Consider the following 114,040-nt stretch of genomic DNA (forward strand, 5'->3'; position numbering starts at 1 on the left):
ATCCAATTGGTAGTTACAGTCTTGTCTCGTCGCTGCAACTCCCATACGGACTCGGGAGAGGCGAAGGTCAAGAGCCGGGCATCCTCCGAAACACAACCCAACCAAGCCGCATTACTTCTTGACACAATGCCCACTTAACCCGGAAGCTAGCCGCACCAATGTTATGTAGGAAACACCGTACACCTGGCGACAGTGTCAGCGTGCATTACGCCTGGCCCGCCACAGGAGTCGCTTCGTATGAAGAGGAGGAGGAACACCGTTACAGAACCACCCACCAATCCAGGACCAAGCAGCAACAACAGGAGAGGCTGAATTATTTGGAGAAATGGACATGGGAGGAAGACCTAGAAGGCAAAGGACCCTGGGCGCAGCCAGGAGAATATCGCCGCCCCAAAGAGGAGCTGGAGGCAGCTAAAGCTGAGAGGCGGCGATATGAGGAGGCAGCAAGGAAGCAAGGCTGGAGGCCGGAGAATCAAGCCCAAAACCGGCGTTATGAGGGGACGCGTCTAGCACGGAAGCCCGAAAAGCCCGTGAGTACTACCCAAAAATTTATTGGGGGGGGAGTAAGAGGTAGTGGGCCAAGGGTAGGTAGGAGACCTGCGCCCACTTCACAGGCTAACCGTGGAGAGCGGGAGTACGGGCGAACACCGTGTTACGCAGTAGAGCGCACGGTGTCTCCTGTACGTGTGCATAGCCCGGTGCGGGTTATTCCACCTCCCCGCACTGGTAGGGCTAGATTGAGCGTTGAGCCGGATGTCATGAAGCCGGCCCTACATATCTGGCCACCAGTACGTCTCCTCGGGCCGGCTTACATGGCACCAGCCTTACGCATGGTGTCTCCGGTTCGCCTACATAGCCCGGTGCGGGTTATTCCACCTCCCCGCACTGGTCGGGCGACGGGGAGGCTCAATGCTCAAGGGAGCCAGTACGCTTGCACGGTCCGGTATTTCCGGCGCTACCTCCCCGCCCCAGCCCAGTACCACCAGTGCCTACACCACGCACCAGGCTTCCAGTGCGTTTTCAGAGCCCTGTTCCTCCTCCACGCACTCTCCCTATGGTGCGTGTCTCCAGCCCAGTGCCTCCAGTTCCGGCACCACGCACTAAGCCTCCTGTGCATCTCCAGAGCCCTGTACGCACTGTTCCTTCTCCCCGTACTCGTCCTGATGTGCGTGCACTCAGCCCGGTGCCACCAGTGCCGGTACCACGCACCAGGCCTATAGTGCGCTTCGAGAGGTCAGTGTGCCCTGTCCCTGCTCCCCGCACTAGGCTTGAAGTGCGTGTCTCCAGTCCGGTGCCTCCAGTTCCGGCACCACGTACCAGGCCTACAGTGCGTCTCAGCCGGCCAGAGTCTGCCGTCTGCCCAACGGCGCCTGAACTGTCCGTCTGCCAAGCGCCGCATGAACTGCCCGTCTGTATTGAGCCTTCAAAGCCGCCCGTCTGCCATGAGCCTGCAAAGCCGCCCGTCTGCCATGAGCCTACAGAGCCTTCCGCCAGACAGGAGCCGCTAGAGCCTTCCGCCAGACAGGAGCCGCTAGAGCCTTCCGCCAGACAGGAGCAGCCAAAGCCTTCCGCCAGACAGGATCAGCCAGAGCCATCCGTCTCCGCAGCGCCATCTGAGCCATCCGTCTCCGCAGCGCCATCTGAGCCATCCGTCTCCGCAGCGCCATCTGAGCCATCCGTCTCCTCAGCGCCGTCTGAGCCATCCGTCTCCCCAGCGCCGTCTGAGCCATCCGTCTCCCCAGCGCCGTCTGAGCCATCCGTCTGTCCCGAGCCATTAGAGCCGCCCGTCTGTCCCGAGCCGTCAGAGCCGTTAGTCAGTCAGGAGCCGCTAGAGCCATTCGTCAGTCAGGATCTGCCAGAGCCGCCAACCAGACAGGATCTGCCAGAGCCGCTAACCAGACAGGATCTGCCAGAGCCGCCAACCAGACAGGATCTGCCAGAGCCGCCAACCAGACAGGATCTGCCAGAGCCGCCAACCAGACAGGATCTGCCAGAGCAGCCAACCAGACAGGATCTGCCAGAGCCGTCAGCCAGCCATGAGCGTCCAGAGCCGTCAGCCAGCCATGAGCGTCCAGAGCCGTCAGCCAGCCGTGAGCGTCCAGAGCCGTCAGCCAGTCGTGAGCTGCCCCTCAGCCCAGAGCGGCCATTTATCCAGAACTGCCCCTCAGTCCAGAGCTGTCTCTCTGTCCGGAGCTGCCCTTCAGTCCGGAGTTGCCCCTCTATCCTGAGCTACCTCTCTATCCTGACCTACCTCTCTGTCCTGTGCTATATCTCTGTCCTGAGCTACCTTATCCCGGTGCTGCCCCTTGTCCCGGTGCTGCCCCTTGTCCCGGTGCTGCCCCTTATATTAAGGTTACCATTAAAATTAAGTGGGTGTAAGATGAGGGTGGTCATTCTAAGGGGGAGACGTAAGCTGGCATTGACTATGGTGGGGTGGGGACCTCGCCCAGAGCCTGAGCCACCACCGTGGTCAGATGCCCACCCAGACCCTCCCCTAGACTTTGTGCTGGTGCGCCCGGAGTTCGCACCTTGAGGGGGGGATTATGTCACGTTCCTGACCTGTTTTCTGTTAGTTTTGTATGTGTTAGTTGGTCAGGACGTGAGTTTGGGTGGGCAGTCTATGTTTTCTGTTTCTATGTTGGTTTAAAGGGTGACCTGATATGGCTCTCAATTAGAGGCAGGTGGTTGTCATTTCCTCTGATTGAGAGTCATATTAAGGTAGGTGTTTTCACACTGTTTGTTGTGGGTGGTTGTCTTCCGTGTCTGTGTATGTTGCGCCACACGGGACTGTTTCGGTATGTTTGTTCGTTCGGTTTTTGTGTAGTCTGTTTTCCCGGTTCGTGCGTTCTTCGTGTTACATGTAAGTTCTTACGTTCAGGTCAGTCTACATCGTTTATTGTTTTGTTAGTTAGTCAAGTATAGTTTGTTTTCGTCTTGTTTAAATAAATATCATGTCATATCACAACGCTGCGCCTTGGTCGAATCACTACTCCTCCTCTTCGTATGAAGAGGAGGAGGAACACCGTTACACTGGAGTTGAGTCAGTATATTGGCAGCAGCCACTCAATGTTAGTGGTGGCTGTTAAACAGTCTGACGGCCTTGAGATAAAAGCTGTTTTTCAGTCTCTCGGTCCCTGCTTTGATGCACCTGTACTGACCTCACCTTCTGGATGATAGCGGGGTGAACAGGCAGTGGCTCGGGTGGTTCTTGTCCTTGATGATCGTAATGGCCTTCCTGTGACATCGGGTGGTGTAGGTGTCCTGGAGGGCAGGTAGTTTGCCCCCAGTGATGCGTTGTGCAGACCTCACTACCCTCTGGAGAGCCTTACGGTTGTGGGCGGAGCAGTTGCTGTACCAGGCGGTGATACAGCCCGACAGGATGCTCTCGATTGTGCATCTGTAGAAGTTTGTGAGTGCTTTTGGTGACAAGCCGAATTTCTTCAGCCTCCTGAGGTCTTCACAACGCTGTCTGTGTGGGTGGACCAATTCAGTTTGTCCGTGATGTGTACGCCGAGGAACTTAAAACTTACTACCCCCTCCACTACTGTCACGTCGATGTGGATAAGGGGGTGCTCCCTCTGCTGTTTCCTGAAGTCCACAATCATCTCCTTTGTTTTGTTGACGTTGAGTGTGAGGTTATTTTCCTGACGCCACATTCCGAGGGCCCTCACCTCCTCCCTGTAGGCCGTCTCGTCGTTGTTTGTAATCAAGCCTACCACTGTAGTGTCGCCCGCAAACTTGATGATTGAGTTGGAGGCGTGCATGGCCACGCAGTCGTGGGTGAACAGGGAGTACAGGAGAGGGCTCAGAACGCACCCTTGTGGGGCCCCAGTGTTGAGGATCAGCGGGGTGGAGATGTTATTACCTACCCTCACCACCTGGGGGCGGCCCATCACGATGTCCAGTACCCAGTTGCACAGGGCGGGGTCGAGACCCAGGGTCTCGAGCTTGATGACGAGTTTGGAGGGTACTATGGTGTTAAATGCTGAGCTGTAGTCGATGAACAGCATTCTCACATAGGTATTCCTCTTGTCCAGATGGGTTAGGGCAGTGTGCAGTGTGGTTGCGATTGCGTCGTCTGTGGACCTATTGGGGCGGTAAGCAAATTGGAGTGGGTCTAGGGTGTCAGGTAGGGTGGAGGTGATATGGTCCTTGACTAGTCACTCAAAGCACTTCATGATTACGGAAGTGAGTGCTACGGGGCGGTAGTCGTTTAGCTCAGTTACCTTAGCTTTCTTGGGAACAGGAACAATGGTTGCCCTCTTGAAGCATGTGGGAACAGCAGACTGGGATAAGGATTGATTGAATATGTCCGTAAACACACCAGCCAGCTGGTCTGCGCATGCTCTGAGGACGCGCCTGGGGATGCCGTCTGGGCCTGCAGCCTTGCGAGTTAACACGTTTAAATGTTTTACTCACGTCGGCTGCAGTGAAGGAGAGTCCGCAGGTTTTGGTAGCGGGCTGTGTCAGTGGCACTGTATTGTCCTCAAAGCGAGCAAAGAAGTTATTTAGTCTGTCTGGGAGCAAGACATCCTGGTCCTCGACGGGGCTGGTTTTCTTTTTGTAGTCCGTGATTGACTGTAGACCCTGCCACATACCTCTTGTGTCTGAGCCGTTGAATTGCAACTCTACTTTGTCTCTATACTGATGCTTAGCTTGTTTGATTGCCTTGCGGAGGGAATAGCTACACTGTTTGTATTCGGTCATGTTTCCGGTCACCTTGCCCTGGTTAAAAGCAGTGGTTCGCGCTTTCAGTTTCACACGAATGCTGCCATCAATCCACGGTTTCTGGTTTGGGAATGTTTTAATAGTTGCTGTGGGTACGATATCGCCGATGCACTTCCTAATGAACTCGCTCACCGAATCAGCGTATTCGCCAATGTTGTTGTTGGACGCAATGCGGAACATATCCCAATCCACGTGATCGAAGCAGTCTTGAAGCGTGGAATTAGATATGTCGGAGCAGCGTTGAACAGACCTGAGCGCGGGAGCTTCTTGTTTTAGTTTCTGTCTGTACGCTGGAAGCAACAAAATGGAGTCGTGGTCAGCTTTTCCGAAAGGAGGGCGGGGGAGGGCTTTGTATGCATCGCGGAAGTTAGAATAACAATGATCCAGGGTTTTACCAGCCCTGGTTGCGCAATCGATATGCTGATAGAATTTAGGGAGTCTTGTTTTCAGATTAGCCTTGTTAAAATCCCCAGCTACAATGAATGCAGCCTCAGGATATGTGGTTTCCAGTTTACATAGAGTCAAATAAAGTTTGTTCAGGGCCATCGATGTGTCTGCTTGGGGGGGAATATATACGGCTGTGATTATAATCGAAGAGAATTCCCTTGGTAGATAATGCGGTCGACATTTGATTGTGAGGAATTTTAAGTCAGGTGAACAGAAGGATTTGAGTTCCTGTATGTTGTTATGATCACTCCACGTCTCGTTAATCATAAGGCATACCCCCCCCCCCGCCCCTCTTCTTACCAGAAAGATGCTTGTTTCTTTCATCGCGATGCGCCAAGAAACCAGCTGGCTGCACCGACTCCGATAGCGTCTCTCGAGTGAGCCATGTTTCCGTGAAGCAAAGAACGTTACAGTCTCTGATGTCTCTCTGGAAGGCAACCCTTGCTCGGACTTCGTCAACCTTGTTGTCAAGAGACTGGACATTGGCGAGTAGTATGCTAGGGAGTGGTGCGTGATGTGCCCGTCTCCGGAGCCTGATCAGAAGACCGCTTCGTTTGCCCCTTTTACGGCGACGTTATTTAGGTTCGCCGGCTGGGATCAGATCCATTGTCCTGGGTGGAAGGCAAACACAGGATCCGCTTCGGGAAAGTCATATTCCTGGTCGTAATGTTGGTAAGTTGACGTTGCTCTTATATCCAATAGTTCTTCCCGACTGTATGTAATAAAACCTAAGATTACCTGGGGTAACAATGTAAGAAATAACACGTAAAAAAACGAAATACTGCATAGTTTTCTAGGAACGCGAAGAGAGGCGGCCATCTGTCGGCGCCGGAAGTTACACAATAAATGTTCGTTTTGTTCAATAAAGTCCCTTTTTATGTCCAAAAACCTCGCCTAACGCTCCTTAAATTGGCGCGTTATGTTCAGTAATGCATTGTCTCAAATAACGTCGGTGAAATTGCAGAGAGCCAAATCAAATTACAGAAATACTCATCATAAACATTGAAGAAAGTGTTATACATAGGATTAAAGATTATCTTCTTGTTAATCCAGCCGCTGTGTCAGATTTCAAAAAGGCTTTACGCCGAAAGCAAACCATACTATTATCTGAGGATAGCACCCCATCAAACAAACACAGACAATCATATTTCATCCCGCCAGGCTCGACACAAAACTCAGAAATAACAATATAATTCATGCCTTACCTTTGAAGATCTTCTTTTGTTGGCACTCCAATATGTTCCATAAACATCACAAATGGTCCTTTTGTTCGATTAACTTCTCACGAGTCACCAACCCTGATCCGGTAGCACCCCCCACCCCCCACCCCACTGAGTAGCATAGCTAGCATAGCGTCACAAGTAACTTGTAGCATCTAAATATCATTAAATCACAAGTCTAAGACACCAGATGAAAGATACAGGTCTTGTGAATAAAGCCACCATTTCAGATTTTTAAAATGTTTTACAGGGAAGACACAATATGTAAATCTATTAGCTAACCACGTTAGCAAAGGACACGATATTTTTACTCCCAACAGCTTTTTCCTGCGTCAGTAGCTATCACTAATTCGACTAAATAAAAATATATATAGCCACTAACCAAGAAACAACTTCATAAGATGACAGTCTGATAACATATTTATGGTATAGCATAGTTTTTTTTTTGAAAAATGTGCATTTTTCAGGTATAAATCACAGTTCTACATTGCAGCTGCAATCTGAAATAGTGCTGACCCAGCCAGAACAATTACAGAGACCAACGTCATATAACGAATTACTCATCTTAAAACATTTCAGAAAAATACACAGCGTACAGATATTGAAAGCCCAACATCTGGTGAATCCAAACAATATTTCAGATTTATGAAATGTTTTATAACGAAAACAAAATGTAGCGCTAAATTAGCATAGCTATACCAGGCAGATTCGGCTAGGCGCCCACGGCCAGTTCACATGCACAACAGATATGATATAACATCGTAAATTGGGTCTTACTATGGCTGATCTTTCATCAGAATGTTGATCAAAGTGTCCTTTGTCAAGATGAGTCGTTGGTTCCGTTCAGAATTGTTCCTTTCCCACTCCATTTAGCACAGGTACCGGTCGAGTGGCACGGATCTCTCAAACGTAAATAAATTCAGACAACGGAACACCACAAAACTCCCGAAAAAATTCAAATAATCTGATTAAACTATATTGAAAAAACATACATTACGATGATCTGGTCACATGTATCAAACAAACTTCGAGACGGAGATAGTTTTCATCCATAATGGCCGCACAACAGAAGACAATCGCAGCTACAAGTCGCACGATTTAGACAACCGGAAGTTGTCGGTCACGCCAAAGAATTAGCTCTCATTTCACGTCAGTCCCAGATAAACAAGATATTTTTCCTCTGACGTCCTCTTGACACCCAGAGGAAGGCCAATGAGGTGTGTTTCGGGTCATAGGGGGCACGACCATATATAGGCAGAGCGTTGAAGCTGGCATACACATCTTGCTTTTTTCTTCTTGGTCATGGAAAGTGCTGTCAAATGACTTCTGTATCACTCAGAGACAAAATTGAAACGGTTTTAGAAACTAGAGATTGTTTTCTTTCCAATGGTATTATTTATATGCATATAGTAAGAGCAATAATTGAATAAGAGGCAGTTTAATCTGTAGAGCAAATTATGCTAATGGGAAAATAGCACCCCCTGTATTCTCAAGAAGTTAATTCCGTCGTTATATCTCCAAAATGTCCATTTATTTGGCGTGTTTGATCTAGAAAAACACCGGTTCCAACTCGCGCAACATGACAACAAAATATCTCATAAATTACCTGTAATCTTTGTCCAAACAACTTTCCTAATACAACTTTAGGTATTTTTTTACGTAAATAATCTATAAAATTTAAGAAGGGATAAACTACGTTCAATAGCGGATAAAAACAAAGTGGAGCGAGCTTTCAGGTCGTGCGCCTCAACCACAACAGTACACTTCACTCGACCCTCGTTCTGAACTGCCTTACTTCTTCATTTCTCAAAGGAAAAACATCAACCAATTTCTAAAGACTGTTGACATCCAGTGGAAGTGATAGGAACTGCAAGCAAGTGCCTTAGAAATCTAGATTTCCATTGAAAATTCATTGAAAAGAGTGACCTCCCCCCAAAAAATCCTGGTTGGTTTGTCCTCGGGGTTTCGCCTGCCAAATAAGTTATGTTATACGCACAGACATCATTCTAACAGTTTTAGAAACTTCAGAGTGTTTTCTATCCAAATCTACTAATGATATGCATATCCTAGCTTCTGGGCCTGAGTAGCAGGCAGTTTACATTGGACACACTTTTCATCCGGATGTGAAAATACCGCCCCCTAGCCTAGAGAGGCTAGCCTACTTCAAGCCCAAGAACACTCAAGAACACGTTCTCCACATCCGACAAGTCCTCCAGTGTCACCTGGAGAACCAGCTATTTGTCAAAGCCGAAAAATGCGAGTTCCATCGCTCCACCATCTCCTTCCTTGGACACATCATTGCTGCTGGGAATGTGCAGATGGATCCGGGAAATGTGAGAGTTCATTGTTTTCCGTGTCTGTGTGTTCCACACAGAACTGTTTCGGTTTTCGTTCGTTCACTTTATTGTTTTGTATTTCAGTGTTCAGTTTGATCCATTAAAGATTCATCATGAACACTTACCACGCTGCGCATTGGTCCTCCGATCCTTGTTACTACTCCTCCTCAGGTGAGGAGGAGGACAGCCGTTACACTCCTCTTCAATGGATGTGCGAAGTTGATGGATATTGGCAGGAACTGGAACACGCTGTAGTACACATCGATCCAGAGCATCCCAAACATGCTCAACGGGTGACATGTCTGAGTATGCAGGCCATGGAAGAACTGGGACATTTTCAGCTTCCAGGAATTGTGTACAGATTCTTTCGACAGGGGGCTGTGTCAATTTTCAAAATAAACAATTTTGGTTTTGTGTTATTATTATTATTAAATTACGTGGAAACCTAATGAGAACTTTTGGGGAATGTTCTCTGGTTGTTGTTACAGATGTTGTGCACAACATTTTAGTGAATGTTAGGATAACATTCCAAGGATATTTAATAAAAAATAAAAAAACGTATTTGAATGTTTTTGGGATGTTATCATCCTCATGTTAGATAAAACCCTAACTAGAACTTAATGGGAATCTTAGATAATGTTCTGGGTATGTTCCCAGTTTGCTGGGATTGCAATCACTGTATATCTCAAACACATCAACTCATACATTTGGATGGAGATGTCAAATTAATTTCGCAATGATTACATTTTAATGAACCCCAGTCATACAAAATCAAAATGAGTGGTCTCATTGTATACACATGAAGTCATGAGCGGCTATCAATGGCGTATTCATTGAACTGACACCGTGTCAGATTTTCCATCAAGGGCACACTGGCATTTAGGGTTTGCATGCAACCAAGACAATCTGTATTTCAAACATACTGTAAGTCATCCTCTTTTACCATTGGCTACCATTGTCCCACATCTACTATGGCTATAGTGCCATACAGACCCATTAGCAGTTATCAATTTGTCACAGTGTGCAGTCACTTTTTATAAACTGTCCTAATATGAGTAATTGATTGTAGTCTACCTTTTCTTACCAATAACTGCTGCCTTGCTTTGCTTTGGTGGCTATACTGCTTTAGAGTCCTGGATGACATCCAACTTGCTTTTAAAGACATTCTATACGTGTCAATGGCTGGAACCTGTCAGATGATCTTGTCTGTATTTGACATGCATCAAGTTCCAATTATATGTTAAGTCGTAATTGTCTAAGGCGTATGCTTAAGGCGTACGATAGTAAGGTGTAGGTTTTCTAACGTCCTAACACTGTAGGCTACGGAAGAATGATTCATTCACACTATTTCCTTTGTCTTGTTTACTATAAGGTCACGTTCCATGGTCTCTATGGCTCTGTGTCTCTGTCTCTTTATCTTTTTGGGGGGTTCCGCTAGGGGGCCGAAACACAGTGACCTTCAGCTAATGGGTTCATGTTTTCCAATTTCCTTTTCAGACATTGTACTTGAAATGAAAGTAAGTGAAAGTGTCTGCAGCACGTCCATTCTTGTACAGCTGCTGTTTCAGATCAACTGAGATGTCATTCGGCAATCAAGGAAACTACACAAGCAGGAACACACGCGTGCGCGCACGCCGGCAAACACAAACGTACCATGCACGCCGCATGCACACACGTGCACACACACAAGGAAACCACACAAAAGGAAACCACACAAATCTGATAAGGATCACTAATGCTTTGCCAAAAAAGGATTTTTACATTTTTTATTTAACCTTTATTTAACTAGGCAAGTCAGTTAAGAACAAATTCTTATTTACAGTGACGGCCTACCCTGGCCAAACCCGGACGGAAGGCGGTATGAAAGAACCAGAAGGGAGTCAAATGAGATCAGAAGAGTTTGTAAATACACTGAAAACATATATAAACGCAACATGCAACAATTTTTAAGATTTGACTGTTACAGTTCATATAAGGAAATCAGTCAATTGAAATACATTCATTAGCCCCTAATCTATGGATTTCACATGACTGGGAATACAGATATGCATCTGTTGGTCACAGACAGCTACCTTGAAAAAAATGTAGGGGCGTGATTCAGAAAAACAGTCAGTATCTGGTGTGACCACCATTTGCCTCATGCAGGGCGACACATCTCCTTCGCATAGAGATGATCAGGTGGTTGATTGTGGCCTGTGGAATGTTGTCCCACTCCTCTTCAATGGCTGTGCGAAGTTTCTGGATATCGGCAGGAACTGGAACACTCTGTCGTACACATCGATCCAGAGCATCCCAAGCATCCTCAGTGGGTGACATGTCTGGTGAGCAGACAGGCCATGGAAGAACTGGGACATTTTTAGATTCCAGGAATTGTGTATAGATCCTTTCAACATGGGGACGTACATTACAAATTCGAAACCAAGATGACGTAGCAGTCGGAAGGGTGTTTGTCTTGTCCCGTGCAAATAGTTGTTTTTCTTGTTTTTTCTCGTATATATTTCGTATATATTTTAATCTCCCTTTCCATCTACGGACTGAATATACTTTCCTGCAGCCCGCCTCACCCAATGTGGTAATTCTGAAATTTCCATCCCCAACTACAACAACTGACAAGACAGAACTGCCAAAGGGGGCGGAGTTGCAATCTACTGCAGAGATGATCAGGCCTACCACTGTTGTGTCGTCAGCCAACTTAATGATGGTTTTGGAGTTGTGCTTGGCCACACAGTCGAGGGTGAACAGGGAGTACAGGAGGGGACTATGCAAGCACCCCTGAGGGGCCGCCGGGTTGAGGGTCAGCATGGCGGATGTGTACTCTCACCACCTGGGGGCAGACCGTCAGGAAGTCCAGGATCCAGTTGAAGAGGGAGGTGTTCAGTCCCAGGTTACTGAGCACAGTGATGAGCTTAGTGGGCACTATGTTGTGTTGAATGCTGAGCTTTAGTCAATGAACAGCATTCTCACATATGTGTTCCTCTTGTCCAGGTGGGAGAGGGCAGTGTGAAGTGCAATAGAGATCCAGGGTGTCTGGGCTGATTGTGTTGATGTGAGCCATGACCAGCCTTTCAAAGCATTTCATGGCTACAGATGTGAGTGCTATGGGGAATTTTCCGTCAAGATAGAACTGCTATAGGGGGCGGAGTTGTAATCTACTGTAGAGAGAGCCTGCAGAGTTCTGTCATACTATCCAGGTCTGTGCCCACACATTTCGAGCTTCTACTTTAAAAAATCCCCCTTTCCAGAAATAAGTCTCTCACCGTTGCCGCTTGTTATAGACCCCCCTCAGCCCCCAGCTGTGCCCTGGACACCATATGGGAATTGAATGCCCCTCATCTATCTTCAGTTTGTACTGTTAGGTGACCTAAACTGGGATATGCTTAACACCCCGGCAGTCCTACAAACTAAGCTAGATGCCCTCAATCTCACACAAATTATCAAGGAACCTACCAGGTACAACCCTACATTCGTAACCATGGGCACCCTCATAGATATCCTCCTGACCAACTTGCCCTCTAAATACACCTCTGCTGTCTTCAACCAGGATCTCAGCGATCACTGCCTCATTGTCTGTGTCCGTAATGGGTCCGCGGTCAAACAACCAACCCTCATCACTGTCAATCACTCCCTAAAACACTTCAGCTAGCAGGCCTTTCTAATCAACCTGGCCCGGGTATCCTGGAAGGATATTGACCTCATCCTGTCAGTAGAGGATGCCTGGTTGCTCTTTAAAAGTGCTTTCCTCACCATCTTAAATAAGCATGCCCATTCAAAAAATGTAGAACTAAGAACAGATATAGTCCTTGGTTCACCCCAGACTTGACTGCCCTTAACCAGCACAAAAACATCCTGTGGCATACTGCATTAGCATCGAATAGCCCCTGCGATATGCAACTTTTCAGGCAAGTCAGGAACCAATATACACAGTCAGTTAAGAAAGCTAAGGCTAGCTTTTTCAATCAGAAATTTGCATCCTGTAGCATTAATTCCAAAAAGTTCAGGGACACTGTAAAGTCCATGGAGAATAAGAGCACCTCCTCCCAGCTGCCCACTGCACTGAGGCTAGGAAACACAGTCACCACCGATATATCTACGATAACTGATCATTTCAAAAAGCATTTTCCTACAACTGGCCATGCTTTCCAACTGGCTACCCCTACAGCTCTGCACCCCCCGCAGGAACTTGCCCAAGTCCCCCCCACTTCTCATTCACCCAAATCCAGACAGCTGATGTTCTGAAAGAGCCGCAAAATCTGGATCCCTACAAATCAGCCGGGCTAGACAATCTGTACCCTCTCTTTCTAAAATGATCCACCTGAAATTGTTACAACCTCTATTACTAGCCTGTTCAACATCTCTTTCGCATCGTCTGAGATTCCTAAAGATTGGAAAGCTGCCCTCTTCAAAGGGGGAGACACTCTAAACCCAAACTGTTATAGACCTATATCCATCCTGCCCTGCCTTTCTAAGGTCTTCAAAAGCCAAGTTAACAAACAGATCACCGACCATTTCGAATCCCACCGTACCTTCTCCACTATGCAATCTGGTTTCCAAGCTGGTCATGGGTGCACCTCAGCCACGCACAAAGGTCTCAAACGATATCATAACCGCCATCGATAAAAGACAGTACTGTCTATCACAGTGCCATCCGTTTGTCACCAAAGCCCCATATACTCCCCACCACTGCGACCTGTAGTCTCTCGTTGGCTGGCCCTCGCTACATATTCGTCGCCAAACCCACTGGCTCCAGGTCATCTATAAGTCTTTGCTAGGTAAAGCCCCGCCTTATCTCAGCTCACTGGTCACCATAGCAACACCCACCTGTAGCACGTGCTCCAGCAGGTATATTTCACTGGTTATCCCCAAAGCCAACACCTCTTTGGTCGCCTTTCCTTCCAGTTCTCTGCTGCCAATGACTGGAACGAATTGCAAAAATCACTGAAGCTGGAGTCTTATATCTCCCTCTTTAACTTTAAGCATCAGAGCAGCTCACATATCACTGTACTTGTACACAGCTCATCTGTAAATAGCACACCCAACTACCTCATCCCCATATATATATTTTTTTTTTGTTGCTCTTTTGCACTCCAGTGTCTCTACTTGCACATCATCATCTGCACATCTATCACCCCAGTGTTAATGCTAAATTGTAATTATTTTGCCTCTATGACCTATTTTTTTGCCTTATCTCCCTAATCTTACTACATTCGCACACACTGTACATAGATTTTTCTCTTGTGTTATTGACTCTACGTTTGTTTATCCCATGTGTAACTCTGTGTTGTTGTTTTTGTCTCACTGCTTTATCTTTATCTTAGCCAGGTTGCAGTTGTAAATGAGAACTTGTTCTCATGCTGGAACATGAGGTGATAGCGGTGGATGAATGGCCTCAGGATCTCGTCACGGTATCTCTGTGCATTCAAATTGCCATCGATAAAATGCAATTGTGTTGTCCATAGCTTATGCCTGCCCAGACCATAACCCCACCACCACCATGGGGCACCCTGTTCACAATGTTGACATCAGCAAACCGCTTGCCCACATTTTGCCATACAAGCTGTCTGCCATCTGTTCGGTACAGTTGAAACCGGGATTAAATTGTTAAGTGCACACATCTCCAGCGTGCGAGTGGCCATCAAAAGTGAGCATTTGCCACTGAAGTCGGTTACGATGCCGAACTGCAGTCATGTCAAGACCCTGGTGAGGATGACGAGCACGCAGATGAGCATCCCTGAGAGTTTGTGCACAAATTCTTTGGTTGTGCAAACCCACAGTTTCATCAGCTGTCCAGGTGGCTCATCTGAGAAGATCCCGCAGGTGAAAAAGCTGAATGTGGAGGTCCTGGCCTGGCATGGTTACACGTGGTCTGCGGTTGTGAGGCCAGTTGGATGTACTGTCACATTCTTTAAAACAACGTTGGAGGTGGCTTATGGTAAGATTCAATTCTCTGCCAACAGCTTTGGTGGACATTCCTCCAGTCAGCATGCCAACTGCATGCTCCCTCAAAACTTGAGACATCTGTGGCATTGTGTTGTGTGACAAAACTACATATTTTAGAGTAGCCTTTTATTGTCCCCAATTCAAGGTGCACCTGTATAATGATCATGCTGTTTAATAAGCTTCTGGATTTGTCACACCTGTCAGGTGGATGGATTATCTTGGCAAAGGAGAAATGCTCACTAACAGGGATATAAACAAATTTGTGCAAAACATTGAGAGAAATAGGCTTTTTGTCCATATGGAGAAAAATAATAGATATTTTATTTCAGATCATTAAAAATGGGACAAACATTTTACATGTTGCGTTTATATTTTAGTTCAGTATATAATAATGTACTCTTTTTAAAATTTTGGCTCTCATTAGACCTGGATTCAAATAGTATCCAAATGTTTTGAACGTTTGTTTGAGCCTGACTGAAGTGCCATAAGGGTGGGGTTTGCAGTTTTGTGACTACTCCGCTGGTCCCATTACACCAGGTAAGCTCAATAAAGCGCAGCTAAAGTGTTCGAAAGAAAACAAATACCAGTTGAACCCAGGCCTGGCTCTCATCAGACGGAATAACTAATGAAGGCTGTTGTAGGCTACAGTTCCTCTAACAAACAAAAAGTGTTCCATGGTGTTCAGTGTTCCTTGGTGAGTATATTCAGTACTGGAGTTGCGTGCTGATGAGGACTATGAACAACCCAAACATGCATCCTTTTGGGCTTGTCTGGTTTTCATTAACATTCCAACTGTAATACAGGAACGCTTTCAGGCTGTTTCAAGTCACTCTTCTAACTCCAACCTAGCAAGAGATGCAGGAAGAATACAAAATATGTATTGTTTTTGTGAGATATTAATCTATTCATTTTAAATAAATTATCCCCAGCGTGGATTATCAATTTAGGAAAGATGATATTACACTAGTTCAAAGTTCAGTGGTTCCCAACCAGGGGTACAGGACCCCTGAGGGTACTTGTCACGCCCTGACCTTAGAGATCCTTTTTTATGTCTCTATTTTGGTTTGGTCAGGGCGTGAGTTGGGGTGGGCATTCTATGTTTTGTGTTTCTATGATTTTCTATTTCTATGTTTTGGCCAGGTATGGTTCTCAATCAGGGACAGCTGTCTATCGTTGTCTCTGATTGAGAACCATACTTAGGTAGCTCTTTTTTCCACTTGTGTTTGTGGGAAGTTGACTTTGTTTAGGGCACATAGCCTTTGAGCTTCACTGTTTGGTTTTGTAGTGTTTATTGATTTGTTCGGCGTCAATTTGGATTAAATAAAGAAAATGTACGCTGACCACGCTGCACCTTGGTCCTCTCCTTTTAACGGCCGTGACAGTACTTTTATTCCCCAGGTCGTTGCTGTAAATGAGAACGTGTTCTCAGTCAACTTACCTGGTAAAATGACGGATAAATAAAATTAAAATAAACTTGGCCTACCCACAGGGTGTACTGCAAAAGACTCATGAGCTCATAGGGTTACTGGTAAAGTGCACATGAGGGAGTGCTTCAGCTGTACTCCGGGCAGAGCCAAATTCAGTTGGTGGTACAGTAACCGAAAAAGCTTGGGAACTACTGGTCTAATTAAATTAAAACCAAAACGTGGGTTATATAACCGAGCAGATGTTTTTTTTTGTGTGTGCAGCAATGACTCTGATTCACAATACAGTGCATTGTTAGATGATTGCCAACATGGTTTGGGCCAATCAGTAAATGTCACCCTCTAGTGTTTGCTGAAGACACTGCTGAGGCACAGCGGCTTTCTGAAGAGACTACAATGGTGCAGACAAGTACATTTATTATGGAGTAATAATGAGAACAGAAAATAATGAATGTTTTACCATAATGTAGCCTGAGTACTAATGATGCGCGGGTCAGCTGTTTGTTCTCCCGCTCCCACACACAATTGCTAATAAGCCGAAGTTAAAATCTCAGGCCCACACCCGACCCTAAACTGCAAATATAGAAGATGTGCTGTACAGTTCCCTTTTTTCTCTCTTGAACATTTATAGAAGAATGACATTGTTCTTCAACATTGATTAATTTATTTGGCGCGAGGACAGTTAGGCCCTAAAGCTTAGGCTTACTCACTAATGCCAGATAAAAAATAATCAAATAAAAACCTCAATGTAGCCTATAAATATGAATTGCACAAGAAATAAACATGATTTATGGGTCTTTTAATAATGCATTGTTTTCACTTAATTCAACCCGTCCTCCACCCATCCAACCACACAATGTTTCCTGACCTTAAACCCGCCCGCCCCGCGAGGCAGGGATGACAATTGGGTCTTGATAAAAGAAAATACAGTAACATGATAAGAACACACTCTGTGAGTATGGAGCACAAGCGCTGGTCTGTTAATTGCTTGCAGGGCATTTGTTTACACTGGGGCTCGGTTAGGGGCACAGCTGTTCCTCATCAAGGCTGGTCTGGGCTGATGTGTTGTATGAAGTTGTAAAAAGAAAACATTTGCAGCCCTAGGAATGCAATGGGCAAAAGATGGTACAAAAACATATCCTCCTTTTTCATGCTGCGGTGAGTTTTAGTGCAATAATAATGATGCCCAACACAAGTACAACGATGGCTATCCTGGACGGCTCTGTCTCACGCCCTGACCATAGAGAGCTGTTTATTCTCTATGTTGGTTGGGGCGTGACAGTGACTAGGGTGGGTTATCTAGGTGATTAATGATCTATGTTGGCCTGGTATGGTTCCCAATCAGAGGCAGCCGTTTATCGTTGTCTCTGATTGGGGATCATATTTAGGCAGCCATTTCCCCATTGTGCTTTGTGGGATCATGACTATGTATAGTTGCCTGTGAGCACTATAGTAGCTTCACATTTCTTTGAGTTTCACTACCTAATAAAGAGGATGGAACCATACCACGCTGCATCTTGTTCCACTCATTATAATGATCGTGACACTCTGCTGCCACTGTTGCCTCTCCAACTCCGTTTGCATTATCTGCCTTCAAACATACAATGGGAGATAATCAATACGTTATCCCACTTTCACTTAGATAACCATAGAATACACTTTAAAAAATCACACAAGCAATTCAGTAGTTAATCAGCACATGCTTGAATTGTGGATCTCCTACCCTGCATGAGCAAACTATTGCAGCAGTTCCAAGTAAGACGAAGGGTCGAGGTGTGTAAATATTTGTTAACAGCAGGTGCGATCTCTAACGTTAAGGAAGTGTCAAATTTTTTGTAAGAATACCCCATGATAAGCTGCAGACCATACTATTTACCAAGAGAGTTTTCAACTTTATTTTTCGAAGCTGTCTATTTACCATCACAAACCAATGCTGGCACTAAGACCGCACTCAATGAGCTGTATAAGTAAGCATTTCACAGTAAGGTCTATTGTATTCGGCGCATGTGACAAATAGAAATGAGATTTTATTTGATAGGGCCATAAGTAAACAAGAAAATGCACATTCAGAGGTGGCGCTTCTAGTGGCCGGTGATTTTTATGCAGGGAAACTGAAATCTGTTTTTACCTCATTTTTACCAGCCTGTCACCTGTGCAACTAGAAGCCACACAACTCTAGATCACCTTTAACCCACACACAGAAACTCATACAAAGCTCTCCCTCGCCCTCCCTTTGGCAAATCTGACCATCCTCAAGATTCCTGCTTACATGCAAAAACTCAAACAAGTGACGCATTCAATACGGACGTGGTCAGATGAAGCAATGCTAAGCTACAGGATTGTTTTGCGAGTACAGACTGGAATATGTTCAGGGATTCATCCGATAACACTGAAAAGTTTACCACATCAGTCACTGGCTTCATTAATAAGTGCTTCCACGACTCGTCCCCACAGTGACGGTACGTACATATCCCAACCAGAAGCCATGGATTACGGACAACAGCCACACTGAGCTAAAGGCTAGAGCTTTCAAGGAGCGGAAATCCCGCTCTGACCACCGACGAGGTCTCAACCAGGCAAAGCGTGAAAACAGGACTAAGATTGACACTCGTCAGATGTGGCAGGGCTTGCAAACTATCATGGATTACAAAGGGAAATCCAGCCGCGATCTGCCCAGTGATGCAAGACTATCAGAAGAGTTAAATGCCTTCAAAGCAAGCAACACTAAACCATGCATGAGAGTACCAGCTGTTCCGGACGACTGTGTGATCTCGTTCTCCATAGCTGACGTGTGTAAGACCTTTAAACAGGTTAACATTCACAAGGCCGCATGGCTAGACGGATTACCAGGACGCTTACTCAGAGCATGTGTCTTCACTGACATTTTCAATTTCTCCCTGACCCAGTCTGTAATACTATAGTCCCTTTTGCCCAAGAACGCCAAGGTAACCTGTCTAAATGACTATTGCCCCATAGCACTCACATCTGTATCCATGAAATGCATTGAAATTGAAAGGCTGGTCATGGCTCACATCAACACAAACAACCCAGACACCCTGGATCTCTATTGCACTCCACACTGCCCTCTCCCACCTGGACAAGAGGAACACCTATGTGGGAATGCTGTTCATTGACTACAGCTCAGCATTTAACACCATAGTGCCCACTAAGCTCATCACTATGCTCAGTTCCCTGGGACTGAACAACTCTCTCTGCAACTGGATCCTGGACTTCCTGACGGTCTGCCCCCAGGTGGTGAGAGTAGGCAACAACATATCCGCCATGTTGACCCTCAATCCGGGGGCCCCTCAGGGGTGTGTGCATAGTCCCCTCTGTACTCCCTGTTCACCCATGACTGTGTGGGCAAGCACGACTCCAACACCATCATAAAATTGGCTGACAACTGGTAGGCCTGATCACCGACAATGATGAGACAGCCTATAGTGAGGAGGTCAGAGACCTGGCCGTGTGATGCCAGGACAACAACCTCTCCCTCAACGTGAGCAAGACAAGGAGCTGATCATGGACAACAGGGTATTATGGGCCATATCTCATCGATGGGCTATAGAGGAGCGGGTCGAGAGTCTCAAGTTCCTTGGTGTCCACATCACCAACAAACGATCATGGTCCAAACACACCAAGACAGTCATGAAGAGGGCACAACAACATCTTTTCCCCCTTAGGAGACTGATTTAGCATGGGTTCCCAGATCCTAAAGAAGTTCTACAGTTGCACCATCGGAAGCTTCCTGACAAGTTGCATCATTGCCTGGTATGGCAACTGCTCGGCATCATAAGACCATCCGACCAGTACATCACTGGGGCCAAGCTTCCTGCCATTCAGGACCTATATACTAGGCGGTGTCAGAGGAAGGCCTTACAAATTGTCATAGACTGTACTCTCTACTACCGCACGGCAACTGTTACCGTTGCATCAAGTCTGAAACCAACATGACCCTAAAACAGCTTCTACCCCCAAGCCATAAGACTGCTAAATAGTTAACCAAATAGCTACCCTGACTATCTGCATTGACCCTTTTTGCACTAACTCATTTGACTCCTTACAGTCGCTGATACTGTTTATCTATCCTGTTGCCTAGTCAATTTACCCCTACCTATATGAACATATCTACTACCTCAATTACCTAGTACCTCTGCACATCGACTCGGTACCGGTACCCCGTGTATATAGCCAAGTTATCGTTACTCACTGTGTATTTTTTCCTCCTGTTATTCATTTTCTATTTTTCTCTCAGCATTTTTGGGAAGAAAGCATTTCACTGTTAGTCTACACCTGTTGTTTACGAAGCATGTGACACATCAAACTTAATTGATTTGATTTGAAAAGGGAGACAGCAGCATAAGGTGTTAAAAATTGACCATCCTAGGTAGGATGGCACATTAGTGCAGACTTGGGTTCCCTCCATTGTTTCTGTTTTTCTGTAGTTGGACGTACTAAAGGTAACCAAGTTGGAGCTGGTCAATGTATGTCCCAAATAAGCAGTGGCGATTTTAGCATGGAAATCTTGGTGGGGCAACCTCCCACCATTCATTGCACTATAATGGTGACAAATAGTGCCCACAAACTGTTAGGGCCTACATAAAGCTGTCCCAACAGCAGAGCTTTTTTTTCAGCTCCACGTAGTGAATCCTTACCACTGCTACACCTGGCTATCAGCGGAGGCTTGTCTGGCTGCAAAACAGTTAATTCAGCCTAATTTACTGCCCTTTTAAAAACATGGCTGATATGGCTGACTTGTTTAAACAAATGTGGTTTCTACTGACAATCGAGATGTACAAACTATGGCATAATGGGATGATGAGCGTATAAGAAGCAATCCATAATTTTGATTAAGACATTAATGAGCGAGCTAGGACGGACGTAGTCAATATAACTATTTGTTCAGCATTTTTTAAATGTACAGCGACAGAATTCAGAACATGGGACCTTCTTACAGTATTCTCCCAGTACACCAAGTCAGAACTGTAGGATAAGTAAAGGGGGCATATAAGCAGACAATTCTCTGGATTTATGGTGCTTCAAGAGAACTGCGAACTCTGAAAAAAAGGTTGAATCATGATGTCAGTGATCTTCAAGTCGGCGCACTAGAAAGAAGCCTGAGTTCCCGACTTGGAATTTCGAGTTTGATGGATGTATTTTCCCAGTCGGAGCTAGTTTTTTTCTGACTTCCCAGTTGCTTTGAACTCACTGAAGTCTGAGATTTCAGAGTTTCCAGTTGTTTTGAACCTTGCAGAAGTCATGCTGGATTGACAGCATGGCCAATGTATTCAACCTGTTATGGCTCATGGAGTTGAATGTTTATCCTTCTAAGCTTGGAAAAGAGACCGTTAAACCCAGACTTTGACCACACACCCACTCCACTGAATAGTCGGCTAGTGATTGCTTTACAACGCTTGCAGTTAGCCACTGATTCCTTCCAAATCTCTCATTGTTGAATTTGTGATTCCAACTTGTTGTGTAATGTTTATGTCTAATGGCCGAAAAGCACCGATAGGTTTTATCTAAAATTTCTCTTCATAATTTCTCTTCATATGACAAGAATTAATAAGTATTTGCCAGTAGATTGTCGACTTGATTCATGATGATGACTGCTAACTTGCTAGCTAAGATTTTGAAAGTATGATGCTGACATGATCAGTCCAAACAAAGCTACGGTAGATATAACGTGATTTGACGTCATTTTATCTGTGGCCAATGACCTTGAGCCTTCTTGGATGTGTATTTCTAATGTAACTCTATAGCAGCACCCAAGGGGCTTGAATTTTCGAGCTCTACCCATAGATTTTGCGGTGACGTAGTGTCCCCATGAGTAACAGAACACTGAGCCAATCACGGCGCAACTAGAGAATATTACCAACCCCTATACTCCATATTTTCCGCTGGCTGCCCCACAACCACAGAAAGCACTGAGCAAGGCTGAAACACCTACATTTTGGAGCTAACTTACTCAAAAAAGCAAAAAAGAGACCATGTTTGTATGCGGCTTTATTAACTCAATTATTATTATTATTCTTACATTTGTTGCAAACTGATATGTGACACGTATTAATGCCAAAATAACATGCAAAAATGAATGACGGGTCGCCACTGCAAATAAGTGGTGGTGATTGGGGATCAACAGGCCTTTATTCAGTGGTTGTTTTAATTTGCTGCTACTTTGGTTGCAACTCAGATTCAAAAGAATCCTTCCCAGCAGAATCAGGTTTAATTACTCACCTGGGGGGTACTATTCAGTAAATTGATAATCTGTCTTTCTAAAATATTGATTACTTTGCTGTGATGCATAATCCAGTTCCAGTAGTTATTATTCATTTAAAATGATAGAATGACCTAGTACCTTGGTGCATTTATGCTACATGATAAAAATGCATGCTTGCAATAGTACAATTCAGGGTACAATAGTTGGACATCACTCCATTTGAAGAAGTTTTAGTAAACTGTGCACATTTTCAATACCCCTGAAAATCTCATGGCGGCACTCTTGGTCTTTTTGTGTTCAGATACTGCTGTAAGCGGTCCATTATGAACCGAAGAGTTGACTGAAATAAAGGTGAGCTTGTGCTCTTCAGCGGGGTGGCAGTGGCAAGCACTCACTGCTATATGACTGGAGCTGTTGTCACAGGCCTAATATACTGTATCAAGCCTTTATACATTTGTTTGTAGAAAGTGTAGTTAAGGTGCTGCACGGGATATTGAACGCTTCGAAACCACACGCCCCTACTTAGAGCACGTGACCTTTAGAAATCCAATCCCCACTTGGAAGAAAAAGAGTTTTCCGTTACCATAGTTACAAGTACATTACACACTCAAATCAAGAGGAAGAGTAAAGTTTGTCATCCACAGCTATCGTAGCTACAGTAACTAGCTAAACAAATCAAATACCTTGTTTCCTTGGTATTGCATAATCTCCGTTTAGCAGATTACTAGTAAACAAATCAACATGACAAAAGAGTTCGAGGATTTTGAGAGTTTCTTGAAGAATGTTGATGAAATAAGTAAGTACTGTACCAGCACCACCACCAGTTATTAATCCACAGTAACGTTAGCTAGCTGACGTTAGGTAAGTGTGCGTTCGAGTTTGAAGCTAGCTAGAGTACTAGCTACTAGCAACTAACGTTAGCTGAGTGTGAAATTTGTTAGGGACAGATACAGTCAAGTCAGTTTAGCTGACTGTTCTGGTGAAAGACATAAGACCAATGTAGTTGGCTAACGTTAGCTCTAACTTTAGAATACTGTATCTAACGTTAGCTAGCTAGCATCTAGGCTTTCGGGGCAGCCAGTAGCCTAATTTCTGGAAAGCAGTGGCGGCCAGTGCCGTTTATGATGCGGGAGGACGATTTTCTTTTCTATTACAGCATGTTGGATGACTGTCATTCACATTCCATGCACCCAGTTCAATGAAACATAGATTTAGGCTACTACATGATACTAGAATTTTCCCTATACCTATCATGAGGTTGCTACAACCTAGCTTATGAATGAACGTTTACAACGTAGGTGCACACAGGTAGAGAGAAACATTTTGGATGATAGACAGTGACACAATCAATACCCCCTTGCACAATACCCCCTTTTTTCTCTCCATTTTCGCATATGTTGTAGTTTAGACACTAATTTACATTGCATGTGTTGTGCCCACCATCGGTTGAGACACAACATACTCTTGAATACAGATGATGTAAAATAGGATCTAAGCTACAACATATGCGAGAAAAAAATTATCAGAGTTTCTGCGTTTTTAGAGAATTTGTTAAATGTAAAAAACAAAAAATAATTTAAGAAAATTATAATAATTCAAGAAATTATCAAATAGTTTGTCAACCATTTTTGTAAGCGTTTAAATTAAATCAAACTCAACTGTTTATATTTTTCAGTGATGAAGACATGAATGTCTCATGGTATGGTGAGGTATGCAAAATGGGTAAACTTTGGTCCCTTCTGAATACACTGCTCAAAAAAATAAAGGGAACACTTAAACAACACAATGTAACTCCAAGTCAATCACACGTCTGTGAAATCAAACTGTCCACTTAGGAAGCAACACTGATTGACAATAAATTTCACATGCTGTTGTGCAAATGGAATAGACAACAGGTGGAAATTATAGGCAATTAGCAAGACACCCCCAATAAAGGAGTGGTTCTGCAGGTGGTGACCACAGACCACTTCTCAGTTCCTATGCTTCCTGGCTGATGTTTTGATCACTTTTGAATGCTGGCGGTGCTTTCACTCTAGTGGTAGCATGAGACGGAGTCTACAACCCACACAAGTGGCTCAGGTAGTGCAGCTCATCCAGGATGGCACATCAATGCGAGCTGTGGCAAGAAGGTTTGCTGTGTCTGTCAGCGTAGTGTCCAGAGCATGGAGGCGCTACCAGGAGACAGGCCAGTACATCAGGAGACGTGGAGGAGGCCGTAGGAGGGCAACAACCCAGCAGCAGGACCGCTACCTCCACCTTTGTGCAAGGAGGATCAGGAGGAGCACTGCCAGAACCCTGCAAAATGACCTCCAGCAGGCCACAAATGTGCATGTGTCTGCTCAAACGGTCAGAAACAGACTCCATGAGGGTGGTATGAGGGCCGACGTCCACAGGTGGGGGTTGTGCTTACAGCCCAACACCGTGCAGGACGTTTGGTATTTGCCAGAGAACACCAAGATTGGCAAATTCGCCAGTGGCGCCCTGTGCTCTTCACAGATGAAAGCAGGTTCACACTGAGCACGTGACAGACGTGACAGAGTCTGGAGACGCCGTGGAGAACGTTCTGCTGCCTGCAACATCCTCCAGCATGACCGGTTTGGCGGTGGGTCAGTCATGGTGTGGGGTGGCATTTCTTTGGGGGGCTGCACAGCCCTCCACGTGCTCGCCAGAGGTAGCCTGACTGCCATTAGGTACCGATATGAGATCCTCAGACCCCTTGTGAGACCATATGCTGGTGCGGTTGGCCCTGGGTTCCTCCTAATGCAAGACAATGCTAGACCTCATGTGGCTGGAGTGTGTCAGCAGTTCCTGCAAGAGGAAGGCAGGACTGGCCCGCCCGTTCCCCAGACCTGAATCCAATTGAGCACATCTGGGACATCATGTCTCGCTCCATCCACCAACGCCACGTTGCACCACAGACTGTCCAGGAGTTGGCGGATGCTTTAGTCCAGGCCTGGGAGGAGATCCCTCAGGAGACCATCCGCCACCTCATCAGGAGCATGCCCAGGCTTTGTAAGGAGGTCATACAGGCACGTGGAGGCCACACACTCTACTGAGCCTCATTTTGACTTGTTTTAAGGACATTACATCAAAGTTGGATCAGCCTGTAGTGTGGTTTTCCACTTTAATTTTGAGTGTGACTCCAAATCCAGACCTCCATGGGTTGATAAATTTGATTTCCATTGATCATTTTTGTGTGATTTTGTTGTCAGCACATTCAACTATGTAAAGAAAAAAGTATTTAATAAGAATATTTCATTCATTCAGATCTAGGATGTGTTATTTTAGTGTTCCCTTTATTTTTTTGAGCAGTGTATTTTGGCATTCACGTCTAAAAAGTTACTTTCTGACCACTTCTACCATGAGCAAATATGTATGGTAAGTTTTGTTCAATTCAAAAAGGGTGCAGTCAAAAAGTGATTGAAATTAAATGGAAAGACCCTTATTTGTTTCACCTTTATTTGTTTATTCCTGATAGGGTATCGTCTACAATAGCTAGATAGCTACTTTAGATCAGTGAGGCGCACAGTCATTTCAGGGTAATGCAGTGATAAAGAATAGTCTACTGCTGAAGGCAGGCTACAACCTTGACAAAGTCAACACATCTAATGGGATATTTTACCCAAATTACAAAATGTCGCTGGTTTCCTTACTCTGGAAGCAGTATATACAGTGTATCTTACCTTGTCTGAGTGCTTAAAATGTAATTTTGTCATTTGGGTGGACTATCCCTTTAATCTGTGTGATCTCGCTCTCTGTGGCCAATGTGAGTAAATTCTTTCAACAAGCCAACACTCGCAAGGCTGCCAGGACAGCACAACAGTGCCTCTTCCCCCTCAGGAGGCTGACAAGATTTAGCATGGGCCCTTGGATCCTCAAAAAGTTCTACATCTGCTCTGTTGAGAGCATCTTGACTGACTGCATCACCGTTTGGAATGGCAAATGCATTGCGCTCAACCGCAGCGCGCTACAGAGGATGGTGCAGACAGCCCAGTACATCACTGGGTCTGAGCTCCCTGCCATCCAGGACCTCTATGTCAGCCTTGGTTTCTCAAATGACTGCCTCGCCTGGTTCAACAACTACTTCTCAGATAGAGTTCAGTGTGTCAAATCGGAGGGCCTGTTGTCCGGACCTCTGGCAGTATCCATGGGGGTGCCACAAGGTTCAATTCTCGGGCTGACTCTTTTCTCTGTATACATCAATGATGTCGCTCTTGCTGCGGGTGATTCTCTGATCCACCTCTACGCAGACGACACCATTCTGTATACTTCTGGCCCTTCTTTGGACACTGTATTAACAAACCTCCAGACGAGCCTCAATGCCATACATTGACATTCAATGCCTGCCCGTCTAGCATCACTACTCTGGACGGTTCTGACTGAGAATATGTGGACAACTACAAATACCTAGGTGTCTGGTTAGACTGTAAACTCTCCTTCCAGACTCACATTAAGCATCTCCAATCCAAAACTAAATCTAGAATCAGCTTCCTATTTTGCAACAAAGCATCCTTCCGCGCTTCAGCAGGTATATTTCACTGGTCATCCCCAAAGCCAACTCCTCGTTTGGCCGCCTTTCCTTCCAGTTCTCTGCTGCCAATGACTGGAACGAATTGCAAATATCACTGAAGATAGAGTCTTATATCTCCCTCATTAACTTTAGGCATCAGCTGTCAGAGCAGCTTACCGATCATTGCACCTGTATCCAGCCCATCTGTAAATAGCCCACCCAACTACCTCATCCCCATATTGTTATTTCTTTTTTGCTCCTTTGCACCCCAGTATCTCTACTTGCCCATTCATCTTCTGCACATCTATCACTCCAGTATTAATAATAAATTGTAATTATTTAGCCACTATGGCCTATTTATTGCCCTACCTCCCTAATCTTACTACATTTGCACACACTGTATATAGATTTTTTAATGGCGTTATTGACTGTACGTTTGTTTATCCCATGCGTAACTCTGTGTTGTTTGTGTCGCACTGCTTTGCTTTATCCTGGCCAGGTCGCAGTTGTAAATGAGAACATGTTCTCAACTGGCCTACCTGGTTAAATATATATATATTTTTTAATATAATCAGGCGGTGTCGGAGAAAGGCGTGAAAAATGACCAAAGACTCCAGCTACCCAAGCCATATACTGTTCACTCTGCTACTGTCCGGCAAACGGTACCTCAGCATCGACTCTCGGACCAGCAGGCTCTGCGACAGCTTCTACCCCATATCCATAAGACTGCTATATAGTTAATTAAATGGTTACCCGCTCAATTTGCACTGACCCTATCTTGCAGTGACTCTATGCACGCTCACAAGACTATACAGTACATACACCTTACGTACTCACACACTGACACTCACACAAAAGACCCACACATTCACATACATTACATACATGCACACACATACAGTACATGTAGATAACACACACACACGTATAACGGCAACACAAATACACACATGCATACCGACACACACACACACACTTTTACAGTCATTACATGCTGTTGCTACTCTGTTCTTTATTTTTACTCTCATTATTATCTATCTTGATGCCTAGTCTCTTTACCCTGCCTTCATGTAAATGCATACCTCAATTACCTCGTACCCCTGCACATTGATCTGGTACCGGTACTCTCTATATATATATACTGTAGCTTCATCCTTGTGTATTTTATTCCTCTTGTGTTATTATTTCCTTTTTATTATTATTTTTTAACTCTGCATCATTGGGAAGGGCTCGTAAGCAAGCATTTCACGGTAAAGACTACACCCATTTTATTCGGGGGCGTGTGACAAATAAAATTGTATTTGATTTAATCTCTTTAGTTTACTCTGTGTAATCTGTGATGTTTTTATACAGGCGACCTGGTCAAGGATCTGAACTCCTCTGATGTAACGTCTCAGCAGAGAGCTGTGGAAAAGGCTGATTGCTACATAAGTACCTTGAAGGAGAAGGAGGAACCATGCAAAACACTCCTCAACAGGACGGTGATAAACACCAATCGCTCACAACAGGCACCTGCACCGACGGTAACAGCTCAATACTCACTCTCGCTCTGCACAAAGCAAGCACATAATGACTTTTCAGATTGTATACCAATCTACTTGAGGTCTTTCCTGTGGTCTGTAATAGGTTGGTTACGTGTGCATTGTATAACAGCAGGTACATTTTTAGCATCCTTTCGTTTGGCTAATTCGATTTTTTTGGTCTTAGAAGTTACAGTTGAGTAATTTGATGTGACGCTGCAGAAACGTGTGTTTTTGAATATTTTTCTTCTATTCTTTTATTTCAGGGTTCACAAAATGATCCCAGTTCAAGTGCAGGTGTGTAGAGCTAAAATGGGTCTCTGTTTTGCTGTATGATGAGATTATAAGGTTTGGAACAACTATATAAGCAATCATTTAGGAACCACTCCTTCATTTGAGCATGGAACTCAAGATGTGTAGCAGATCGCGATCTGTGAAACTCACCTGAAGTGTCTCCACTTGCGTTGACAAATAGCTAGATTTTCGGTAGCGCTACTGGGTAAGATGGTTCAGTAGGGCAGTGGTCCGTGTTTACGAGGCAGAGATCATGGGTTCAAGCCTCGGTATGAGCCGAGGAAGTGGTACTCGCTAATAAGTAAGCAGCGTAATGTCCTTCACATTTGCATAAATCAAACACGAAAAGTGTTTGCATAAATCAAACACGAAAAGTTTGGGTAGCGTCTGGCTCTGTATTACAGTGCATGTATCTCAAGTTAGGATTCGTCCCTTTAAAGGGGCCACCTGCGATTTGTAAACAATGTTATTGTCAACAAACACTGTATAGCCTCAAAGCAAAGTTAAAACTATCATTTTGATCTCATGGATGGTCAGTCAGTCCTTGAATCCATAGCTCTGTCTATGAATTTGAGAGTGTTTACATTTCTCCAGCCACGTCCCTCAGCTGTTTACCAAAACGCTGGCGGGATGGCCACTTTGTTGTTCTTTGAACTGCAGATTGCCCCTTCAAGTGCTTACATGGTACTACATCATACTGCCCAGAGCACTGGGTCTATTTAATCTGCAACTCCACCTTTAATTGCACTATCCCTAAACATTTGTTTAAAATAAATAAATACATCCCTAAACATCAATCGGCTTTACTCAGAATAAATACGATTCAAACCTAGTAAATTGCACCACACAGTAAATTCCAATTCAATAGCATATGGATGTCAATACCCTTGACTGGATTACCAAGATCAGCCTGTCAATGTTCGGTAACAGTGTTTTATTAAATTGTATTTTCTTTTTTGTTAGGAGTTAGATTAGCTTTAATATTGCAGATATATTGGGGGTTCTATCATTGTAATTGTTTGGAAATGATGCAATCTCCCCTAACCCATACACCCCTCCCCTAATTGGAGTAAACTAATGGACGACAATGCTTAGGCTTCTACTTCCAGCTTAATCATACTATATACATTTTACGGACACTGTATATTTTACAATAGTTATCATTTTTTATTTGTTTTATTTGTTTTTAGTCCCACCCTTCAGCTACTCTCAACCCCTCCCATCTATCCCTGTGAAACATCCCGTTTTGATGTCTAATTACCATATCTTTTTCAACCCTGCTGTAATTTTACTAAGAGTAGTATTATATTTGTGCTATTTGCAGAGTTGGCTCCAGGTAAAGTTGCAAATCTTCAGCTATTCCTGAACCTATGACCAAAAGCAAACTACGTATGGGCAGTACCGAAACAATTGATTTAATGATTCTGTCTCATCGCAGCAAAATCTACAGAGCTGGGATGGTTGTGTCCCCCATATACATAACATACTATTGATTGCAAGAATTTTATATCATAATTTGAATCAGTTCACAAACCATGTGCCATGGAATCAGTAGATCAAAAATCTCTTCCCAACTATTTTGCAAACTGTATGGCTCAGCTGTTCATTTTTGGGTCCTTAAATTAAACTGGTATACTTTTTTATTTAGCACAATTTTCTTTAACCAAATTTGGTCTTTAATGTAGGGTTGACTGACAGGTTCCTTATCTTCTCCCCCTTCCACTTGCCTCTTCCATTTTCACGGTAATGCTGCAATCAGTTGGTTGTATTTTTGGATAGAGCAGACATTTCCATATATTTTTGTTAGCTGCATGTGTGACATAACTCCACCAGTCCAATTTATGATATCATTAACAAAGATGATAGATTTAAAAACATTTTTTTTTATCAGTTACAATATATGAGTTGGACCATAATATTTGTTGTAATATTTGTTCGGTCTTTTCTGGTAGATTAAGCTGAAATTGCAACCAGCTTTCTATGGCTTATTTAAAAAAAATAGCTGGAGATATTCTGGAGATGATTTCATTTTCAAATAAACGAAAGTGAGAGGTTGTAATCTGAATAAAGGGAAAAGGGAAGTTTTTTAAACCGGGGTTAGCCATTCTTACTAATCTGCTGGAAAACCAGTTCGGATTTAAATACTACTTTTGTATGTCTGAAGCCTTTAGTGTAGAGGTTAAATTCTTGAATATTTAATCATTTCAGCTCTCCAAATTCATATTCATTATATATACAGTGGGGAGAACAAGTATTTGATACACTGCCAATTTTGCAGGTTTTCCTACTTACAAAGCATGTAGAGGTCTGTAATTTTTATAATAGGTACACTTCAACTGTGAGAGACGGAATCTAAAACAAAAATCCAGAAAATCACATTGTATGATTTTTAAGTAATTAATTAGCATTTTATTGCATGACATAAGTATTTGATCACCTACCAACCAGTAACAATTCCGGCTCTCACAGACCTGTTAGTTTTTCTTTAAGAAGCCCTCCTGTTCTCCACTCATTACCTGTATTAACTGCACCTGTTTGAACTCGTTACCTGTATAAAAGACACCTGTCAAAACACATTCAATCAAACAGACTCCAACCTCTCCACAATGGCCAAGACCAGAGAGCTGTGTAAGGACATCAGGGATAAAATTGTAGACCTGCACAAAGCTGGGATGGGCTACAGGACAATAGGCAAGCAGCTTGGTGAGAAGGCAACAACTGTTGGCGCAATTATTAGAAAATGGAAGAAGTTCAAGATGACGGTCAATCACCCTCGGTCTGGTGATCCATGCAAGATCTCACCTCGTGGGGCATCAATGATCATGAGGAAGGTGAGGTATCAGCCCAGAACTACACGGCAGGACCTGGTCAATGACCTGAAGAGAGCTGGGACCACAGTCTCAAAGAAAACCATTAGTAACACACTACGCCGTCATGGATTAAAATCCTGCAGCGCACGCAAGTTCCTCCTGCTCAAGCCAGCGCATGTCCAGGCCCGTCTGAAGTTTGCCAATGACCATCTGGATGATCCAGAGGAGGAATGGGAGAAGGTCATGTGGTCTGATGAGACAAAAATAGAGCTTTTTGGTCTAAATTCCACTCGCCGTGTTTGGAGGAAGAAGAAGGATGAGTACGACCCCAAGAACACCATCCCAACCGTGAAGCATGGAGGTGGAAACATCATTCTTTGGGGATGCTTTTCTGCAAAGGGGACAGGACGACTGCACCGTATTGAGGGGAGGATGGATGGGGCCATGTATCGCGAGATCTTGGCCAACAACCTCCTTCCCTCAGTAAGAGCATTGAAGATGGGTCGTGGCTGGGTCTTCCAGCATGACAACGACCCGAAACACACAGCCAGGGCAACTAAGGAGTGGCTCCGTAAGAAGCATCTCAAGGTCCTGGAGTGGCCTAGCCAGTCTCCAGACCTGAACCCAATAGAAAATCTTTGGAGGGAGCTGAAAGTCCGTATTGCCCAGCGACAGCCCCGAAACCTGAAGGATCTGGAGAAGGTCTGTATGGAGGAGTGGGCCAAAATCCCTGCTGCAGTGTGTGCAAACCTGGTCAAGAACTACAGGAAACCTATGATCTCTGTAATTGCAAACAAAGGTTTCTGTACCAAATATTAAGTTCTGCTTTTCTGATGTATCAAATACTTATGTCATGCAATAAAATGCTAATTAATTACTTAAAAATCATACAATGTGATTTTCTGGATTTTTGTTTTAGATTCCGTCTCTCACAGTTGAAGTGTACCTATGATAAAAATTACAGACCTCTACATGCTTTGTAAGTAGGAAAACCTGCAAAATCGGCAGTGTATCAAATACTTGTTCTCCCCACTGTATATAGGCGGGTTTAAATTTTGTCTGGCTTGCCATTCCAAATAAAGAGGAATATCTTTTGCTCGTATAATTATAAAAACAAGTCATTCGGTGTAGGCAGGGCCATATGTAAGTAGGTAAACTGGGATATGACTAAATCATTATACAGGGTGATTTGTCCACAAATACACAGGTATTTACCTTTCCATAGTAGCAAGATGTTATCTATTTTTGCTACCTTTCTATAAAAATGTATTGTAGTGAGATCGTTTCTTTCTTTCGGGATATGAATACAGAGTATGTCCACTTCACCGTCAGACCATTTTATTGGTAAAATACAGGGAAATGTAAAAGTTAGCATTTTTTTGTGATCCACTTATCATAGTTTGGTTGTAATCCAGAGAGGTTAGAGAAATGATCTAGATCCTCTATGAGGCTGTGCAGGGATACAAATTGCGGATTTAAAAGAAAACATGAGTCGTCAGCGTACAAGGACACCTTTGTTTTTAAGCCCTGGATTTCTAGCCCATTGATATTGTTGGATCCAATTTTCATAACTAACATTTCGATGGCCATATAAATACTAATGCCAATAGTGGACAATATTGTTTCACTCCTCTTGACAGTTTAATACTGGGCTCCTGAGTGGCGCAGCGGTCTAAGACACTGCATCTCAGTGCAAGAGGCGTCACTACAGTCCCTGGTTCGCATCCAGGCTGTATCACATCCAGTTGTGATTGGGAGTCCCATAGGGCGGTGCACAATTGGCCCAGCGTCGTCCGGGTTTGCCGGAGTAGGCCGTCATTGTAAATAATAGTTTGTTCTTTACTGACTTGCCTAGTTAAATAAAATAAAAATGGTTTCTGAGAAGTAGCCATTATTTACTATTTTACACCTGGGGATACTATACATAACTTTAACTCATTGTATAAGAGATGCCCCAAAATGAAAATAGTCCATTTATATATAAGTTCTAGTCTACTTTATCAAAGGCCTTTTCAAAATCAGCTATGAATACCAGGTCCGGTTTCTCAGATTTTTCATAGTTTTCTATTGTTTCCAGTACTTGTCTTATATTATCTCCAATGTATCGTCCATTTAAAAAAACTTTTTGATTAGGATGAATAATATCCGACAATACCTTTTCAATTCTATGCTCTATGCATTTTGCTAGAATTTTGGCATCACAACAATGTAAGGGGCCTCCATTTTTTTTAGGTGGACTGGATCTTTATATTTACCACCTGGGTCTTGTTTCAGTAATATTGAAATCTGAGTATCTGATAGTCTATCATTTTTATAGGAGTGGTTAAAACAGGTTAATAACGGACCTCTGAGTACATCAAAAAAGGTTTGATATACCTCAACTGGTAAGTCATCCAGCCCTGGAGTTTTCACAGACTTAACGGCCTTAATTGCATCAAGAAGTTCCTCCTCTGTAATTTGGCTTTCACATGAGTCTTTCTGTACAGCTATTAATTTGACACTATTAATAGAAAAAGATCCTTACAATTAACTTCAGTTAGTGGAGATGGAGGAGACTGAAACAAAAACTTATGCAGGAAGTACTTTGGTTCCTCTTTCTAAATATTGTTTGGTGAATCATGGAAGACTCCGTCATTTGTAACAAGTTTCTGTAAATTATTTTTGATAGCATTTCTATTTTGAGTATTAAAAAATAGTTTGGTGCATTTTTCCCCAAATCCCTTTATTTCGCTTAATTTTTTATAATATATTACACTTGATCTTTCTTGAATAAGTTCCTGTAGTTCTTTTTGTTTGTCCTCAAATGTATTCTGTGCCTGTGCTTATGTTTCCAAATCATTTCTCTTTTTCGTAATCCAGTTAGTCCTCTCTAAATCCCTCCCTGTGAAAAGTATGTACTGTAGTCCCCAATTCAATTGTAATTCATTTCAATTGGTTCTGCTTCTTACATGGTCCTCTTCTGTGCCTAGTGTAAAATGGAATATCAGTACACGTACTGTACTCAGGTACAAAGAGTGGAATAGAGTCAATCCCAAAGGATTCCCATCGTATTTAACATCATTTAGTGCAAAGTTTAGTGCAACTCCAAGACTGAACTACTATGTGACCAGCTGACCACTAATGACCCACAAATGTTCTTCTCATTAAATCATTATCTAATTTCGCCGTTTAGAAATGTAGACTTTACATTCCATATAAAACACTTGTTTGAGAATATTGTTTTATTTTCTCCTTAATTCTGTAGATCATTTCATGAAAATGATGGAAAGCGATGCAGAGGACAGACACAAAAGGAGACAAATGAGACAGGAGAAGGCAAATGGTGTGTACGAAGTCATTTCTCTAGCATGGATTAGCTCTTGCAATTTCATAATTAGGGTCTCTCTTAATTCAGCTGTTTTTAACCTGACACTGTATTTGTTTATGCCCTTATTCCCTCAGCCCTTAAAGAAAAGGGGAACGAAGCATACGCCCAGGGAGAATACGAGACGGCTGTGAAGCTTTATAGCGACGGTTTAGACGAGCGACGAGACATGCAGCCGCTGTATACCAACAGAGCACAAGTACTCTCAACTTCATTTCAGCTTCACTTCACTTTAGTTAACTTAAAAACAGTATGTTGAATACTATCTATCCACTTTCCCCCCCCCACTTTTTCCTCTGCAGTCCTATATCAAACTGGAGAAATATAAGGAGGCCATAAGTGACTGTGAGTGGGCTCTAAAGGTAAGGCTGACTAGGAACTTTGGGTCAATCACTAGCTCCCTCATTCTTCATAACGCCATTCCAGGCAGTGCACTTGTGATCCTGTAGTGTCCTGGGAGCACAGATCATACCGTGCAGTGTAGAGTACAGTACAGTGCTCAGTGACAGCAATGAACTGTAAGTGGTGTGGAGAGGGGAGGAAAGTGGGTTGGAGTACTGTATATACCCCTTAGAATCTGTAATAAAACCAGTAACAAAAAAAATCCTTTCAGGACAATCTATTTAGAAAAACATACAAACTAACTAGACAATGGGTTTGGCCTAATTCAAGGGAGTACCATATTTGAAGCTTGAGTAAATGTGGTTTTGGTCCAGTTTTGTGTTAAGGATGTCCATATTGCAGATGATGTGTTTCAGTTGACGTGTCCCGTATGATTCTCTTGCTCCTATTATTTCGTTACAGTGTAATGACAAGTGTGTTAAAGCGTATCTTCACATGGGGAAAGCATACCTGGCACTTGAGAATTATAACGAGGTGGGCATTCCGTTTCATTTGAACCGTATCTAACTGCATTGCAGAGAAAACAGCCTACCACCGTATTCAGTCATCCAGGATGCCTATCTGCTTCAAACCTTGTATTGATCTCCTAAAATGCAGATTTTGCAACTTTTTAAGCTTACCCTTCCTTCAGCAAATATATTCCTGCGAGAGTTCTGCTTAATACAATATTTAAAATACAAAGTGACTGCATTTCTTTCTTTTAATGGTCTCAACATTTCTGCTTACGCTCTGTCTGTGTGTATTACTGAGACCAGAGTCCTATATATTGATCTATGGCTCTGGTTGAGATTAGTAGAGTGCATCAGCCTATCTCATGACCAAAGGTAGCTGTAGGAAACGTAATTGACATATCTCTCTTTTGCAGTCACGAATGTGCTATCAAAAGATACTGGAAATTGAGCCAGGACGGGAAAAGATGCTCAAAGGTAAGGCAATATAACACGCTGAAAAGTTTTGTTGCTAGTGAAGTCTATTACTCAGATTCGCTCATGGTCCCACTTAAACAAACTACAATTTATAAAGGGTTTATTAGAGCGTTCATAACATGTCAATAAACACTACATAGATGCCTCGCAAATAATTTATGAGCAAACTCAGCAAACGTCGTACTATGTAAGGGTTATATATGACCCATGTAACCATAGGGCGAGGATCATCAACTAGATTCAGCTGCAGGTGTAATTATTTTTTTGCCCAGAAAACTTGGAGGGCCAAATCAAATCTCCACCAGTAGGGGAACCCAAGGACCTAGGCTAACCCACCATCATCAGGGATGTGATTCTTCCTGATTAATCAGAAATTACTGTTTTTTTTATGTACACTCTATTCATATATATTATAGAAACCAACCTATCCCTTAGCCAAAATTCACATTTTGTCCTGACTCCTGATCACACCCCACCATCTTGTCACCAAATCATCCCCTCTCGGCAGAGAGGTCTGTCAGGCATCCTCATTTATTTACGTATGATAACAGCCCTGTAACAAGGACAAGCCTACAATGACAACCCAAAGCTGGATGGCACTCATTGTTACCTTGCAAATAAAGCATTTTTTTTCTCTTTGTGCCATCATTGCCGTTGTCAAAAAAGCTTATTATGTGTCATTAAAACAGATGGTCCAATAACGTTTTGTTCCGAGTCGCTTGCTCATTTCACTGTTTTGTGTCAATTTAGATTAGGATGGATTCCCAATGAATAATGACACTATAATTTTCACATGTTTGACGCTGTTGTTCGTTGTTGATGTGTGATTATGGAGATGTTATGAATCATCTGAAAAGACGGCAACAACGTTTCTGGAATACCTCATTAACTTTCCCTAAATGTATTGAAAGTAAGATAATTACTGAATCCATTTATTTAATCGGTGATGCCTCTAATTCAGCAGGGTTAGGAAATATTCGTATGGCCTCCTTGCAAAGTTGTTTCCTTTCTAATCTGTGGCCCTACTACCTGTTTATAGCATATGATGCCATTTACAACATATGAATGCATATTATGAGAAACACGGTGGTCATTCTGTTCTACACACCTTTGATCCACTGCAACGAGGTTACCTCATACTAGGCTCCTCAGAAGCCATCTGTCTCCGAGCCCATGTTTTCTCCTCTCTTCCTCAAGAGTATCTGACCCAAGTGGATTTGGAGGAAGAAAGAGAATGCCAGGAAAGCAAAGCGTGGGAGGAGTTTGATAAGGGAGAAGAAAAGGCCACGACAGTGCTCCAACTGTTGAAAAAGCTGGACAGACCCGATCAGTTCCCGTTATACTACTGCGGAGGGCTCAAGCTTCTATCACACGCCATTACAGACTGTGAGTACGCTGTTGGGAGTTTCGCCATCCCTCCAAATCTTGTGTGAGTGTGTGTGTGTGAATGTTATTTTTTCGCTTCGCTTCCCCAACCCTCCTCATCCTATCCTGTGGGCCCGAAGGATGTCAATGGATGCTCCTTCAGGTCAAGGGAGGACAGCGTTGACAGGTGGGTTTCTCTTATTCATGGTTCTAGTAGTCGACTCCGAGAAATGCAGTTCATCTACTGTCCCTGAAGAAATGTGAAACTCCTAGGAGATCAAATCACTACACAGACCTAATGTTTGTTGTGGTGGTTATGGTCAATTTGTAATCCTCTGAAAATAAAAACCAGAAGGGAAGACCTGACCTGACCCCTCTGCGCTATTGATTTCTCTTCATGGTTCATTTTGTTTATCACAGTTCAGCAAACTCCCCAATATTGCCCAGCCGAGGCGCTAGGTAGGCAGGGGAAAGGACACACGGAAGTGTAATGATAAATATGTGTTTACAATCCAAGCATCCATTTGGGAGCTGTTCTATTACCAAAACCTCAGATTGTGTAGAATGCAGAGGTACAGTACTGGATGACTTATGCAAAACGTGTGTAGTGCTGTACAGTAGCTAGGGTATACAAGCTTTTATGTTGAATAATTGGACATTTTAGTTGTCACAGATTTTTCCCATTTTACATAATTTAAAAGCCCAATGCAGCCGTTTTTATACCAATGTCAAATAATTTCTGGGTAACAATGAAGTACCTTACTGTAATAGTTTTCCATAAAAATTGCTTTTGAGCAAAACACTATTTCTCGAGCAAGAATTTGGCTAGGACTGTCTGGGAGTGGTGTGAGTGGGGCTGATTAGAAGGTCCTGTGTACATTGTATTTTCAACCAGCAGAAAATAACACTGATCACATTTTGTCCACACGTTACAGTGTTAGTTTCATCAGCTGTTGTACATTATGATAAAAAACACAGGAAAAAACTGAATTTTGAGTGCACTGGGCCTAAGATGCACACACGTTCGCACTATAATCAACTAAACCACCAGTGACAATAATCAATGATCAATTGTAGACTACTACCACATATTTCCAGTCTGTGTTTTCCCTTCCCTCATATGGATGAATACAACCAGTCAGATAATCTACTGCTTGTAAAACTGACTGTCTTACAATGTCATTCAATGAAAGGGCAAATGTAACATAATTCCCAGTTGAACATCTCTAAGAAGAGTGTAGAAACGGCCTGCCTGACATTACCGGCTCTCTCGCCACCAAATCACCTCAGGGGAGCTTTTTTTCCCGCTCTTCTAGATTTTCTCTGCACACACGCCCGGTCTCACCATCTTTATGAGGGAAATAGCGGAGGATCTTTGGCTCTGGATGAGTTTTATTTATTCCACTCTCTCCTGCCCTTGACCGCCAGGCATTGTGTTTCTGAAGCCTGGCCACGGGCGCACTGTGATGATGTATGTGGCTCACTGAGGTACGGAGAGGCCTCCCAGTCCTGACGTTATCTGCTCTTCCTAACAGGCACTGGCCAGACGCTGTTCCGATTAAACAATGGCTTCAGTATCATCCAAACCAATGACACCGTAAGAAGGTAAGGGGACTCGAGAGATGCCCCTGACTGGCTGACTGATAGGGAGTTAAGGACAGTCAGCCAACCATGGTCCCAAAAAGTTTTTCAAACCAAGGAGATGATGTCTTTTAAAAGTGACTCGCTCTCTGTTAGTCGCTAGTTAAATATTGCCAAAATAGAATGAGCTCCTTTAGAGATTTGGATGAACCTGTAATGTGCTGTGCCCCACGCAATGTACTACGTGTATATATAGTAGGGGTTATGTAGGGTGAGACACTAATCACAACTCCCTCATGTGAAATTAGCGAGGGTATTATTAGCCTAAAGTCGTCCGCAATTGTTCTCGTGAAGCATTGTGGACTTGTGGTCATATTTCAGACCAGCACATATTGTCAGGAAAGTGGTTCAAGTTTTCAGCACAAAGTAATGAGAAAAATATGCCTGTACTCAATGAAGAACACAATTGGGTTTCCTTATTTTCAGTTGCCTGTTGCAGAAATCGACAGCGCCATGCGCAGAGGAGCTATGCGTGTCCGTGCTGAAATTGTGGAGGGTGGTTTGCGATGGAAATGGTTTGTAGACAGGCATCAGAGTGATATTTCCTCGTCTTTTTTTGCACATAGATTTTTTTTGTCAAGAAGAAATTGTGTGAAAAAAAATGCGTGAAATGCCAAACATCTTCAATTATCCCATTGTTTTCTCATTATTCTGCCTGTCATGCATTTTTGCCAACTCCTTATTAAGTACCCACTTGTTCTGTAGTTACACAAGCAATGTGTGCTTAAGTGGCAATCTGGGATTGGTACATCCATTTTTTATGAATGATATAGCCATTGATTCTTGAAGAATATAATTTATACATGCCTCATGTCTTGCAGAAACCACAAAATATACGCTTGTTTTACTCCATTATTTGTCAACATTGTAGTTGTAAACACACACTTTGTGACTGCTTCATTGTTGTTTGAATCCTGGACTTCCCCTTTTACCACATCAAAATTCATGAACACGTGTTACCAAGAGAAAATAATTGCTCCTTCTTCTCCCAAACGGTGACAAATCAATTATACAGCTATCCAAAACCTGTTGTGCCAATGTCAAAATAGGGGAAATGCATTTGATGTAAAATATCTGCCAATTAAAGAGGCAAGTGCAATTATATTGTTGCGATTGCATTTAAAGTAGGCCTACAATCATCCCCTGACAAATAGCATTCAAATCGATTCAAAGTGCATGCAATGTATTATTAAATTCAATCTTTGCCACAACTGTCACTGTCTTCCTGTTGCTGATTTTTTCTCCTGGGCTGCTTGCTTTCAGATGAAAACCAAAAGATGCTGATGAGATGCCCAGCCTCCGAAGAGTACATTGTTGACTTGTTAGCATCAGGAATGGCGGCGGTGCGGAAAGAATGCCTGGCGTTTCTGTCTTTGTACTCCCAAACTCCACATGGAAGATGCTTGGCCATTGAGAACCTGAATTTGCACATGTAAGAGATCAGATCCCTGTTGGTAATTGCGTGTTTTGGCTGACAAGAACCACACAATATTATCAAATCAAACCTACCTGCCTTCTCCTCTTTCAGCTGTTTCAGACAGCAGATAGAGCCGTCCACTCAGAGTAGGATCGCAAAATTGGTTGTGTTCTATTAACAGTAAACATTTCATTTGGGATTTTACCCCTTGTGTACTGTGGGAATTGAAAACATGTTGATATTCTATTGCTATATTTAGTCTCACATCAGACCTGCATTTGCACTTGCTGGTGCCTGTTATTCAAAATATTATGTCATCCATCTTATTTAGACAGTAAAACAATGATATAGTAAGTTGGATAATTGTCTTGGCTTAAATAAGTGTTAATGATGTGTGAAAATGAAATATTAGACTTTCTCACACAACTCTGCAGGTTGGTGGGAAACTTGATGGGGTGCATATCCACACAGAGCCAGCTGGAAACCACAGCGCTAACTATTTTGGAGAACTTTGCCACAGAAAACCAGTATGTACACTGTAGCTAATGCAACAAATAGCTTTTCGTAACAAAATGGTGGATGCTATTACTTGAAGGAGGGAAAAACTCAGTCACTGAAGTATTTTTTAAGTTTGAATGTATTTTCTGAGCAGCAGGTGTCAGAACAAATGCACACGTTTCGGCGTCAGCCTTCGCCAGCGTTTGAAGAACAATGCTATCACAATGATATCACTTCGCAGGAAAAAATAAATACATATTTTGACCATGACCCACCAGGCTAGTCTATTGTATTGCCATATATCATCGGCGTAAATATTAAAGAGCAGTTTTAACTCACTTGGCTGGACGGTTAGGAGGCTCCACGAAAATGCAAAGTGAACAGCGGGGTTGACATCCCAATCCATCACCATGCTCTATCCCACCGTTAATCTCAGTTGAAAGTCGAATTGCCGCTCCATTCCTAAACTCACACTGTCACTTATGAAAATAGAGTCTGCGTCGCTGCACGCTGCATCCCAAGTGGCACCCTTTTCCTAATGTGGTGCACTCATTTTGACCAGGGCCCATAGGGCTCTGGTCAAAAGAAGTGCACTAAAAAGGGAATATGGTGTAATTTGGGAATAAACTACAGAAGGAGAGTCAGAGCCACAGGAATAAAGCCAGAGACTGTGTAGTGGTTGAAATGGGAAGGTCATCGTCTATTTGGTTGGACTTGAATGATGCTGGAAGGGATTACATTACTAATGTGAGTCTGGAGCCTTTGTCAAGGACTCGTTTTTTGTTAACGTTTGCGAAAACAAGGCTATCACCTACTCTACGGTGGTGTTTGTGTGAGACGTCTCACTGGGCACACACTGGTTGAATCAACGTTGTTTCCACGTCATTTAAACGAAATGACATTGAACCAATGTGGAATAGACATTGAATTGACGTCTGTGCCAGGGTTTCCGTCAGGAAGAGTTTGCGCCGGACAACGTGACTGGAAAGATTTTAATTTACGGACATTTGAGCAATTTACCGGACATCTATATGCATTCAAATCCAAGAGTAGAAAGAGAGAGATAATGAAACCTCCGACCTGGTGCAGCCAGCGCCATCAATTAATGAGGGATATTGGCCAAATTAGCAATTAGGTCAGGCTACGTGACCTTAAAAACAGCCATTTTTTTTTTTGATGTGTAGCATATGCTAAACTTTATAGCCCCTGGCTTTATTGGTTTTTACTTTCCTAAAACAATAATTGTCCACTTCCCGGTTCAGTTTTTGGCAATTTGAGCACTAAGTGCATCAGAGCATTGCATGCATTTGCGTCCACTGTATGATATTAATATTAGAAAAAATGACATAAAGGAAGAGAAGCCCCAGAGAGATAGAGATATGCCGGCAGCTTGCTTTGACACCGACATGCATTTGTCAGATGGCTACTGTGTCTGCTAGACAGATATAGGCATACAGAAGGAAGCTTATTCCTATATTTCTGATCCAAATATTTGTTTAAAGATAAGTATTATATTGTTTGACTCTGGTAGGCCTAAAACATTCCTCACCTCAAGTTCAACTGTCGGATTCAGTTGCAGCGCTGGTGCACACTGCCTTCATATCATAAGCCGGCAGTAGTTAAGCTTAATAATAGCCTTCACAAAAGTTTCTAAACTTTATTAGGGTAATATCAAAAGTAAGTCAAGCCATTATTTATAGGGAAAATACGAGCAGGCTGTTATAATATGGCAAACACAACATTACAGTTGCAACTTAATTTGGCCAAAGAAAATGGCTCAACAGAATGAAACAAAAGACTTGGTTTAAAAAGACGAACTGGTTTAAAACATCACAAAAGTTTTGAACACGCTATATTGCAGCAATTAACCTCTAATGATATTTATTTTACAATGGGCCTTCTTATAACTAACTTATCTTAAACTAAAGATGGAGCACACAATTGAAAAGACAATTCTAACTTAATTTAGCCAACGAAAATGTCTCAGCAGAATTAAACAAAACACGTTTAGCGTATTTAAAGAGCTGGTTTAGATTAATAGACCTACAATAATAATAACGATATACAATAATAATAGGCTAATGATAAAGCATATGATTATAAATACGAAAATAAATACATTTACGTTCCAAAATTGCATTCTCTCTGAATAGCGATTTGCACAGTGGCTTGCATTTGGCCTTGACAACGCTCTTCTCATCTTTGTCCACTACAATAGTAAAACTTGTCCACACAAAGGACATTCCGCTTGTAGTTTTTTCACTGTAGGCATACTCTTTATCCTCTAACTTTCGTTTTACTTCAATGAAAAAAGCCTCCATCTTCGCAATCAACAATAGCCTAGGCCAAGGCTCCTCTCTCACTCTCTCTATCCTCAGCAGCACACACACATGCGCGCAGAGTGAGAGAGTGTGGAGTGTGAAATTGGGGTGTAGCCTATGATAGACAGCCTCTCCAGGACAATTTGTTTGGCTTCAATTCTACTATTTAATTTAGCATCTTTTCTTTTTTTGGGGGGGGGGGCAAAAGCCGTCCATTACTTGTTAACGGTGAGGTGTGTGTGTTGACTTATTAAGTATGTGTGTGCTTGTGTGTGTTTCTAAAATATTTAGATAATGTCGTCACATACTGTGGTTTGGTACCGCACGTCATGACTCATGAATAATAATATAATATCGATTGTGTTTGTAACCTCCTGAGATTCATTGTCCGCGTCCCATACTGTATGTAGTGTGCAGCCAATTATTTTATTGTTCCTTGTCATGTGGGAGCCTATTGTATAGAGTATGCTACATCACATACAGCATAGGCAAGTGATTTGTAGCATATCTACTGTATATTCTTGAACATTTCATGTTCATCATGGTTTTCTCCCTGTTCATGTTACAGATTTTGCTTGCAGTTAAGGGACACGTTTACCACATTGATTGGGCTCCCTTTCGCAAGTCTGCTGGTAAGATATTTGTGTTGGAAGTTAGCTACATCTCATCAAATACTTCATTTGCTCCTGATACTGTAGTTGTTGTAGCCTGGTCCTAGATCTGTCATGCCAAACACGACTACAACCATATGAGTTGTCAATACAGCAAAAAGTCATCTGCGACCAGACATTGTCAAAATATTTTTGGGATAATCTGTTCATGTGCTCCGCTTGCAGAGGAACATCACCACATTCAACCGGCATAGTTTTCCATCGCTCATATCAACAATAGGCAATATGATTGGAGATGATGCCATCCATAACGAGGTTGCCAACTGCCAGGAGTGTTGGCAGGCCTTTCTAATCGCCATGGTGAATATTGTCCATATTGTATTTATGACTAGCTTATTTTAAAGTAGCATACAACTTTGTTATTTTCCTAAACTGAACGGAGATGTTTAATTTTCTATTTTATTATTTTTCAATTCTAATGATGGCACACTTGCTTTTAATCTTTCCAATAAAAAAAAAAAGGTTTTGAAATGTCATAGACTGAAACTAAGCCAGAATAGATAACAATGTACAATGGTCATTTCTCAAACCAAATCCAGTGTGTGTTGTGTTGCACTGTGGTTCTCTATTACAGAAGTGGTGTACTCACTGTGAATACAGAGAGATCCTTTATCCCCTCCTGGGACTGATGATCAACCTCTCTGGTAATTCCTCCACAGCCATCCAGGTACGATAGAGGCTGTTAGGCTGGGCGTATCCCAAATGGCACCATATTCCCTATATAGTGCACTACTTTTGACCAGGGCCCATGGCACACTAGGGTGCCATTTGGAGTTGGCCAGTGATTGACTAGTCCTTGGCCCACCTATCAGGGTAACACATCAATTTGATGGGAACAGGGAGGGAAGGAGGTGAATGGAAAAACAAAAACAAAGCGAGCACTGAGAGCTTTTGTTTCAGCCCCTTTGGTATAATAATAATAAGCACCCCTATGAAAAAGTGATATGTACAGTGAACATTTGATTAACCTTTCTCTCTCTCGCTTTCTCTCTCTCCTTTATCTTGCAGGAGCATGCTGTTCCCATCAGTGGCGTATGCTTGGACTTGCTGAGTGATCCCGACGGGGGCATCATCACAGTGAGTGGTTGCACCACAGGGCCCCGACGCAGCTCTGCTGATGAGACCAACACCACTGCATCTCTCACGGACACTTCTCTACGGCCCCTCTGGCCTATCATGCTCTAGCTATCCATATCGCAAGCATTTGTCATATGCAAACAAAGATGGAAGAGATGGGTATTTGGAGAGAAACAAGACGAAATCATACTTGTTTTATGTATAGCAACTCGTTTTAGATATAAACACAACTCCTGCTTTGTCAGCATGTATTCCGAGGCATTGAAAAGATAAGATTAGAACACGTGTAAGAAAACAGCAATCTCAAGGGGCTAAAAACTATTCAGAATGTATCTCGAACATACAGTGCATTCGGAAAGTATTCAGACCCCTTGACTTCTTCCACAGTTTGTTACATTACAGCCTTATTCTAAAATGGATTATAAACTGGGTGGGTCGAGCCATGAATGCTTATTGGCTGACAGCCATGGTATATCAGACCGTATACCACGGGTATGACAAAACACTTATTTTACTGCTCTAATTACGTTGGTAACCAGTTTATAATAGCAATATGGCACCTCGGGGGTTTGTGATATATGGCCAATATTTATTTTAAAATTATTTAACCTTTATTTACCTAGGCAAGTCAGTTAAGAACAAATTCAGCCTACCCCAGACAACACTGGGCTAATTGTGCGGATGTGATGCAGCCTGGATTCGAACCAGAGACTGCAGTGACACCTCTTGCACTGAGATGGAGAGCCTTAGGCCTCTGCGCCACTCGAGAGCCCAAATATACCACGGCTAAGGACTGTCCAGGCATTATTGCTTAATTTAAAATTTAAAAAAATCCTCATCAAAACACACAATACCCCAAAATAGCAAAGCAAAAACAGGTGTTTAGAAATGTTTGCAAATGTATAAAAAATGTAAAACAGAAATACGTATTTATATAGGTTTTCATACCCTTTGCTATGAGACACGAAATTGAGCTCAGGTGCATCCTGTTTCCATTGATCATCCTTGAGATGTTTCTACAACTTGATTGGAGTCCACCTGTGGTAAATTCAATTGATTGGACATGATTTGGAAAGGCACACACCTATCTATATAAAGTCCCACAGTTGACAGTGCATGTCAGAGCAAAAACCAAGCCATGAGTTCGAAGGAATTGTCCGTAGAGCTCCGAGACAGAATTGTGTCGTGGCACAGATGTGGGGAATGGTACCAAAACATTTCTGCAGCATTGAAAGTCCCGAAGAACACAGTGGCCTCCATCATTCTTAAATGTAAGAAGGTTGGAACCACCAAGACTCTTCCTTGAGAAGGCCGCCCGGCCAAACTGAGCAATCGGGGGAGAAGGGTCTTAGTCAAGGCCAAGAACCCGATGGTCACTCTGACAGAGCTCCAGAGTTCCTCTGTGAAGATGGGAGAACCTTCCAGAAGGACAACCGTCTCTGCAGCACTCCACCAATCAGGCCTTTATGGTAGAGTGGCCAGACGGAAGCCTCTCCTCGGTAAAATGCACATGACAGCCTGCTTGGAGTTTGTCAAAAGGCACCTAAAGGACTCTCAGACCATGAGAAAGAAGATTCTCTGGTCTGATGAAACCAAGATTGGACTCTTTGGCCTGAATGCTAATCGCCCGGTCTGGAGGAAACCTGGCACCATCCCTACGGTGAAGCATGGTTGTGGCAATCTTCAATATAGAAATGCTACCAATTTTATTTTATTGAAGCTTGTTACACATGATGGAGTCATGCATGATTCACCGAATTATATTTTGAAAGAGGAAGTAAAGTACTTTAAGAATATGTTTTCATTTCAGTCTCCTCCATGTCCACTAACTGAAAATAATTGTATGGATTTTTTTCCTAATAATAATGTAAAATTAACATCTGTACAGAAAGACTCATGTGAAGGCCAAATTACAGAGGAGGAACTTCTTGATGTAATTAAAGCCTTTAAGGCTGGGACAACTCCAGGGCTGGATGGCATACCAATGGAAGTATACAAACATTTTTTGATGTACTCAGAGGACCGTTATTAGCATGTTTTAACCACTCCTATATAAATGGTAGATTATCAGACACGCAACAAGAAGATCTGATATCATTATTACTGAAACAGGACCCAAGTGATATATATAAAGATCCAGTCCATTTAAATAATTGGAGACCTCTTACACTTCAGTGTTGTGATGCAAAAATCCTAGCAGAATGCTTGGCGCATAGAATTAAAAAAGTATTGTCAGATATTATTCATCCTAATCAGACAGGTTTTTTACATGGACGATACATTGGAGATAATATAAGACAAGTACTGGAAACAATAGAATACTATGAAATATCGGGGACACCAGGCCTGGTTTTCATAGCTGATTTTGAAAAGTCTTTTGATAAAGTACGACCGGAGTTTATATGTTAAATGCCAAGAATATTTGAATTTTGGGGAATCTCTTATAAAATGGGTTAAAGTTATGTATAGTAACCCCAGGTGTAAAATAGTAAATAATGGCTACATCTCAGAAAGTTTTTTAAACTATCTAGAGGATTAAAACACGGTTGTCCACTATCGGCATATCTATTTATTATTGCCATCGAAATGTTAGCTGTTAAAATTAGATCAAACAATAATATTAAGGGATTAGAAATCCGTGTCTTAAAAACTAAGGTGTCATTGTACGCTGATAATTCACAATTAGAATCTCTCCACGGCCTCATAGAGGATCTAGATACTTTTGCTATCCTCTCTGGATTAAAACCAAATTATGATAAATTACGTATTGGTTCACTAAAAAATGAAAATTGTACATTACTGTGTAGTTTACCAATTAAATGGTCTGACGGAGATGTTGACATACTCGGTATACAAATCCCAAAAGAAAGAAATGATCTCACTCCAATACATTTTTATAGAAAGTTAGCAAAAATAGATAAGATGTTGCTAACATGGAAAGGAAAATACCTGTCTATTTGTGGAAAAATCACCCTGATTAACTCTTTAGTCATATCACAGTTTACCTATTTGCTTATGGTTTTGCCTACACCTAGTGACCTGCTTTTTAAATTATATGAACACTGGTTCTCTAGTAAATTAGTAGGAACGTCTCATCCTATGTTCAAGAATGGCCTTTTGCCCTTTATTCAGATTACACCTGCTCACTTTCGGTTGTTTGAAAAGGAAATAATCTCCAAAATATCGTTATTTTTTAAACAAGCCTTAGAAAGTTGGTTGCAATTTCAGTTTAATCCACCTGAAAAGACAGAACAAATAATACAACAAATATTGTGGTTAAACTCGAATATACTAATTGATTTAAAAAAACATATTTTTCAAATATTTTTATTTTTTTAAGTATAATTTTAGTGAATAATATCATAAATAGGACTGGTGGAGTTATGTAACACATGCAGCTAACACAGACATATGGAAATGTCTGCTCTACCCAAAATTACAACCAACTAATTGCAGCATTAGCACAAAAATGGAAGAGGCAAGTAGAAGGGGGGAAAAGTAAGGAACTTGTATGTCGGCCCTGCATTAAAGAACATAAATGGTTAAAGAAAGTGTGATAAATAAAAACATACCAATTTCATTTAAGGACCAAAAATACTGACAGCTGTGCCATATAAATTGCAAAATAGTTGGGAAGAGATTTTCGATGTACCCATTCCATGGCTCATGGTTTATGAATTGATACGCAAAACAACGCCGGATTCAAAACTTGAAATGTTTCAATTTAAATTACTATACAAAATTCTTGCAACCAATAGAATGTTATACATATGGGGGATACAATCTTCCCAGCTCTGCAGATTTTCCTGTGAGGAGGCAGAGTCATTAGATCATTTATTTTGGTATTGTCTATATGTAGCTCGTTTTTGGTCACAGGTCCAGGAATGGCTGAAGAATTGCAACATTTGCCTAGAACTAACGCTGCAGATAGCAATATTGGGTGATTTGAAAAGCCATAGTCAATCAATCAATAATATAATTATTTTAGCAAAAATGTTTATTTTTAATTTACAATCTGTAGAAGCTATGAGAATAGAAAGGTTCAGTACTTTTGTGAAGCATCACAGCACAGTTGAAAAATATATGGCAAATAGAAATCCAATATGGATGATGTTGAGAGATAGATGGGAGGGGTTGAATGGAGCTTAAGGGTGGGACTAATAACAAGATAACCAATGTAAAACATACGGGGTCTGTAAAATGTATATACAGTAGGTTCAGAAATGTTGTGAAATAGCACAGTTACAAATAGAAATCCAACTGGATGGACATCAGAAATAGAGGAAGGAATAAAAACAAACAAAATATAACTATTGTAAAATAGATTGTGTCTGTAAAATGTGTATAAGATGTATAAACTGAAGGTAGAAGCCTAAGTGTTGCTGTTTATTAGTTTACTCCAATTGGGGGAAGGGTGGTAGAGTGTGCGGGGAATAATACTGTTGATTTACTTAAAACAAAAAAATAATTAACTCATTAGGAACTTAGGACGCCACGGAAGAAGTTGTTTAACGAGTTGCCATCTCCCAAATTAAACTCTAGATGATCTAAGTTACTTATTAATCATTATCTCATATCAGTCTCATTCTGAACAGTCGTAACCTTCTTGGATCTGCAAGAACCCCAACCTTGAGCATTATTTACTAGCTAACTAAATAATAACACAGAATACACATACACACTTACATGTGACAAAGGTCCCTAGTGGACTGACAAGATATGGCGGCTTATTACACAGAGATGGAGAATAGGGTGGGGAAAATAGAGATAGAGAAAAAGGGGACATTTATCGTGGATACATTCTAGGATTAATCATATACCTTGCACAAGAACCGCCGCCCTTTTGGGAAAAAAAATTATAATGAATGTATTTACGTGTTGAATGCCGTTCGTCCATCGTTTATCTCGGTCAGAACCAATCCCTCTCGGAAAGTTGTTTCAGTGAGCCTTTCCTGTGGGCCACTTGTACATGCTCTGATTGTTCACCAGAGGTCACAATGTCCTTCTTCTTAGTTGCCTGGTCTCCAATGGGCTGTTTCCTAAGAACAGCTACTTAGCCTTACCAGTGATTGTCTGAGAGGGGAGTTTTCTTCTCCTCTTCCTCGGGTAGATAGTCAAACTTCCAAAACCACTTTACATGCACAGCTGCAGACCGACGGTGATCTGGTCTGGTAAGTTCATTTTCTTCACCTCGTGTTGAGAGTTTCAGAGTTTCTAACCATTTCAATGTGTGGACCACGGTCTCACGTCTTTCTGGTCTGATATGTTAATTCTTAGCCAGTCCTTTTAAGCACTCTGGTCAAAAAGGGCGGTTCCATCACACTGACACGCTTTTCTGACATCACTCGGGGCGTGGCTACTTAATGTGCAAAGGACATGAAAAAAATGTGTCTCATTAGATAACCAAAATCACTTTACTATTACTATTTTCACATCAGATTGGATGAAAACTTGATGGCTAAAGAGGTTTCCTTCCTAAGTTACAGTATTTGGTTCACACAGTTTTTAATAACATCACAAAATGACAAATAATATGACATTAATTTTCTACATCTACCCACTGACCATTTCCCACATTCGGGTGTTATAAATTTTGTTCCAAAGTTCGCTTTTTGGACGTTAGAGTTTTGGGATGGCAAATGTCTTCTGGAGACAAAGGTATTCCTTTGGTTGATACAAAGGAGCCAAGAGAGTCCTTTGCTGCATACAATTTACGACCGGGCATGAGGTGTCACAAAACCCCCACATCAATCCCTCCTCCCCTCTGCAGGTGAGAGGGGTCTGGTAGAAGTTGATCCATTGAAAACCTGATCTTTAGATCCTCACAGGAGAGTCATGACAACACACAGCCAAGACAATGCAGGAGTGGCTTCAGGACATGTCTCTGAATGTCCTTGAGTGGCCCAGCCAGAGCCAGACTTGAATCTGATCGAACATCTCTGGAGAGACCTGAAAATAGCTCTCCAGCAACGCTCCCCATCCAACTTGACAGAGCTTGAGAGGATCTGCAGAGAAGAATGGGAGGAACTCCCCAAATACAGTTGTGCCAAGCTTGTAGCATCATACCCAAGAAGACTCAAGGAAGTAATGGCTGCCAAAGGTGCTTCAACAAAGTACTGAGTAAAGAGTCTGAATACTTACGTAAGTGTGATTGTTTTTTGCAAAAATGTCTAAAACCTGTTTTTGCTTTGTCATTATTGGGTATTGTGTGTGTATATTGATGAGAGAAAAAAACGATTTAATCCATTTTAGAATAAGGCTGTAACGTAGCAAAATGTGGAAAAAGTCAAGGGGTCTTAATACTTTCCAAATGCACTGTACATTCCCAAGACGATCTCTCTCTCGTTCGCTCTCTCTCTGTGTGTGTGTGCGTGTGACATTCAGTGTGACATTAAGGAGCTCTCTCTCTGGGTCAGTAAATGTGACAGAATATCAGCAGCAGGTGTTCATGACTGCTCTGTTTCTTTCCCCACCCACTTTGTTTCTTTTCCCACTGACTGCATATTGTTCTTTCTCTTGGCCTCAGAGAGCCACAGGTTTGCTGAGTAAAGTGCTCCCACAGTCCACCGCTGCTACTGAAGAGGCCGTGCAGAGAGGAGTCGTGGGGACAATGCGGAGGCTACTGAAAGTAATGCCAAGCATCATTTATTGCCTTTTTTATGATATTTCTTTTAGGTGATCACTGCCTGCCCGATTCAAGAGGCCTTTTCCCCTTCTTTCCCTTCCACAGCTTCTTGATACAATTATAAATATGTGTTATATGGACTGATATAAAGTATTCTATATACTGTATATGGTGTGAAAGAAATCATTTTATCTTGCCATGCAGGGATCAGGGAAGACCACCACTAAATATTTGATCAAGACCCTCACAGTGTGCACGGCTATCAGTCAAACGGCTCAGGAGGAGTGGGTGAAATGTGATAAAAGTAAGATGCATGTATGATGCATTGGTGTTGGTTTTTGAACTAGTGTGTTATGTGAAAGATGCTAAATAACAAAAACAGATATTGTATTATAAGATGTGTGCTCACACATGCGTGTGTGCGTTGGTTTGTGTGTATGAGCGCGTCCGTTTTTATTTTGTTTGTATGTGCCTGTGTGTGTGTGCGTGCTTTAGTCTGTGAGTGTACGTGATTACATTGGGCAACTTTTATTTTGTCCTACTCATCAGGACTTCACACCCTGAGGAGGCTCCTGGGCCCCAGCAGTGAGGAGGCAGTGGCAGGGAACGCTGCCCTGTGCCTGGGCCACTGCCTGGGGGTGCGGGGGGCAGCCAGCAGCCTCCTGGGCACCGACACTGTCCTGCTCCTGCTCCGCCGTGCTGCGGGCGACGCCAAGAGAAGTGCTGTGCAGCAAAATTCTGCCATCACTCTGGGGAAGCTGTGTAAAGCAGAGCCCAGGTAATTGCTGTGTTAATTAATCACAGGTGCACGTATGCTTACACACACACGCACCCATACACACACATGCAGGCACATGCACCCACACACACTCCTCAACATCTCAGCTCTTACACTGGCATAACGTAGTTATTTATATTTGAGAACCTTATCTTCCATACATTCCTAAAAAAATAAATATTTTTTACTCCATACATTTTGGAGACACCCAAAAGTACTCGTTACATTTTGAATGCTTAGCAGGACAGGAACATGGTCCAATTCACGCACTTATGAAGAGAACATCACTGGTCATCCCTACTGCCTCTGACCTGGCGGACTTACTAAACACAAATGCTTTGTTTGTAAATTATGTCTGCATGTTGTGCTGTGCCCCTGGCTATCAGTACATTTTTAAAATGTGCCATCTGGTTTGCTTAATATAAGCCATTTGAAATGATTTATACTTTTACTTTTGATACTTAAATATATTTAAAACCAAATACTTTTAGAGTTTTACTCAAGTAGTATTTTACTGGGTGAGTTTGACTTTTACTTGAGTCATTTTATATTAAGGTATCTTTTCTTTTACTTAAGTATGGCAATTGAGTACTTTTTCCACCACTGAGATTATAGACTACCGATCGCTGTCCATCAAATCAACGTTTATAGCTCCAATAGTGCAGTAATACCTAGCAATACAAAATAATACACACATAATTCCAAAATTAAGAAATATCAGAACGAGCAATGTCAGTATCCGGAATATACAGTACCAGTCAAAAGGTTGGACACACCTACTCATTCAAGGGTTTTTCTTTATTTTCAACTATTTTCAACATTGTAGAATAATTGTGAAGACATCACAACTATGAAATAACACATATGGAATCATGTAGTAACCAAAAAAGTGTTAAACAAATCAAAATATATTTTATATTTGAAATTCTTCAAAGTAGCCACCCTTTGCCTTCATGACAGCTTTGCACACTCCTGGCATTCTCTCAAACAGCTTCACCTGGAATGATTTTCCAAAAGTCTTGAAGGAGTTCCTACATATGCTGAGCACTTGTTGGCTGCTTTTACTTCACTCTGCGGTCCAACTCATCCCAAACCATCTCAATTGGGCTGAGGTCGGGTGATTGTGGAAGCCAGGTCATCTGATGCAGCACTCCATCACTCTCCGTCTTGGTCAAATAGCCCTTACACAGCCTGGAGGTGTGTTGGGTCATTGTCCTGTTGAAAAACAAATGATAGTCCCACTAAGCGCAAACCAGATGGGATTGAGTATCGCTGCAGAATGCTGTGGTAGCCATGCTGGTGTGTGCCTTGAATTCTAAATAAATCACTGACAATGTCACCAGCAATGCACCCCCACACCATCACACCTCTTTCTCCATGCTTCACGGTGGGAAATACACATGCATAGATCATCCGTTCACCTACTCTACATCTCACAAAGACACAGCTGTTGGAACCAAAAATCTCTAATTTGGACTCATCAGACCAAAGGACAGATTTCCACCTGTCTATTGTCCATTGCTCGTGTTTCTTGGCCCAAGCAAGTCTCTTCTTATTGGTGTCCTTTAGTAGTGGTTTCTTTGCAGCAATTCGACAATGAAGGCCTGATTCACGCAGTCTCCTCTGCAATTTCTGAGCCTGGTAACTCTAATGAACTTATCCTCTGCAGCAGAGGTAACTCTGGGTCTTCCTTTCCTGTGGCGGTCCTCATGAGAGCCAGTTTCATCATAGCGCTTGATGGTTCTTTACATTTTCTGCATTGACTGACCTTCATGTCTTAAAGCAATGATGGACTGTCGCTTCTCTTTGCTTATTTGAGCTGTTCTTGCCATAATATGGACTTGGTATTTTACCAAATAGGGCTATCTTCTGTATACCACCCCTACCTTGTCACAACACAACTGATTGGCTAAAACGCATTAAGAAGGAAAGAAATTCCACAAATGTAATTTTAACAAGGCACACCTATCAATTGTAATGCATTCCAGGTGACTACCTCATGAAGCTGGTTGAGAGAATGCCAAAGTGTGCAAAGCTGTCATCAAGGCAAAGGGTGACTACTTTGAAGAATCAAAAATATTTTTGTTGAACACTTTTTTGGTTACTACATAATTCCATATGTGTTATTTCATAGTTTTGATGTCTTCACTATTATTTCCACAATGTAGAAAATAGTAAAAAATAAAGAAAAACCCTTGAATGAGGAGGTGTGCTTCCAAACTTTTGACTGGTACTGTATGTATAATGTTTTTTTATAGACGGTACGGACAGTATATTCATAGAGAACGTGTTTACAGCAGTTCTTATATAGGTGTTCCCAATGTTTTGGACACTTAGACTCAGTATACATATGATGTTTGTAAAACAGTATATAAATATTAAAGTGATCAGTGTTCAATGACTCTATGTACATAGGGCAGCAGTCTCTAAGGATCAGGGCAGGGTACTGGGTGGAGGCTGGTTAGGGGTTTAACAGTCTGATGGCCTGGAGATAGAAGCTGTTGTCTTTGGTTCCCAGATTTGATGCACCTGTACTGTCTCTGCCTTCTAGATGGTAGCGGGGTGGACAGGCCATAGCTCGGGTGACTGAGGTCTTTGATGGGCTTCTTGGCCTACCTTTTCGCCCGGTGCTGTAGATGTCCTGGAGGGTAGGCTGTGTGCCCCCAGTGATGTGTTAGGCTGACCGCAGCACCCTCTAGAGAGCACTGCAGATGCGGGCGGTGCAGCTGCCCTACCAGGTGGGGATACAGCCCAGAGTGTTCTTGATGGTGCATCTGTAGAAGTCTTAGGGGCCAAGCTGTATTTCTTCAGCCTCCTGAGGTTGAAGAGGTGCTATTGTGCCTTCTTCACCATGCTGTCGGTGTGGAGGGACCATTTCAGGTCCTCAGTGATGTGCACGCCACGGAACTTGAATCTTTTGACCCTCTCGACTGGGGGAAAGCTCTCTCTGCTTTGTCCTTATTTGTTGACGTTGAGGGAGAGGTTATTTCCCTGGCACCACTCCGCCAGGGCTCTCACCTTCTTGCTGTAGGCTGTCTAGTCGTTGTTGGTAATCAGTCCTATCACTGTTGTGTCGTCAGCAAACTTGATGATTGAGTTGGCGATGTGAGTGGCCAATCAGTCATGGGTCAGGAAGTCTAGGACCCAGCTGCACAGGGCGAGGTTCAGACCCAGGGCCCTGAGCTTAGTGATGCGCTTTGGAGGGCACTATGGTTTTGAATACTCAGCTGTAGTCAATGAACAGCATTCTTACATAGGTATTTATTTTGTCCAGGTGGGATAGGGCAGTGTTCAGTGCAATGGCGATTGCGTCATCCATGGGTCTGTTGGGGCGGTATGCAAATTGTAGTGGGTCTAGGGTGTCGGGTAAAGTGGAGGTGATATGATCCTTAACTAGCTTCTCAAAACACTTCATGATGACAGAATTGAGTGCTACGATAGTCATTTCGTTCAGTTACTTTTGCTTTCTTGGGTACAGGAACAATGGTGGACATCTTGAAGCAAGTGGGGACAACAGACTGGGATATGAAGAGATTGAATATGTCCGTAAACACTCCAGCCAGCTGGTCTGCACATGGTCCGGGGACGCGGTTTGGGATGCCGCCTGGGCCGGCAGCCTTGCGAGGGTTAACGCCTAAACGACTTACTCACGTCGGCCATGGAGAATGAGAGCACACAGTCCTCGCGAGAAGCAGTTTGATGTTGTTTTCCTCAAAGCAGGCAAAGAAGGTGTTTAGCTTGTCTGGCTGGTTTTCCCTTTATAATCCATGATTGTCTGGAGTCCCTGCCACATATGTCTCGTATCTGAGACTTTGAATCTGCGACTCCACTTCGTACCTTGAATGTCGTTTTGCCTCTTTGCCTTACGGAGGTCAGAGCTGGTCTGTTTGTACACGTCCATGTTCCCAGTCGCCTTGCTATGGTTAAATGCGGTGGTTTGCGCTTTCAGTTTTGCTCAAATGTTGCCATCTATCCACGTTTTTTTGGTTTGGATAAGTTCTAATCGAACAAAGTCACTGAGTCCGTGTATACGTCGATACTATTTCTGGAACATTTACCCAGTCCGCGTAAATCAAAACAATCTAGAAGAATATATTCCCGATTGGTCAGACCAACGTTGAACAATCCTTACCACAGGTGCTTCCTGCTTAAGTTTTAGCCTATGGTTGGAGAAGAGCAGAATGGAGGTGTAATATGATTTGCCAAAGGGACGGCAGAGGAGGGCCTTGTAGTCGTCCCGGAAGGAGGAGTAGCAATGATCCAGAGTCCTCGATGCGCGTGTAGCACAATAGATGTGTTGATAGAATTTCTGTAGCATTTTCCTCAGATTTCCTTTATTTATCCATGGTGCTGAAATTGTGAAATGTCTATGCGGCTGCCTAACGAATTGACGATAGGCTTTCTGTGGTGCCATGGCACGTAGCCATAGCTTTACTTTAGCTAATGTATAAATGTTTATTGGGAGGCCAATTTGGTCGTCATTTTGTCATGTTAAGTCTAACATTTCACAAAGTTATACACACGAAGCTATGCTGCCATTTAGACAGCTGGCTGGCAGGAATAATGTAATTACTTGTAATTTAAAGTTGGAAATTCAAACATTGACGATTGTAAAATACATTTTCGATGCAACAGCATACCAATGAGCTACAGTACCAAAATACTTTTTTGAATATACAACTGTCCTGTATAGCCTATCTGACCCTGCATGACATGAGCCATCCCCACACTCTCTCCCAGCTTTGATAGAACGTTGTTGTGCGTAGAACCAGTCTATTAATCCCAAATTATAGTCAGTCCACCCTCAAAAAAACTTGCTTACCAGGGATTGTTTTATTATGCAGTATAGCCTACTATCTACAGCTAGGCTACATATTGTATGTAGCTCCTAATTAACTGCTTTTAATAAACCTTCAGAAAAATCACACATCAAATAGCCTAACAATGAGGGAAAAAGTAGTCGACTTTAGGATATATTCAGCCGCTATTTATTGTTGAACTCAACAGGTTTCAAGGTAAATTAAATGAAATCGAACTTCAGAGACTTCTCTGGTCTCCTGAAGTCCTCCTTCCTGCTTCTGCGCTTGTCTCTTTCTTTATTCTATCTTGAGGCCTATAGTAGCTACAGTATGCGACAGCATCGCCTTGCGTTTTTCTGTGGGCAAATGTTTTCATCACGGCCTGTAGGTCCAGGTTGCCGGCCCGACTGTTTTCTATACCGAGTATTGCCAACCAAGACCGTCATTACTGAGACATTGTGCATTATATGTCACTTTTGCGCTGCACACATTTTAAACTTAGTCTTGAATGATGCATGCTAAGATACACAATTCAAATGCAAGGTCACCAGCTTGAACAAAATCGCAATCTGCTTTTTTTTGTTCAAGCCCTCAGGAAGTGTTGTCAGCTAAAGATGATCATCTGTTTGCATCGGCCAATTTATTGGCTGTTCAGTATCCAGACGACTTGTCCCCAGAGCTTCCTACACAGTTACAGTAATCTCTTTCTGTAGCATGTTGAGGCCGGCAATTATGAGAGGCTCAATCAAAGGTGTTGCAGAACTGCTGTATTCGAAGCAGCGCTCTCTTCTGCCCAGTTTCCCTGATGTTGCTAAGGCAATCAAGCTGTTTTTAAATCATCCCTGTAACTGTCGCTTCTGCGGAGAAGCCTTCATTAGAAATGTACATAAAACACCATGCCATTACACACAAATATATAACCTTCATTTCGACATATAGGCTACTGGCCTAACTGTTACTCTCTAAGATACAATGCAAGGTGTTGACATACGTATGGGATTAAGAACAACGTTGTAGCGAATTCAAAGGGCTCCATGAAAGGGACTGATTAATGTAACTCCATTTCTCTTCGCAGCCAGTAACGGTAACAAGAGAGGGAACTTCATTCGGTGTCCTGACAACGCACCACGGCCGTTAGAATGGTGTTGCTTTGGGGATACCGCGTGCGTGTGTGTGTTTGTGTGTGCAGTACAGTGACGCCTGTTAAATATGTATTTACTCATAACGTGATGCAGCCATCACCATGCTTGAAGAGTAGTACCCCCCCACACACACATCTGCATACACACACAGCCCACCCATCTCTACCTATGTATTTAACCATCCAAGTCTGTGTGGTTCCTCCTGAAAAGACCCTATCTCTGGCACAACCTCTTCCAGGTCCTAATACTTATAATAATATGGGTAGTATGTGCTAAAAGAGCAAGGATTTTCTTGTTACTAAAGCCAATTCTAAAGTATAGTTTCACCAGGTCATCTAATGAAGGTATTTTAACGGTGGCGCGCACACAGCAACAGGGAGCCATTCTCAAAATAAAATGTTGGGTTTATTCTCAAAATATTGTCACTTTATTCTCGAGATATTGCCACTTTATTTTCGAAATATTGTCACTTTTTTCTCGAGATATTGCCACTTTATTTTCGAAATATTGTCACTTTATTCTCGAGATATTACCACTTTATTTTCGAAATATTGTCACTTTATTCTCGAGATATTGCCACTTTATTTTCGAAATATTGTCACTTTATTCACGCTATTTTATTTAGACTTTATTCTCAGCATATTTCAGGTTTTTAAAGTACTCTCCGTGCCCCCCCCAAAAATCCAAGTACTCTTTTTTTTTAATTCACTTTGCCCTAATACTCTTACGTACAGGTAGTGTGTCAACCTCTGGCTCATTCTTTATGCTATTCTGTTCTCGTTTGCCTGCAAATACTGTGAGTGGAAATAAGCGAGTAAGTATCCCTTAAAAGTTATTTGTAATAAATATAATTTATTTAGGATAACATTTTAAACAGAACTCTATCTTGTTTAAAACACAATTGAACAACATAACTTAATACTGAATGTACACACAATTCCTCATAATGTCAAACTGGAATTATGTTTTTAGACATTTTAACAAAATGCATTAAAAATGAAAAGCTGAAATGTGAATTGAGTTCAACCCCTTTCTTATTTCCTTTTTTTTTTTTTTACCTTTATGTAACTAGGCAAGTCAGTTAAGAACAAATTCTTAATTACAATGACGGCCTACCCGGGGAACAGTGGGTTAACTGCCTTGTTCAGGGGCAGAACAACAGATTTGTACCTTGTCCGCTCAGGGATTCGATCCAGCAACCTTTCGGTTACTGGCCATACGCTCTAACCTTATGGCAAGCCTAAATATGTTCAGGAGTAAAAATGTTCTTAACAAGTCACATAATAATGTGCATGGACTCACTCTGTATGCAATAAGAGTGTTTAACATGACTTTTTAATAACTATCTCATCTCTGTACACCACACATACAATTATATGTAAGGTTCCTCATTCGAGCAGGGAATTTCAAACACAGATTCAACCACAAAGACCAGGGAGGTTTTCCAATGCCTCACAAAGAAGGGCACCTATTGGTAATAAAAAAAGCAGATATTGAATATCCCTTTGAGCATGGTGTGTCACGCCCTGATCTGTTTCACCTGTATTTTGTCTCCACCACCCTCCAGGTGTCACCCGTCTTCCCCATTATCCCCTGTGTATTTATACCTGTGTTTTCTGTCTGTTGCCAGTTCGTCTTGTTTGTTCAAGCCTAACAGCACTTTGTCTCAGCTCCTGTTTTTCCCTAGTCTCTCTTTTTCTCATCCTGGTTTTTGACCTTTGCCTGTCCTGACCCTGTACCCGCCCGGCTGACCACTGCCTGTCTCTGACCCTGAGCCTGCCTGCCGTCCTGTACCTTTGCGCCACCTCTGGATTACCGACCTCTGCCTGACCTGACCCTGAGCCTGCTTGCCGTCCTGTACCTTGGCCACTGCTCTGGATTATCGACCCCTGCCTGCCTTAACCTGTCGTTTGCCTGCCCCTGTGGTTACATAAACATTGTTACTTCACACAGTCTGCACTTGGGTCTTACCTTGATTCCTAATAGTACGAACTGGCCATGACTGACCCAGCAGACTTGGACCAGCTCCGCTACACCATCTCCTCCCAAGGATCCACCATTGGTACACACTAGGAGATGCTTCGTGATCTGATGGAAGGGTTCCAGGACGTGGCCGAACGTCACGACCTAGCATTGTACGCTTTGTGGGAGCAATTCAGTGTGCTGTCTACTAGGCAGCCTACCACGATGGTAACCTCCCAGCCCCTCAGTAACCCGGCTGGTAGTAGCGCCGTCACCCCGGTTTCCCGGGAACCCCGCTTACCTTCCCCGGAGCGCTACGATGGAGATTCCAGAACCTGCCGGGCCTTTCTCTCCCAGTGCTCCCTCGTTTTCGAGCTGCAGCCTTCTTCGTTCCCCTCGGACCGCTCGAAGATAGCGTACATTGTTATGCTGATGTCCAGGAGGGCACTCACCTGGGCCACGGCGGTGTGGGAGCAACAGTCCGCCGTCAGCCTCAGTCTGGAGGTATTCGTGGTGGAGGTGAGAAAGGTTTTTGAGACTCCGGTGTCCGGGAGAGAGGCTGCCCGGGAAGTTACTCCAGCTAAGGCAGGGCTCCCTCAGTGTGGCAGACTATGCGGTGGAGTTCCGCACGCTGGCAGCAGAGGGTACCTGGAAGCGCTGTTCAACACGTTCCTGCACGGATTATCGGCGGGGGTAATGGATGAGCTTGCAGCCCAGGAACTACCGACGGAGCTCGACTCACTCATCGCCTTATCGATGGATGGTTACGGGAACGTAGGAGGGAGAAGGGGTCTAATTGCGGTCCCAATCGCTCACTCAAGGATCCCACCTTGCATCTGATGAACTCCGGAAGTCCCTGATAGGTTCTGAGCTTACCCGAGTTCCTCCAAGAGCCTCCGAAGACTGCCGAGTTGCCTCTTCCCGAGCCGATGCAGCTCGGCAGGGCTAGGCTGCCTCCAGCCGAACGCGTACGCAGACTGAACACCCAGAGTTGTCTGTATTGTGGTTCTGTCGGTCATTATGTGTCTACCTGTTCCTTCAAGTGACCCAGCTCATTCGTTGGAGTGTGTACTCTGGTGGGTCTTAAAGATAATTGTTCTTCTCCCCTTACTCGCCCCCTTCTCCATGCCACCCTGCTGTGGGATGACCAGTCCAAGTCTCTCCAGGTACTCATCAACTCGGGGTCCGATGTGAGTCTAATGGACGTGGTTACATAAACATTGTTACTTCACACAGTCTGCACTTCAATACACCCAGTGACTACAATACACTAACTCAGTTGCCAGATAGGAAGGAAACCGCTCAGAAATTTCACCATGAGGCCAATGGTGACTTTAAAACAGTTACAGTTTAATGGCTGTGATAGTAGAAAACTGAGGATGGATCAACAACATTGTAGTTACTCCACCTAACTAACCTAAATGACAGAGTGAAAAGAAGGAAGCCTGTACAGAATAAAAATATTCCAAAATATGCATCCTGTTTGCAATAAGGCACTTAAGTAATACTACAAAAAATGTGGCAAAGAAATTAACTTTTTGTCCTGATTACAAAAAGCAAATCCAAAACATCACTGAGTACTGCTCTTCATATTTTCAAGCATGGTGGTGGCTGCATCATGTTATGAGTATGCTTGTCATCGGTAAGGTCTAGGGAGTTTCATAGCATAAAAAGAAACAGAATACAGTTATAAGCACAGGCAAAATCCTAGAGGAAAACATGGTTTAGTCTGCTTTCCTACAGACACTGCAAAGAAATTCCCAAAGAAGGACCTTTATGTCCTGAATAAAAAGCGTACAGTTTTGACTTCAATCGGCTTGAAAATCTATGGCAAGACTTGAAAATGGCTATCTAGCAATGATCAACAACCAACTTGACAGAGCATGGAGAATTTTGTGAATAGAATAATGTGCAAATATTGTACAATCCAGTTGTGCAAAGCTCTTAGGACCCAGGAAGACTCACCACTGTAATCACTGCCTAAGGTGATTCTAACATTTCTGTATTTCATTCTCAGTAAATTAGCTTAATTTTTTTTTAAAACATGTGTTCCCTTTGTCACTCTTTTGACTTCCCATGACAACATCCAATTCAGGGGAGAGAAAAGAATAGAATAGGTTCACCCAAAGGTCAACCTAGAGGGACATCATTTTGTTTGCTTACATGAATCTTGTCTGTTTTTGTTTCTAGGCATATGGCAAAACTCAGAGAACTTCACGGATTGGAGATACTCCACTCCTGTATGAAGCTGATCACATGAGTCTCTCCAACTGACCCCAAAAAAGGCTCCCAGTCTTTTTATATCCCTTTCTTGTGCGTGAAAACAAAGTTCACATATGCCATTTGGAAATGACACCTTTCATTCAGCGTATCACGCTTAACATATCCCGAGGCGGAATTTTTTAAAAGTAGCTGTTTCTTAAGCCTTTTTTATTGTAGCACGGTTTTATATCCCATGTACCCCCCTGTGTTCTGTTGTGTATTATGACAGGTTGCCCAAGGACAATGTAGCTATGGTTTTTAATTTTCTGTTATGAAACACTAACTAGTAAATGAAAAAGTTCCTCCCTCCCAGCTGGCGTAATATTTAATATGTAAAGTTTAACTTCAAACAGCGTTTAAGATGTTCGGATAGCTAAGTAGAGTGCACTCTATTAAAAAAGTCATTATTTTAAATTGGATTTAGTTGTTCTTTGCATTTTGTACACAAACAAGGTCATAAACATTAGCAAAGTGTTCAGTTACGTCAAGTTGGCTAGTTCACCCTCTGAATGGCACACATACTGTACACAATCCATGTCTCAATTGTCTCCAGGCTTAAAAATCCTTCTTTAACATGTCTCCTCCCCTTCATCTACACTGATTAGAGTGGATTTAACAGGTGACATCAATAAGGGGTCATAGCTTTCACCTGGATTCACCTGGTCAGTCTATGTCATAGAAAGAAAAGGTGTTCCTAAAGTTTTGTACACTCAGTGTACGTCACTCAGCCATTTCCTAACATACAGTGGGGTTCAAAATTATTGGCACCCTTGATAAAGAGAAGCAAAAAATACTTTATCAAATAAATCATACAAATACTGAGCTATTTTGTATTCTCAATTTAAAAAAATATTGAGAATATTATTTTATACTAATACAATTGCTCAGAGAAAGATTTTGTTTAACATGTAATATTTGTATTCTCAAAAAGATAGGGGAGAACATTGTCACTGTGTCACGTTCCTGACCTGTTTTCTTTTGTCTTGTATTTATTTAGTTGGTCAGGGCGTGAGTTGGGTGGGTTTGTCTATGTGTGATTTTCTATGTTGGGATTTTGTGTTCGGCCTGGTATGATTCTCAATCAGAGGCAGCTGTCAATCGTTGGCCCTGATTGAGAATCATACTAAGGCAGCCAGGGTTTCACGTGTGTTTTGTGGGTGTTTGTTCCTGTGTCAGTGTTTGTGCCACACAGGACTGTTTCGGTTTTGTCACGTTTGTTGGTTGTTTTGTATTTTGAAGTGTTTTGTTGACTTTCATTAAATAATGAACACTAACCACTCTGCGTTTTGGTCCTCTCCTTCTGTCAGCGAGGACAGCCGTTACACACTGCTAAGTTTAGTATTTAGTCATTTTTATTATAAATTGAGAATAGAATATGTTTCTTTACATTATTGTGGATGCTACCATGATAACGAATAATACTGAATGAATTGTGAGTACTGACGAGTGAGAAAGTTCCAGAAGCACAAAGAGCATACACCCAAGTCATGCTAACCTCTCATCATTAACAGTAATAGGGAGGTTAGCATGTCATGGCCTTATTATTTTTATACCTCTGTAAGTTTATCACTCATCAATGCCACAATACATTATTTACCATTCATTTCTATTGGGCACAAAATAATCTGAAACCCAACCAAAACAAACTGCAAATGCATCCAACAAGTTTGTAGTCACAAGCTTGATGTATTCATTGCGTGCTAGGAATACTGGACCGAGTACTAAACGAGTACTAAACTTTTGACTACTTTGACAACAGGGGTGCCAATGATTTTGACCCTTATGCTTTTGAGAAAAAAAATATTACTTGTTCAACAAACTGTCTTTATCTGAGCAATTGTATTCGTGTAAAATAACATAATTTTCCTAAATGTTTTGCTCATCTTTATCAAGGGTGCCTATCTTTTTGGAGGTGACTGTATATTAATCATGTGTGGAAATGGCTGAAATGCTCACACTTGACATTGATTTTAAAGAGCATTAACATACTGGATGTGTTTGGGGAAAATGGATTAGGATGATAGCGTATATTCCTGTGGTTTAGGGCTGTTCATGTGATTATAAGCCCTGGCACTGGGTACACAGCTTGAGGATATATATTCTATCTATGGCATGGAGGACCCCCTGCTCTAAATGGATCATTACACTGCATGCTTGTTAACAGCTTTGCATCACTGCCAATCATGTAAAGATTACAACCATGAGTTTAATTAAAAGGGCAGTGTGTGTGTGTGTGTGTGTGTGTGTGTGTGTGTGTGTGTGTGTGTGTGTGTGTGTGTGTGTGTGTGTGTGTGTGTGTGTGTGTGTGTGTGTGTGTGTGTGTGTGTGTGTGCTTGTGTGTGTGTCTGGTTGTGTGTGTGTGTGTCTCGCTCTCTCTTTAATAATGCCATCTTAGAAATGGAGCAACAGTAGGGTAAGTGATCCTAACATATCAGCCCCACGATGACTGAAGAGAGAGGAGACCTGGAGCTTGTTACTTGTTTACAGTACATGTCACCGAAATCTAATCCATGTATCAAAATGAAATGAGCCGTGGACAAAGCTCTCCGTATGTGATCACACTGGCTGTATATCTACAAAACTACAGCTCCCACCTGTGTTGGATTAATAGCAAGCAGGGTTTGCAAAGCAACACTTTTATTTGGAAGAATATTCACCTAATCTGGTATAAACAGGATGAGCAGTCATTTCTATTTAATGCTATTTGTTTTCATTCTCACAGGTATGTATTTGCTTTTTGTGTGCCTTTATATGATATATGTATGATTGATGATATGTTGGTGGGCTCCTTGCTGCTTGCTGCTTGTGGTTTTCCCTGCAAGGCAATGATGTTAAGCAAAATATATTGGTAATAGTTCATGGTAATGGCTAAAGAGGGATTTTCACTGCAGCTGTTGTTCTGAGGTTACTAATAGGTTAACACTAGACTAGTGTCCTTATTGGCAGATGAATCATGATATTGTCTCTGTTTAAGGCTTGAATAATTGCTAGTTATTTGCTACAGTATACAACACATTCGGAATTTAGAGTGCATTCCAAATGAGTTTCTTATTAGAAACGTGACATAGTAATGAATATTGATCTGTTTGGGTCGACTTAATGAAGCTGGATATTTCGGCGTGCATGATTAAACATTTCTGCATTATGTTGATTGATATGAACCATTTTCATAGGAAATGATTTCCAAATCACGACAGCCAAAAGACGATTGACTCAGATTTATCTCCTTGTAGTGCAAGCTGAAAATGGAGACCTGCAAGGTTATCCCTATCCGTCACCGCCAGCAGCAGCAGAAGTTCCAGTCTCAATAGAGTCCGTGTCTAAAGAGCACAACAACAAAGGTCATGGTGGAGCAGTAACAATGCCCACAGAGAATAGCCACCTCCAGACTGTGGCTGTAAGTACATCCCCAGGGACAGATTTGTTCCATACGCCACATGAAAGGCACAATTTCACGAACGCCACAACTGCTGAAGATGCAATTGCTGCTTCGTCAACTGGAGGCTTTGTTTGGAAAGAGGACTCCGGTTTACCTATGCCAGCTGAGGCCACTGAAGCAAATCTCACATTGATCTCTAATTACGAAGCTGGATTTGAATCGGTGAAGAATGGCACCGTGATGCCTGTGGCTCATTTGTCCAAAGGCGTGGAGAAAGAAAAAGCCTCAGAATTGCTGCGTCACTCTCTACTTGTTAACAGGAATCAAAGAATCGCTGAGTCTATCACTCTTATGTCCACACGACGGAGGCTGGGAGTACCTATGGTGACTGCCACCCGTCCTCACATAATTGATAAGTGGGCCAAGTCAAATGACAATGAGGAAAAACGAGGCCAAGACGCAGATGAAAATGGGATTTTGGAATTGGAAAGAAACAAGTATCCATTGAGTGAGTCAGAATCCATCTTGCGTGACAGGAAGGAAGTTTCTTTGACTACGGAGCGCGTGATGACAAACATGTGTTTGAATTGCCTGCAAGAAAAAAGGCCATCGTCAACAGAAAAAATGGCTGTTCTGTCTGCGTTGTTCGACCGAGGCAGCTCACTCAGTCTTGGAGGAAATGGAAATATGCTTACTGTAAACTCCAGTCACCACAAGGCCTCAATGCCGAGCTCATTTGAAGTGACAACAGAGAAACAAGAGGACAAAACAGTAGTATTTGATGGTGCTAAAACATCCAAAAAGAGCACATTTGATTTCTCTGTAAATCTTTTGGATGGGCTAGATTATGAGTTCGTACCCCCCCTTTCCTCATTAAACTCTGAAATGAATCTCAGTAAAATCATGTTGAATGATTCATTTGCTAGTACATCTTTCTCAAACTCGGGAACGATTGAAGTCGAGGCGAACACAACCAGAACAGTGCTTCTCACTACAAAGGTGGAAAATATGACAGTTTCCAGATTGAGTGATATTAGCAAATCTTTTGATAAAAGGTTGTTATCAACAACCACCATGCCTTATCCTTTAACTTCAGAGATCTTTCACACTTTATTATTATCATTGAGAGATAAAGAAGAAAAGATATCTGGGAAGACTGTGAACCTCAGAAACCAGTCAAAATTGGTTTCTCAAATCCAACATAATTCATCTGTAAAACAACCAACCATATCATCCAGTTTACTTCATAGTTTTCTTGGCAATCACACATTGGCGGGCGTTGACATTACAAGTAAGGACACAGAGTTTAGTTTAGAAGACGGGGGAGGGGAAGAGCGGAAGCATGCTGTTGGGCAAGTTCTGACAATTCCTCTCACCAATGCTCCATCTCCTTCTGTCCATGTTCTCTCCGACCAGAACATGGCTAACGACCCCAACAATGGATCAATAATAAGTGGTGTGCTAGACTCGTTAAATTCTCTCTTTAGCCAAGCTCGTGAAATAATCACATCAAAAAGCCACATCACTGACCACATTGACGAATCAGCCTTGCCTATGAGAATGCCATCAATCGAAAGCCAAAGTGCAACAACATCCTTCCGCTCTACGAGGCAGACCACGGCAGCTGTCAAAGTTCCTCCTGCCTCTCAGGCTCTGACAGAGAGTGTGAAATCTTTGATGTCTGTGTTGAGTACCACTGGCCACCTGCCAGCACAGCCCAGTGTTCTGTTCAAAGAGCAGCAGCCTATGAGCCTCCTGCCAGAAGTCTCTAACATGCAACGTGCATCTGTAACTATGATGAGAACACTATCCAGAAAGCCATATTCTAAGAGTGCCGACAATGTAAACGGTATCGATAAACAGACTGCGCCTCCAGTTGTTTTGTCACAGACAGTGAAGCCAAGTGCTAAAGTAAATGCTCAGTTGCCAAGAACAACAGAGAAAGGAGTTACGTTTTCCACCAAACGGATTTCTGAAACCACAAGTAAGTTAGACATTTATGTGTCCGCCATGATGACGACGACAACAACACACGTCGGCGTGAAAAGGTCAACCGAACAAAGACTTGCAGTAGGTCGCGGTGACATCAAGTCGAGTGGTGACACCTTTCGAATCTTTGCAGACAGTGCTGGGAACCTTGAAACACCTAAAGAATTGAAGAATGGGAACATACTAAAGCTGAAAAATAACAAAGGACAGGAGTCTGACTTCTCTCAGCCTCAAGGTTCTCTTGAGGAGGTGACAGAAATGACAATGGACAAGAGCAGTACTGTTCACCATGGGATAATGAAAACCACTGAAAGACTGGCTAGAGAGGAAAAACGCACTTCTGCAAACATGCCTCTCTCCCATCTTTTAATTAAACTGTTGGGAGCAACAGCAAGAGACATTCATCGGGCTGAAAATCTCTCTGAATCGCTGGAAGAAGAAAATAAGTCATTCTCCAGCCAAGCGCCAAGTCATAAAATGCCAGTGGAGACTGTGATAACCCCAAGCCAGACACTATCGCGAATTGTATCTTTTAATAAGAAGCCACATATTGTGTCTAAACCACAACAATTCTCCACCCATAGGGTCACGCTTACGAAATGTGCCAATGCATCAACAAAACATAAGCAAAGCAATCAGCAAAGACACTCAACAAAAGGTAAAAAACAAGTATTTATGACGACTTTCTCGCGAAGCACAGTCCCAGGCCCTCCGAATCAAATCAGAAATGTGAATGGAACATTTAACGTCTCTCCAGAGATTGTGAAATCAACATTTTCTACACTTAACAGTGTTGGAAATCTGTATTCACTTACCGCTGCAAAATCATTAATCACAGTTGAGCAGTCAACTATTCAACCTAATATTGCAATAAAGACATCTACTTCCCACACATCAATAATTCAACATGTTTCAGCTCGAAAGCATCACATAAGCATTTCGACATTAACAACATCAGGGAACTCAGTCTCTCAGTCCATAACTGTTGGAGACCATCTGCAGCGTGTAGGACCGGCGACAACTCTCTTTGACATTGTTAAAGAGGACATCGTGACCTCTGACATCACTGAGGTATTAAAGGGGAGCCACCTTGTTCCCCTTTTACTGCCTCGTCCGTATAATGACACATCGACTAGTCCACCCACCGACGATTACTCGCCCACAGGGCCACTTACCGCCAGCCTGGCTTTGCATCATCGCCAAGGGCAATCTTCTTCTGAGATAATGCCTTTCGACGCTCCATCTCAAAGCCAATGGGACTCGTTTACAGATTCGGAGGAGAAGGAGGAACGGCATTCAAATGCCTCACATGCTTCTGCCGATAACGAGCAAATAAGCCCTTCAGAGGCTCCAATAGTGCATGAAGTGAAAAGTGAGCAATCTGGGTTTAGCACATGGCCGGCGCCTTTCGCTGCCGATAGTTCAGCTGGCACCAGCCACATTAACTTAACTCAATCCCGACCTGATGAGACCATGGGATTGAGGGCCGAGGAACCCACCCTGCCAAGTGCACTACTGAACCAGACCACTAATGGGGTCGGGAAGGACCATGCTTTGTCTCGAGTAAGTCCAGCGCACGAGTCTGGTAGAAAGCTCCTGGGGTCTGGGAGGGGCTCAGATCCATTGGCCTTGCACCAGAGGATTGGGTTATCTTCCCCTGATCTCCTCACTGGGTAATTATCACAGGATATTTAATTTATTTAACAAATGAATTTATGATGATATTAAAAAGTGCATTCAAATATTAACGTTCAACATTTAGTTAAACAAGTTATTTGAATTAAAATTGGATAGGTGGTAACACTTTATCTTAAAGTTGCCCCTATACCTATGCAACTAGACAGTAATACCAATATTTTTTTTAACATGTATTTTCATTACAATTGCTTTTTAATTATAGGTTTCATGTTTGTTCTAATCTGTTTTCAGATTAGCGGTCATTTCCGATGATATTTGTGGCACTGGCAACTACACGGCCGAGATGAACCTGAACCTGGAGCGCGACGTTCTGCCCGGAGACTTTGTCCCGGCTCTGGGGATTCTCCACGTGGTAATCAACCTGAAAACCAACAACAGCCAGGTGAACCTAGAGATAAAGTCCTGCTGTCTCTCGCCCACTGTTCAGCTTGATGAAATCAACACCACTTGTTGTGTGTTTTCCAGGTAGGTGTTCATATTGTTGTGTTTCATATATGGAATATCTCCAGCAGCCCTACTACCAACAGCTCCAGAATGGGACTAAACTGTCAATGCTGACTAACATTCCAATCAAGTAAAATAATGTCCTGGAATCAAATCAATCCCGCTTGATCCAGGTTAGCAGGCATGTGTTGAATGTTGAATGTTTTTTTCACCGTATACAGACAGCACCTCCCAAGGCTTGCTTGCTGATGGTCTTATCGCAGTTAAGCAGCATTTCTGGGATGGATGGCAAATGAAACACTTAGAGGGCGGAGAGCAAAAAATAACAAGCAAAAAACGAATGTCTACCAACAGTAAATAAACTCTTTAGCTGTGGACTACCACCACTGCCTATATCTGAACAGGGAAGTTTTATTTACTTGGAAAAGTGTTGACAAGGAAGAGGGGTGTCTTTTTAATCCCCCAGTTAGGATGGGGACTGAAGGACATCGAAACATGTCTCCTTGCGGTCAGGTTTGCTCCCAGACCGTTCTGAACTCTGCTTAAGTCGGCTGAGTAGTCTATGGTTTCCAAAGATCCATCTTTTAAGTCTGATAAATCCCTGAATTATCAAATGACTTGTCTTAAGATCATATCGCATAAACACATCCTCATAACAGTTTTAGGAGAGGGGGCATTTATGCAGACTCAAATGGCAAGGCCGTCACGATCAATATGAACAGGACGTCAATGATAACCACCAAACCCATTGTTCCACTCTTCTTTACTTTGTGTTGACTTGCTGTTGTCGGAAACATTTGTGACCCTTGCTATTTGAATTACACTCACCAGCAAATTAACTTCAAAACAAAGTTCAGTGTTGTTCCTATCACATGTCCCGTGAACGTTTTTCTGCTACTGTCGACCGATACTCAACCCCCCCCCTCTCAGTCCCACAGTTGTTGTGATTTGTTGTGTGAACTTCCAGGTTACCACTGAGCCCGCAAGGAATCAGGCTGTTACCCAGCATCCTGTCAAAACGCGCCAGCTTCACCATCAGTCTCTTCCAGATGATTAATTACTCCATGGCATACCTACACTGCGATCTGAGCATCTGCCTCAGGAACCATACCGAGTGTGAGAGGGTGAGACTGGGATGCTAGTAGTAAGGCGAGGCAATTGTATCGCGTGCACCGGTCAGTTAAGGAAGAGGTGGGGAGTATGGGATGTAGGAGAGAGGAAGTTGTGTGGGGTAGACTGCGGTTTGGGCACACAGGTCTGAATGCCATGTTGTGGATGATGGGGAGACATGAAAAAGGTCTGTGTGATGAGTGTTTAGTGGGGGAAATGGGGGAGCATGTGTTGATATTTTGTGAACTGTATGACGTCGACAGGGAGAGATTGTGTGAACGGGTTAGAGATCCTGGACAGGGTTGGGGTTTGGGTGGTGTAGTGGGGGGAGGAAAGGGGAGGGAGGTGGTGTCTAGGGCTCTATTTCACTTTTCTTAGAGCCATTGGTGGAAACAAGGAAACTTACTGAGATACTGAGATGGAGATGCACCCCCCCATTGGAATAGCTGGAGATGGCACATGCTCATAAAGCTACATTTCTCTCAATTTCTATTGTTTAGCCTGTAGCCTAGCCTAGCCTTCAAGCTGATAATAGGCCTTCATGTGTTGTTTGAGGTATATAGCCTTGCAAGTAGCCTTCAAACTAAAACCTCACTATTGTTAGAAGATTAATTATGTGTTGTATAAAATTATTTATTTCCAGTGACATTGATATCAAACAACAACAACTGAGGCAACATGTTTGAGGCATATTAATAACAGAGGAATGATGTACAATACACTATGTACCTGGAAAGAGACCCAGAAACATCGTAATTACCGGTTATCTCCTCCAACTCGTCGTTTTCCATACACACACGCCATGTTTTTCTCTGTTCTAACTGCAGCGGTGTCTTCAGCCCAGAGATCTCTTCTCTGAGGAGGGTCCAGAGGCTATCACCAATCTGAGGAACCGCATATCCTTTGGTCCCATGTTGAAAGGAGCAGAGAATTCTTCTCTCCCAGGGGAGATGGGTAATTATTAGCGCGACTAAGTAATAAAATGTGATCAGTCTTTGATAATATGCTCCAAAGATCCTTATCAGAGAGGAAATTAGTGCCTGCTGTGTGTAGACTGTGGATGCATCACAAATGGCACCCTATTCCCTATGGGTCCAGGTCAAAAGTAGTGCACTATATAGGGAATAGGGTGCCATTTGTGACAACTTGTGTTACTGTATGAATTTCAGACACAGCAGCTGAGATGGAGATTATGCTTGTCATACTGGGGATGGTGGTGGGGTGTTCGCTGATAACGGGGACACTGCTGCTTCTCTGGATGGCCTATAGACGGCGGCGGGTCGATTGGATGGTTTACTCAGAGTCCAGAGCGTGCTGCGGCTGCCTGCGTAGAGGAGACATGATCTTACCATAGCCAAGTCGGAGACAATGGTCAATCACGTCAGCCTGCAGACCAGACCAGACCCTGGCCAGAATCAATCCAATTCACTCCTATCGTACGTGACACCCGGGCCGAGCTTCTGTGGTCCCATATCTCACTCCCTTCACCGACGCAGTGAATGTCTTACCTTTACACTGTAGTAATATGACACAGAAACACATGTACAGAATAGATTATCTTGGTCAATTCTTTTGCATGGCAACAATTGCTAATTGACCAAACAACTGTGCACAGTGATTCAAGGTGAATTGATGATCAAGAATGTTTTATGATCATGTGAATTTAAACACGATGTGCGTATTGTGTAAACACCATATTGTTATTGCTAGTCTCTTGTACTAAGTCCTCTAACCCTGCTACTATCTGGAAGTAATTGTTTGTTTCAAAAAGTGTATTATCCTCTCAATGATTCTCAATCATCATCTCAAGCACGACGCATATTATCATACCAGTTCTGGCCAATTGCTTTTAAAAACAATACAGACCACTGGCTACTCTCACTAAGACACAAATTACACCAACAATTCGTTAACCTCACTGTCTGCACTACTTCATCATGCACCACATTACCTAAAATGCTACAACAATTTGTTCCTGATTTGCCACAAGCTCAAATGATTAAACAACTTTCACAATGCTCAGATAGATGCATGGATGACTGGTCCTTTCATACACATGCATGAATAAATGCTAATTAATATCCGTGTATGCAAAGCTCATATACAGTGTTCACTGTAGCATTGCCAACAGAACAGAATGTGAAATGTGTTGGTACGTAATTCATCACTTCTTAATTGTGTTTGGGAAAGTAAATCGAGTTGTGTCCCTGTGCACACCATGTAGATGTGATACAGGTACCCAACTCAACAACCAATTAGAGTGCAAAGGAGGAATAGAAGCCAGGGGCCTTACCCAATCAAATCTCCTTGCATGAAAGAGCTTGTTTTAGTGATTGACTGAGGTTTGTATCTATGGACACACCCCTCAGGTAGCTTCTTACGACTCTGCGAGATTGGAATAATCATTGGCAGATCCCATTGGTGGATCGTTCAGAAGGCCAATCCCAATAGTATGTTAGCAAGCTGTATTGTAGCCAAAATGTACTTTTGTAGGATAGCCGGAGGAAAAGTCTGGTCAGGGGGAGGTCTGCCATGGATGCCCTGGTGACAGTTAGTACAGAGATAGCCAAGGCCCTGAAAATAAAAGGCGTGATGAATGTTGTGTATTTTGACATTGAAAAAGCTTACGATACCATGTGGAGGGAAGGGTTGTTGATCAAGTTGAGTGCGTTGGGCATTAGAGGACGTCTGTACAACTGGATCATGGACTTCCTGTTTGATCGGGTCATACGGTTGAGGGTGGGGTCAGAATTGTCAATGTGGTTTGAAGTGGGCAATGGTACTCCTCAGGGAAGTGTGGTTGGTCTGGTGTTGTTCACCCTGATGATAGATTACACATTTAAGGAGGTTGAACAGGGAGTGGGTGTGGCCTTGTATGCTGATGATGGGGCTATATGGAAGAGAGGTGGGAATGTGAAATATGTGATGAGGAAGATGCAAGAAGCTGTGGGAGTTTTGGAAGATTGGTCTCTAACATGGGGGTTTATGATGTTTGTGGCCAAGTCCTGCTTTGTGGTGTTTTCTAGGAGTACGGTTAAATATGTTAGGCTTCAAATATACGGCAGGATATAGGTAGGGTGTCTGAATTTAAGTATTTAGGTATGTGATTTTACGAGAGGCTTATATGGAAAAGACTTGTTGAGTATATTAAAATTAAGTGTAGGAAGGTGCTGAACCTCATGAGGACAGTGGCAGGATATGATAGGGGGTCAGATAGACAAACACTGCTGTGTATGTATCAGGCATTGATCAGGTCATCTTTGGGTTATGGGTGCTTTGTATATGGATCGGCAGCCAAAACGGTACTACAGCGCCTGGATAGGATACAGTCAAGGGCCCTGAGATCGGGCGGCAGGTAGCCTAGTGGTTAGAGCGTTGGACTAGTAACCGAAAAGGTTGCAAGATCGAATCCCCGAGCCGACAAGGTAAATATCTGTCGTTCTGCCCCTGAACAAGGCAGTTAACCCACTGTTCCTAGGCCGTCATTGAAAATATGAATTTGACTGACTTAATTAACTGACTTGCCTAGTTAAATAAAGGTAACTTTTAAAAAGAATTGTGTGTGGGTGCCTTCAGGATGACACCTGTTGAGGCATGTGGACAATTGTGGAGAATGTTGTAGGATATGGACTGGGGGAGAGTGAGATAGGGCCGGCAATTGCATTGGGGAGCGTTCCTCCGTGGCTGTTTCTGAAACCAAGTGTGGATGTTATTGAGGGTAGGAGAGACGGTATGTGGAGAAATACACAGTATAGATGAATTGGTTTTATTTGTTTTTTAAGGAAATATATAGATGGTTCAAAGGATTCTCTTGTTTACTCTCCCTGGACAGGCAAAGGACTGAATCGTTTCAACCATCTGTATATGTCCTTAAAAAACAAATAAAAGCCAATTCATCTATACTGTATATTTCTCCACATACCGTGGATGTGAACGGTAGGGGGTTGGCTGATGTGGTGGCTAAGTGTGCGGTGAGGAGCGAAGGGGTTAGATATTCAGGTCACGTTGGGCCGCAGGGAAGTTAAGTCCTTGATCCTCGCAAAACGGCTCAATCTTTGGCAAAGGGAGTGGGATGCTAGTAGTAGTTTATCCCATGCACTGGTCAGTTCATTAAGGAAGAGGTGAGGAGTATGGGATGTAAGAGAGAGGAAGTTGTGTGGGGTAGACTACGGTTTGGGCACACAGGTCTGAATGTCACGTTGTGGATGATGGGGAGACATGAAAAACATCTGTGTGATGAGTGTTTAGTGGGGGAAATGGGGGAGCATGTGTTGATATTTTGTGAACTGTATGACGTAGAAAGGGAGAAATTGTGTGAAAGGGTTCGTGAGGCTGGACAGGGTTGGGGTTTGGGTGGTGTAGTGGGGGGAGGAAAGGGGAGGGAGGTGGTGTCTATTTCACTTTCTTAGAAGATGTCACGATCGTGTATAGGAGAGAGAGATGACCAAGGCGCAGCGTGATAATGATACATCTTCTCTTTATTAAAGAAGATGAAAGAACACGACACACTTTAACAAACTAACAAAAAACAATCGTGAAGCTATAACGAACTAGTGCACACATGCAACATAGAACATTGACATAGACAATTACCCACAAACACCTAAAGCCTATGGCTACCTTAAATATGGCTCCCAATCAGAGACAACAATAACCAGCTGTCTCTGATTGAGAACCAAATCAGGCAACCATAGACTTTCCTAAACAACTACACTCAACCATAGACAATTCTAAACACCTACACTGAACACAACCCCATCTACTCTATGAAACCCCCTCAACCATACAAACCACACTAGACAATACAAAAACACATACTAACCCATGTCACACCCTGACCTAACTAAAATACTAATGAAAACAAAGATAACTAAGGCCAGGGTGTGACAGAAGAACAGGACTAATGAAGATAATTTAATGTAGGTAGGCCGTGACTGGCCTCACACTCCAGTACAGTAGGTGGCGGTGTATGCACCTTAAAAGTTGGATGCAAATGTTATCTCTCCTCCTTCAGTCGTCTTCTTCTTCTTCTGTGGACTTTATATGGCAGTTGGCAACCAACTTTAAGATGCATTACCATCACCAACTGGACTGGAGTGTGGACCTCAGTTCATCTTTCAATCACCCAGGTGGGTATATGCGCCTAAAAACCAATGAGGAGATGGGAGAGGCGGGACTTGCAGGGGGTGAAGTTTCAAAAATAGAATCAAGTTCTATTTTAGTGCCTGGCTATGCAGACACTCATTGACGTGCGCCAACAGTTTAGATGAAATGATTGAATAACATTTTTTATTTATTTTTTATTATTGAATAACATGTATGTGTCTATTTATTTAGCAACACTCGCGCACGCAACGCTGGCGGTGTGGTCAGCATGTAACGTTAACGAGCTAGCGTTGCTAACTGCGTTGTTTTATAAGAAAACGGCTGAGGTGACTCAAACCCTTTAGCTAGCTAATATTAGATGTGTCTTTTACATTTAAGATAACTTTCATTGAAATTGGTGGTTACTACTGGTTCTAGATCCGATGGGAGAGAAATTGACCGCCATTGTTTGGTAGTGCACCCAGAGGACTCCAGCAATCACCAAAGGATAATAATGACTTTGCCTCGGGCTATCCTACGAAAGGAAATTTGGCGTACTGTAGTTGCCAATTTGAGCTAAATGTGTGTCTCGAGTAACCTGGGGAAGGGATATAAGGCTGGAGAGTTCATTTGTGGAGTATTGGCAAAATGTACTATTTAAAAGATATATAAGAGTTTTGAGTTTGGACTTTTATTATCTACCAATTGACAAAAAAGTCCTGGAGGTAGCAGTATCCCAAAGAAAAGCTATTTGTTTTCTCATTGAGTTGTTTAATGACAGGCCTATCACTCTTCATTATTTTTTCTATTAATAAAGATGGATCACATTGTATCTGTCTCTCATGCATACACCCCTTTCAAATTAACAGCTGCCATGATCCGTAGCATCCCGTTGTGAGACAAAGTATTCAGCCAGAATTGCATAAAGCATCACTATGATGTGTTTACTCTCTCCCTGGACAGGCAAAGATTTTTATAAATGAAAAGCAGCCAATAGGCAGCCTTTGAGATACATTAACTCCATATGTAAAACACAGATCGCACACATGCACAGAGCATGCAAGAACACACACACACACATGCACAGAGCATGCAAGAACACACACACATGCACAGAGCATGCAAGAACACACACACATGCACAGAGCATGCAAGAACACACACACACACACAAAGGGAGACCAACGCAGACAGCCTGGAGGGAGAAGAAGCTGAGCAGATTTAGGAGGCAAGGGTAAATTGTGTTGAAGAGGATTTGTTAATAAAAAAAACTCCTTAATGGCGTCTTGTAATTGAAAGGGTGAACAAAGTGTGCGCAGCTGGAATCATAAAAGAAGAAATAGTCTCAGGATCCCAACCTCCAGGCATTTTGAGACACATGAGCCCAAGTCCAAATGAATCAAGGAACCGTTAATACGAAAGCTACTCAAAACTGCACTGCAGGGAAGGAGACGGATGCAAAAGAGAGACGGAAGGGAAGATGAAAATAATCTGAGTGTGGCAGAAATTTGGAATGTGATTTCTGTATTTCTGAAATATCCTGAAGCTGAACTAATGATCATTTTGTTTTGTGAACGTTGTGAATTAAAAACAGCAGGAGGTCATGGTGTACAGTACCACAATGTATCGGCCTCTAAGCAAACCTCTCCCCCATACACATGAATGATTCATAAGATAGGCCAACCAATGTTACATTTCTAAATCGTTCACAAAGACCCACTCTGTCTCAGACAAATATACCTTGTAAAAGGTTACAAGAGTGTAAATATGATATAAATGCGCAAGCCATAAGCAGAACAACAGGGGTGATAAAATGATAGCTCGAGGAGGATATCTTTATTTTATCATCTTCCTGAGTTTACTTCAAATGCCCCCGGGCCACTCATAAAGGATATCGCTTCACACCTTTCCTGAAAGATAGACTAAACTAATGGAGCAGAAAGGTAAAGATAGAACGTTCGTGCCGAATGTCACCCTATTCCCTATTTAGTGCACTACTTTTGACCAGATCTCTATGGGCATCCCCTATTAAGCCCTGGTCAAAGGTTGTTCTCTATCTAGGGAATGACATTGTTATGATGGCATTGTTATGATAGGAGACTGGCGCATGTGCAATCCTCCTGCGACAGCCTCTGCTGCATCACCCGAAAATCTGAATATGCAAAGCACAATGATGTGCAATTTGCCCAGCGCTGTATGTGCTGTCGTCCAATTTGTTACCAGGCTTGTGCGTACAGCTTCCGTGGGGACTTTTCTTTTGACTCTGAGTGCAGTTCCTCTGAGCACAGAGAAGACAAGTGTCATACAAATGAAACACGTCTCTCTCTAGGAGGATTCCAGACAGGAGAAGTTTCACAATGTGACATTGTTTTTGTTCATTATGCAGAAGAGGCCCCTGCTATCAAGGATGACTATGCATGTGAAGTCTGGGAATAAATTAGAGTATAATATGAGATAATGCTTCGGTGTCCCTCAGGGTCTGAAAAATCATTACGAGCATATATGCTCTCTTTAACAGGTTTTTGAAAGTCGTTTTCAGTTGGTCCAAGAAGCTGACTCTTCAGCAAGTAGTTCATGTATCAGGACAGGACAAAATCAACGTTTGATCAGATGTTTTCAGACTTCAAACGTTTTCTTCTGATGACATACTGTGACGCCCGAGGCCGTCTGTTTTGTAGATCCAGCGATATGACACAATCCAAAACGAGTGGAAAAGAGAATAGCCATATCATTTCCAAGATTATCTTTCCCATAGCTGGAAAATGTGAATTAATCTTAACATTGGACCACTTTTCAGGTGAAAACAGCAGATTTTTTGTGTGTGTAACGCTCCTTTAATGCTGTGTCATCATGCAGAACATGAATGATGGTTTCATTTCCATAATCGTAAAGTCAGGCCATTTTTTTTCTGCTGTGCACACAATTTCTCTTAACCTGCTAAGGTCGATGTCCTCTAATTAACATAATACAACAATTCCCATACAAATGTGTCAGTTTAAGCAATGAGATCCTGTATCAGTTGTTTTGCATTGGTTGCATCTCAATCCACCACATTCGCCTTCGTAACACTTCCGCATCTGCAGTGAAGGGCGAGCGGTGTTTGTCTGAACGACCTACAATCTGTTATGACCCCATCAATGGAAAGATGAGACTCTTACGAACATGATGGTGTTCTCTGTTTTCCTCCACGACCCCCACAAGTGTATTGGGACTCGTCTGAAGTCGGTACAGCCGATCTGACAACTTCTGTCTGCAGCGCCCAAACAGTTGGGCTACACACTAATATGACCCCTCTGTGTAAAGGTGAGAACTCTCGCAAACACGTACTTGTCGGTTGTTTTGCTCTAGGGAAGTATACAGTATGTGGAGACTGTTTAGGGGAAAAACAAGGCGTTAAATACATGTAAAAAAATATATATATATAACATTTCCTGATCTTATATCTTTCAGATTTAGGATAGACACTTCAGAACAAACTTCCTTTAGATTTTTTGAGGGGGAACTATCTGTTGTTCCATGTAGTGAATCTGTTATTCAATGCGTTTGAATGGGCAAATAGCAGTAAGGCCAATTATCAAATAATTTTGGGAAATATTTTTTTTATACTTCAAGGGGTCTTAAAATTATATATCAAATATCAAAATGATCGTAAGGATGACCTTCTTAAAACAATTAAAACAACCCCCCCCCCCCCCCCCCCCGGCTTAGACTCATATGGGTTTTAATTCGGACCGTTTTTTAAATTCTCCCTGCCTGATTGCAGTCCCCAAACATAAAGTACTGCTGGACAATACATTTATCACACAGTAATATCTGTTCGGATGGATTGCGTTGGACACCCTCCAAAAACGGAGAAAATGCCTATGATTAGAAAAATACCCATCATTATGGATGTCTCTATTGTGATTGGTTGATACTCTGTCAAACACTGTCAAACACTCATGCGCAAAAGATCATCATAGCACTTGAGTGAGTATATATACTACAGCATTCCAGGTATGAGAGCTACCTGGTTTATCAGGTTTCCTTCCTGTTCTCTGGTGGAAGACATTCACCCTGTGCCCTTCTGGTGGGAACCTAAGCAATTTTCTTGGCAGATAGTGTAGTGGAAACCGGTCTTGTTACATTCCTATGCAAACAAGCAGTGTCATGGCTCCTCCCACAACCCACAGTTAACCACTATCGAGTCTTAGACACACTTGTTTGCCGCTTCGCCTCCTCCGTGGTTGTCTACACACTTCATGGACAAGGGAGACCCCGCGGAGAAGTGATTCTGAGTTTGTGTGAGATTCGAGACGGTGTTGTGACACACAGGAGAAGCTCTGCCCCCATGGATCGTGTTGAAGGGGGCCTGGAGAAGTTCAGGGTCTTCAAGAAGGATGACTTTGAGGCTGACTGGATTAAGGTGACAGAACGCAGCTTTGGCCAGGTCTACAGAGTGAAACTCAAGCTTTGGAGGGAAAAGTGTGCACTGAAAAGCTTCAATACCACACTTACTGGCACCAGTCTCTACAGGTATGGTTAATGTGGCTTTACTACAGGCCTAGAAGATACACTCTAGAACAGAGCAGACATTTCCCCGAATAAATCACATCATTTAATTGCCAGTTTTGAATGGAATTACAATCACTAAAAGAGAGCACATTTGGGCGTTTGGATAATTAGCAGTTTGCAGTATTGGTCTAATTACTGGGGAAATAAATGTGTTAGATTAGAAAGGTTGAAAGTCACAACAAAAATATGTGGGCTGAGGCTGCTCAGGTGTGGAAAAAACCTGTCAACTCCCCCTTACGCTTATCTTTTCTTTATTTTGTAGGAGAATGATAGAGGAGGCATCCAAGATGGAGAAAGTGACATTCAAGTACATCGTGTCCGTCTATGGGGTGTGTAATGACCCTCCCTCCATGGTGATGGAGTACATGAGTAATGGCTCCCTGGATCGTCTCCTCACCAGCCACGTGTTGATGTGGCCCAAGAAGTTCCAGATGGTTCACGAGGTCACCATGGGCATGAACTTCCTTCACAGCATGAACCCTCCACTTCTCCACCTGAACCTGAAGCCTTCAAACATCCTTCTAGACGATCACCTCCACATCAAGGTGAGGATAGCTCCACAGAGACGCTGGTATGCCGTTTAAGCAGCTATTCCTGTTTAAAAAGTGTAATGAGCGAGACGAGGGTCCTTAATGATATCTTGACTCTTTTTTTAATTAGGCATGCAAACATTAAAAAGTGTAGGGTTATATCTGAATAAGAGTTCAGTGGTACGTACGCAGTAATGATTATCTGTCTGAAGAATACTTCCCTCCAAAGATTTCAGATTTTGGCTTAATTAAGTGGGAGGAGGCTGGGAACAAGAAGGAATTCATTGAAAATTTGACTGCGAGAGGGAACATTTTCTACATACCTCCAGAGACATTCACCCTGTGCCCTGGGCATCCGGGAACCAAGTTCGATGTTTACAGGTGAGGTAGTTGCCAAGGGCGAATTCCTACAAACTCACACATAGGCCCACTATAGAACTGTGTTAATAGGCTAGTTTTTCTCTCTCTCTGTAATAGAACAATTATGAGTTACTAACTAGATATTTAAATAATTTGTTCAGTATTTGATCCTGAAGTCATAGATTTTTTCAATATAGTTTCTAATGAGGTATAATCTTTGATAATGTCATTTAGATTTAATGTACTCTGAGCAAACATATAAACGCAACAGGTTTAGTGTTGGTCCCTTGTTTCATGAGCAGAAATAAATGATCCCAGAAATGTTCCATATGCACAAAAATGTTCCATATGCTCAAATGTTGTTCACACATTTGTTTACATCCCTGTTAGTGAGCATTTCTCTTTTGCCAAGACAATCCATCCACCCGACAAGTGTGGCATATAAAGAAGCTGATTAAATAGCATGATCATTACACAGGTGCACCTTGTGCTGGGGACAGTAAAAGGCCACTCTAAAATGTACAGTTTTGTCACACAACACAATGCCACAGATGTCTCAAATTTTGAGGGAGCGGGCAATTGGCATGCTGACTGCAGCAATGTCCACCAGAGCTGTTGCCAGATAATTGAATATAAATTTCTCTACCAACATCGTTTTAGAGAAATTAGCAGTAGGTCCAACCGGCCTCACAACCATCCCACCCACATTCGGCTTCCTCACCTGATACCAGCCACCCGGACAGCTGATGAAACTGTTGGTTTGCACAACTGAAGAATTTCTACACAAACAGTCAGAAACCGTCTCAGGGAAACTCATCTGCATGCTTGTCGTTCTCACCAAGGTCTTGACCTGACTGCAGTTCGACGTTGTAATTGACTTCAGTGGGCAAATGCTCACCTTTGATGGCCACTTCTCCACGCTGGAGAAGTGTGCTCTTCACAGATTAATCCTGGTTTCAACTGTACCGGGCAGATGGCAGACAGCGTGTATGGTGTTGTGTGGGCGAGTGGTTTGCTGATGTCAACATTGTGAACAGAGTGCCCCATGGTGGCGGTGGGGTCATGGTATGGGCAGGCATAAGCTACGGACAACAAACCAAATTGCATTTTATCGTTGGCAATTTGAATGCACTGAGATATCTCACCCATTGAGCACGTTTGGGATGCTCTGGATTGACGTGTACGACAGCGTGTTCCAGTTCCCGCCAATATCCAGCAACTTTGCACAGCCATTGAAGAGGAGAGGGACAACATCCCACATCCTGATCAACTATATGCGAAGGAGATGTGTCGTGCTGCATGATGGTGGTCACACCAGATACTGACTGGTTTTCAGATCCACGCCCCTACTTTAAAAAAAAAGTTATCTGTCACTAACAGATGCATATTTGTATTCCCAGTCATGTTCGGCTATGAAAAGCCAACTGACATTTACTTCTGAGGTGCTGACCTGTTGCACCCTCTACAACCACTGTGATTATTATTATCTGACCCCTGCAGGTCATCTATGAACGTTTGAACATCTTGGCCATGTTCTGTTATAATCTCCACCCAGCACAGCCAGAAGAGGACTGGCCACCCCTCAGAACCTGGTTCCTCTCTAGGTTTCTTCCTAGGTTATGGCCTTTCTAGGGAGTTTTTCCACCGTGCTCCTTGCTTGCTGTTTTAGGCTGGGTTTCTGTACAGCACTTTGTGACATCGGCTGATGTAAAACGGGTTTTATAAATAGATTTAATTGAAATTTGATTGATGTGAAATCCATAGATTAGGGCCTAATAAATGTATTTCAATTGTCGGATTTTCTTATATGAACTGTAACTCAGTAAAATCGTTGAAATTGTTGATGTTGCGTTTATATTTTTCTTCAGTGTTATTAGATACATGGAGAAAGAACCACATTGAAGTTATCCTGTCCGGTCAGAGTGGTCTTACGTGTTCCTTGTTTAAATTTAGCTTCTCTATTGTGATGTGGGAAATCCTGACCCAGAAGAGACCTTATCAAGCTGGGAAACGTGAGTAGTGGTAATGCATTCTGATTCAAGTGGTAATGCATTCTGATTCAAGTATCAGATTTTCAAAAAAATCTAATCACAGACACAGTAGTGCTTGACAAAGTTCAGGTAGTTAAACTATACAAGCTTATAATCACATTTTACATTGAGAGGACATTTTTGAAAATCATTTCTCATCTGAAAAAACATATAACTTCCTGTGTCACAGGAAGCAGTACAACGACAGTGCTGATGAAGGTGTCATCAGGTAGAAGGCCAGGCTTGGAAAAGATCCCTGATGACAAGCCAGAAGAATGTGAGCAGATGATCACAATAATGCAGCAGTGCTGGGATCAGGATCCCAGAGAGAGGCCAGATTTCTCAGGTAACACTTCACCTGATTCCAGATCTGTTTGTGCTGTAAAATACCGTAGAGTAGAATAGATACGTTATTGTCCATTTGGTTCAAAAGAAAATTTAGTTTTCAGCTTTTTTTCCCTACCTCAGACACACCCACGTGTTGAGAGGCACATGGTCAGCCATTGTGCAGTGCAAGATGGAGAGATATTTTTGGGGCTAAGTGGCTTACTCAATGGCATAATGGTAATGATCTGACACCAGCAGCCTTCCAGTAGCCAATTCAGCTCACATTTTTCCATTGACAGGCCTGGAAACTTAGGTTATTGGTCCACCTCTGTCTACTTACCGCCAACCAACTCCTATGGTCATTGTCATCAATGCCAGACATATGAAAAGATCTTAGATCAGGCTGGATAACATTGTGTGTCCCTCTCCATACCCAACCGCAAAGAACAACAACAAAACAAACTGTCTTCGAGACGGCAAAAGGGGGAGAATAGCCACCCCTTGTGACGATCGGAAACAGTATAGAAACACTACTTTATAAATCAGAAAAACTGAAGGAAAAAATTATGAAGCGCCTCCTTTGTTGTCTCCAAGTGTCATAGGCTTCCCTTTTCAAAGAGAAATACACATTTTAAGCCTATAGCTATACACATTACCCATGTGATTGCTCCAGCACATTGTTTCTTCAAAACAAGGCAAGCCCATATGTTGGACATTGACACAATATGACTGAACATGTTGTGTGTACTTTGTTCAGTAAACGATCTTACACTGGCTGAGGCCCAGTGGCGATTTTAGCATTTAAATCTCGGTGGGGCAAAAAATATAAAATGTAAAATTATGCATGCCTGCTGAGCCACTACACAATACAACACTAAACAATACATTCATTGCACTACAACCGTAAAAAAACGGTGCCCACAAACTATTAGGGCCTACATAGTCCCAACAGCAGTCCCAACACCTTACCACTGCTACACCTGGCTATCAGCGGAGCCTTGTCTGGCAGCAAAACAGTTAATTCAGCCTCATTTACTGCCTTTAAAAAAAACACACAGCTGATATGGCTGACTTGTTTAAACAAATGTGGTTTCTACTGACAATTGAGATGTACAAACTATGGCATAAGGGAACGACGAGCAAATAAGAGGCAATCCGTAATTTTGATTAAGACATTAATGAGCAAGCTAGGACGGACGTTGTCAATATAACTATTTGTTCAGCACTTTTGAAATGTACAGCAACAGAATTCAGAACATGTTCCGTTCTTACAGAATTCTCCCTGTACACCAAGTCAGAACCGTAGGATAAATAACGGGGGCATATAAGCAGACAATGAAAGCTCTTACAATATTTGATGATTACATTTCTCTAAAACAGGCTATAGGCTACATGTGCACGTGCACCACCAAGTCAGAACAGTAGGCAAAATTAAGATTATTAGCGTGAGGTACATGGGCTACTAACAGCTTACTACACAACATACACTTAGTATTACTTTCTTAGCTACAGTATACATATCTCCCTGGCATATTACATAATTTATGTAGGAGCATAATTTATTTTATTTATTTATTTATTTAACCTTTATTTAACCAGGTAGGCAAGTTGAGAACAAGTTCTCATTTACAATTGCGACCTGGCCAAGATAAAGCAAAGCAGTTCGACACATACAACAACACAGAGTTACACATGGAGTAAAACAAACATACAGTCAATAATACAGTAGAAAAATAAGTCTATATACAATGTGAGCAAATGAGGTGAGATAAGGGAGGTAAAGGCAACAAAAAAAAGGCCATGGTGGCGAAGTAAATACAATATAGCAAGTTAAACACTGGAATGGTAGATTTGCTGTGGAAGAATGTGCAAAGTAGAGATACAAATAATGGGGTGCAAAGGAGCAAAATAAATAAATACAGTAGGGGGAGAGGTAGTTGTTTGGGCTAAATTATAGATGGGCTATGTACAGGTACAGTAATATGTGAGCTGCTCTGACAGCTGGTGCTTAAAGCTAGTGAGGGAGATAAGTGTTTCCAGTTTCAGAAATTTTTGTAGTTCGTTCCAGTCATTGGCAGCAGAGAACTGGAAGGAGAGGCGCCCAAAGGAAGAATTGGTTTTGGGGGTGACCAGAGAGATATACCTGCTGGAGCGCGTGCTACAGGTGGGTGCTGCTATGGTGACCAGCGAGCTGAGATAAGGGGGGACTTTACCTAGCAGGGTCTTGTAGATGACCTGGAGCCAGTGGGTTTGGCGACGAGTATGAAGCAAGGGCCAGCCAACGAGAGCGTACAGGTCGCAGTGGTGGGTAGTATATGGGGCTTTGGTGACAAAACGGATGGCACTGTGATAGACTGCATCCGATTTATTGAGTAGGGTATTGGAGGCTATTTTGTAAATGACATCGCCGAAGTCGAGGATCGGTAGGATGGTCAGTTTTACAAGGGTATGTTTGGCAGTATGAGTGAAGGATGCTTTGTTGCGAAATAGGAAGCTAATTCTAGATTTAACTTTGGATTGGAGATGTTTGATGTGAGTCTGGAAGGAGAGTTTACAGTCTAACCAGACACCTAGGTATTTGTAGTTGTCCACATATTCTAAGTCAGAACCGTCCAGAGTAGTGATGTTGGATGGGCGGGCAGGTGCAGGCAGCGATCGGTTGAAGAGCATGCATTTAGTTTTACTTGTGTTTAAGAGCAATTGGAGGCCACGGAAGGAGAGTTGTATGGCATTGAAGCTCGTCTGGAGGGTTGTTAACACAGTGTCCAAAGAAGGGCCAGAAGTATACAGAATGGTGTCGTCTGCGTAGAGGTGGATCAGAGACTCACCAGCAGCAAGAGCGACATCATTGATGTATACAGAGAAGAGAGTCGGTCCAAGAATTGAACCTTGTGGCACCCCCATAGAGACTGCCAGAGGCCCAGACAACAGGCCCTCCGATTTGACACACTGAACTCTATCAGAGAAGTAGTTGGTGAACCAGGCGAGGCAATCATTTGAGAAACCAAGGCTATCGAGTCTGCCGATGAGGATGTGGTGATTAACAGAGTCGACAGCGTTGGCCAGGTCAATGAATACGGCTGCACAGTATTGTTTCTTATCGATGGCGGTTAAGCTATCGTTTAGGACCTTGAGCGTGGCTGAGGTGCACCCATGACCAGCTCTGAAACCAGATTGCATAGTGGAGAAGGTATGGTGGGATTCGAAATGGTCGGTAATCTGTTTGTTGACTTGGCTTTCGAAGACCTTAGAAAGGCAGCGTAGGATAGATATAGGTCTGTAGCAGTTTGGGTCAAGAGTGTCCCCCCCTTTGAAGAGGGGGATGACCGCAGCTGCTTTCCAATCTTTGGGAATCTCAGACGACACGAAAGAGAGGTTGAACAGGCTAGTAATGGGGGTTGCAACAATTTCGGCATTTTAGAAAGAAAGGGTCCAGATTGTCTAGCCCGGCTGATTTGTAGGGGTCCAGATTTTGCAGCTCTTTAGCTGGATTTGGGAGAAGGAGAAATGGGGAAGGCTTGGGCAAGTTGCTGTGGGGGGTGCAGTGCTGTTGACCGGGGTAGGGGTAGCCAGGTGGAAAGCATGGCCAGCCGTAGAAAAATGCTTATTAAAATTCTCAATTATAGTGGATTTATCGGTGGTGACAGTGTTTCCTATCCTCAGTGCAGTGGGCAGCTGGGAGGAGGTGTTCTTGTTCTCCATGGACTTAGTTATAGTGACCCAAGAAAAATTGTCCGACAGACCTATTCAGATAGCAGCCGATAAGACATCTAACGATTAGCGGGCCGCAGATGGGCGTTCAGGTAACGTCGCGACGGAGGGGCCAGTTGGATAACTCCCTCGGGCAGATAACGTCGGTAGTTCAGTCGTGAAGGCCCGATGGGGCTCCGCATCGGCAGTAAAACGGGTCCGGATAGGTGATTGTAGCCCAGGAGTGGCTGATGGAACTCTTCAGCTGGCTAGCTCCGGAATAATTTATGTTTGCTCCGGGATCGACGTAAGCCAATAGTCACACGGATAGCAGCTAGCTAGCTGCGAGATCCAGGTGTAAATGTCCAGAGCTTGCGGTTGAAATCCGGGGATATGGAGAGAAAAATAGGCCCGGTATGTTCTGGTCTGAGTCGCGTTGTACAAAACTGGCGATAGCTTTTCGAGCTAAAGGATAGCTGATGACCACAAACCGTGGTTTGATGAATACTAACGTTAGCCAGTAAACTGGCTAGCTTCTGGCTAGCTTCTGGCTAGCTTCTGGTTAGCTTCTGGCTAGCTTCTGGCTAGCTTCTGGTTAGCTTCTGGCTAGTTTCTGGCTAGATTCTATTGTGGATTTCAGATATGAGGTAAATAATACCTTCTTTTTTTTAATTGGTAAGGCGGGTTGCAGGAGAGTGTTTTGAAGTTGAGTTTTTGGAAAATAAAATATATAAAAGATATGCGAAGAAAGATGTAAATATATATATACACGAGACACGACAAGACGAGGACAAAGGACGTCTGACTGCTATGTCATCTTGGATTCAATACATTTTTGGACTCACCTTGTTGTGCTGTGCTCACTTCCTTCCAAACCACTCATTGTTGAATTTGCAATTTACAACTTGTTGTGTAATGTTCATGTCAAATGGCCGATGAGCACCAATACTTTTTATCTATAATTTCTCTTCATTATTTGACAAGAATTTAAAAGGATTTTCCAGTAGATTGGCAACTTGATTCATGATGATGACTGCTAGCTAAGATTTTAAAAGTATGATGTTGTAACGTCAGGTGAATGATGGGTGTAGAGTCAGGTGCAGAGAGAGCAAAAGTTTTACGGGAACAAAACGCTTTAATGTCCACAGTGAAAACAGGAACAGGTACAAAAGGGGTGATGCCAAAACAAAGGCGCAAACACAACCCACAGACCACTGTTTAAAATAAGCTGGACAGTGAAAAACCCACAATCCAATAATCCACTCCCGACGTAACATGAACACACAAAATAAGCCCGCACAAACACTAGCGGGCGCAACTAACCTAAATAGTACACCTCCCAAAACCCCAACAAGAAACAGGTGAAAACAATTAGACAGACATAAACGAAAAGGAAAAAGGGATCGGTGGCAGCTAGTAGACCGGCGACGACGACCGCCGAGCGCCACCCGAACGGGAAGGGGACTCACCTTCGGTAGTATTCGTGACAGTACCCCCCTCCTGACGCGCGGCCCCCGCAGCGCGCCGACACCGGCCTCGGGGACGACCCCGGGGGCGAGGCGCAGGGCGATCCGGATGGAGGCGATGGAATTCCCTTAGTAGATTTGGATCCAATATATCCCCCACCGGGACCCAGCACCTCTCCTCCGGCCCGTACCCCTCCCAGTCGACGAGGTACTGCAGGCCCCTCACCCGGCGTCTGGAGTCCAGTATGGACCTTATCGTGTACGCCGGGGACCCCTCTATGTCCAGAGGGGGCGGAGGGACCTCCGGAACCTGACCTTCCTGCATGGGACCAGCTACCACCGGCCTGAGGAGAGACACATGAAACGAGGGATTAATACGATAATACGAAGGAAGTAACAATCGATAACACACCTCGTTTATTCTCCTCAGGACTTTAAATGGCCCTACACACTGCGGACCCAGCTTCCGGCAGGGCAGGCGGAGGGGCAGGTTTCGGGTCGAGAGCCAGACCCTGTCCCCCGGTGCAAACACGGGGGCCTCACTGCGGTGACGGTCAGCGCTCTTCTTCTGCCGTCCACTCGCCTGACGCAAAGACTCCTGGACGGCTCTCCAGGTCTCCTTAGAGCGCTGCACCCACTCCTCCACCGCAGGAGCTTCGGTCTGGCTCTGATGCCATGGTGCTAGAACCGGCTGGTACCCCAACAAACACTCAAATGGTGACATGTTGGTAGAGGAGTGGCTTAGTGAGTTCTGGGCAATCTCTGCCCAGGGGATGTATCTTGACCACTCCCCTGGCCGGTCCTGGCAATACGACCGCAGAAACCTACCCACCTCCTGGTTCACTCTCTCCACCTGCCCATTACTCTCTGGGTGATACCCCGAGGTCAGGCTGACCGAGACCCCCAGATGCTCCATAAACGCCTTCCATACTCTGGACGTGAACTGGGGACCCCGATCAGAAACGATATCCTCGGGCACCCCATAGTGCCGGAAGACATGGGTAAATAGTGCCTCCACAGTCTGCAGGGCCGTAGGGAGACCGGGCAACGGGATAAGACAGCAGGACTTAGAGAACCGATCCACAACGACCAGGATCGTGGTGTTCCCCTGAGACAAGGGAAGATCAGTAAGAAAATCCACCGATAGATGGGACCACGGCCGTTGTGGAACGGGGAGGGGTTGTAATTTCCCTCGTGGCAAATGTCTAGGAGCCTTACTCTGGGCGCACACCGAACAGGAGGAGACATAGAATCGCACGTCTCTCACCAAGGTAGGCCACCAGTACTTCCCTCTAGACTTCGCACTGTCCTTGAAATACCCGGGTGACCTGACGGGTAGACTATGACCCATCGAATCAATTGATCACGAACAGCGAGCGGCACATACCTACGACCTCGGGCACTGTGGAGGCGCGGTCCGCCCTTAGTGCCCGCTCGATGTTTGTGTCCACCTCCCATACTACCGGTGCTACCAGCTTAGCCGCCGGAATGATGGGAGTAGGATCGATGGACCGGTCATCAGTGTCGTATAGTCGGGACAGCGCGTCGGCCTTAGTATTGAGGGAACCTGGTCGATACGAAATCGTAAAACGAAATCGGGTAAAGTACATGGCCCACCTTGCCTGACGAGGATTCAGTCTCCTAGCTGATCGGATATACTCCAGATTCTGGTGGTCGGTCCAGATGAGAAAAGGGTGCTTAGCCCCCTCAAGCCAGTGTCTCCACACCTTCAGAGCCTTGACCATGGCCAACAACTCCCTATCCCCCACATCATAATTCCGCTCCGCTGGCCCGAGCTTCTTCGAAAAAAAGGCACAGGGGCGGAGCTTCGGTGGCGTACCCGAGCGCTGGGAGAGCACAGCCCCGACCCCAGCCTCGGATGCGTCCACCTCAACTATGAACGCCAAAGAGGGGTCAGGATGCGCCAACACTGGCGCGTCGGTGAACAGCGCCTTCAAACGACAGAAAGCTCTCTCCGCCTCTGCGGACCACTGCAAGCGCACCGGGCCCCCCTTCAGCAGTGAGGTAATAGGGGCCGCCACCTGACCAAAACCCCGGATAAACCTCCGGTAGTAATTGGCAAACCCTAAGAACCGCTGCACCTCCTTTACCGTGGTCGGAGTCGGCCAATTACGCACGGCTTTTACGCGGTCATCCTCCATTACCATCCCCGAGGTGGAAATGTGATAACCCAGGAAGGAAACGGCTCGTTTGGAAAACTCACATTTCTCTGCCTTCACGTACAGGTCATGCTCCAGCAGTCGCTCAACAACCTTGCGCACCAGAGACACATGCTCGGCGCGTGTAGCGGAGTAGATCAAGATGTCGTCAATATACACCACTACACCCTGTCCGTGCAGGTCTCTGAGAATCTCATCAACGAAGGATTGAAAGATGGCTGGAGCATTCTTCAACCCGTACGGCATGACGAGGTACTCATAATGGCCAGATGTGGTACTAAACGCGGTTTTCCACTCATCTCCCTCCCGAATACGCACCAGATTATATGCGCTCCTGAGGTCCAATTTTGTGAAGAATCGCGCCCCGTGAAATGATTCCACCGCCGCAGCGATGAGAGGTAGTGGGTAACTAAAACCCACAGTGATGGAATTTAGACCTCGATAATCAATACACGGACGTAAACCACCCTCCTTTTTCTTCACAAAAAAGAAACTTGAGGAGGCGGGTGACATGGAGGGCCGAATGTACCCCTGTCCCAGAGCCTCCGTGATGTATGTCTCCATAGCCAACGTCTCCTCCTGGGACAACGGATACACGTGACTCCTGGGGAGTGCAGCGTTTACCTGGAGGTTTATCACGCAATCCCCCTGTCGATGGGGAGGTAATAGGGTCGCCTTCCTCTTACTGAAGGCGATAGCCAAATCGGCATACTCAGCAGGAATGCGCACGGTGGAAACCTGGTCTGGACTCTCCACCGTTGTCGCACCGATGGAAACTCCTAAACACCTGCCTGGACACTCATCAGACCACCCCTGGAGAGCTCCCTGTCTCCACGAAATCGTAGGATTGTGAATAGCCAGCCAGGGAATCCCTAACACCACCGGAAACGCAGGTGAATCAATAAGGAACAGACTAATCCGCTCCTTATGATTTCCCTGCGTCATCATCTCCAGAGGTATCGTGGCCTCCCTGACCAGCCCTGACCCTAATGGTCGACTATCTAAGGAGTGCACGGGGAAAGGGGGGTCTACCTTAACGAGCGGAATCCTCAACCTCTGGGCGAGTCCGCGATCAATAAAATTCCCCGCTGCGCCTGAATCGACTAGCGCCTTATGCTGGAGAGATGGGAAAAACCTTAGGAAATAGAATAACAAAAACATGTGACCAACAGGAAGCTCTGGGAGAGTGTGGTGCTGACTCACCTGAGGTGACCGAGGAGTGTTCTGCCTGCCCTCTCGACTCCCAGATGGACTCCTCCAGCACCGACCGGAAGTGTGCCCTCTCCGGCCACAATGGGTACAGGAGGAGCCTCCTCCTCCGGGCTCCCTAGACGCAGCCCCTCCTAGCTCCATAGGAATGGGAGCGGGGGGGGGCAGGAGGTGGAACTGACAGGACCCTCTCAGAACGTCCGCGAGCAGCCAGCAGATGGTCTAGCCGGATTGACATGTCGATCAGCTCATCCAAGCTGAGCGTAGCGTCCCGACAAGCCAGCTCTCTGCGGACGTCCTCCCTTAGGCAACACCTGTAGTGGTCTATCAGGGCCCTGTCGTTCCACCCTGCTCCAGCAGCCAAAGTACGGAAATCCAGCGCAAAATCCTGCGCGCTCCTCGTCCCCTGCCGGAGATGGAACAACCTCTCACCCGCCGCTCGGCCATCCGGGGGATGATCGAACACAGCCCGGAAACGGCGGGTGAACTCCAGGTAGTGACCCCTCGCTGAGTCGGGTCCATTCCATACGGCGTTGGCCCACTCCAGGGCCCTACCCGACAGGCAGGAAACGAGGACACTCACGCTCTCCTCGTCCGAGGGAGCAGGCCGAATGGTGGCCAGGTAGAGATCAAGTTGGAGTAGAAATCCCTGGCACCCGGCCGCTGCTCCATCGTACTCCCTCGGAGGCGTGATGCGCAGGACGCTGGCACCGGCTCCCGCTGGAGGAGATGGTAATGTTGCTGGTGGGAGGGTAGGTGGGGTAGTAGGGATACCACTCCTCTCCCAACGATCCATCCTCTCCATCATCTGATCCATTGCCGAACCAATGCGATGTAGGATGGACGTATGATGCAGGACTCTCTCCTCCATCGTGGGGAGAGGGGTGGTCGCTGCTCCTGCTGACTCCATCAGTAGGTGCGGGCTTCTGTAACGTCAGGTGAATGATGGGTGTAGAGTCAGGCGCAGAGAGAGCAAAAGTTTTACGGGAACAAAACGCTTTAATGTCCACAGTGAAAACAGGAACAGGTACAAAAGGGGTGACGCCAAAACAAAGGCGCAAACACAACCCACAGACCACTGTTTAAAATAAGCTGGACAGTGAAAAACCCACAATCCAATAATCCACTCCCGACGTAACATGAACACACAAAATAAGCCCGCACAAACACTAGCGGGCGAAACTAACCTAAATAGTACACCTCCCAAAACCCCAACAAGAAACAGGTGAAAACAATTAGACAGACATAAACGAAAAGGAAAAAGGGATCGGTGGCAGCTAGTAGACCGGCGACGACGACCGCCGAGCGCCACCCGAACGGGAAGGGGAGTCACCTTCTGTAGTATTCGTGACAGATGTTGACATGATCAGTCCAATCAAAGTTTTTTCGAGGGCTCCCATTAGACTTTGCGGTGACGTAGTATCCCCATGAGTGACAGAACACTGAGCCAATCACGGTGCAACGTTCCAAGTTTTCTGCTGGCTTGCCCCACCACCACAGAAAGCACTGAGCTAGGCTGAAACACCTGCACGTTGGAGCTGCTTTACTCAAGTTAACAAAAAAGAGACCATATTTGAATGCGACTTTGTTAACTTAATGATTTTTTTTACGTTGTTTGCAAACTGATATGTGAAACATATTAATGCCAAAACAGGCAAGCCCAAAATGTGGAGCTCTAACCCAGCTGCACTGAATGACGGGTCACCACTGCTGAGGCCAGATCCTCAGACGGGTTGCAAAGGGAAGGTATATTACTGGTAACTTTGTAAATTTACCAGTAAACTACCAGAATGTTGGTAACTTTCAAGGATGTTATGGAATTTTCATCACATGACATCAAGTGGCCTTTTTGGGTACTTTAGATTATCACAAGGGTCTTTAATTAACTTTGGCCCACTGTGTGGCCTTATCTGTCCCACTATTGTTTGTGGAGTTATGCTCTGATGAAGGTCGACTGACTGAAGGCTTAGTCTCTCTGCATCTGACTGGAAGTTTCTCCAGTTTTGCATTTTGCCTCCAGCACCTTCACTATTGGTTTTCACATGTAAAATATATAAAATGATAAAATAAGACTATTTTAAAATAAAAAATGGAACGACAAAGCTGCAATGGACACAGATATAAAAAAGGAATACTTTATATGAATGCATTTTTAAAAAAGGTATTAAAGTATAAATGTACAAATTGTTTTTATTTATTTAACTAGGCAAGTCAGTTAAGAACAAATTCTTATTTACAATGACGGCCTATCCCGGCCAAACCCTAACCCGGACGACGCTGGGACAATTGTGCACCGCCCTATGGGACTCCCAATCACAGCCGGTTGTGATACAGCTTGGAATAAAACCAGGGTTTGTAGTGATGCCTCTAGCACTGAGATGCAGTGCCTTAGACCGATGCGCCACTCGGGAGCCCTTAAGTTACCATAGATTGCCATAGATGTCCAGTTAATTACCAAAATTACAGAAAATTATGGTAACTTTGGTAAATTACCGGTAGTTTATTTACCAAGTGCTCAGACATCACTCGGACCTGAAATGCACAGCACTCAGCAATTCTGCATCTGTTTCTGCATAAAGATCATAATTATCCTGTCCAGGGCGTGTACTCTGTCAGCTTTCTGTTTGTAGACTTTGAGGAGACGCAGAGAGACTCGGAGAGCACATGCTCTGTTCAATGTAAAGCTCACTGATGTGAGATGCCTTATTGTAATATTCTAAAATAAACTCAGATAAGATTGGATCATTTACAAGAGCTGCAGGCAAGCAATTAAGGCAAAGGATTAAAGTGCCATGTTAATGAATACTAATAAACACCATGTGTATGCATACACTGCCGCATCGAAATTAGCAACATTACTAAGCGATTTTCCATATTACAGCATTATTACGCATAAGAATAGGTTGTTTGCATTCTACTTCGCATGTCATAAAATGGACACCTTAAATCTGTATGACCAAAAGTGTGCAATTGTTTCAGGGTAATTGTTCTTCATCTTCAGTGCCCTTTAGTATTGTGTTGACTATAGCAGTTACTGTATAATATGAAAAGTTTTCATAAAACTATAGTGCCTCATGGATTTTACAACCTTGTTTATCCCAAGATCGAAAACACAAATGTTTGAACAGAATTGTAAATAAATAACATACAGTATTCACACTTTTACACATCTTGTTAACATTTTGAGTATGACGGATACATGCACTGCATCAATCAAATCCCTCTGAATTTGAGATTATGTTTTTAATGACCAAACCTCTTTGTCTGTTTGTTTATTTCCAGACATTGTTCGAAAGACAGAAGCTCTGAGCGACGTCCTGGGAATAGGTGGACGTAGCAACGGGGATAAGACACACAAACCTGATTATACCATGCTGTCGCCGAGCTTCAGAAGAGTGAGTGCTCAGTGCTGCATCCTCCATCAATGTTGAGATAACAGATACAGCATCCACCATCAATGTTGAGATAACAGATACAACGCTCTCAAACAAAGTCTGTCTGTCTGTCTGTCTGTCTGTCTGTCTGTCTGTCTGTCTGTCTGTCTGTCTGTCTGTCTGTCTGTCTGTCTGTCTGTCTGTCTGTCTGTCTGTCTGTCTGTCTGTCTGTCTGTCTGTCTGTCTGTCTGTCTGTCTGTCTGTCTGTCTGTCTGTCTGTCTGTCTGTCTGTCTGTCTGTCTGTCTGTCTGTCTGTCTGTCTGTCTGTCTGTCTGTCTGTCTGTCTGTCTGTCTGTCTGTCTGTCTGTCTGTCTGTCTCTCTCTCTCTCTCTCTCTCTCTCTCTCTCTCTCTCTCTCTCTCTCTCTCTCTCTCTCTCTCTCTCTCTCTCTCTCTCTCTCTCTCTCTCTCTCTCTCTCTCTCTCTCTCTCTCTCTCTCTCTCTCTCTCTCTCTCTCTCTCTCTCTCTCTCTCTCTCTCTCTCTCTCTCTCTCTCTCTCTCTCTCTCTCTCTCTCTCTCTCTCTCTCTCTCTCTCTCTCTCTCTCTCTCTATCCCTCTCTCCTGCCCCTTTCTCTCTCTCTCTCTCTCCCCCATGTGAATGTATGTAAAAGAATACCTTGACTATGCCAACTGTATGGTTGTATAATGCATGCATCGTGTATAAACAGTTCTCATTAGCTCCATTAATAACAACATTAACTTGTTGATGTGCTGCTATTATGATGACTACTATTAACACTTTTTTATTTTTTATATCTCCATTAAGAAATCCACATGCTCACTCGCCAACCCTCCAGGTGAGTGCATGGGGAAAACTCATGTTTCCGTGTGTCTCAGTGCCTCTAGGGCTGACATTTAAAATGCAATTCTACCAAGTGTTTTCCACATATGGAAAACTGGAGAAGGTGTAGCTTTGGATCATGTGAACAAAAATGCTTATTTAGCTCTGGCTCTTAGACTGTACAAAATGCATTGGAGGAAAGACATGTCTCTTTAGACAAAGCCAACGTGTATGCAAATGGATGCACGCTTCAATAAACCATGGCTACTGTCACAATCAAATGAGGCAGCAGACATATTGCTATACTGTATCAGATTGATTTGCATTGGCAATACCTCTGCCTCTGTGTCTTATCTGGTTTATGTTGCATTTTTACATTCACAGACATGAGCAACACCAGGGATGACATTCTCAATATTCTATCAAGGAAAGACTTTGAAAACTTCAGACAAGCCCTTAGAAAGGAGCATGTGTCGATGCTCTTCAAAGACAACAACACTCTTCTCCACTACACAGTGGTTAGTGGTGACACAGAGAGTGTGAAGCATGTCTTGAGTCTTGGTGCGGAGGTAAACTCACAGAGCGTCAGAGGATACACCCCTCTCATTGTGGCTGTGCTCCACAAGTTCCACGAGATATGCTCCTTGCTGACGGAGCACGAGGCAGACGTTAAACTTGGAGATGGGGACCAGTGGACTCCTCTGCACTTTGCCGCTCAAAGCGACGACAGCAGAGTTGTCCGTCTGCTACTGGACAGTGGCGCCCAGCCTAGCGTTAAGGAGAAAGCCGGGTGGACGCCGCTTCACCTGGCCACTCAGAACGGCCACGAGAACGTCGTGCGTCTCCTCCTGACGCGGATGGGGAGCGCCGACGAGCACGAGGAGGTCCACGGGAGGACGGCGCTCCACGTGGCGAGTGTGTACGGCCACCTCGCCATCGCCAAGCTCCTGCTCAGTAAGGGAGTTAACCCCAACGGGACGGACCACTCCCTGACCACCGCTCTACACCTGGCAGCCGAGGAGGGCCACAACAGGGTAGCCAGGCAGCTGGTGACAGCTGGCGCCGATGTCAACTCCCTGGACAGCCGGCACTACACCCCATTACACTTCGCCGCCCTCAAGGGACACACGGGCATCTGCAGGCTACTGTTGGGCAACGGGGCGAATCCCGACCCCAGGACCCTCCAGGGTTGGACGCCCATGCACTTGGCAGCGCTGAAGGGCCACGCGACCACCGTGCTGGAACTAGAAGCCCACCAGGGCTCTATGGACCTGCCAGGAAAGGGTGGCTGGACACCCCTCCACTTGGCCTGCCACCACGGGCAAGAGGAAGTGGTGTCCAAGCTGCTGTCGGCCAAGGCCAATCCCGACATGGCAGAGGATAGCGGTTGGACGGCGCTCCACTTGGCGTGTAACGGCGGCCTTTTCCCCAGTGTGCTCCAGCTCATCTCGCATCGGGCCAACGTCAACGCTCTGAACAAGAGCCAGGCCACCCCATTACATCTGGCTGCCCAGAACGGCAGTGTTCCCATTATCAAAGCCCTGCTAATGAACGGGGCAGAGAGGAGTAGTAAGGACTCGACAGGCTGCACAGCCTTATCCCTGGCCAGGAAGTGTCAGAAAGAGGAGGTAGTGCAGCTACTGGAGGACAGTTAGTGAGCCTTTCACACTACTGTGCCGAACCGAGCCGCACCATACCAAGCTGTACTGAGCTGAACCGAGCCGAGCCAAACAAAGCTGTACTGAGCTGGTCTGGTTACATATCCACCATTGTTGCTGGAACTGTGCTAAAAAATAGTAATGTGAGAATAAACTATCCGAGCCAGTACAATTTGTTTCGGGTTGGCAAGATAGTGTAAAAAGGGTACTAGAAAGCCAACAACGGCATGTTGAACGATAACTCTGGACAGGGTAACACTGATGTCAGGCTTAGTGACTAAGAAGTACAGTACATCACTGTTGGGAAAAGTGTATTGATACTCTATTGTTTTATGTCTCTACGGTGTCTACGCTGTAATTAGGAATGTTATTCTAAATGCTCAATATTATATTACATTGTTATGTTAATTTAAATTGTTTAATTATTTTTTTCCAGTGGTCAAGGATGACCTTACTGTCTGTTGTCGACATCTATAAATATGTAATTATGACTCTGACCATGAGTGGATTATAAAATAACTTTTCATTAGCTGGCAAATAGTGAAGGTTTTTCATTCTCCTCCCTGCGGTGACCAACCAAGAGCACGATATCTTGTGCAAGTCTAAGCTGCCAGGTTGACACATTATATTGAATAGGACTGAAATGCATTGAGAAATATATTTACATATACTTATGTTCTCATTTCCATGGCACAGGTGACCAATTATTATTTTTATTTTTTTTATATTCCAGCATAGTAGCCATGACCGTACTGTAACATATCCCATGAGTCGTTGTCACAGAAAACAAACATAGTCAGCTAGTACTCATACCATATCAGATCAGTTGGATCTACTTAACTTAATGCTTCCCTGACAGGTGGAAGTGATCCGAAACCTGTGTGCGATGTAATCGAAAACCTTCCCACAACGTTTATCTCACCAGACAGGAATGATATCAATGTGAAACATTGCAATCATTCTCACTACCACCCTCCCCGTGAGAAGATAACTCGTTTGACAGCATTTCTCTCTCCCCAAACAGTATGATGATCTCTTTCTGACACCAGTGCACTTCATTCATAAAAGACTGTGTGCCACTCCCATCCACACTAGTTTACAGCAGACTTCCTGAAAAATGTAACTCATCTTCACCATCTAATCAAAGTTAGTCTGAATCAATGGCTCCGGCATAACCTTTTACACCCACAGTGACACATTTGACGGTTTCCATCAGGCTATAATTCAGTTTGCAAATCCCTAACAGAATTTCTGAGGAAGGTGAGGAGACAACGTACAACAGCAGCTAATGCCAGTTTGATTGGGCGAGCCGTTAAGGGCATTGCATCACAGCAAGGGATGCTAGTCAACAGCAGGAGTTTAGATAGAAGAAGGAACGCTTGCTGTCGTCCTTTTCCCATGGGACATCCCTTGTAGGCCTACTACTTTATCCTAGGATAAAGGCCTACAAGGGATGTCCCCCCTTAAAAGAGTTAGATGCACTATTGTAAAGTGGTTGTTCCACTGGATATCATAAGGTGAATGCACCAATTTGTAAGTCGCTCTGGATAAGAGCGTCTGCTAAATGACTTAAATGTAATGTAAATGTACTTTCAGACAAAATGTTGCATTATTAATGAATGCTATATGTTTACACAGTCTATGGATATTAATAGTACACCAAACTACCACTACAAGGGTCGGTGGTGTATTTAATTCCCCAGCGGGCTAGAGGGATATCTTTGAGTTGAGACAGCCTCTCACAGGGTTAAATGATCCACAGAGGCCTGTGGTGCTTAGCAACTGCAAACATGACTAATTCAGCCACTGAACCAGCTCCTGACCCAGGTGTGCCGTCTCAACAGCCCCCCTCCAAGAACGTCTCCTCTGCCCGGGCACCTCTGGTCTTGCCCAGGTAATTGACGGGGAGTGATCTTTCAAGTCTCCAGGGTGATGATGTGGAAAACATTTTCCCCTGTCATCTTAGCCACCACTTGGCCTCTCAGTATACCTGTATTAAAAAAAAATACCCCCTTTTTAATCCCTTTTGCTGCCCAAGGTTACTATTTGGGCAATTATCATTAAGTCTTTCTTCTAGCAGACCTGTCAGTATAGACACAGGTTGAAGTCACAACTATTTTATAGGCTGATGAGTTTGAAATACTTTCCCCAGACATCCACTCGCTCAGCCAAATATATAATAGCCTTCGGCTTAGTCTAAGTATAGGCAGCATAGATACTGCAGAACTGCATTATAATACCAAGCAAGCCCCTCATTCTCGCATTACTCAAAGCTACTTTTCCATGCCCTTGTTTTCATCAGTATACAGTATATTATTGCCCTTCGTCTTCTTGTCGTCATGCATGGCCCTTTAAGATTATTAATATTTCAGTTTACTGCGAGCGCCTCAACAAAGTGCACAGCCCCCCCTAATTTTCTCTCTCTTTCTCTTCCCGTCTCTCTCGTCTATATCTTTGTGATGGTTTTACCCATCCATTTATCCCTCTTATCAATCTAAAGTCATGATATTTACTATTTCCTGACATTTTCTGAGTAGGTCGGCTTGTTTTTTGCGACGAGAGACATGTGTATGTACAGTATGAGCTATAGCTGCAGTGGCTACCATGCACTGAGGGCCATTTCCCATTGTACAATGTGTTAGTGGAATAGCAGCAATCAGACAGATTCATTGGTGATAACGGAGAGAGCTCCCCAGAATTGGACCCTTTGACGAATCCCTACCTGAACTTTCTGCACAAGTGAAATTTGAACCTTAATAAAAGATCCATTTTGCTTTCCACTTGCGGGTGGATGGAGGGGGCACGATGGTTCACTGGCTCTCTCAGTATAGGCTCAACAACCACAAACATTCAAATAGAATTTTAGGTATCAAATAGCATTTTAGTGAGCAACTATGCTAGTTGAATTTTCAACAGTGGGAAACAAACATTATTGTCTCATACCATATTAAGCTTCTTTAAAAAAAAACTTTAATACCTCACATAAATTGCTTTACAGCCCGATACAATTAGACTATTATGCACTGTTACATTACAGTTAGTTAATTGCTAAATGGTGTATTTACAGGTGCACAAACGGATAGCTTCCAAATGGCTCATTCATCACCCCTCCTCTACCCTGTAACTGCTGTATACCCCAGGTCATTGCTGTAAATGACAACGTGTTCTCATTCAATTTACCTGGTAAAATAAGGCCCCCCCAAAAAAAGAGTAATTGCACTCTCATATTCCGAAGTTTTATTTCCACGTCTATTTGTCATAGATAATAAAAGTCATACCATGACATTATGATGTATTATATGAAAGTCATTTAATTGGATCCAACATATAGAAACTTAAAAAACAATGGGCCTATTGGCAAAGTTTCCATTGCCATCCCGGTTTCTATTTTCTTCTGTTGTTTGTTTTTACCGTAGCTCCCATTTGTCCATTCCGGCATACATTTGACATGTTACTGTACAGTAAAAGTAAGAGGCTTTCAAATCATTTGGGATTAGAGCCAACGCATGGGTATACCATAATCTCCTCTGATAAATGTGTTACAGCCTTTGGTTTTTCTCTCGATTTCGAGGTTGGTTCTCTTTGGGTGTGGCCACAGATCAGTCATTATATTAACCAGATACTCAAGTGGCTGCTCTAACAATGAAAAGAAATGTCTTCAAAAATGGTAGGCAGTCGGGAGGAGGCAAGATCGGGTGGGACCATTCCAACCAATGAGAGGTCAGATATGTGTGTGAACAACTGTCACAACTGTTTCCACTAGTTACCAAGTTGTCTATGTCATAAAAATTCATGGTTTTAATTTAAGGTCAGGGGTTAGAAGTGTGGTTAAGGTTAGGATTATGTTTAAAATCACATTTTAAGAAGATACATTTTAGAAATAGTCTGGGTTTATAACATTGTGGGTGTGCTAACTAGATGTCAAGTGTCCTACTTATACCAGCACACTCTTACAACTTAATCATCATGAGACTTCTATCAAATAAGTCACACATAGCAAAAAAAATCCATTCAATGTGTTGTTAACCAAATTTGACACTCTCATTGACCTCTATTACAAAAACTCCTCGATTGGTGAGCAGGGGGAAAAAAACGGAAATAACGGCACCTGCTGGAGAAAATAGATTTTAGGCCCAGTTAGCCCTCTCACTTCGCCTCTTCCTTTCTGGTGTGTGAGGATGATTGGAGTCATCCTCATTGACCAGGATGTGTTGCACCTGTTGTCCTCTTTAGTCAGAAGGTGCTTCACCTGTGCTAGCACAGCTGATATTTAAGGACTGCTGGCCCAGTGCTTCAGTTGGAAAAATAGATATTTTAAGACTCAACTGGAGTTGCTTGACCAGCACTCAGTAGGCCCCCCATGGATGCCTTTCAGAACCCATTTGGTCTCTTATTGGGGAACGTAACAAGTGACACATGCACACACACACAGACGTAGCGCATGCACGCGCGCACACAGGGATGCATGCAAGTCAAGGCGACACGTGACTCTTTATGTTTTCCCACTGACATTGGTCAACATTTTATCCAGCCGATGGTCTATAATGACATGTTTAGAGCATAAAGGATGCGTTTCGTCAAATTGTTGTTATTGTTTATTGTAATAGGAATGCATCGTGATTCCCCCCCCCCCCCAACCTTTGTGTGTCACACATATTGTAGCTGGCTCTTAAGACATTTCAACAATGTATGAAAACTACAGTTGTACAGTGAGGTAACATAGGCTATAGTGAAGTGAAACTCCTTTCTCTGTCTCTGTCGTCTCTTCTGAAGGATTGAATCAAACAGCACACAGATATGTATCTGTTTCATTTCCTCTGTCTCTCCTCCACGTCCTTCATGCTTCAGCGGAGATAGCACCATCGTGGCAGACGAATGGGATTGTTCTCCTCACGGCCTGCCAATTCCCTTTAAATATCACATCCACAACCTTTCTACAAATCCTCCGCGCACAGTCCTGTCACAATTCGCACACGTTGAGTGGGTCCTTGCACGATGGCAATCAGACACGCCTTGTAGTCTGGATCTGGAAGGCTTGTGGATTTCACAGGACTGTCTAGAACTGGGAGCTCTTTGATGTCACGCGACAGTATTGTATGGGAAGATGGCATGACAACTTAAGACATGTTTACAGTTGAGGCGATGCATCCTAGTTTTCTGTTAACTGTCATACGGAAATGTCTGTAACCAACTCCAATATGAATGTGTTTTATTTCTTACTCGCAAATGTGAGAAGCGTTTAGGAATCGAGAATAGGAAGCTGAGGATTCGAGGCTCCAGAAATCAATAGCAAATCAATTAGGATGGGAAAAAGTTAGGCTGGGCTGCCACTCCTTTTAACAATCAGTTGTCAACTGTAAACCTAATTGTCAGCAGTAGGTAATATGATTACAGTTGTGAGGTTTGCAGCAGCACAGGTTTGGACTAGTGCATTTCAACCAGAAAACCTAAAAGGAACAGAAAAATCCGGTAACACTTCATTTTAAGGGCTCCTTATTACAGTGTAATTACATGTGCAATTAGTATTGTAGTTAATTGTAATAACTCGTAGTTACACTGTAAAAAAAATAATGTGTAACTGGTGGTAATTGCAGTCTGTCATTACAGAGGGGTAACAACAAACGCGTGTTAGAAATCATTTAATGTCTTCTCAGCTGCATCCAATTCAGTAATACCTGTCACAAGGTTGTAGTCTCTTGTGGATAGATGCACTGGGTGTCCCAGATTACAAATGTTGGCGGCTCAATAGGCTTACCTGTGAATGCGCACCCTTCAAAATCTCCACTCAGTGTTGTTGCTAGCACTTGCCCCCCCAAAAAGCGTACCATCTGGGTTAACTTGGTTGAGTTTACTAAACAGATCAGATATACATTGAGTGTAAAAAAACATTAGAAACACCTTCCTAATATTGGGTTTCACCCCCTTTTGCCCTCAGAACAGCCAGAATTTGTTGAGGCATGGACTAAAAGGTGTTGAAAGCATTCAACAGGGATGCTGTACCATGTTGACTCCAATGCGTCCCACAGTTGTGTTAAGTTGGCTGGATGTCCTTTGGGTTGTGGACCTTTCTTGATTTGGGAAACTGTTGAGTGTGAAAAATCCAGCAGCATTGGAGTTCTTGACACAAACCGGTGCGCCTGGCACCTACTGACATACCCGGTTCAAAGGCAGTTAAATCTTTTGTCTTTCCAACCTCAGGAGGCTGAAGAAATTTGGCTTGTCACCAAAAACACTCACAAACCTTTACAGATGCACAATCGAGAGCATCCTGTCGGGCTGTATCACCGCCTGGTACGGCAACTGCTCCGCCCACAACCGTAAGGCTCTCCAGAGGGTAGTGAGGTCTGCACAACGCATCACCGGGGGCAAACTACCTGCCCTCCAGGACACCTACACCACCCAATGTCACAGGAAGGCCAAAAAGATCATCAAGGACAAAAACCACCCGAGCCACTGCCTGTTCACCCCGCTACCATCCAGAAGGCGAGGTCAGTACAGGTGCATCAAAGCAGGGACCGAGAGACTGAAAAACAGCTTCTATCTCAAGGCCATCAGACTGTTAAACAGCCATCACTAACATTTGGTGGCTGCCGCCAACATACTGACTCATCTCTAGCCACTTTAATAATGAAATATTGATGTAATAAATGTATCACTAGCCACTTTAAACAATGCCACTTTACCCTACATTACTCATCTCATATGTATATACTGTACTCTATACCATCTACTGCATCTTGCCTATGCCGTTTGGCCATCGCTCATTCATATATTTTTATGTACATATTCTTATTCATTCCTTTACAGTTGTGTGTATAATGTAGTTGTTGTGAAATTGTTAGGTAGATTACTTGTTAGATATTACTGCATGGTCGGAACTAGAAGCACAAGCATTTCGCTACACTCGCATTAACATCTGCTAACCATGTGTATGTTACAAATAACATTTGGTTTGATTTGATTTGATACACAATCCATGTCTCAAGGCTTAAAAATCCTTCTTTAACCTTCCCTTCATCTAAACTGATTGAAGTGGATTTAACAGTTTAACAGCTTTTCACCTGGATTCACCTGGTATCCCGTTTTAGGGAAGACCCAGATGCAGACAGCTAGAGTCGCAGATGTTAATTGACCCAAACAAGGGTCAGGAAAAATACAAGTCAAAGGAAGGCAGAGGTCCGTAATCCAGGGCAGAGTCACGAAGGTACAGAACAGCAGACAGACTCGGGGTCAGGACAGGCAGAGGTTCGAAAACGGGTCAGAGTCAGGCAGGTACAGAACGGCAGGCAGGCTCGGAGTCAGGGCAGGCAGAATGGTCAGAGCTGGGGAAACTAGGAAAAAGAACTTGCGAAAGCAGGGAGACTGAAAAACACGCTGGTAAGACCTGACAAGACGAACTGGCAACTGACAAACAGATAACACAGGTATAAATACACAGGGGATAATGAGGGGAGATGGGAGACACCTGGTGGGGGGTGGAGACAAGCACAAAGACAGGTGAAACAGATCAGGGTGTGACACCTGCTCAGTCTATGTCATGGAAAGATCAGGTGTTCCTAATGTTTTTCACACTCAGTGTAGGTCAACCTCACTGAATGGAGTTTACCATACGGGTTCCATCCAGATTATAATAAAAAAAATACTTCGAATTCGTGTGTACGTCACCCATTATGACAACCTGAAACTCCTTGCCATCCAAGTGACAGGATGAACCCATAGATACATCACAGAGTACATTTAATATCCACACACGAGCACAGTCGTGAAGAAGGCGCTACATTCTGAACAGTCGTAACCTTGCATCTGCAAAAACCAGAGCCTTACTTATGATTCAGTACTACACAAATTGGTTTAATTATTTATTTACTAGCTAATTAAATGGAAACACAGGATAAACATACACACTCTGCACCGGTTATTGACTGGAGACACAATACGCTGAAAACAGGTCCCTAGCGGAATGACAACAACATTGATGATTGTTAAATAAGAGATGGAGAGGGAGAGAGAGGGACAGAGACACTTAACATTGGTACATTCAGAAACGACTCTCACCTACAGTAACCATATACGTTAAACACGAACCGCCGCATGCTTTGAGTAAGAAATCATGAATGTACCTATGTGAAATGTCTGGGATCGCCAGGGGTCTCTCGGTGAACAGGGCAGCCTTGAAAAGGTGGTTGGGCCTTTTCGCGGCACGTTTGTAAGGCTTTGATTGTCTGAAATGGTTCCAACAAGTCTTCTATTATTGTCCTTCTTTGTAGTTGTCCTCTATTCGGTGACTTGTCATGTAGTCCTGTACAGAACTACAGAGTTGACTTTCCTTCCATTCACTCTTGAAGAGGGTTCTTTGAAGATAGGCTAGCAAGCCGTATCGATAATTTGAGCAGAGTAACAGGATGGTCCTACTTAAATTCGCTTTCGAAGATACTTTACTTAGGACAGCTAATCAGCCGTATCAATGATTGTCCGAGAGGTGAGTTTATCATCTCCATTCAAAGTTCAAACCACTTTAAACGTGCAGCTGCAGTTTCACATTTTTCTGGTCTGATGTGTTTTTTTCTTAACCCTTCACTTATACAGTTTGTTCGAAAGGGGCAGTTCCGGCAGGCTGGCACACTCCCTGATCTCACCCCGGGCGGTAACTACTCACTGTGCAAAACTAGGTAAAACAATGATCTCTCATAGCTTCTCAAATCACATCCCTCTCTTAACAAAAACACTTTCATCATTTGTTATATTACATGCACAACGCAGAGTATGGAAACTTCATATATGTAGTGGGTATACTTTCTAAGTTATAGTATTTCCTTTATAACATTTTTAATGACATCACAAAATAACAAACAAAATGATATTAGTGTTCTATAGACCGCCTCTGACCTTTCCCCACGTTCTATGTTAGAAATATTGTTCTAAATATGCTCTTTTGAACGTGTTAGAGTTTCAGCGGGAAAAGTCTGTTGAAACAAAGTACATTATTTTGGGTGAATTTTGAGAGCGCAGGCCTGAATCTTCTCCATCGATTTCCTTCCCCCTCTAGGGTGAGAGGGGGTCTGCTTTAAGTTATTCATTGGAAACCTGGTCTGACCTACTTCTCGTGGACACTCATGGCAGTCCCCCTCTAGTGGGTTTTATCTTGGAAGGATTCTGCAAGTTCCAGCCCACCACAAGAATGACCATGGGATGTCCTGTTTGTGGATCGTCGTGACTGTCCCCCTCTGGTGGTTTAACCTGGTAGGATTTCTGCAAGCTGCAGACCACCACAAGAATGGCCATGGGATGTTCTGGTTCTGGATTGTCTTTCCGGATGCGTCGTCCGGTTGCTGGTGGATCTTGGCAGACGTTAATAATGCACTCATGAAACACTCATGCAATGCATCATTACATTTCTTACCCAAATGAGCTGCGTTGTTGCACTAACTGGTGGTCGTATAGGGAACTTGTTTAATAACACCCAATCTCACCAAAATGTCCGGAGGAGCTGCTCCGTATGTGGGAGATTGTATGTGGGAGATTCGCGACAACCAGTAGGTAGTGAGATACTTCATTGGGGCCAACGCGGAGTGATAGCCAGTGGTGGAAAAAGTACCCAATTGTCATACTTGAGTAAAAGTAAAGATTCCTTGATAGAAAATTACTCAGGTAAAAGTGAAAGTCACCCAGTAAAATACTACTTGAGTAAAAGTCTAAAAGTATTTGGTTTGAAATATACTGTACTTAAGTATCAAAAGTAAAAGTAAAAATAATTTCAAATTGCTTAAATTAAGCAAACCAAACGTTTTGTTTTTGTTATTCACTGATGGCCAGGGGCATACTCCAACACGAAGACATCATTTACAAACAAAGCATTTGTGTTTAGTGAGTCCACCAGATCAGAGGCAGTAGGAATGACCATGGGTGTTCTCTTGATAAGTGTGTGAATTGGACCATTTTCGAAATGTAATGAGTACTTTTGGGTGTCAGGGAAAATGTATAGAGTAAAAAGTACATTATTTTCCTTAGGAATGTGGTGGAGTTAAAGTAAAAGTTGCCAAAATTCGAAGTAATGTACAGATACCCCAAAAACGACTTAAGTAGTGCTTTAAAGTATTTTTACTTAAGTACTTTCCACCAATGGTGATAGTGCACACACCCCTAAAGCAGTGTTGTCTTGGGAGTTGTTCCCAGCGGGAATCTGAATGTTTTCGGAACAAGGGTTGGCAGTTAGTCACTTTTGAAATGTTGTCTAAACGTCCAAATTGATTGCTGATTTTTCCGACCAGCTTGCCAGTATGGCATCCTCAACCATTGTGCTGTTTAGTAACACGCCGTCAATCAGTGGAGGGCGGTATGTGTTGGCTGGAGATTCATCCAAGCCACACAGGAAAACCTCTTGTTCAGTTAACTTTCGAGTGAAACCTGTTACTGTCATATGCCACTAACGGCGGACTCATGACCAAGTTCACCAGGGGTTTGTCTGTTGATGTCGCCGTTCTTTCGTCGTTGCATAATGTATTGCGGGTAGCCTTCGATGAAGGCGATGGTGTCAGTGGAGGTGGCATGGTTATTTGTGACCATACTTGGTTGTTTTTCCAATCCATTAGTGGTACCAAACGGTCTATTATATCTACCCCAATCAGCATCTGCTCTTTGTCAATGCTAGTCACGTACACAGCGTGGATAAGTGACATTTTCTGGAAGTTCAGTTTTAGTAGGAGACTCCTGGTGAAAGGCGAGGTAGCCTGAGTGATACCTCAAAGTTTAGTGTTGCATCGTTCTATTTTTAACCAACATTTTGCTGTCCACCGCCCTTTTGAGTTCATCCAGCAAAGTTTGAGATATGAGGGAAATTGTCGAGCCTGAATCGATCAGCGCATCACAGGTTAAGCATATCACCAACAAAGTGAAGTGAGTGTGAGTAACTGTCAATTGTCAAGACAGACTTGTGTACTTCATGACCAAGTGGGTCCTCTATCGGAGTTTGAGTGGAATCTGCTATTGCGATGTTGCTTACCTTGTCCGTCGCAACATTTGAGTCTATAGTCAAAGCCCATGGCTTGTTACTTGATCGAGCGGGCCCTGAATAGGGTTTCAAGTGAGAGCGAGAGCGAGGGTAATTTGATTGTTTACGTCCTCGCAAATGGTGTTAATTTCGGTGGACCTGTTCTCCGGCAATTCCAAGCCTACACATGGTGACTTATCTTTTTCCTTATTCTCAAATCTTTGGCGCTTCTGTACTTCTCTTAGCAGAACTTCTAGAGAGTATCAGTCTGCAGCTTTTGGAATAGAACATTATTGCTTTGAGTGGTGTTACACAAAACTGCTTGCAGGGTATCCAGTTGCTCGCCCTTGTTTTTAGCTAGCTAAAATTGCCCTAATTTACCTAGTTTTGCGTGGACTTCATCATATTTATTTTTGACTAAATCGAGTTGTTCCTGTTGAAGACGGTTTTGTACCAGGTCTTTTAATTGTTCCATTCTCAAACGCACTTTTCCTTTTCGGCTTTTGTCATTAGTTTCTGGGTTTTCTCCACCTGTCCCTTCAAAGCTTGTGCTTCTGTGGTACTGGACCAATGTCCATCTCTGCTGGTGGCCATAGTTCAAGGCTAAACTGGAGAGAACCTATACAAGGCCTGTGCCTGATGGTCTATTTTGGAGGGCGTCTATCACAATTTCTGCAGTTTTTTCACTTCTGTCATTTGGATCTAACAATCTCAGCCCTTCGGCATAGTTTACCAACCATAGCATATTCGCCAGGGTTAGCTAGCTAGCTAAATGCATTCAACTAAAATGTGTCTTCTGCATTTAACCCAACTCCTCTAAATCAGAGAGGAGCAGGGGGCTGCCTTAATCAACATCTTCGGCGGGTGGGTTAACAGCCTTGCTTAGGGGCAGAACAACAGATTTTTACCTTGTTAGTTCGGGGATTCAATCCAGCAACCTTTCGGTTACTGGCCCAACGCTCTAACCACTAGGCTACCTGCCGCCCTAGCTAGTCAAGGTTACAAAACTAGCTGCTAGCTAGTGTTCTAGCAAATACTGTAGATCAGTGGTCACCAACCTTTTTTGAGTCGAGATCACTTTCTAAGACAAAATGCCTTTTTTTTTTTACATCCCTTAAAAAACATAAGGCTATCCAACATCAACTTATTAAAAACAGTACTGTGGTAATGAGGTTTGTCCAGTAGGCTATAGGCCCAAAACATCATCACTGCATATATTGGCTTTGCTTGAATTGCCCTGCCAATGCATTGTTGTTCTTCTCAGACCATTTAAAAAATATATATACAGTGAGGGAAAAAAGTTTTTGATCCCCTGCTGATTTTGTACGTTTGCCCACTGACAAAGAAATGATCAGTCTATAATTTTAATGGTAGGTTTATTTGAACAGTGAGAGACAGAATAACAACAAAAATATCCAGAAAAACCCATGTCAAAAATGTTATAAATTGATTTGCATTTTAATGAGGGAAATAAGTATTTGACCCCCTCTCAATCAGAAAGATTTCTGGCTCCCAGGTGTCTTTCATACAGGTAACGAGCTGAGATTAGGAGCACACTCTTAAAGGGAGTGCTCCTAATCTCAGTTTCTTACCTGTATAAAAGACACCTGTCCACAGAAGCAATCAATCAATCAGATTCCAAACTCTCCACCATGGCCAAGACCAAAGAGCTCTCCAAGGATGTCAGGGACAAGATTGTAGATCTACACAAGGCTGGAATGGGCTACAAGACCATTGCCAAGCAGCTTGGTGAGAAGGTGACAACAGTTGGTGCGATTATTCGCAAATGGAAGAAACACAAAACAACTGTCAAACTCCCTTGGCCTAGGGCTCCATGCAAGATCTCACCTCGTGGAGTTGCAATGATCATGAGAATGGTGAGGAATCTGCCCAGAACTAAACAGGAGGATCTTGTCAATGATCTCAAGGCAGCTGGGACCATAGTCACCAAGAAAACAATTGGTAACACACTACGCCGTGAAGGACTGAAATCCTGCAGCGCCCGCAAGGTCCCCCTGCTCAAGAAAGCTCATATACATACCCGTCTGAAGTTTGCCAATGAACATCTGAATGATTCAGAGGACAACTGGGTGAACGTGTTGTGGTCAGACGAGACCAAAGTGGAGTTCTTTGGCATCAACTCAACTTGCCGTGTTTGGAGGAGGAGGAATGCTGCCTATGACCCCAAGAAACCATCCCCACCGTCAAACATGGAGGTGGAAACATTATGCTTTGGGGGTGTTTTTCTGCTAAGGGGACAGGACAACTTCACCGCATCAAAGGGACGATGGACGGGGCCATGTACCGTCAAACCTCCTTCCCTCAGCCAGGGCATTGAAAATGGGTCGTGGATGGGTATTCCAGCATGACAATGACCCAAAACACACGGCCAAGGCAACAAAGGAGTGGCTCAAGAAAAAGCACATTAAGGTCCTGGAGTGGCCTAGCCAGTCTCCAGACCTTAATCCCATAGAAAATCTGTGGAGGGAGCTGAAGGTTCGAGTTGCCAAACGTCAGCCTCGAAATCTTAATGACTTGAAGAAGATCTGCAAAGAGGAGTGGGACAAAATCCCTCCTGAGATGTGTGCAAACCTGGTGGCCAACTACAAGAAACATCTGACCTCTGTGATTGCCAACAAGGGTTTTGCCACCAAGTACTAAGTCATGTTTTGCAGAGGGGTCAAATACTTATTTCCCTCATTAAAATGCAAATCAATTTATAAAATTTTTGACATGCATTTTTTTGTTGATATTCTGTCTCTCACTGTTCAAATAAACATACCATTAAAATTACTGTTATGCTGGTGAATGAGGACCCAAAAGCGACTTAATAGAAACAGAGTCTTTATTCCAGTCTTAAACGAAAAACGATACTCCTGGATATTATCTAAGGTAAATCCAAAACAGGAAAACTGAAATCCTCTCGTCAGTAGAGAGGAACGACTGGAGACGCGACCACAGACTGCAGGTCGCTTCGGGAAGGCACAGGCCGTAGCTGACATAGACACCTGCTCACACGCAGCATCTGAAGAAGGCAAAAACACGACAGGGCGGAACAAGGACACAGAACAGCAAACATCAAACAAGGATCCGACAAGGACAGAAGCGGAAAACAGAGGGAGAAATAGGGACTCTAATCAGAGGGCAAAATAGGGGACAGGTGTGAAAGAGTAAATGAGGTAGTTAGGAGAATGAGGAACAGCTGGGAGCAGGAACGGAACGATAGAGAGAGAGAGCGAGAGAGGGAGAGAGGGAGGGGGAGAGAGAGGGATAGAAAGAGGGAAAGAACCTAATAAGACCAGCAGAGGGAAACGAATAGAAGGGAAGCACAGGGACAAGACATGATAATCAATGACAAAACATGACAATTACAGACTGATCATTTCATTGTCAGTGGGCAAACGAACAAAATCAGCAGGGGATCAAATACTTTTTTCCCTCACTGTATATATTTAGGTCCATATAAGTGTCTTATATCGGTTGAAAGCTTAAATTCTTGTTAATCTAATTACGGTAGCTATTACAGCGAAAACATGCCATGCGATTGTTTGAGGACGGCGCCCCACATCAAAATATTTTTCCACCGGCACAGGTTTCATAAATTCACAAATAGCGATAAATATTCACTTACTTTTTGAAAATCTTCCTCTGATTTGTCATCCAAAGGGTTCCAGCTATAACATGTAGTGTTGTTTTGTTAGATAAAATCCTTCTTTATATCCCAAAAGGTCTGTTTAGTTGGCGCCATCGATTTGAGCAATCCACTCGTTCAACATGCAGAGAAAGGAATCTGAAAATCAACACTTAAAATTTGTTTCAACAAGTCAAAATACGTTTCTATTTACTCCTCAGATACCCTAAAATGTAATCAAACTATAATATTTCTTATGGAAAGAAGTATGTTCAATAGGAAACCGATTTTAGCAGGTGCGTCCTGTCTTCATAGCGTGCGCAAACACGAATTTCAAGACTGTGTCCCTGTACTAAAAGTGATATTTCTTATTAGTTTTTGAAGTTACAAGCCTGAAACCTTGAACATAGACTGCTGACACCCTGTGGAATTCTCAGTATGACCTTATACTTGCCGCTGTAAGAGGATGGTCTCTCTCCCCCCCAAACTTCTGGTTGGTTTGTCTTTGGATTTTCTCCTACCATATCTATTGTGTTATATTCTCCTACATTTTTAAAACATTTCTACAAACTTCAAAGTGTTTCCTTTCCAATGGTACCAATTATATGCATATCCTGGCTTCAGGGCCTGAGCAACAGGCAGTTTACTTTGGGCTCGTCATTCAGGCGAAAATTGAGAAAAAAGGGGCCTAGTCCTAAGAAGTTTTTAATAGATAGCTACAAAACATGGTGGGAAGAAAACCCCATACAGTAATAGTTTAAACCATGGTTAAAGATGCACAATGGAAAGTAAGAATGAAGGTAA

At 43.4% G+C, this 114,040-nt stretch overlaps 3 protein-coding genes across 4 annotated transcripts; all 3 read left to right on the forward strand.

The window, feature by feature from the left end:
* The first annotated feature begins 22,908 nt into the window (after positions 1–22,908).
* ttc12 (tetratricopeptide repeat domain 12) lies at positions 22,909–63,115 on the forward strand. Of its 2 annotated transcripts, XM_071356558.1 has the most exons (21): positions 22,909–23,108; positions 28,176–28,345; positions 28,609–28,639; positions 34,691–34,768; positions 34,888–35,009; positions 35,113–35,172; positions 35,615–35,686; positions 36,078–36,138; positions 37,336–37,524; positions 39,039–39,108; positions 39,571–39,659; positions 40,408–40,576; positions 40,996–41,088; positions 43,949–44,012; positions 44,217–44,351; positions 44,626–44,718; positions 45,060–45,128; positions 51,655–51,756; positions 51,958–52,057; positions 52,303–52,531; positions 62,625–63,115. In XM_071356558.1, the coding sequence occupies exons 1-21, from the start codon at positions 23,054–23,056 to the stop codon at positions 62,692–62,694; spliced, it is 2,121 nt and encodes a 706-aa protein (XP_071212659.1). In that variant the 5' UTR covers positions 22,909–23,053; the 3' UTR covers positions 62,695–63,115. The 2 variants fall into 2 exon arrangements, with proteins under 2 accessions (XP_071212659.1, XP_071212660.1); XM_071356559.1 differs by lacking the exon at positions 28,609–28,639 and having other exon boundaries at positions 22,925–23,108.
* Positions 63,116–65,933: 2,818 nt separating this feature from the next.
* LOC139547611 (serine-rich adhesin for platelets) lies at positions 65,934–71,597 on the forward strand. The gene is made up of 3 exons (XM_071356560.1): positions 65,934–69,737; positions 69,994–70,227; positions 71,174–71,597. The coding sequence occupies exons 1-3, from the start codon at positions 66,058–66,060 to the stop codon at positions 71,346–71,348; spliced, it is 4,089 nt and encodes a 1,362-aa protein (XP_071212661.1). The 5' UTR covers positions 65,934–66,057; the 3' UTR covers positions 71,349–71,597.
* A 9,016-nt stretch (positions 71,598–80,613) lies between these two features.
* ankk1 (ankyrin repeat and kinase domain containing 1) lies at positions 80,614–99,148 on the forward strand. Its single transcript, XM_071356561.1, has 8 exons — positions 80,614–80,916; positions 81,218–81,500; positions 81,715–81,866; positions 83,799–83,857; positions 84,066–84,221; positions 96,030–96,142; positions 96,946–96,976; positions 97,345–99,148. Exons 1-8 carry the CDS (start codon positions 80,732–80,734, stop codon positions 98,613–98,615), a joined length of 2,250 nt encoding a protein of 749 aa, XP_071212662.1. The 5' UTR covers positions 80,614–80,731; the 3' UTR covers positions 98,616–99,148.
* Positions 99,149–114,040: the final 14,892 nt, after the last annotated feature.

This window comes from Salvelinus alpinus, chromosome 21 (genome assembly GCF_045679555.1).
Source record: "Salvelinus alpinus chromosome 21, SLU_Salpinus.1, whole genome shotgun sequence".
NCBI classification, from domain to species: domain Eukaryota; kingdom Metazoa; phylum Chordata; class Actinopteri; order Salmoniformes; family Salmonidae; genus Salvelinus; species Salvelinus alpinus.

Coding starts and splice junctions, on each gene's coding strand:
- ttc12 (XM_071356558.1), top strand. CDS start 23,054: ATGACAAAAGAGTTCGAGGATTTTGAGAGTTTCTTGAAGAATGTTGAT. Junction 37,525..39,038: donor ATCACACGCCATTACAGACT/GTGAGTACGCTG, acceptor TCTTCCTAACAG/GCACTGGCCAGACGCTGTTC. Junction 44,719..45,059: donor ATTCCTCCACAGCCATCCAG/GTACGATAGAGG, acceptor TTTATCTTGCAG/GAGCATGCTGTTCCCATCAG.
- LOC139547611 (XM_071356560.1), top strand. CDS start 66,058: ATGCCCACAGAGAATAGCCACCTCCAGACTGTGGCTGTAAGTACATCC. Junction 69,738..69,993: donor TCCCCTGATCTCCTCACTGG/GTAATTATCACA, acceptor ATCTGTTTTCAG/ATTAGCGGTCATTTCCGATG. Junction 70,228..71,173: donor ACTTGTTGTGTGTTTTCCAG/GTAGGTGTTCAT, acceptor GTGAACTTCCAG/GTTACCACTGAGCCCGCAAG.
- ankk1 (XM_071356561.1), top strand. CDS start 80,732: ATGGATCGTGTTGAAGGGGGCCTGGAGAAGTTCAGGGTCTTCAAGAAG. Junction 96,143..96,945: donor TGTCGCCGAGCTTCAGAAGA/GTGAGTGCTCAG, acceptor ATCTCCATTAAG/AAATCCACATGCTCACTCGC. Junction 96,977..97,344: donor CTCACTCGCCAACCCTCCAG/GTGAGTGCATGG, acceptor TTACATTCACAG/ACATGAGCAACACCAGGGAT.